We start from the raw sequence: 144,179 nt of genomic DNA, 5'->3' as shown, positions 1-144,179 counted from the left end.
CCATAATAATTGCACAATTTTACATTCTCACCAACAATGTACAAGTATTCAAATCTCTGTACATCCTCACTAACGTTTATTATATATATATATTTTTGTAATAGCCATTCTAACAGGTGTATGATCATATTTCATTATGGCTTTGATTTGCATTTCCCTGAGTGATGTTGAGCATCTTTTCATATACTTGCAGCCATTTGTATGTCTTTTTTTTTGGTAGAAATATCTATACAGGTCTTTTGCCCATATTTTATTAGGTGTTTTGGATTTTTAAGTTTTTTTTTTTTTTTTTTTTTTTTTTTTGCTGTGGCATTGTAGAAGTTTCTTATATAAGTATTAAGTCCTTATCAGATAAATAGCTTGCAAACATTTTCTCCCATTTTGTAGATTACCTTGCATTCTGTTTCTGTTGCATTTATTGTGCAAAAGCTTTCATTTTAAAGTAGTCCCATTTATCTATTTTTACTATTATTGTTTTGATGACATATCCGAGAAATCATTGCCAAACCAGTGTCAAGAAATTTTCCTGGTGATTCTTTCTAGAAATCGAGTTTTACATTTAAATCTGTAATCTATTTTTATTAGATTTTGTGTAAAATGTAAATTAAGAGTCTAACTTCATTCTTTTGCATGTAAATATTCTTGAATCCTTCATCATGTGTTGAAAAAAATTGTCCTTTCCTTACTGTGTGTGTTGACATCCTTGTCAAAGATGAGTTGATCATGTATGTGTGGGTTTATTTCTGGGTTCTCTGTTCTATTCCGGTGGTCTGTATGTCTGTCTTTATGTCAGTACCATATTTTTAAAACTATTGTAACTTTGTGATATATTTTTAAGTCAGGAAATCTAATGCCTCTAGTTTTGTTTATTAAGATTGCTTTGGTTATTCCAGGTCTTTGGAATTCTCTATAAATTTTAGGATTTTTAAAATATATTTGTAAAAAAAAAAAGCCATTGGGATTTTGATGGAGATATGCACTGAATCTGTAGTTTCCTTTGAGTAGTATGGACATTTTAACAATATTAAGTCTTCCAATCCATGAACATGGGGTATCTTTGGTATTTTGAAGTGTTTGGCATACAAATCTCTTACCTCTTTAGTTAAGTTTATCCCTAAATATTTTATTCTTTTACAACCTACCAAGACTGATTCATGAAGAAATAAATCTAAACCAACCAATAATGAGTAATGAGACTGAATCAGTAATCAAAAACTTCCATATAAATTGCTGGTTAATATTAGGGAAAGTGGGGAAGATCAATGCTTTGTTTTTTTTTTTTTTTTAAGAGATAGGAGTTTTACGTAACTATAAATAACTGGCATTGATTTTTTTTTAAAGAAGCATGATTTGTTATATAAACAATAAAAAATTGAAGTAAAACAGGATACCCAACTACTAAAATCAGGGTCCAGTTGACCTGTTTTTGATATTAAAAATAGAGTCAACATATGTAGACTCCCCAAAATATGTGTATCCTTATAAATGTCATGTATTTTAAGTTTGCTTTTTGTTCAACAGTCTCATAAAGCAAGCATTTTTTCCCCTTAAGTCAAAGTGAGGAAGTTGGAGCTTAAGATGCCTATAAGACCCAAAATTTGTGATTTATAAAGTGGCAGATTTGGTATTCATTCCAGAGCCTCCTGATTACCAATCTAGGCCTCTTGTCCCTAACATGCATACAGCCTTCCTAAGTGGATTCCAACCACTCTCATCACCTTCCTGCTGCAACTGTCCCCAACGGATCAATGAAGTACATTTTGTAAAACTATAAAACTGCAAACCCTCATAGTCCTCTTACTTGTCAGCTTTTTAAAAACTTCAAACTATCTATATGACTTTGAGAAAATAAGTTGTGATTCAACAGGGGAATCTGGAAACTAAACGCCAGTTAATACTTTACACTTCTATCACATCATGGCAGGCAGACACACAGACATACACACAGACACACACATATTTGGGAATATAATTTTGTATTGTGTTAAATTTTTAAAGCCATATATTGTGATAATCAATGTACTATGTTTTAAATTTGGAATATAGATAACATTAACCATAGGTGATTTATAACACTGTAGGGATTATAAGCATTAGTATTATAATACTAATTATACTATTATTACTATTATAAATAATTATAATATTATTTTAGTATGTGCAATGTGTTAGGTACTGTACTAAATATTGCACATACATATGCTCCCTCAATTCTCATACAAATGCTTTAATAGTGATGTCTCATATGTATGTTTAATGAAAACAAATATGATAAAAGGTTAGTATCCAAAATATAAAAAAAAACTTATACAATTCAACATCCCCAAATCAAATAACCCAACTAAAAAATGGGCAGAAGACACAAAAATACATTTCTCTTAAAAAAAGACATATAAACGGCAACCAGACACATGACGATGCTCAACATCACTCACCATCTGGGAAATCCAAATCCAAGCAACAATGAGATAACACCTCAAACCTTTTCAAAAGACTAAAATCAGAAACAGAGGAAACAAGTGTTAGTGAGTGTGTGGAGGAAAAGGACCACTGGTGCACTGTTATTGGAACACAAATTGGTACCTACTGTAAAAAAACAGTATGGAGGTTCCTCAAAAAATTAAAAATAGAATTATCATATGAGACAGGAATTCTATCACTGGATATTTATCCAAAGATTATGAGAACAGTAATTTGAAAAGATACATGCACTCTTATGTTTGTTGCAGCATTATTTACAATAACTAAATAATGGAAGCAATCCAAGTGTCCACTGAAAGATGAGTGGATAAAGCATGGTATATATTTACAATAGAATATTACTTAGCCACAAAAAAGAATGAAATCTTGCTATTTGTAACAATATGGATCAATCCAGAGGGTATAATGCTAAGTGAAATAAGTCCGAGAAAGACAAATACCATATGATTTCACTCATATATGGAATTTAAAAAACAAAACAAATGAACAAAGCAAAAAAAAAAAAAAAAAGGGCAAGCCAAAAAACAGACTCTTGACCATAGAGAACCGGACTGATGGTTACCAGAGGGGATGTGGAAAGGGGGCGGATGTTGAATAAAATAGGTGAAGGGAATAAAGAGTACATGTATCGTGATGAGCACTGAATAATGTGATGCAATAAGTGTTGAATCACTGTATAGTACACCTGAAACTAATATAACACACTGTGTGTTAATTATACTGGAATTTAAATTTTAAAAAAGAATGCAAAAAATAGAGCAAAGAGTGGGGACAAAGGCACATGAGCTGCCTTCTGCTGCTGCAGATCCAGAGCTTTCATAATTAGTTATGCAAAGAGTACAAGAGCAACTACAAATACAGAAACCAAGCAGGAATTGGCTTGCCCTAGGGACCTGGCTTGCCCTCAATACTGAGTCTCCCACATGCCTAATATGGCATTCACCAATGAATATCAATGTCATTGTATATTCTTGGACTGGGCTGATCTGAAGGAAAAAAAATATTGATATATGAAGATAATTCTTGGAATACTAGCTTCACCACATTGACTAAATTATGTATGTATAAATTGTCCCTTTGGGACAGCCTATAGCAGATATTCTCTCCCTAGTTTTCTCAGTGTATTGCTTTCCTAATAATTTTCGTTGACAAAGTCTGGAATTAACTATGTCTCAAAAAATTTGTAATGGTTGTCCACAAAGCAGGATATTTTTCTTCAGCAAATGCTATGCTTGAGTATAAATGAGTGATTGCAAAACCCATTAAGGAGTATCTGTGGAAATGACAACTTTAAAAAAGATTCTAAACAACTCTAAGAAGAAGAAAGTACTTTGGAGAAAAATCACCATAAGGAACGTGATTTTTCATAGTGCCTACATTTTGCTCCCAAGAAAAGATGGAATTTACAAAATAAGAGTTAAACGATGAGATGGTAAAGTAAAACTTGCAGGTAAAACACCCACGAAGATGGCTATAATCAAAAGAATGGAAAATAACAGGTGTTGGCAAGGATGCGGGAAAATAGGGATCCTTGTGCACCTGCTAGCAGGAATGAAAAATGGTTCTGCTGCTATCAAAAGTCATTTGGCGATTCCTCAAAAAGTTAAACATAGAATTACCATATGATCCCAGCAAATCTACTCCTAGCAATACAACCCAAAGCCCTAAAAACAATGGCTCAAAGAAATGCTTGTACATTGATGCTCACAGCAGCACTATTCATAAGCCAAAATGTCAGCGTGGAAACAACCCACACGTCAATGAATGGATGGACACAGAATGGAATGTTATTCAGTCATTAAAAGAATTAAATACTGCTTCAAGCAAAAACATGGATTAATCTAGAAAACATTATGCTAAGTTGAAGAGGCAAGCTACAAAAAGTCACATATATGTAAGATTCCATTTATATGAAACATCCGGAATATGTAAATACACAGAGACAGAAAAGCAGATGGGGGGTAAGTATCAGCATCCAGAGTGGGAAGGTAAATGGGGAATAACTGTTTAATGGGTATGAGGCTTTATTTTGGCATGATGGCAAAGTTTTGGAACTATTTAGAAGCAGTAGGTGAACGGCGTTGTGGATGAACTCTGTGTGTGTGTGTGTGTGTGTGTGTGTGTGTGTGTTACGTTTCCTGTGTTTTTCTATTTGAGATATAACTGACCTATAGAGTATTATGTAAATTTAAGGTGTGTGACTTGTTGATTGATTTAATACATTTATATCATGCAATGTGATTAGCATCATAGCATGATTAGCTAATATCTCACATAATTATCATGTCTTTTTTGTGGTGAGAACAATCAGGATCTAGTTTCTTGGCAAGTTTGAAGATAATAGGTTAGTTTTAATTTGGCCTTATTCAACTAATTAATGTAAACTTGTTTTCGGTGCAGAGAGGCATGACAATTTCTTTAAAAAATTCTAATGTCACGGATAAAACTTAGTATCTCTAAACTAAATTCAGACTTCTCAAAAGCTCATTTCCAACTCTTCCTTCAATAAAGAACAAGTGATTAAAGTGTACAATTGCACAATCAGCTGACAAATAACAATCAATCTATACAACATGTTTAAGAAAGGGATTAATCTCAACATAGTACAAAGATGCTAAAATTAGCTTACTTGTGAATAATTGTTTGACATCTTGTAAATACAAATGCAGTTACTAATTTTGCTTAACCTTTATGATTATGGGTTTTGGATAAGGGCATTCAACTTTCTACTAGAGAAAAACTCTTCATATTGGATTAGAGCGACATTTTAAAATTATAGTGTTAGAATTTTTATAATAATGATAAATGCTTATTTTGAAGGTAAAAATAAACCCATATGACAGGTAAAAATCCAAAGATTAAAGCATCATTTTAAATTTCACTATCAGGGTGCCTGGGTGGCTCAGTTGGTTAAGTGTCTGACTCTTGATTTCTGCTTAGGTTATGATCTCAGGATTATGGGACTGAGGCCCACATCTGCCTCTAGCTCTGCACTCAATGTGGAATCTGCTTGAGATTCTCTCTCCTTCTGCCCCCAACCCCCTCTTAAAATGAAAAAAATAAATCTCAAGAAAAAGTAAATAAACAACAAAAAAAGAAAAAGTAAATAAATCTCACTATCAAGAATATTACTTAGCATTTGGTAAACATGACTTCAGATATAAGGTATGAGAGTCACAAGAAATATCGTAGAGTGATAAGAATAATACAACAATATTTGTCACAGAATGGTCCCAAACCAGTTTTTTTGGAAAACCTAAAAGCATATATGTACATACTCATCACTTCTGATATTACAAAAAATTGGTATTTTTAATTCATTATTCATTATTTTAATTATATATATTCATAAGTAAACTTGTATTTCTAAAATCTAACAACTTTAGTGATATCCTGCCCAACAATCTAGTCTCCTTTCATTTAAACTTAGAGTTTGGAAAAACAATAAAAATAAGAGTTTGGGAATTATTTCTCTATTATTACATCCCAGGTATGAATTATGTGTTTAGGGGTACATGTTGTCCTGAAATTAGTGCTTTTGCTGCTTTCTGGGTCAAGCTTACCTAGGATACTTGGAGTTACACACAACTTCAAAATCTCAGTGGTTTCATTTTTACTTATACTATTTAAATATATTTGTAATATATATTTATATATACTTATATATCAAGGGTGTCCCTGGAATTCTGCTTAACACTGTCATTATCCTTTCTCAGGTACCCAGGATAATGGAGAAGTCACTATCTGAAGTGTTGCTGTTAATCAAGGCAGAGGAAAACAAGTACTCTGGAGAGCCTCACACTGGTAACCAAGTCCTCTTTCTACACATGAAACACATCCTTTTCACCCACAGCTCATTGGCCAGAAGTAGCCCCATGGCCCCATTTGGGCACAAAGTAGTGAGGAATTAGAATCTTACTCTAAACCTAAAGGGAGAAGTGGAATATTCAAGATTCCAGTAATATCAATAACCACGTGTGTCTCTTTCCTCACTGGCCTCAGCTCTGCTGTGCCTCACCTTGTTTGATTCCTTAACATGTACTTGCATCTGAGGCTGCTCACAAATACACTGCGAGACACAGTTCCACTAATAGGGCTCTACTCTTCACATGTCATGTGGAACTCAGGTTTCTTTCAAGATTGATAATTTCTATGCTTACACTGTAGGAGGTGTAGCATAGAACTATGGGAACTATATTTCCACTCTGGAATTCTTTAGACCTTTCTGTAATGTTTATTTTCCATCTTCCCCATGGAGTTCCAAGGACCAAGATGAATGCATAGTGTTGGATATTTTTCAGAGATCCTTTGGTCCTTTGCCTAATTGCACCAGTTAAAACTTCAGTAAAAATATTGAATGAGAGTAATGGGAGTGAATATACTTGACTTCTTTTCTTTTTTTAAAAGATTTTATTTATTTGCTCATGAGAGACACAGAGAAAAATGCAGAGACCCAGGAAGAGGGAGAAGCAGGCTCCCTGTAGTGAGCCTGATGTGGGACTCGATCCCAAGACCCTGGGATCATGACCTGAGCTGAAGGCAGACACTCAACACTGAGTCACCCAGGTGCCCCTATACTTGACTTCTTATTTGTACCAGGGGAAAACATTCAGTCTTCCACCATTAACTGTGTTGTTCCCTAAGATTCTTTCAGTGTGTCTTTATTGGGCTGAGTAACCTTAGTTTTTAAATGGACTCTAGAAAAGTGTGGCTTTTTCAGATCATGTTTTTTTTTTTTTTTTTTTTATCGGTGATTGGTAGGAGTGACATCCTTTTTAGTTTTCTATATACTAAACAGAAACTAGAAATCTAAAGGTATCTTCTCACATCCAGCATGTTCTTGTCATTCCTCTCAAATATATTGAATATTTATAGATTATACTGGAATCCATTTTAAAAATATACACTATAAATTTTTTAAACTGTGCAAGTTGTAGAAGTTGAAAAATAATTAATTTTCAAATTAAGAGAAGGCTTCAAGCTTAACCTAAATCTTCAGACTTTGAACTAGAACTTATCTTGAATTTACAGGGCAAAAATAAACTGTAGAGACTCTATTTCTGAAGAAGAACAATCGATTCCAAACTATCTTTCTTTAATAGGAAGCTATAAGTTGGTCATAGGGTATAAAACAAGAATTTTTTTTTAATAATTTACCTCTAGTAGCATAATGACCACAAACTTTTTGATAGTGCAAAACAAAAACCAAAATATAAAATCACCCAAAACAAAACACATCTTCAGAGTCCTAACTCGGGAGCAGCTGAAACATGAATTAGCTTCTTAAAACTTTTTCCACTTTCCTTCTTTTTTACATGAAAATTATCTCTATTTGGTAATGTCAATTAACATTTTATGCTATCATGCAACGTTTTCTTTTAGTTTAAGCTTGAAGCCTTCTCTTAATTTGAAAATTAATTATTCAATGTTTCCTCTAATAGTAGTTAAAGTCTTCTTTCTAATATTGCCAGGCCTGTGTCCATTCCACTCCCATTTTGTTGGACCGTTACCGAAAGATAATAAAACTGTACTGCAGGGAAACATTCCAAATTGGTCACAACACCCCCCCCCCCCTTCTACGTCCAGCATCAAATTAAGAATAAACACAGTAAATGTCACATTTTACCAAAACGGTACCAGGAAATGGTAGTAAATGTAGTTTCCTTGACCACCTCTCAGGGTTGTGATAAAGGTTAGTATTAGGTAGTGTATGATTACAAGTTCTACTCCCTGCAGTGATATTCCACTAGCCAGCACACTTGAAATCAGCTTTGGCCTTGTGTCTGTGGCCACCGCCATGTGAGTGGACCTAAGCTACGTTCCTTCTGGGTGGAAGTTCCTAGAGCCTCTCTTTCCGCCTTCAAAATTTCTAGTGATGTCCAGAGAGTGGATGAGTCCTGAGGAAGGACAAAAATAATGTAGGAAAGTTGTGAAAAACATGAATATGAAGGAGAAGCTTTTTTGATTACATATCACTGAAATTTGAGAGTTGTTTTTACTAAAACATAAACAAGCTCATCCAAATGGTACAGGAATATGTCATTATTTTATAAACAAAGGAACGCTGGTTTTAAATGCCAGCCAAATAAGATTCTAGCACTGACCACTAGAGGATACTGCTTATCTTTAATCCAGAAGCTTCCAACCTTGGTTTACAAAACTCCAGAGTTCTCTAGAGGCCAAAATAGGTAGAAGTGGGGTGGGAGGGCTTGTGAGGTAGACGAAGAGTGGACTTCACGTGCATTTCATCCATTTTGGTGTTGCTTTGATCAGCCATTCAATACATTGATATTCTGTGTAAGATTTTAATTAACCAAATTTGGCTCCTCTTAACTTATTATAATATGCCCTGTCTAAAATAAGACTATGTAAACAGAAAGGGTACAGTAAGCGGAGTATCTTTAAAAAGGTAAAACTCAAAGAGGAAAAATGTTTAATTGCGTCTGCAGTCATGTCCGTTAGGACAGCCCTACTCAGCAGATACAGACACCTCTGGCCTCAAGTGCTAATTGCTACCCTTACTCAACTATCACTTTTTTTGTGCTTTTCATGAAGATTTTTCTCATGGGAGTATCTGTTCTGATTAAGGGAAATGAATGTGACACTTTCCTTGAGTGTTAATTTCTCTTTATACATTAATGATTTGTCATTTTACATTTTTCGTTATATATTAATGGTTTGTCATTTGGCCAGCAGGTCAGTCTTCTGTGAATTTGGCTAATATGAGCCAATCTCACTGGAGTCACACTCCTTCAAGAATGTGCAAATACTACAAACAGATCCCAGAATTTAACCATATCTCAATCTGCAACCCTGAGGCCCTGTGTGGACAGGGAGCCAGATTATTTATGTGACAGGCATCACCTCTACTTCACTGGTCTGTACGTTGAATATGAGGCTGTTTTGTTTGTTCTTTCTTGTGGCAACATTTTCCCTACTTTTAGCGCAATAAAAAGACTTGAGAAGCTTACTAGCTCTGCTTTCACCAGAATATAAATTTCATCAGGAAAGTACTGGACTTTGAGAATATATGCTTTTTTCAGAGTACTAAGCCACACTTTAGAAGAGATTTATGGTATCTTTGTGCCCTGAACAACTGCTGGCACTTCTAAATGTTCCTAACCTTTCAAGAAAGCAAATTTAGCATCAGGAAACCTGGTTGCTTAATTCAGCAATTTCAACTGTGCTAGGACTTTTTTATTAAAATTAATATTTTAAATACTAAAAGTGATGTTATTATTTCCTGCAGTGCTACACCTAAATAAACCATAATTGTAACACTTTATGATTCAGAAACAAGCCATAAAAGAAGATACGTAAATACCAGCACACATGAGATGAGAATTTTTCACAGCAAAATTCCAGCCATGGAACTATTATGTAAAAAATATATATATAATTGAGGCAGCCCAGGTGGCTCAGCGGTTTAGCGCCCCCTTCACAGGGCATGATCCTGGAGATCCCGGATCGAGTCCCACGTTGGGCTCCCTGCGCGGAGCCTGCTTCTCCCTCTGCCTGTGTCTCTGCCTCTCTCTCTCTCTGTGCCTCTCTCTCTGTGTGTGTGTGTGTGTGTGTCTCATGAATAAATAAAAAGTAAAATCTTTATTTTATATATATATATAAAATTGTGTGACTACTGTTTCTTTCAGATGAGTTTCTAAAGAGTAGATGAAAATGGAAACTAAATATCCCTCTGCAAAAAACTGCAACCAAATCCCAAATTCAGGATCTCATAAGTTAAAATTTAAGACATTATTTGAAACCTTTAGAGGAGGCAAACTGCACAAATGAAAGCTGAAGTTTATAAAACCAAACAGCACAAAAACAAAAACATCCTAATTTTTTTCAATAATCCTTTATCATCATTCATTTAAAATGAATTTGAGCTTAATAAATTTTACCCCTGCAATGTCTAGGAAGGAAAAAACACCCACTGGTAAATCTGTACTTGATAGACTTTGGGTTTTTTTTGTGTCCTAATGCTCCAATTCCTTTCTCTTTTTGTCAAAAACTCCAAAGTTGGAACCCCCTTTGGAATGATATTGTTTTAAATATTTCTCTAGCAAGGCATGTTTCATTAGTGATAGCCACGGTCTTAACTGAAAGTTGAGTAGCACTGGATTTTATCTAAAATATAATGACAACAAGCAATAACAAAAATCACTTGTCCTGGACATACAACTTTCTATCATCTTTATCCTCTTTTTCTGATTCTCTGTTATACAATGGAAAAGAATTTTAATTGGTCCACAATTAGAATGCGTTGGTCAAATGCTCGAATTTGTTTCTTTTCTAAAAAAATGATTGTTTCCTGTAATTTTGACCATAATCTTTTATCAATATAGCCGTTTTTAAAATATGTCATGGTCAAAGAAGTTGAAAAATATGCCACAAAATTAGGATACCCATGCACAGAGGCATTTCTAGGTTAACATATCCTGTCAAACAGGTAGTACTCTGAGGAATATATAAAATCATAAAGTGTTTAAATGTTTTTTTAAACCTAGAACTAATTCTATTTTCTTTCTCCAATGTTTTAAATTCATATATATCTCTGCTTAAAGTCATTTGATTCTTCATACTTTGACTCTTGGATTCAGATTTTCTTCTTTTTCTGATATGGACTCTTCGATTGACTTTAATTCTATTACTTACACCTCAGTTAGGAAGAAAGATTATTTTTTTCTGGTTGAGGGATAAGATTAACCTTGCATATGAAATGTGGTATTTTTCAATAGTAGTCTTCAATAGTAGTTCTGAATTAGAAAAAGAACTGGCTCTTCACACAACTGCTTGATGAGAATTGCAGTCTGTAATGCAATGCACTGTATTGCTCTACATTCAAAAAAGAACATGAATGATTGCATTTGCAAGTCAATGAAGAGAGTGACATGTGAAATTCTTTGTTATTAATGTTCAGCTAGATGGTCATTTACCTTAAAGAAGAAAATTTTTAGAAAATTGAAAGAGTAAAAATGCAATTCAGAAGAATGACTATTTCATCCAAAAATAGCTCAGGAATATATTTATTAAAAAAGCCCAGGGATGCATTAAAAAGGGCCCACTCCTCTTGATACAGAGAAAATCAAATACTCTATGTGTAAAGAAGCATTTTTCCTTATACATAAAATCTTTTGATTTCAGCATGCTGTTATCTACATTTAACAAGCAGAAATTAAACATGAACTAGCCACAGAAATTCTCCCGGTTCTTTTATAAGCATTGGTACAACAACTAGTTAGAAAATCTCTCTCTCTCTCTCTCTCTCTCTCTCTCTCTCATTTAAGTTATTTATTTATTCATGAGAGACACAGAGAGAGGCAGAGACATAGGGAGAAAGAGAAGCAGGTTCCCTGCAGGGAGAGCCTAATGAGGTATTGGATCCCAGGATCCCAGAACCCTGGGACCCCGAGATCATGACATGAGCCAAAAGGCAGATTCTCAACATTTGAGCCACTCAGGAACCCCCAGAATCTCTTGTTCAGAAGAATTATAGGGGTGGATAATGTCCTGTACTTGGGTGGCAGCCAGAGAGAGAAGATAGATGCTTCCACCTGAAACATTTCAGGAACTTTATATAACATGTCTATAAAAGTATATATTTGTAAAGATAGACATTGGGTCCCAACATAAATTTTAGTAGATTAAAATTGTGTAAGGCTTATAATAGTTCAGACTTTAAGTATTTATAGCTTCTCCATGAAACTTCTTGGAGCCTTGGAAAAAGATTTATGTTTAATATAAGTATTTTTGGTATACTGCAATAGAAAATATAAACTATCTTTTTTTTTAACTTTTTTTTTGTTTTAAATTTTTATTTATTTATGATAGTCACACACACAGAGAGAGAGAGAGGCAGAGACACAGGCAGAGGGAGAAACAGGCTCCATGCACCGGGAGCCCGATGTGGGATTCGATCCTGGGTCTCCAGGATCGTGCCGTGGGCCAAAGGCAGGCGCCAAACCGCTGCGCCACCCAGGGATCCCTATAAACTATCTTTTTAAAGCATACATTTATTTATTCGTTTTTTATATACAGTCAATATTCCTAAAATTTTTATTCTTTCAAACATGAAATTGTTAAAAAGATGGTGGTTTGAACCATGGTCATCTTTTCAATGTTAAAGTGTGTAGTAAGTCTTCCCACTTGTGAGACTGTTTAATTGAACTGATCTTTGGCCTGTTTGGACATTCTGTACATATGTACAAATATAGAATATCTTAGTGACCTAGGATGGGGAAGGATTTCCTAAATAAAAATTCAGTGAAGTAAGCCTAGTTACAGAAAAACTAACACTGCATGATTCCACTTATATGAGGTATACAAATTAATTCATAAATTCAGATTGTGGAAAGGTGGTTGTCAGAAGCTGAGTAGAGAGGAAAAATAAATTACTAACCAAAAGACACAAAGTTTAAGTTAAGCAAGATGTATAAGTTTATATATCTTTTGTATTACATTATGCTGACAGTCAGTAATACTGTATTATACACTTAATAATTTGTTAAAAGGGAGATCTCATATTAACTGTTCTAACCACAGTATAATAAAGTTTAAAAAATGAACTTTGCTTTTGAAAAAAGCAAAACATAATCCAAAACATTAATAAGATTATAACAAAATATTTCTATTTAATAAAGCATGTCACAAAGTTAATAGAAAGATAACAAATTTAAGAAGATATTTGCAATGTTTAAAACTGAAACATGATTAATATCTAGAATATATGAAGATTTCTGCAAATTAACAAGAGGACACTCAAGAGAAAAATAAGCAAATTATATAGATAAGCAAATTATAAAAGGAAACCCTTAAATAATAACAATCAAGTACATTTCCAAAAGAATTAATATTCAGACATGCAAATTAAAATAAAAAAGATATAATTAATATATATTAGACTGTTAAAAATTAGAAAGTGAAAAATTTAGTTGTTGGTGGATAATGGGAATAAAAGCCTGATGTGCTGCTGGCTGGTCAGAGTGTAGAGAACAGCTATTCTGGAAATCAGTCTACCAATGTTTAGGCAAATTAAATGTAGAAATATTTATAATATCACAAAGAAAATCCCCATTGTTCCACAGGGGATATGTAAAAGTACATTCATTGAACATGAATTGCAGCTCAGGGACTTGGAGACTATATAGCTTTTCGTCATCAGAGAATGGATAGATATAATGGATGTGTACCATGAAGTATTTTAAGCAATTAGAAGCAATGAATTACATGTACTTAAAGCAATAGAGTTCTGTTCCATGGGGAAAAAAATAGGTGAGAAATAATAACAAACAGGAAATGAAGGGAGTGGGAGATACAGGCTTCCAATAAGTCATAGAGATGAAAGGTACAACACAGGGAATGCAGTCAATGGTATTGTAATAGTGTTGTAAGGTGGCAGATAGTAGATCGTTTGTGGAGAGTATGGCATACTGTATAGAAAAATAGAATTACTATGTTGTACATCTGAAACGAATGTAACATATGTGCCAACTATGATCAAATAAAACAAACATGGAATTAAATATGTTCCCATAAAATAAAAGTACACATTTTATTAGAACATGCATTAATAAAAATATATATAATTAACACAAAATAATGGTGGCCTATTGTAGTAGGAGAACTGGTGGGTATGTACAGATTGACCTGCAAAAAACAAAGGAGTCATAAGACTAAAGAAAAAGGATGACTAGTCCAGCTTGACAAGAAAGGGTTTATTAAGGAGATTTATAGATGCCTATCTTGTCTGGCTACTACAGGTTGAGATCTCCACAACCACCTCCAGTAAGACCTGCTTTTGTAGCCATTGACAAGGTTGGAGATTACCCAGGAGGGAGAATGTTGGAGAATCGGTGTGTGCAATAGTCATACCAACAGAGCAGATTAAGAAAGTTATGCCCCGACAATATACTGATGGGTGTAGTTAGACAAAAAGAAAGAATATGGGAAGTAGAAGACTGTGCTTAAGAAGACTTCAGGTCACAGAGAAGTCATCTTGGCTGATTTGTCCAAGATGGCATTAGTCTGGTTCACACAGAGCCCTGTAAGACTTGAGAGGTTTTCAAATAGTCAAACAATTGAGGCTAATATGCCATCCTGAGCTAAGGAGAAGGGTGTGGGGGCCTGGGATGTCAAAGGAGAGGAAAACAGTTCCCAGGAAGATGGGAAGAGCAAAAGTTTGGTAAACAAAGCTTTGCCATGCCATGCAGATAAGTTTCTCCAATGTAAAAGGTCATCTCTGGCAATAGCTCTCTTCCTGGTATAGGTAAGTGCTTATAGAAACCAAATATAAATCACCCCTTTCAAGCAGCCAAGGACGGGATCCCTGGGTGGCGCAGCGGTTTAGCACCTGCCTTCGGCCCAGGGCGCGATCCTGGAGACCTGGGGTCAAATCCCATGTCGGGCTCCCTGCATGGAGCCTGCTTCTCCCTCTGCCTGTGTCTCTGCCTCTCTCTCTCTCTCTCTCTCTCTGACTATCATAAATAAATAAAAATTAAAAAAAAAAAAAGTTCAAGCAGCCAAGGACATCGCAGCTAAGACCAGATATTGCCTGAACCAGCGCAAACTGATAACACCCAGAACTGATAACCAGGAAGCCCTTTAAAAAAGGAGGACTTTTGCAGCAAATGGTCAGTCACCAAATGCTGACCCTTTCACATCTGACCACATCAAAAAGGGAGCTACTATTCCCTTTGATTCTCATCACACTGGTCTCTGAACATAGAGGTTCTCTACTGCTTGAGCATAATAAGGAGCACTCAACCACGAGCTGACCAGGACTGGAGCGAGGCCTCATATCAACTGAGCACTCATGGACTGACTTCATGTTTGGTGCCTTAACTTCTTACCCCTTTTGTATCTTGTTTGTGGTGTAACTTTGCATTGTGCTTTGCCTTGTGTGACTTGTGTGTGAAGTCAAGTTAGACGCATAGTGAAATGGCATTGAGTTTGGAATCCTGAAACTGTCACGCAATTATGTCAACTTTGCTGTATGACTGAATAAAGCTGACGTTTGTGGAAGGACACACTAATGGGTGGGTCTTCATAGCAGGCCTGCAACAGCCCCCTATCCAACTTCTTTCAAGCAGGGAAGGGGGAAGTAAAAGCTCTTCTTGAGTCTGTAAAGTCTGGGTTGTCTTCAGGTCAAAATAATCCCCATGTCCAAGTGGCACTTCCCAGATGGCCTATCCTGAACCCCCCTCACAATGATAAATTGACATAGTTGAAGTAAAAGTATTATATGATTAAAAAATAATTAAATGTCAAAATCTTTAATATAGAAATTTAGGAATATATGTTCATTCCTATGCTTGCCTTCTTTTTGCCTGCATAACAATATAACAATATAACTTTATACATATATCTCTGCAATGTTAAGTTTTTTCCCTAGGTGTTTTATATTTTTATGGCTTCTGAATAGGATTTATGTCAATCATATATTCCAACTCGTCAAATATGCCATATATAGAAAATCATTTATTCTATCTTTAAGGATTATTAATCAAATATAAGTGAATTATTCTATTAATTCTAAGAGGTTTCATTAATTCTCTTGGATTTTATAGGCAAGTAAGCATTCCTTCAGTAGAAAATATAATTTCTGTTCTTATTTTCAATATTTATGTGATTATTTTCTTTTTATAACTGAATTGTTTTTGAAATATCAAAGCTATTTTGAGCAAGCCATCACCATTTTGTTACTCATTTTCATTTTCAATATTTATGTGGTGTTTGTTTTTCTTTACAAGTGAATTGTTGGAACATAAAAGCTATTTTAAACAAAAAAAGTGATTTTTGCCATCAATGCCTTTTCTCTTATCAATTTTTGGTATGATTTTGGCTTTCATTATGAGACTAATATTCATTGTCATATTATAAAATTTTCCTTTTATTCATAGTTCATAATGCTTTTTCTTTGCTATTCATATAATTTTCCTGGCAACAATCTGATGTGACTAACTGAAGAACTCTGAGGTAGATATTATACATTTTTAATAGATAAGATTAAAAAACCTATAGAAATTATTACATAAAGTGGACTATTATACAACATGACCTCAATCGTGTAGGATTTATGGGTTCCCTAAGTTTACTAAGGGGATGGAGAGAATATTAGTTTTTAACTGCTAACCAACAAATTACTAAGAGCTTATCTTAAAGCAGCACACATTTATTATCTTACCTTTTCCGTAGGTCAGAAGTCCAAGCATGGCATAACTGGATCTGCTCAGGATGTTGGTAGGGATGCGGTTCTTATCTGGGACTCATGGTATTCTAGGCTCACTGGTTGTTGGAAGAATGTATTTATACATAGTTACACAACTGAGGTTCGCCTTTGTTCAGAGACAATTCTCAGCAACTGGAGGCTGCCTGCAGTTCCTTGGCCTGTGACTCCCGTTGGCAGTTCAAATATCAGCGTTTCCTTTCTTCTAGACTAGCCACAAAACACTTCTCTGATTTACTCTTCTGTGACTGGCTGTAGAAAACTTTCAACTTTTAAAGGACTCATGTGTTTAGGTCTGGCCGATCTGGACAATTTCCCTATTTTATTTTATTTTTATTGTTTTTTAAAATTTTATTTATTTACTCACGAGAGACACACAGAGAGAGGCAGAAACATAGGCAGGAGGAGAAGCAGGCTCCATGCAGGGAGCCCGATGTGGGACTCGATCCCGACTCTAGGATCACACCATGGGCTGAAGGCAGATGATTAACTGCTGAGCCACCTGGTGTCCCCAATTTCCCTATTTTAATGTCTAATTGTGGCTCTTTATTACATCTGCAAAATCCCTTTACAGTAATACTTAGATAAATTTTTGACTGAATACCTAAAAGAAGGTTTGTGGACAAGAAGCTGGGGTTCTAGGGTACCACCTTAGAATTCTAGTTATCATAAGTTACGTAGAATACTCTATCAACACTGAGTGATGATTCTGTCACATATGAGATGCTCCCTTTATTACTCTTACAGAGAATTTTATATGTTCTTTGCCTTTGTAAGAAGCCACTTGACGGGGGACTCTTCAAGATTAGCAGAACTAAGTTCTTTCTCACCTTTGGTTTGTAAGATACATTCACTTATCTTTCCTTCTATTTATTGTTAGTTATATTAACATGTGTCATTTGTTTAGAGTGTTTTTTTGTTTTTTTTGCCAGATTTCTCTTTAAATTTGGTATTTTTTCTTCTCATACTCTGTTGAAATTGAGTCACTAAATCCTGCCCAGACTCAAGGGGAAGTAAGTTAAACTCTCTCTAGGGATGGGTTGGAGAAAATGCATCTATACATATTATTTACAAACTTTCTGTAAGAATGACTTGTCCTCTGTTCTTATTTACTTATTTAAATCAACATGGACTCATAAATGTTTATTTTATTCTTTGTGTTATAATCCATTATTTTAATATTTATTTTGTTGCTCAAGCTTTTCCAGCTTTGACAGTTAGGAGCTTGTTCAATTTGGCTTCTGGGTAGAACTGGCCTCCTGGGCATGAGAACTCCATAGTCACACCTGACTGCACACTCAGAATGCCTTCCTTATGTTTCTAAATAATTTTATCCTTTCCAATTGAAGTCTGATGGGACAATGAGGCATTTGCTAGGGGCTTAGAGACTCAGCTCAAGCACATTCCCTCTTTCTGCCTTCTCTTTCTTGGCATATGCTCTACATGCCCTATTCCCACATTCTTTGAACCCATGGGCATTATCTATCTGGCTTCCTCCTTTATCTGGTGCTCAGAGATTATGCTGGAATGTGAAGGGCCTGCATTCTGACATTACACGCTGCCCAACAGGGACTTAAGTCTTAAGAAAGAGAGAGTTGATATTTTGTGTCATGGCCTGGAATGTGTCAGTGGGGCATAGCAATAGCCATCCCCATCTAAGCTGATAGGCACTGAGCCTGAGAGTATGTCCTGGGTACTCATATACCCTTATAAATGTAAATGGTCCTTACCAAAGGATGACTTCTACTCAGGTTTCAGGGCTTCTCTAAAAACAGCCAGCTTAAAATAATCCGTATGCCAAACAGGCATATCTTGGTGTGGAAAAATATGATCCCTGTTACCTCCCATAACTGGCCTTCTCTCACCCCCCAAATCTGCTATTTCAGAGAGTTACTTCGTTTTCTTGGATTTTTCCAATGAATACAGGAGGTATACATATTATTAAACTTTTATTTGGTCTTCTTCTATTAATCTTACATCAACATAATTATTGGAGCAGCCAAAGAACCTAAAAGGTTGTTTTTAGAATATAGTAACTTCAACCTGTTTTTCAGAGCTTCTCTCATGTTGCTGTTTTTTTTTTTTAAGAATAACCAGTGTAAAATCATCCCTCTGCCAAAAGCCATATTTTAGGGTGACAAATTCTGCTCCCCTTCAGTAGGATTCTGTTTTTAGTCTAAAATTAATGAACTGACATATCATTTGGTAGTCAATTGGCTGTATGTAATAGAATATGTATTTAGAAGTGCTTAAATAATAGAGTTTTCATTTTCTTATAGCAAGCACAATTTCCAGAATAGTAGGTCTAGGAAGTATTCAGGAGTTTCAAGATGTCAAGGCTGAGTCAGCTTTTCTATGATTCTTTTGATCTCTTCATCACTGTCTCTGGTATCCAATCATTCTTAAACATTATGCAAATCATACTGAAACAGGGAAGAGTTTTGAAATTTTTTATTTTACCTTATTTATCCATACACCAGGATTCTGCCTATATTATAGCAGGATTGAGGCTGAGAAAATATTTAGCATTTTCAGCCTCCATTGTGAGAGGTTCAACTCCAAGAAGTAAATAAGACAAACTGTTGATGAGGAACAAGAAAGAGGTGTCAGTGTGCAACAGCTAGCACATATTGGATGTGCAACAGACCTGTTGGTAGTTCAGAGTGCCTGAGCACCCAGGGATTCAGGAGCTGAGCCCAATACACACTACATAAGGTGTCTTTTACTTTCTCTTTCAGTCCATCTTTTATATCTTATCATGCATTCTTGATTTTTATTCTCACAGCAGAGAATGTTCTGTATGACTATTAATAGAACCATAGATTTTTGCTTTCCAAATGCAGTTGAATTTTTTCCCCTAAGCTTCCAATTAACAATTCCACAGAAGACCTTTAATTGTCCCTGACGGGATGATATTTACATGACTTCTAGTATTCGTTTTTGTCAGAGTAGGGCATTATGATTGACTAGGCCTGTTATATGCCTACCACTGTGGGTTAATGGGGAGGGCGAAGTTGGGATAGAAAAATAAGGGAATATAATTCACAATTTCATCAGAGGTATTGACAAGGTTGAGGGTGTTTTCTCTAAAGGAATTTTTTCTAAGACATTTATTGATTCAATTTGGTGAGTTTCAGTTGTTAATTAGATTTTTTTTTAACATTGGATTTTTAGGTTCATTACATCCTTTTCATCTCAATCATCATTCTCTTATTTGTTTTATTTTTCTTCTGGTTCATTTCATCTATCTCAGTTGTCTTTCATATAAGCTTATTTCATAGAGTACATAAAAAAGAGATTTTTAGGGGAACACAATGCAGAAGTATAATAAAATTGCATTCACTGTCTCTAGTTTATAATCCATATCCTTCCCATTACATCTTGAGTAAAAAGTTCTATATTACTTCGTGTTTTTCAAACTGCTTTCACCGGTCTTATAATGCTTTTGATTTGCATTTCCTTTTTTTACATGAGAAGAGTTCTGACCCTAACAGATTTGGTGATTATTCTCATCTCTGCATGGTAGCATTTAAAAGCTACTTTAGGTTAAAATCATTAATGAGAAGGCAAGCAAACTAGTATTCACATGGAGAGAGTGGGTGAGGAATGGTGGTGGGCAGACCAGAGCAGATGCTGGAGCTCCAGCAAGCCCAGGAAGCCTTGATAAAAGGGCTGATGGGTGAAAGGTGAAGTGGGATACTATGAAGCAAGTAGGCAAGAGATGGAAGTAGAGGATAGGCAGTTGGAACTGCAAGTGGTTAAGAAGATAACTGCATGGACATAGAGGATTGGTTATATAGAGTAGAACTGATTTCAGAAAAAGTAACTTTATATTAACAACAATGGAAGTTAAGCTTCTGACTTTCAGAAAATGGAACTTAAAATATGGAAATGACACTAGCTAGATGAACGCTGTGATGAGGTTTTCAATGTAAATATAAAAGATATGTATATATATATATATATATATATATATATACAAAGATAATATCACTTAAATGTGTCTTTAAAAATTAAACTAATATTTAATTTTCTCTTGACTATTCTGTCTAAAATAACAGTATCTCCTTTGTATCTGTCTTACAAAATATCACTTTTCTTTATGATATTGTTGGAAGAAGAGGTTTTTAAGGAAGAGTGCTTGCCCTGTTTGGGTAAAGGCAAGAGGCCAAAGATATAGAACAAATAGAAGGGGAGGAGGAGGGAAAGAGGAAGAGGGAGAGAGAAGATAAGTTTAGAAATCTGATAGATACTCATCATGTGGGGTCTCATAGACCATGGACAAGACTTTTGGGGTTTAATTGAAACAAATCATAACACTGACAATAATTGTGGTGCAACTTATTTTTTAAAGTATCATGTCTACTGCTATGTAGAAAGTAACTTACCTTCCAAGAAAGCGAAAAAAGAGCCAATTCTAGGTGAGAGATAATAGTCATTTAGTTGGCAGTTAATAGTGGTGAAATTCTTGAGAGGGTAGTTAGCATTTCTTGGCCGACTTTTTGTGGAGTCCATGCAAAAGAAACCAATTAGGGATAAAGCCAAATTTTGGGAATTGTGGTATCACTCACAGGAGCTTCGATAGAAAAGCAGGTTTGGAGACAGAAATCTAAGTTTTTTTGTATACTTGTTTTAAAATGCTTGTTAGAAATCCAAGTGAAGATGACAAATAGGGATCTTGGAATTTATGGGATAGATAGAGTATAAAAGTGGAAGTGACCTGTTCAAGAAGGTATTAGAGCTTGTGTCAGAATATCTAAGGAACAATAATAAATGTAGAAGAGTGGTTCTCAGACTGAGTCTTGCATTACCCCAACAGTTAGTGGTCCAGAAGATGGAAAGGAACAAAGGATGTTCAGAAGGATTGATGTGAAGAAGCAGTGGGAAAAAAAAGGAATAGTGTTGGAGGAAATGAGATATCTCACTTTATGTATGTCCCTCATGTCTGTCTATATGACTTTCAGGAGTTTAAAACTAAAAAAGATATATGTTTTTTTCTTGATGGTTACTGGAGCTTAAAAAGCTATATTTTGCTGAGAACAATTATCAAGGGAGTGGAGGTTGAGTTAGTTCCCAATGGCCAATGATTTAATCAATCATGCCTATGTAATGAAGCCTCCATTAAAAACCCAAGAAAACTGGGTTTGGAGAGTGTCTGGGCCCATGAACATTTGGAGATTTGTGGGGAGTGGTATGCCAGATGAGAGCATGGAAGCCCCGTGCCCTTTCCCCATACCTTGCCTATGCCTCTCTTCTCTCTGGCTATTCCTGAATTACAGCATTTTATAACTTGATAATTTAGGAAGTGAAATGTTTCTGTGAGGCCCTTTAGCAAATTAATCATACCTGAGGAGGGGTTCGTTGGAATCTCCAATTTTGTATCCAGTCACTCAAGCACAGGTCACAACCAGGACTTGTGACTGGCATCTGAAGTGTGTGTAGGGACAAGCAGTCTTGTGAGATGGAACCCTTAACCTGTCAGATCTGATGCTATCTATGAATGGATAGTGTCAGAATTGAGTTGAATTATAGGATACCTCCCAGTGTTTGAGAATTGCTTGTCGAATGTGTGGGGAAACCCCTACACTTTGGAAACTGGGTACCAGAATCATTTTAAAACTTTAAATTTTATTCAAAATAACTACCCCTAGTTTCACTGATAGCTTTTCACTTAACATTGTTTTAATTTTCTTCAACATGTTTAGCCCAATCAACCTAGAGTATCATCTCGTTTCTTAATCTAAATTACAGTAGCTTAATTATCCATGACTGTGCTTAAATATTTTAATCCTTTTTGTTTCCAGGAAATGTAAATATTATCAATAGGTGGATTATGACTTTTAGAATATAAAAATTCATAACTCAGTTATTTAAACTAGCCTACTAAGGTTATTCATGTTTGCAAAACACAAGTCTGATTTTTTTTCTTATATGAACCTTTTTTTCTCTTTGAAAAATATTTTGAAGTGAACAAGCTAAAATAGTTTGAATAAAATTGCTATCCTTCCTAATCTGGGAAAAATTATAATAATATATATTCCAATTCTAAAGGCTAGAATGTAGAAATTTTACATTTGGAAGTGTACTTTCACCTACTATCAGCACTTTTCAAAAGCATTTCAATGCACAATATTATTTAACAGTCATAGAAATTCACAAAGAGTTTCATTTAAGAGTTTCATTTTCTTAAACAGATAGTTTTGAGACCCTAACATGTGCTGGATTCTATGTGCTTGGAATATATGAGTGTGCAAAGCAAACATTCCTGCCCATCTACAGCTTGTATTTCAGAAGGATGGTGGGTAAATCAAGGCTTTTGGTCATTCATACTTTTCCTAGGTTCACAGAAGAGGTAGAAGCAGAACTTCTGGAAATTCAAATCCAATGGAACTCTAGTCAGTGTTAAAAGAATTCCTTTTCCTTTGTATTGTTTTGTTTCTAGGACAAATAATGAATCATAGACTTTAAGAATTTTTTTTCATGGTTGTAACAATCAAGAGTCATGGTCTGTCACAATGTGACATTTTCTGATCTGTCACAAATATAAAATGTTAAATTATGCATGCTATTAACTTACTCCATATTAATTTTTCCTTTTGTAAATGATAAAACAGTGTAAGCATTGAGGTGAATATATATGGTTTCTACCAAAGGTAGCAATCACTGTGAATGCCTCTGGAAGATGCATAATATTCAAAGTAGTGTCATTGTAAATACCATTCAGTTGAAAATTCTAGAAAGATTCCATTATGTTATATTAATCTGAATATAAAAGCATCCTCCAAATGCTAATAATTAACATGCATAATTTTGCTGAAATCACAAGACTTCAAATACTTTCTTTTGTAAATTTTGCTTTTTTCATGAGTTTGATGCTTCTCTGACTAAAAGAAAAAATAGTCATATATATATTTAATAGTATTATGTTACCTATAAAATGTATTGCATAACAACAAAAAATTAATAAATTTAAAATTAAAAGAAGCTTACTAAAAAGCTTTAAACTGTGATTTCTGATAATTAAAATGTAAAGTTTTTTTTTTTTTTTTTTTTTTTTTTTTTTACTTACTTGCTCTGTATGCATACAAGTTCATTCTTCCTTAGGAATCATTGTAGAGAGTGGTTTCCTGCAGGGAGGCTGTCTTTCATTCTTTATATGGTGAATACTGTTTAAAAAAATACATGTATATATATATATTATATTGTATTTTAAAAATATATAGCATGATTAAGGCACAGTAAAACAGACATTATTCAAGGGGAGCGTAATAGGTATAAAGACCTGCAATGGAATTTTGCAGTAGGAGAGAGAGATTAAGCTTAACTCTGAATACAGCATGGGCGAGTAGGAACATATAGGCAAGGAGCAAGGCAGGGTTCAGTAGATGGAGAATTACTAAGTGGAATCTGTAAGAGGAAACATAAGGGGTAACGGAGGGTTCTAAGGAAACTGGCCTAATGATATTCTAGCTGAAAGCAGACCAGGATGATGAGACATCACTTGTGGGATGGTGAAAAATGTGGAACCTGATCAGATATGAAAGGTGGAAGCTTACGGTTAAACTGACTTATCAAGAGTCTAGCTAAAAATGGATAATATGGAGGAACATGATAGTAGACCTTGTTGAAAGGTTTAGGGGAGCCTGATTGTAGAGTTTGGCCAAGGAGAGAATGTATGTCAAACCCCACTCATCTTTCAGGACTCTAGTGTAATTTTTTCATTGAGATCCCTTCAGATCCTCCAGATCACACAATCTAACCTATCGCTTCCCCCTGCCCCTTAAACATTATTCTCTCTCATAGTATCTGGTCATTTTTCTTCATTTATCTTAACTCCAATGATATCTTTATATTTATTAAATATCTTATATTTATTAAATATCTTATATTTATTAAATGCTTGACCTCTCGCCTTAAGCTTACTAGCATCACATATCTTCCATATGTGTTTTATTTATGAGTATGTTTAACACCAAACCCAGGTCTGGCATATAGTAAATTATCAACTTTTGTGTCAACTTAAAAAGATGGAGAATGAATTAAAGAGATTATGCATTTATCTGAAATTTTTATCAATTTGATAGATTATATTACAAATGGCTTTAGCAAAGTCTAACATTATTCATCTGTATATATGCAGTTTGATTGTGTGTAATGTAGTTCACAACTTTTGAAGAGAAAGATGTTCCTGATTATTTAAGGAACTATTGCCCAACCAATGTTCATTCCTTTTTTCTTTTAGTAATATATTCCTTAATAATTCATTCATCCTTTTACCATTTATCTGAGGGAAAGATGGTACTTGTTGTTCAGATGTAAAGCCTGGTTGATTCTAAGGTAAAGATGTTCCTCTTCCCTTTGTCAGTGATTGGCTTAGGGGTTAGCACATGATCCACTTCTGGCCAGTGAGCTATATAAGACAAGTCTGCTCATATTTCTGGTCAGGTTTTCCTCTCTTGTTTAAGAAGAGACCTAGAAAAACGAATTACTATTCTGCCTTAGGTAATTATTATGTGTTGATGTGATCTCCATAATTGCCATGACTATGAAAGGAGCCAGACTGAGGACAAAACTGTCATCCTCATAACAAAATAGAAGTAGAAATAACCTGGGTCCTTGGTTTCATCATTGCACTATTGAATTAACCAGCTCTGAAGACATCTTGACTCTTGAATTTCTGTCTAGTGAAAGCTAGTTTGAAAGGATTTTTCTTGCGTCTTCAGCTAAAAGTTTTGGGATGCATTTTCAAAACAATAATGTATAACATTCAGGATGTATGAGTGAATACAATTTCAATAAAATATTTACTCTGCATAATCACCAGTGTCACTTTGGTCAGCAGAGTGATTATCTGATTGTGCATTAGTGCAGAATGAAAGAGACACGAGTTTAGTTGGATTGGGTAAAAAAACCATGCAATTATCTACTGTTTTCCCATTAAAAATCTTCATAAATTACTTTATGCCAAACAGCTTAATAGCTATGCCACAGCTGGAGCTGAAAACCATCATCTGACACTGTGGGAGTCAAAATGTGTTATAGGATCAAACTTATGAATTGCTTTCCTTTCACAGTGACTTAGCTGAAATATTGATGCTTTAATGAGTAATGTTGATAATAATTAGCATGTGTATGCCATAGGATGTCTGCTTAATTTTCATGGCACATGACATTGAAATAAATTGTTTTCATGTGCTCTTCCCTAGCTTAATCAAGATTTGTGAGACTCTTTGTGGCATCATTAACTATATTACATAAACCATTTAAAAAATCACAGGTTATTAATATAAAGTTATGTATTTATATGTGATACTATTCTAAGGGCTTTACATATATGAACTTATTTTATATTGCCAACAATTTTATGAAATAAGTGCCTTTATTATCTTCCTAGAAATGATCAAATTGAGGCACAAATATTCTAAGTTCCCCTGGATCCCTCAGCTAGGCTGTGGAGCTGGACAGTTTGATTCTACTCTTTTTTTTCTCTCTCTCTCTCTTTGATTCTACTCTTAACAACTGTGTTGGCTCCTTCTTATTAGATAGAAAGCATACAAATGATACTACAGAATGAATATTTTAAATCTTTCTCAACTATACATGAGGTTTGTTTGCTATTTGAAAGAATAGTTTATTTGTATGGAATAAAATACTCTTTAACACCATTAGTACACACATTTATTTTATTAAATTGAATACATACTGTTAAAATATATCCTATAGTTTAGACTTAAGATATTTCCTGCTTGAACTCACAACCCTGAGATCAAGACCTAAACTGAGATCCAGAGTCAGATGCTTAACCAAATGAGCCACCCAGGTGCACCAAGACTTAAGAAATTTCTATACTTAGAAGTTAACCTTATGTTACATATGGGAAATTTGTTTTAATGAACAGTTATAGATATTGATAGCTAACTCCTATTTCTAAAGTTATGATTATTATTTGGTCCATTCACAGAAATGAACTTTGGATTAAACTGCCAATGCAATTCATTGACTTTCCTTTGCAGGTGCATCAGTACTTTATTTAAAATATATTTAAAGAAAATGCTTTTAAATAAACTACCTATTCAAATAGTAGACCACAACGAATAATACTCCCAAAGTTTCAAATTAAACGTTTTTTTTTTTTCTTTTCCTTCCAAAAAAATGTTTTCATCCAAGCTTGGAAGATTAAGCATTACAACAGGGAGATTTAGGGGATGATAGTAAAGTCATTAATTATGTAAGTGTATTAAAAATAATAAGTCATAAGGGAAATTTGATTAATGGCTAAATATTAGAATAAATAAATGTGATCTTCAGTGTATTGTGATATCTGGGTGTTACATATATTCATGAATCAATGTTTTCCATTTATATATCTTCCCATTTATCTTAGACCTGTACACATCATACATTTATGCATCCAAAAAAATCCTTAAAAATATCTTCCTCACATATTCTATTAATTAAACACAGGTATGTACTCTAGGTGGTGCATTCTTATGAAAAGCCATTAAGTATAAAGGAATATATTTGATAAATTTTGAAGCCCACAGTAGTTAAGCCTATTTTAAACTTAAACAGTATTTCTTATACATTGATAAATATTACACACATAATAGTCATCATTGACTAAAGCAGCATTTAAGTGCTTACTATGAACTTAGATGAAGACATCTATATACAAATAAAAGAGTTGGACACTCTATCCTTAGGGAATTAATACTTTGATGGAAGAAGCTTATTTTATGCAGTTGGCACAATGTCAGTTGGTCATAGGAACAATGGAATTGAAATCTCACAACACAATTATGTGTAAATTATTATTTTCATGTTTTAAATAAACTTGCAAGAAGGTAAAAAGCTTGTTCAAGGTTACATACTGTCATTGCCATTATAGGCTTCCCCCAGGTCCTTTTACTACTTACACTTTCTCCTAACCTCACCTACCATTTCTATTTTCCACACTGCAGTCAGGATGATATTCCTAAATTAAAAAAAAAAAAATCCTGCTACTCTGTTCTGTTTAAAATACAGCAAGTGCTGCCAATTGCTTTAAGAATTATATCCAGTTTCCTCAATTTGTAAAACAAGAATATAGTTTATCTTTGTGCCAATTCAGAGAACGATCTCTGGCTAGTGCCAATTACTTTGACCAAAATACTGGTTTGGGACGTGGGATCCTAGCAGGGATTTTCCTTCCCTATCACAGATTTCGGAGGACTTAATTATTGGTTGAGAATTAGAGTAATAGTGAATGTTTAAGAATCGATTCCCTTTCTCGAGGGACTTATGAATGTTATGAATGTCATCAGTGATGGAAAAACTGTTTAACTCATGGAGAAGGTAGAAAGGGATGCCAGGCTTTGGGCATGGCGAGTATCGTAAACTTTCAGTAGTTGATGGATGGTCAGCTTTGAACCTGAAGCCAGCTAGCTGGTAAGACAATCCAGGTAGCTTCTCAGATTCAGACAGTGTAAGTGTTGTCATGAATAAGGTGTTTCTGAGGGAACTGATTGAGCCCTTGGCATAGTGATGGACTCACAGATGTAACAACTGGGGCACCTCATCATAGTCTTTCCATTTCTGTCTACAATGACCCTGATAGTCCTATCCCACTCTTCTGAGTCTACAGCCTCCTTCATTGCTACACTCATTGCTTCATTCCTGCTATAGCAGCTTCATTGCTTCCACTCAGTATTCCTCTTTCCCACCTGAAGCAAGGGTAGTATGTAGGGGTGGGACTGAGGGGCAGGTTTCTTGTTGCAAATATTGTATGTTTGGTTTTCAAATCAGTTATCTGGGCTAATAAGTGTGTTCTTTCCTTAAATTATGAGTTTCCAGAATCCATTCCCACTTTCTTCTCCTTTACTCCCTTTCCTTTCCCCTTCCTCATATCTTTCTCTCTGTGCCTTTTCTGTAGACATACATTCTTTTTTTTTTTTTTTAGATTTTATTTATTTATCCATGAAAGACACAGAAAGAGAGGCAGAGACATAGGCAGAGGGAGAAGCAGACTCCCTGCGGGGACTCTGATGTGGAACTTGATCCCAGGACCCCAGGATCACAACCTGAACCAAGGGCAAATGCTCAACCACTGAGCCACCCAGGTGCTCCTAGACATATACTCTACTAACAGAAATAAAAGGTACTGGGGACAAAAAGGGGAAAAAAAAGCAGGTAAAATGATGAGAGATATGCTGTCAATACTTAAGGTAAAATGGCATTAGTTTGACATTGTGATCTATGACATACTCCTCTCTAAATTCCAATTAAAATGATATTGAACACATAACAAAAGGGAAAATATGTCACTATATGGGAAAGTAAGTCTAACACCAATTTTTCAGAGTTTGGAACCTGAGTCCTATGCTAGAGTATTATGATCATGGGGCTACAGATTACCATTATTGCTAATGTACCCTTTAGCCATACAAATTTCAGTCTGACCACCAACAGAGTTCACACGAGGTTATAGCTATTTCTGTCTTATAGTGTTGAGCTATAAGGGCCTTTTGAAAGAACATTGTAAAGTAATTTTTCCTTCCTCCAGATTCACACACTGGTGCTTGATTTCTTGAGATGAGAAGAGAGTATTCTTGTTCCTCCCTGTATCACCAATAGGCACCTTTCTTTCCATAACTCACAGTTTCTGCTGTATTTTATGGATGAAAATTATGGGCAAGAGTTAAAGATTTTAAAGAATAGAAGACAGTGGTGTGTAGCAGAGATGGAGTAGTCCATACAAGGCTGTAGATTTCTTATAATGAATCTCACCAAAGAAAATTAAGCAGCTTAAGTTGTTATAGTTGTTTTGTTCAAAAATATTGTTACTGTGGGACTTTCAGAATCACCAAAAGAATACTTTCAATTTTTCAAGACAAGACAGAAGTCCACGTTTTTATTTGGATTCCTCTTATTTCTCTCAGGTAATAAACAACATTTCTGTTAGCCAAGATTAGCCTGTGGGCCATTAATTATGAAATCTATAAAAAACATGCTGTTGCTTATGTATAGGTTATAGAACAAAAGGAAAATGTACTTGATCCAGAAATATTTCAAAATAGCCTATCACTTGACTATTTCTTTTTTAGATCAAAATCCATACCCTACTCTGCATTTCTATAGCATCAGTTTTCTTCATTCTTGTTAATTGAAAAGAAGTATTCTTTCTCCCTTCAAAGACCTACCTCTCTCCTCATGAGCTAAATTCCATCTGCTTTTTTTTTCTTTCCCAATGATCTTATTTTATCAAGTTTACCCTTATTCATCTAAATCTTCAACCATTCTTCAAAATCAGCATAAGAGTACGGTCAGTTTCTACCACCTGGAAAAACAATAGCGACAACTCTATGTCCTCTTTTTATTCAGAGACTGGATTCATGGCCACACTTTTTTTTTTTTTAAGAATGTCTTTTACTTATTGTTCTAAGCTTTTCTTTGCCTTTTGATTCCTTTTTATTTAAAATTTAAACTTTAGGCTCTCTGTGACTTCCCACTGGACAACTGCATCTTTTGGTGCGGTGCCATCTGGGACCCTGACACACGAAGGTGAAGGTCAGAGTAAATAAATTTGGCCATATAGCATACCTGGTCACCAGGGCTGCTTTTAGCTCTGGCAAGGTGGATATTGTTGCCATCAGTAACCCCTTCATTGATCTCAATCCCATGGTCTACAAATTCCAGTATGATTCTACCCATGGCAAATTCAATAACACAGTCAAGGCTAAAATGGGAAAATTGTCATCAGTAGAAAGCCATCTTCCAACTTCAAGAAGTGAGATCCTGCAAACATCAAATGAGATGATGCTTGTGCTGAATGTGTTGTGGAGTCCACTGAGGTCTTCACCATGGAGAAGGCTGGGGTCATTTGAATGGTGGGCCATGAGAATAATCATCTTTGTCCCTTCTGCTGATGCCCCCCATGTTTGTGATGGGTATGAACCATGAGAACTATGATATCCCCCTCAAGATTGTCAACAATGCCTCCTGCACCACCAACTGCTTGGCCCTTTAGTCAAGGTCATCTATGATATCTTTGGCATCATGGGGGGACTCATGACCACAGCCCATGCCATCACTGCCACCCAGAGTATTGTGGATGGCCCCATTGAGAGGCTGCCTGGAACATCCCTGCTTCTACTGGAACTGCCAAGGTTGTAGGTAAGGTCATCCCTGAGCTGAATGAGAAGCTCACTGGCTTGGCTTTCTGTATCCCCACCTCCAACATCTCAGTCATGGATCTGACTTGCTGCCTGGAGGAAGCTACCAAATACAATGACATCAAGAAGGTTTTAAAGCAGGCATCAGAGGGCCCCCTCAAGGGCATCCTGGGCTACACTGAGGACCTGGTTGTCACCTGTGACTTTAACAGTGACACCCACTTTCACCTTTGATGCCAGGGCTGTCATTATCCTCAATGACCACTGAGTTGAGCTTATTTCCTGGTATGGCAATGAATTTGGTTATAGCAACCAAGTGATGGACCGTATCGTCCACAGAGCCTCCAAGAAGTTAGAGTCCTCTGGACCACCAGCCCCAGCAAGAGAAAGAGGAAAAGCTGCTGGGGAGCAGCTTTTGGTTGCTGGGGAGTCTTTGCCCCAAATCATCCCTCAACACACTGAGACTCTCACAACCTCTACACAATTTCCATTCCAGACATTTTTAAGAAGGAGAGTGACTGGGGAAGCCCTGCCTTGTCATGTACCATCAATAAAGTATACTAAACCCAGCCCCTGCACCCCCAATTCAACTTTACTGCAGAATATTTGATATATATAAATGCCATTTAATTCTTAGTCAAATGTAGTTGAGTCTCTGTCACCAAAATTCATTTGAAATTACTCTTGTAGATGTGCCAATAAACCCACTTGCTGCTAAATCCAATGAACAACTTTTATTCTGAAAACACCTTTGATCCCATGTAGCACTGTATATTCTTGTTCAAGTTAACATTTCAATATTTTTTCCTTCAAAAATAATAAACAGTAGATATACGTTCATTGTAGAAAATTTAAAAAGCAAAAAGTTTTTAAAAATTATTTTCACATTTGAAAAATAGCCATTCTTAAACATCATACATATAGTTTATATATGCACAAACATATATAGCAAAGTAATATTTAAGTATGCAAGTATTCAGCTATCTACATACATAGAAATATCTTAATATGCTCCCTCCTTCACAAAATTTTAAATACTCTATCAATGTGGCTTATTCCCATGCCAATATTTATTCCCAAATAGGTACATGGTGGTTATTAAAGAAGCCAGAAAAAAAGAAAAAAAAATTACATTATGGTGAAGTAGAAGCCAGAAAAAAAAAAAATCTAGAAAGGCGTCAAAAAAACTGTAACTAAGATAGAAAATGACAATAAATTAGAAACAGAAAATGGTAGAATTGATCCACAGAAAGTGTTTTTAAAGATTTTTTTAGAAATCACTTTCTTTCAAAGATAATGAATTTTAAAAGATACAAAAATGCACATATTTGGTAATTAAAAGGGAGAAATTAAACAAGTCTTAACCATAAATTAAGATTGAAACAAAAACAAAACCTAAAGGAAAATCATATCTAATATTTAAGAATGCATTTGTTTTTCTATAATTGCCCTTAAAATATGAAAATAAAACAAATGCTTTATTAAAAAGTAACACTGACATTCATTTAATAAATATTTAAATACCTTCTACTTTCCACATGCTTTTCTAAGTCCCAAAAGTATTTTTTTTTCAAATATTAATTTTCATTACCAATATCAACTTGTCACTTAACATTTTCTCTGTATATCCTAAACAGACTGCATGATGTTTGGGACAGTGGATTAAATGGTGCACTTCATGTGATTATGCTCTAATCAGCTGTTAATTTCATTCACTATCATTGTCATAAATCTACTCTCTAGAAAGCAACATCATGGTGTTTTCATTCATTAGTAAATGTAAATGCATTCTCATGTCACACATTCAATGCCCTTCACGTTGAACATTAAATTATATAATAATCAGAGTACAGAGAGAAGTAGACAACATAGAATTTCAGAACAGGAGGGTGCCTGGGTGGCTCAGTCGGTTAGGTATCTGCTCAGCTTTGATCATGATCCTGGGGACCTTGGGATCAAGCCCTGCATGGGGTTCCCTGCTCAGACAGAGCCTGCCTCTCCTTCTGTCTGCCCATCCTTCTGCCCGTTACCCTGCTTATGCTTTCTATTTCTCTCTCTCTCTCTCTAAAATAAATGGGTAAAATCTTAAAAAAAAAATATTTCGGAACATGGATTCTGGACAAATGGTTTGGATTCATATCCTAGTTCTTCTACTTTGAATAAGTTAGTTTTCTAATCTGTCAAGCGGGAATGATAATAATAGAATTTATCGCATGTGGTTGTTGTGAAGATGGCATGAATTAATATATGTAAAACATTTAGAAAAGTGACTGGAACACAGAGAAATACTTTAAGTACTAGCTGTTGCTATCACTAGGATTTAAATTAGGAGAGCAATATTTTTTTCTTTTATTCCTCACTATATTTCCTGTCCCTTAGAATAGAGACTAACACATGGTAGATGCTCAATAAATTTTGTTGAATAATGAACATTTATTAAACACTTCCAATTGCCAGTCATGGAGATAAGTATTTTATGTGTATTCATAAATATGAAGTATTTCATTACTTCATTAATCTTGCTAATAAACTGTTGAGTTTAATACACTTATCATGTTTCTTTTCTTGGTATGGACCTTAAAACATAGGTTAAATTAGCTGTCAGATGTTAGCTGATTAGGAAGCTTATTAATTCCCTATTGCTACTATAAAAATTACCACAAATCTTGAAGTTTCACTAATACATATTTATAATCTTACATTTCTATATGTCAAAAATCTGAAATAGGTCTTACTGGGGTAAAATCAAAGTATTGAAAGACTGACTTCCTCTTTGGAAGCTGTAGGGAGAATCTTTTCTTGCCTTTTCCAGTTTCTCGAAGACTTCCTATTTCCTTAGCTCATGACTTTTTCTCTCCATCCATGTATAAAAAAACAAAACACCCAGATGGGGAAACTCTGAGATGACCTAAATGTGTTTATTAATATAAAAGACTTTAAAGTAGCTATTTTATCTTATTTTCTTGCAAGATTTTTAAATTTATTATTTGAAAGAGAGAATGCACAAGCATGGGGGAGGAGCAGAGGCAGATGGAGAAGCAAACTCCCTCCCCCTGAGCAGGGAGTCCAACTTGGGGCTTGGTCCCAGGATCCCAAGATCATGACCTGAGATGAAGGCAGATGCTTTACTGACTGAGCCACCCAGCATCCCTAAACCAGTTATTTTAAATTCAAACTCATTAGTAAGTGGATACGTAGTTCAATAAGTAGGAAACAAAATAAAACAAAACAAACCCATCCAAATATAATTAAATATAGGTTATAGAACTAAAATATAGTACATATAAAGTCTGACATAAAAATGTAAAATCTTAAATTGAAGGAATCACTGGATTACTATGATATCAAATTGGACCATGTCAAAAATTGAGTCAGTGAATGTGAATATGGATACTTAGAAATCACAGAACTGGAAGAACAGAATAAAAAAAAAGATTCAAAATAAAACATAGCTCGAAATGGAAAAATATATCCTATAACATGTATCTTTTTGAGGCCCAGAAAGAAACTAGAAAAGGAGTAGTGGGTCATTTTATTTTTGATAATATTTTCTTAATGACTAATGATATTTATTATTTCTACATGTGCTTGTTGAAATCTTGATGTCTGTCTTTTTTAGACAAATGTTTACTAAAGTACTTAGCCATTTCTGATGTCTTATGCTGTGGTAAGAGTATTCATATATTTTGCATAGTAGACCCATACTAGATGTTTCCTCCCATTCTGTAGGTTGTCTTTTCACTTTCTTAATAACTCCCTTGGCAAAGTTTTTACATTTTGCTGAAGTTTAAAGTCTATTTTTTCTTTTAGTCATGTGTTTTTGTATCCCATCTAAAAACCCATTGCAAAAATCCAAGGCCATAAAGATTTACCTCTGTTTTCTCCTAAGGGTTTTATTGTTTTAGCTTTTATATTTATAATACTGTTACATTTTTAAAATTTTGTATATGGTGTAAGTTAGGAGTCCAACTTCATTCTTTTGCATGCAGACAACTGGTTATCCCAGCCTCTTTTCTTGAGGAAAATATTCTTGCCCCAATGAATGGTGATGGCACCCTTATTGAAAGCAAAGTGGCCATAAATACAAGTTTATTTTTGGAGTCTTAATTCTATTCCATCGATCTGTATGTCTATCCTTCTGCCAGTACCTCGGAGTCTTGATGAATGTACATTTGTCATAACTTTAGAAATAGAAGTGTGGGGGGATCCCTGGGTGGCGCAGCGGTTTGGCGCCTGCCTTTGGCCCAGGGCGCGATCCTGGAGACCCGGGATCGAATCCCATGTCGGGCTCCCGGTGCATGGAGCCTGCTTCTCCCTCTGCCTGTGTCTCTGCCTCTCTCTCTCTCTCTGTGTGTGACTATCATAAATAAATAAAAAAAAAAAGAAATAGAAGTGTGAGTGCTTCAATTTTACACTTCTTTTCAAGATTGATTTGGAGGATTGGCTTTTCCATTTCTACCCCCAAAAGGCCATTGAAACAGAGATTCAATAGATTTGATAGAGATTGAATTGATACTATAGATCACTATAGATCACCTTGAGTAGTATTTCCAACTGAATAATAGTAAGTCTTCCAATTTTTGAACATGGATATCTTCCATTTGTGTAGATCTTTTTAAATTTCTTTAAGCAATATTTCATAGTTATCATTGTATATCTTTAACTTTCTTTGTTAAATTTGTTCTTAGGTATTCTGTTCTTTTAAATATCATTTTAGATTGAATTGTTTTGTTAAGCTTCTTTTTCCAATTGTTCATTGCTTTGTTTGTGTTGGGTCTTGTACCCCACAACTTTGCTGAATTTGTTTATTAGCTATAATAGGCTTATGTGTGTGTTCTTTATGATTCTCTATATATAGGATTATGCCATCAGCTATTAGAGATAGTTTTAACTCTTACTTTATACTTTGGATGGGTTTTCTTTTTTTTTTATTAGCGAATTGCTTTGGCTAGAACTTCCAGTACAATGTAAATAGCAGTGGCAAAAGCAGACATCCCTATCTTGTCTCTGATCTTAGGAACAAAGCTTTCTATCTTTAACCAGTGAGCATGACATTAGGCATGGGTTTTTCATAAATGTCCTTTACACATTCAGGAAGTTCCCTTCTATTCTTAGTTTTCTGAGTGTTTTTATTATGAAAGAACGTTGATTTTTGTCCAATGCCATCTCTACATCAATTACAATGATCTTGTGCCTCCCTCCTCTTTGTTCTATTAATGCCGTTGATTAGCTTTATTATGTTGAACCATCCTTGATTCCTGGGATAAATCCCACTTAGTCAAGTTATATGATTATTTTAATATGTTGTGGATTCAATTTGCTAATATTTTGTTGAGGGTTTTCCATTCACATTCATAAGATATATTGGTCTGTAGTTTTCCTTAATTGTGATGTCTTTGTCTGTTTTTTTTGTATAAGGGTAATGTTGGCCTTACAGAATGAGTTAGTAATCTTTATTTAATCCCACTCAGTTTACTGAGATTTTTAGATATCTAGATTGATATATTTCAAGAAATCTGGGAAATTTTTGGTCATTTTCTCTTCAAATATTGCCCTTTTTTCTTTCTTCTCCTTCTGGAACTCCCACAATGCATATGTTGGTGTGATCAACAGTGTCCTGAGGATCCTTAGGCTCTGTCCATTTTTCTTTATTTTTTTATCTCTTCTCCTCAGACTGGTCAAATTATTTTATCTTCAGGTTTACCGAGTCAGTCTTCTGTCTTCTCAAATCGGTTGAACTCTAGTGAAATTTTTATTTCAATTATTGTGCTTTTCAGCTCCAGAATTTTTATGGTCCTTTTTACACTTTATTTCTTTATTGATATTCTCTACTTTATACATTGTTCCCATTTTGTCTCTTTGTTGATTGTTTCCAGTAGCTATCTGAGCACAGTTAAGAAAGTGATTTAAATCTTCGTTTAGAAAGTCCAACATTTGCACTTGCTCATGGACAATTTATATTCATTTATTATTTTCCTGTAAATGGATCATATTTACTTGTTTCTGTGCATTCTTTGTAAGTTTTTGTTAAAAATTGGACATTTTGAGTATCATATGCAAAAAAAAAAAAGATTGGGGGGGAAGGAAGAAAGAGAGGAAGGATAGAAAAAGGGAAATAGAAAAAGGGAAGGGAAAGAACAAAAAGAAAAAACAAACAAAGCAAAGTGAAATACTAATCTTCAAGTCTTTTCAAATTGACTCTTGTTGGGGCATCCCTTCAATGCCTAGCCAGGCCATTTACTACTCTACCTAGCTTATATTTCCTACTTGTTCTGAGCCAAAAGACAAATCACAGTTGGAAGCTTAATGTCTTCTCTGGTCTTTTGTGAGCATGTTAACTGACCTGAACCCACATATGTGTTAGCTTTAAAAATCCCTATTCTCCCACAATACTCTTTGCCCTTTTCCCAGAATTCTGGTGTGTTTATTCTTTTCTCTGTTTCTTTTGTTTTTCCACCCCTACGTCTTTTATTTGGCTTTTATTGTTTTTGAAGATGACAGAGCTCCTCTAACCTGACAGTTTCCAAATAAGACAAAACAAAAGGAAGCCCTCTAGAACAGTCCTTCAGGAGGAAACCCCACTGAGTTCAAAATAGATAAACACAATTTCCTGGTATCAAGAGCTGCTTTGCTCCCTCAAGTATTAACTATCCACAGCAAGAACACAGACTGCCACGTTTGGACACCACCATGCTGGGGAGTGGTGTAGGTGATGCTTGTTAATATGCCACAAAGATCTCCTATCCTATTTTCAGTGGCCTTTATCCTGGCTAAACATTTGCTTGGTTGCTATAAACCTTAGAATATTTTCAGAGTTTCAATAAGGTTGATTCTGGAAGCTTTCGTCATTTGGGGGGAATTTCTGGGAAGGTTCCCTACTCCTACGTTTTTGCTGACACCACTGGTATATTTTTATAAGCAAGATTATTGGAATATAGACATAGCCATCTGTTTAGACATTGATGGCTGTTTTCAAGCGACATTTTCAGAGTTGAGTAGTTGCAAAAGAGGTGGTATGGGTTGCAAGCCTAAAATATTTAATAACGGTTTCTTTAAGAAAAAGCCTGAAGACTTCTGTCTTAAAATTTTCTTTATACATAAACTTTGCAAGATAAAGAGTCTATTACTTCTTTTCTAATCTACATGTAACTTGTTTTTATTGCTATATTCCACTAGCTTGACGTGATCAGTAAAAGATTGTATAGAAATATTAAGAGTGGATATTCTTGCCTTAGTCTTAGAAGAAATACACCTCATTTTCACATAAAAGTATTACATTGGCTGTATTTAAGAATATATTTCTTTTTTCCACCTCCATTGACTACCTTGACTGAAGTATTTACACTTATAAACGTATTGTGAATATATTCAGCCATTGCTTCCTCAAATTTTTGACAACTCTTTTGCTCTTCTGGAACCAGATAATATATATTTTAAACCAGTTGATGACGGGATGAGCATTGGGTGTTATGCTATATGTTGAGAAATCGAACTCCAATAAAAAAAAACACACAAAAAATCACTTGCTATTTTCCTAATACTCACCGAAGGCCTGTTCAGTTCTCAGCTATGCTCTACATTTAATTGTAGCTTTATTGCTACATCTTCCTTGAATTCACTTTTTTTTTTCTGAAGTACCTAGCTTATTGTTAATCAAAACTAGTGAATATTTTTAGATTTTTTATTTTTATCTTTAGTACTTCCACTTCCTTTTATATAGCTTCTATTTCTTTTCATATGTTCATTGTTTCTTTGTAATTCTTAAGCATAGTGTAGTAATTGTTTTAAAGTCATTGTCTACTAGTTCCATTAACTTTGTAATTTCTAGGTCTATTTGCTTTTGACTTATTTTTCACCTGATGGTGGGTAACACTATCCTACTTTGCATATTTAGTGTTTCTGATTCATTGCATGACACTGAATATTGTGTGTCTGGATTTCATCTTTTACTTATATATTTTACTTTAAGGAAAAAGAAGCATAAACAAGTCACTGCAATGGAGAAAATATATCAGAGTGTGTGCAAATGTAGTTGGGAGTGGCAATAGAGTTGTCAATAAAGAATATCCAACTTTATAATCACTCAAGGAAGTGTAATTTGAAACAATGAATTAGTCCTTAAAGCAGGAACTAAGCTTTGTGTAGTATATGAGAAATTAGAATGAGCTTACATTTTTCTAAGAGTAAAATTATTTTTTAATTATGGTGCAGGCAATCTATGACAAATTTTTAAAATGTCAAATACATAGATATAGTGATACCAACAAATGTCCAAGAGAAGTGAAAGATGGCAGTTGCAGAAAAGTATGTAATAGGAGATGCAGTGGGCTCAAGCACACACACAGACCACCAATTACATATTCATAAATAATTGTATGAATACATTCATTCTTGAAAAACATCTATCTAATAATGGTGGTTAACTGTAAAGAACACGAAGGAATCAGTTGGCTGTGGGTGTAGATTAGATTAGATAGATTAGTATTCAAAGAGAGATTTCATATTTATGTATTATTTGCATTTTTTCTGTGGACTTTCAGAGGTTTAATATAAAAAAACACTTTGAGAGTTATAAGTTGAATGGTCTAAGTGAATAAACACTAAATAATGAAGGGCCTACACTGAGGATGGTGGGTAATGAGCGAATGAGAATCATTCATGCTTTGGTTTATATGCCTCTATATCATTTATATATTTAACAAAGATAAAGTAAAGATAATTTTTTTGGCAAATACCAGAAAATAAATGTTTTAGGCTTTGAGGTTTTGTATGGTCTCTGTCAGAGCTTCTTCATTCTGCCATTGCAATAAGAAAGGCTATCCTGACAACATATAAATGAATGAATTTGGCTGTGTCTCAGTAAAACTTTATTCACAAAAACAAGTAGTGGGCCAGAATTGACTTTCTAGCTATAGTTGGTCTACCCCTGGTAAGAAGAGTACTTCTAATACTTGTTTAGGGAAAAAAAAAGGAAATTGTGTATGTTTGATCATCTGCTTTTTAATTTTTTTTAATTTTTTATCTGCTTTTTTATAATGACATATCAAGTCCATTTTTATGTGAACTATGAAGTACTTTACAATACAATTAAAAATGTATTCACCTTAAAAAATTTAAATGTATTCACCTTAACCAGTTCAAAAGATAATAGTAATATTTGTGTCAGAATGCATTTGCTACTGATTTAGACAACAATGAGGGGCACCAAGGTGGTTCAGCCAGTTAAGCATCAGCCTTCTGCTCAGTCATGATCTCATGGTCCTGGGAGCTAGCCCCATATGGGGATTCTCTGCTTAGTGGGAGTTTGCTGCTCCCTCTGCCCCTCATCTCACTAGTGCTCTTTCTTGCTCTCTCTCTCTCAAATAAATAAATGCAATCTTAAAAAAAATAAACAACAAATGAAACACCACTCATAATATATAGAATACCTATAAAATAATAAAATGTGAAAAAAATTCATAGAAAAATACACACATTGGAAAACTAGTTTTATATAGAGAATAGGATGAGAATAATTTTAAGATATAGTTAGAAATGTGTTTCTACAGAATTTCACATCATCTTCAGTTTTTACAGTCAGTTGCAAGATGACCATAAAATTATAATTTGTTATAGATGAGTTAGCATGTCACACAAAATACCCAGTCAATCAAGATATTGTATATTTCGCTGAACTAAAATCACGTTTGAACTAGAACACAAACTAACATGTTAATAACTAAAATGTCTCTTGGATTATTTATTTTTTAAAAAGTGATTTATAGCACTGTAAAACAATTAATGGAACAGCTCTATCTGGACAAAATTCTGTTTTCTAATTTACTAAAACAACTCAGACTCCTTATGTCTAATAGCTTTAAAACAGAAGGGGGAATATATAGCTGAAATAACTGATTTTCAGAATATGAAAATTATCATTCTACTTTAATGAATACCTAGTATGTACTGTTAACTTTACATATACTATATAATTTAATTTGTAGACTAAAGCTCTGTGGTAACTAATAATATCCCTATTTTGCCGATATGACAAAGGAGGCTCAGAAAAATTAAGTCCTTACTATGATTATAGTATTAATAAATTGTGGAGATGAATTCTTTGGGCATGGTTCCATCTTCTAAGAAGTTATTCTTCCCACTGTACTTTATGAAATCTCAAAGAAGGAAACTAAATTCTTCAACTAACTCTACTCTGAATTGAAAAATTCAGAAAAAAAAATATGTGGAAGAAAAAAATCAATATCATTTACTTCTAAAGCCTTCTTATCTGTATTAGATTGAGGAACTGTAATCTTTGCAGAATTATTTTCATAAAACAGCACTGTACATTTTAACAAAAAGATTTTAGTTTTATTATCTCGGACAAATTTACTTAACCTCTACGAACTTCCTTTGTCTTACATGCAACATGACAACACTAATAAAAGCAACTTATAGTTCTCAGAGGTTTTGAAAATTAAGCAAAAATGAAGGGGAAATGTGCTACCACAAAATCCAGTGTAAAGATAATGTATAATCAAAATTTTCTAAAATTCCTTTATCTGTTATGTTTGATTTTATATTCCATGACACATATATTGATATACAAAATATGAGTTCACTATGATTATCTAGTCTATGAACAATGAGTTTCTCATTAAGAAAACTTTATTCTTCACAAAGTATTTTGATGTGAGCTTATTGTCAGAAGACAGTTCTCCATGAGTCTCACATTTTTTGCACATCTTGTATCAGATTCTGCTTTGGACCACCTTTTCAAGGATATTAAAAAACAGCCTAGGAAGTTAGAGATAGTGTCTTCTTGACAGTGGAGTTCAGAATTGTTTCTTGAGTGGAATAATTTAGATAACATCTTCTTTTGGGGGCATAGTTGGATATGTTTGTTAGCAACCCTGATATACAGTTGATAATTCTAACGTTGGGCTTTGTCAGCGGGGGCACAAACCTACTGAGTGTGCAACATCTCTATGGAAGTGGGGGAGGGGAGACAAAAGGGAATAATAGGAACAAGAAGTTCATGCTGCATTTTGTTCCATGAGTGTAAAATCCCAGGAGTCTTGTGTCTTCCTTGCTACTGTGGCAGGATAACTTGTTGGGTTTCAAGGAGGGAATGACTTAAAATCCCACGCAATTCTTCCCCTAGGTGTGACTCAAATTTTGTGCAAAAAAAAAAAAAAAAAAGATGCGGTTTTATCCCTTATTTTATGATTTCCAAAAATTTAAAATGTATCTGATTTCCAGACAATTCTCTTTGGCTAAAACAAAATATTACAATTTTTTTTGAGTATAATCAATACACATTATGTTAATTTCAAGTGTATAACATAGTGATTCAACTTTTCTGTATGTTCTGCTATACTCACCACAAGTGTGGCTACCATTTGTCACCGCTAGTTCAATGTCACTGATCACATTCTCCCTGCTGTGCTCTTTAGTCCTCTGACTTATCCATTCCATAACTGGAAGCCTGGATCTCCCACTCCTCTTCACCCATTTTGCTCATCCTCCTTCCTTTTGGCAACCATCACTTTATTCATTTATAGGTCTGACTCTGCTGTTTTGTTTGCTTATTCATTTTTGTTTTATTTTTTATATTCCACATTTGAGTGAAATCATGATGGTATTTGTTTTTCACAGTCTGACTTATTTCCCTTAGCATAATACCCTCATAAAAAAGATGGCATCTTGCCATTTGTGACAACATAGATGGAACTAAGGAACCTAAACTAGATCTTTTTTTGCCACTTATCTTAGTAGAATTTGTGGCTTATAAATTGGACTTGGGCAAGTCGTTGTTTGTCCAAGGAGAACAAGGATATATTTGATGATTGGCTTCTACAGAGTCAAATAAGCAAGGAAGGGGAATTTTGATATTTTTCTAAAAGCAGTTTGGAAAAGAGAAACTGGTTGGAGATGCTATTTGGATGAAACCTTCCGGGCAAAATTATCAGTCATTTTAAATTTAATTTCACTTTTTTCCTCAAATGTACATGAGCATATTTAGATACTACATTGTAATCTGACATATAGTTTCTCAAAGAACTTGGTCAACCTTTTTCTCTCCTATTTTGAAACAAAGTCCTTTTCACTTTTTTCACTTAAGCTCCAGATAAAATAATTGAAACTATCTTGCATAACACATATACACAGTAACTTTAAAAGTGAAATTCACACTCCATGAGGCTAGATTCTCTTATTCTGAGAAGTGTTGAGGAACTGGGGCTGGTGGCAGACATGGCGGTCTTCCTTTATGGCACATACCCAGTGGGTTGATCAGTAGGGAGTTATCACATTATGCTTTTTAATCTTTTTGTTCTCTTTTTTCTTCTATTTTTATTCCTCTCTCTCTCCTATACAGCTGTTAATTATGCTTTATATGTCAATGAAAAACTCCATTGCTAGTAGTTTTAAGAAATTTATTATTCATTTTATTTATTATTCATATTATTCATTTTATTGTCACTGAACTGGAAAGACATAGGAAAATCACATTTTTGGGAGTCCCTTAAGTCAGTGTACATTGACTGTGTACATTGACAGTGTACAGTGCCAACATTTCTGTTTATTTCCACAAAAGTAGTAATGATATTGTTGCTGAAAATGTTTAAAACTACTGAATGACCATGAAGGTACCTGTTTGATTTCCTTGGTATGATGCGATATCCAAGTATTTAGAAGTTGCTACACCTAGCATAATGTTAAGTGCATCTTTCTCAAACTCAACTTTATAGTAATATGATAAATTCACATAAAACAGACTGTCAGATATATTAATAGATACCAGAAAGTGTTTGGTCTGATGAACCAGAGAGCCTGGACTTGAAATGTGAGTTCACCATTTTACTTAGCATTTAATATTGAAAAGATTATCTGACCTTCAGTTTTCTCATCTCTAGAATAGGGACAATTATAAGACTTATAGTGCCATCAAATGTAAAATGAAATAACATGTAACAACGTATAGAAAAAACCTTTGGTATATTCATTGATTTCAATATTGTTATATACAATTACAAATAAACTTGCAGGCTTGCCAAAGGTCACAGATTTGGAACAAAATCAGATACTTTTACTGTAATTGACCAACTTGGGGCCCCATAAATGTTTAAGATACCCTCTGAATCCTTACTAGTTTATTTATTGTCCGTGTCACTTTTGTTATTGTTAACTATATCTTTTAGTATTAGAATTATTTTTAGAATTCACAGTTGTTTAAAAATAACAATTGTTATGTGGAACATATATTCATTAACATACCATACAGTTTAAAATTTGTGAATCGCTAATTAAAATTTACCATCTTACATTCTGGGTCATTTTAAAGTTTATCTTTCCTAAGTTATCAATTAGGCCAATGAAGGTACCAATTGCATTTTCTTAAACATTTTATTTATTTATTAATGAGACACACAAAGAGAGGCAGAGACATAGGCAGAAGGAGAAGCAGACTCCCTGCGGGGAGCCTCATGCAGGACTGGATCCCAGGACCCCGGGATTACACCCCGGTTGAGCCAAAGGCAAATGCTCGACCACTGAGCCACCCATGTGCCCTGGTATCAATTGCATCTTGGTGTAATTATTAAAATTAATTTTTTAAAAGGCTGTAGAATTTGTATAATACTTATTATCTATTAGACTTATTTTAAGAATAATTGGAAGGTAACTTCATCTGGAAGTATAAGGTAGCAATAACATAAGATCCAACAAGAGCAAGTAGTCTATAAGGGAGAGAGAAACTTAACCAGATTCCATGCTAATCATGGAACCCTATAGAGGGCTCAATCTCACAACCCTGAGATCATGATCTGAGGCAAAATCAAGAGTCAGATGCTTAACTGACTGCACCACACAGGTGCCCTGAGTTCAGCTTTTTTAGATTCCACATAAGAGTGAGAACATGGAGTATTTGTTTTTCTCTGATTTATTTCACTAAATATAATGCCCCTAAAATCCATTTATATTTGTATTGTGGCAAATGGCATTTCCAAAGTAATTTGGCTCTCTAGATTTATATGCATACCATAATAGAAATGAAGGGGTTATAAATGAGTTAATAAATGAGTATTTTATCAGTTTTTGTTCTTTTGCTCTTGCTTTTAATACAATGAGATTGTGTATTAATCTCTAAAGTCTAAGTTGTTATTCTGTGTTAAATGGTGATTCTTCCCTCCTTGAACATCATGATTAATGAAACAATTTTGTTAATATACCAAAATAGCAGGCAAATCCTGAACTCCTGACATGTGAATAAGATGAGAATTATGTTGGATTCCAAGTGAAGGAAACTTGGAAGCATCATCATTATGTGTTTACTAATAAATATTACAACTTCAAGCTCTTTGATACAGGTCTTTTTTTTTTTTTGTAGTTTCAGATTAATTTATTTTTTTTATCAGATCAACTTTTGCTTTGGATCAAATACTTTGGTACCTCTCAGAGCTCTTCAATTTCCTTTAGTTTAACAACAATAATAATAATGATCACTTGCAATACATAAAAAGCCATCCACAGTTATAGAATATAGATAAAAAAGTGAAAAATAAATTTGAAGGGTACTTAAAAATGGAAAGTAAAGACTATTGAAAAATGAGTAATCATTAAGCTTACTTGATTCATGAGTTTTTATTTTTCATTGAATTGAATTTTGGAATAGACTTTCTTATAACACAATTTTTTATGTTTGTACTTTGTGAATTAAGGTTGTCAGATAAATACAAAAGGTAGTTTAATTTGAATTTCAGATAAAAAGCAAATATTGCATGGGTATACTTATTTATTTTATTTTTGGGGGGTATATTTATATTTTTTTATTTTTTTTTAATTTTTTATTTATTTATTTATGATAGTCATACAGAGAGAGAGAAAGGCAGAGACACAGGCAGAGGGAGAAGCAGGCTCCATGCACTGGGAGCCTGACATGGGATTCGATCCCGGGTCTCCAGGATCACGCCCTGAGCCAAAGGCAGGCGCCAAACCGCTGCACCACCCAGGGATCCCGTATATTTATATTAAAACCGTTTTCTTTGTTCATCTAAAATTCAAACCTTACTAGATATCTAATATTTCTGTTTATTAATCTGTCAACCTTAGATTGATAAACTGAAAAGTTAGTAAGATAAACAATGTTGAAATGGTAAAAATGCCCTTTGACAAGCTCATCAGCATTATATCCCCATTTATCATAAATTAGAATTGTAATGAATTTTAGATATAGTTAACTGTGCTGAGTATAGTAATTCCCCGTAAAATATTATTGTCTAGATAACTATTTCATAGGAATTCATTCTTCATAGTTTATGCCTGGGAATTTAATTTAGGTATGTTCATACTTTATTTCAAAATATTTCCCAGCACCATTTATTGAAGAGACTGTCTTTCTTCCAATGGATAGTCTTACCTCCTTTATCGAATATTAGTTGACCATAAACTTCGGGTCCACTTCTGGATTCTCTATTCTGTTCCATTGATCTATGTCTGTTTTTGTGCCAGTGCCACACTGTCTTGATGACCACAGCTTTGTAGTACAACCTGAAATGTGTCATTATGATGCCCCCAGATATGGTTTTCATTTTTAAAATTCCCCTGGCTATTCGGGGTCTGTTCTGATTCCACACAAATCTTAAAATAATTTGTTCTAACTCTCTGAAGAAAGTCCATGGTATTTTGATAGGGATTGCATTAAACGTGTAAATTGCCCTGGGTAACATTGACATGCTAGACCACTCTCTTGCACCAGACACAAAGATAAACTCAAAATGGATGAAAGATCTAAATGTGAGACAAGAATCCATCAAAATCCTAGAGGAGAACACAGGCAACACCCTTTTTGAACTCGGCCACAGTAACTTCTTGCAAAATACATCCACGAAGGCAAAAGAAACAAAAGCAAAAATGAACTATTGGGACTTCATCAAGATAAGAAGCTTTTGCACAGCAAAGGATACAGTCAACAAAACTCAAAGACAACCTCCAGAATGGGAGAAGATATTTGCAGATGACCTATCAGATAAAGGGCTAGTTTCCAAGATCTATAAAGAACTTATTAAACTCAACACCAAAGAAACAAACAATCCCATCGTGAAATGGGCAAAAGACATGAACAAAAATCTCCCAGAGGAAGACATAGATATGGCCAACATGCACATGAGAAAATGTTCCCCATCACTTGCCATCAGGGAAATACAAAACCACAATGAGATACCACCTCACACCAGTGAGAATGGGGAAAATTAACAAGGCAGGAAACCACAAATGTTGGAGAGGATGTGGAGAAAGGGGAACACTCTTGCACTGTTGGTGGGAATGTGAACTGGTGCAGCCACTCTGGAAAACTGCGTGGAGGTTCCTCAAAGAGTTAAAAATAGACCTGCCCTACGACCCAGCAATTGCCCTGCTGGGGATTTACCCCAAAGATACAGATGCAGTGAAACGCCAGGACACCTGCACCCCGATGTTTCCAGCAGCAATGTCCACAATAGCCAAACTGTGGAAGAAGCCTTGGTGTCCATCGAAAGATGATGGATAAAGAAGATGTGGTTTATGTATACGATGGAATATTCCTCAGCCATTAGAAACGACAAATACCCACCATTTGCTTCGACGTGGATGGAACTGGAGGGTATTATGCTGAGTGAAGTAAGTCAATCGGAGAAGGACAAACATTGTATGTTCTCATTCATTTGGGGAATATAAATAATAGTGAAAGGGAATAGAAGGGAAGGGAGAAGAAATGTGTGGGAAATATCAGAAAGGGAGACAGAACTTGAAGACTCCTAACTCTGGGAAACGAAATAGGGGTGGTGGAGGGGAGGAGTGTGGGGGGTGGGGGTGAATGGGTGACGGGCACTGAGGGGGGCACTTGATGGGATGAGCACTGGGTGTTATTCTGTATGTTGGTAAATTGAACACCAATAAAAAATAAATGTTTTAAAAATAAATAAATAAAAATTAAAAAATTAAAAAATTAAAAAAAATAACTCAAATGCACTGAAACTGAATAAAAAATTAAAAAAATATTTAAACTTTTTACACAGATACAAAAACAATAAGATTGCAACCATCAGGGGAGAATATTGAAGTAGCTAGAGAAAAGCTTCTTATTAAATACTCGTTTCTTTTACAGGATTGCTAACGTAATGATAACCACTGAATTTTTATCATTCCTGACTTATCACCTCTAGTTGTCTGAACTGTTCCTTATCCAGCATAAATTCATTCTACTTCTCATTCTAGTCACTCTTTTCTTGACACATTCTATTTTACCAATGCCTTCTGTTTTCATCAGGGCAGCTTAGAAATTTTTTAAATGACCACACTCTATGTTCTGAAAATTGTACTTGTATAAAGATGCTTAAGACAGTGTCTTGGCTTTTTAAACAGATATATTGTGTGATTGAATTGATCTGTATTGTTTTTAAATTTAGTGGAAAGCTCTAACTCCCTCTTTAAATCATTCTTTTACATTTTCTTCTCGCTTTGGGGTTGGTTTGGTTTTTTTTTAAAATGCAGGAATTGCAGTTATTTCTGTAAGAATAGCTAATAGAAGTCATTTATTTTTGTCAGCAAATTTGTTTCTTTTACTTTTTTTTTTTTTTCAAATTTCTCAGGTCACTAATAAAAAAAAAAAAGAAAGAAATGCTGTAGAAGATCACTGTGTAGGTAGAACAGCGACTCCCAAAATTATTCACACTGTATTTACTAGAATTTGTGAATATGTTACTTTACATATTAGGCAGGACCTCGTACATGTGATTAAGTGAAGACCTTGAGATGGGAAGATTATCCTGGATGATCAAGTCGGGTCCAATCTCATATGAGTTCTGAAATTAAAATGTTCCTGCCTGGAGTCAGCAGGAGAGGTGAATACTAAAGAATGGTCAGAGATGCTGTCAGTGTTCATTACTCTGTAGATGGAGGAAGTAAGGAGGGTATAAGACAAGGATTGTAAACAACCCCTAGACACTGGAAAAGACAATGAAACACATTTCCCATAGAACCTCCAGAAAAGAGATCTTGGTATTAGCCCAGAGAGCCTCATGTCAGATTTCTAACCTATAGAACTGTAACAAGTTTATGTTGTTTTTAAGCCAATAATTTTGGTGTTATTTGGGAACTAATTCCATAGCTATACAGCACTAATACGGCCTTTCCTGACTGATATATAAATCACTAGTCATTCAGATCTCTTGGTAATAATTGCTTAATTATAAATTCCTTTAACCATTGTACATCAGCTCTAAAGTAGAATAACTAGTTTTGAAAATGAAGTTTTATTCTATTGAAATATAAATAAGGTTAATAGTTATTAAAGGTAATAAATGTTTTGGTATTTTCCCAATGACTCTTGGATGTTGGAAAGACTTTATGCTTGAAATTCAAGTGGCATGAACAATTAGTAACGAAATAAAATAACTTTGAGGGATTTAGACATAAAAATCAGGTAAGATGAATAATACAACATTATGAAATGAAAGCCTGCTGTCTAAAAGTTTTTCTTTTATTTAGTGTTTTTCTTAAAGTACTGATTACAAAGGACCAAAGATAAGAAGAATATAAATTAGGTCTTAATTAGCATGATTAAAGCATCATTAGGGTTCTGGGATTTTTATGACATTTCCATTTGTATTTCTAAGATATTATTATTTAGATTGGCACTTTTTAATATCCCATTGTAGGAGAGAATACCTGTCCACTTAGATTTGGGAAAGTGTACGTACAAATTACAGAGATTTAGCTTCAAATGATATGAGGTTTATGACATTTATAAGTGTCCATGCTATGTCTATAGACTGAAGTTATAAGTAGTTATAAGAAGGTTTATAGAAAAATCTCAAAGTACTCATATATTAGCTTTCCTAAACTTAAAGGTAAAAGTAAATCAGTAGTATGCTTTCTGTGAATTCTTGGATAAGATCACTTAAGGAGGGGTCACATGTTTCCAATTTCAAAGACTACAAGGGGCACAATTATTGACACAAGTGAAATGAAAAATTATGAGAGTTCACACAGACTCACCAGTGAGGGAAAAAGTGCTACTGTAATAAATATAGATAGATGTACTGGGATAAATATATAAATAATTACATGAAAAGGAGTGTGGCTTAGCAATTTAATACATTTCTGAATTTATTATCCTCTCCAGGGTCACCGGGGAATTCTTTCAGGGAATTTTCTTAGTTCCTATTTTCTAAATAGAATATTCTGTATAGGGTACATTAGTTTCCTATTATTGCTTTAACATATTAACACAAATTTGTAGCTTAAAAATAACACAAATTTATCATCATCATCATCATCATCTTACAGTTCTGGAGGTCAGAAGTCTAAAATGGGTTTCACTGGGCTAAGATCCAGCTGCCTACAGGACTGCATTTCCTTTCTGGTGGCTTACGAAGAATGAATTTCCTTGCTAGCATCTAGAGATTGCCTTCCTTCCTTGTCTGGGCCATATACTCCATCTTCAATACACATCATTTCAATCTCTCATTCCATTGTCATGTTTCTTTGACTCTGGCCCTCTAACTCTTCCTTATAAAGACTTTTGATTAGGATGGGTCAACTGAAACACTCCAGGATAATGTTCCTATCCAAGGTTTTTCATCATATGTGCAAAATTCCTTTTACCATCTGTGGCAACATATCCATAGATTCAAAAATTAGGATATGAGCATCTTTGTTCTGCCTGCCAAATCAGGTTACCTCTCCTTCTCAGTTTAATGAATCTCCACTAAATCAGTGCATATCAAAGTTAACCACTGAAGGAATAACATACATTTTTTCATAGACATTAAAGGTTGATAAAGGTTTATTTCTACATAGTGTGAGAGCCAACACCAACTGAAAGGAGTGGTGTTTGTGTGCAAGCTAAATACATTTAAAAAGACTAAAGGAGAAAATGCTAACATGAGAATTGGAGGTCATACCAAAAGAAAGAAATAACTGAAGAATGAGTTGTTCTTGGATTGATTCTAGCTACTTGCCATTCACTCACAAGACATCATCACTCTCCTGGAAAGGCACCAAGGAGCAGTCTTAGGTTTTATGGGTAGCATGTGTAAATAAATATAGCTTCATGCATGCTTCATGGTTGTCTGGCAGGAAGGCATTACACTCTTGAGGATGTCAGATATGGCAAAAATAACTGTTTACTTATTTTCTTATTTGGCAGGGGAGAGGGGCAATCTTAGTTTGGTCAATGGTTAGATTTTCTGGTATCCGAGTTTGGAATTTATTTTACTCTGCTATCCAAAAATTCTACTCTCTTACTCAATCTAATACAGGACCTTCTTGACTTCAATTGCAAAAGATTATCTTTCTGAATATAAACACAAGTCTCAAATGCTACAATTCAGGGAGCACATTCAGGTGTTACATAAATTTTAGATGATAATAAATAATTGTAGCCTAGTTTAATTATCATATGTGGCAGTAGGTTTGCATAGCTATGAAAAGTGTTAGCATTCATTAACATTTTCTATAAGCAATTAGCTAATAGGTGCATTTACACATCCATATGTACAAAGGCAGACTATGTGATAAGAATACCAACATTATCTTCTGTTTTGGCTTAATTATATTCAATGTTACCATGTCAGTACATTATGGCAAAAAATAAAGGTACAAATTAATATTTAAAATACAAGTGCTAAAACAACTAAAGAAAAGAAAATTTCCTATGCAGAAGTTTCCTTTCTCTGAAGAGACAGTGTGGAATTGCTTTGCTACTTTTTAGAAAAATACCAAAGTGACTATGAAGATTTGTTAATATTTTCACCTAAGAGAAAGGAACTTCCCCTTTCTTCACATGTTTTTTTTTTTATAATTTCTTTGCTGTCAAGTATCAGCCTTTTGATATACTGAGAACATAGTAAAAATAATAGAAAAACAATGTGTTGAGGTTGTCTTTCTTGCCCTGTTACTTTCAAGTAAAGAAAGTTAACTGCTGAGCACAGCAGTGCTCAAAGAATCCATGCAGTGAGCAGCTGCCTACTTTGGGAAAACATGTGTTTAAAAATACCTTCTGCTCCAGGTAATTTTTGCTTTTACAGTTCAATAAGTTTCAGCTGTTCTCAAGGACGAAACTCTGGAAATCAAGATGTTTTGATAGAAACTGCTCTAAATGTTTAATGGACGAAGTTAGTGTTTGGCTGTGTCCACACAAAGCTAGTAGATCAATAACTTTGATTATACATTCAGTTCTGTCAAATAATAATTTAGACTAACTTCCATGTCCAGGATTAAAGTTCTATTTGATTGACCAATCACAGTGACAGAGTTATAGAGAAATGTCCAAATTTTTAATTTCCATAAGTTCTGAATTTTGAATTAAAATCAAATGAAGACTTAAATCTTGGAAGCCATCATTTTAAATTCATGAGATTAAAGATGACTCCTCAAAGTAGAACACAGAGAACACTCTATTTTTACAATCAGTCCTGCTTCTTGGTGGCAATGGATTTTGACGGTACTTCAACTGAAGTAAGTAGTCACCAATGAAAAATAAAAGGGTTTGAGGGAAAACTAATTTTGTGAACATACATGGTTACTCTTAGCTTTTTTCATCTTTGAGAAAATAATTCATTTTTAACTTAAAGATTTATCTCATGTATAAAAATTACGTTTATAGATTTTATGACAAAAAATTATAGTGCATTTACACTCTCATGACCAAAGATTTTTTTCATTTGTTGAAAAAGAGAAAAATTTAGTTGACATTTTACCCATAATATATCGAATAGTTTAATGTTTGCAAACATTAATGTATTTGGTCCATATGTTCACATTCAGTTAATCTATTTTTTTATTCATGATTTAGAGTTTTTTGCTTGTTCCTTCTTTTAGGACCACATTTTCCAGAGTTAATACAATACTTAATTGGGGCACTATTAAGTTATAACTATAATGCCACAATTAATAGGGGTGAAATAAAAAACAGTTCATTTGGTAGAAAGAAACAATATGAATAATTGAGCACATATCTTACTTCTTGTTGCTAATGTTTGGCATGGATAGTCAAATCCTGAGATTTGCATCATTTTTTATGCCTTTGAATTTTGAAAACATAGTTTCAGAATGCAAAACAATCTAATTAAAACCCCCTGATTCCCTCCTCCATTTTTATCAATCATAGCCCAATTGAGATTGAGATACTGCACCAGAGATACAGATATTAATATATGTTAATCTGTCCAGTTGACTTGATAAGCAGAGGATCCAAAAAATTATGAGTCAGTTTTACCACACTGTATTATACAAGTTGATACAACAAACTTCAATTATATAAACAATTCAATTTAGTGAACATTTGAGCACCTTTAGTTCCGTGCTGTTAAGATTAACATATTTAATCCAAACCACCCTTGAAATTAATCTAATTGGACTCCAGTAGTTCACTTATTTATTCTACAATGCATTGCTGAATGCTTATTATGTAAACAGATCTGTGGAAAGAGTAGCATAAAATTAATCATGTTGAGGTGATGATAAGCTTGGCAAAATTTACTATTTACAGGTTTTGAGACACATATCATTATTATCCAAGTTGGCGATTACTGTGAATAATAATTCAACTGATATAGTAATTCAAAGGGGCAGAGTACTTTATAGTTAAATAATTTCAACCAGTTAGGCATCACAACTCTGCCTGTGTCTCTGCCTCTCTTTCTGTCTCTGTGTCTCTCATGAATAAATAAATAAAATATTAAAAAATAAAATAAAATATAGGGGAGGTTTTGATAGAGTACAGTGAAGAATTGGAGGAACAAAAATATTAAAAGAACAAAGGTACTGTGGATGAAAAGGGCAATGCTTTTTTTTTTTTTTTTAGTGAATGTAGTTATTTCAGATGAAAGGATGTGAGCTTTATGCATTCATGTATTAGTGACCATATTGATTATAAAGCTAGGAAACAGACTGGGACAATTTTGAAGTCTTGAAAAATGTTTTCAATTTTAAACTAGTAAATTGCGTGGGAGAAGGGAAAATTTTTGATTGAGAATCCAATTGTGATAAGTTCACATATGAAAGGAATGGGGAATTATTTTTTTTTATTTTTATACTATACAGATATTGATATATGTATAAAAACAAATAATGAGGTTGGGAGAAAAAAAGTAATGATAAGATTAAGGAAAGCATAGTGTTTTATTTATTTATTTATTTATTATATATTTCTTAATTTATTTATTCATGAGAGACACAGAGAGAGAGAGAGAGACATAGACACAAGCAGAGGGAGAAGCAGGCTCCATGCAAGAGCCTGACCTGGGACTTGATCCTGGGGCTCCAGGATCACACCCTGGGCTGAAGGCAGTGCTAAACCACTGAGCCACCAGGGCTGCCCAAGTAGAGTGTTTTAAAAGACACTGGATGGCAAGGAAGAAGCTACCTCATTCTCTGTGAATAATTGTTTAAAAGGTGTTGTTCTGGGACTCCTGGGGGGGGGGGCTCAGCAGTTGAACATCTGCCTTTGGTTCAGGGCATGATCCCGCGGTCCTGGGATCAAGTCCCACTCAGGCTCCCTGCGTAGAGCCTGCTTCTCCTGCCTGTGTCTCTGCCTCTATCTCTGTGTCTCTCATGAATAAATAAATAAAATCTTTTTTAAAAAGGTCTTATTCCTTTGGGAAAGTTAGACTCTAATTGATGAACAGATAAAGAGAAATATTATTATTTTTAAGAGAAATATTATTGAAAAAATTTCACAACTCCTGGATGGCTCAGTAGATGAGCATCTGCCTTCAGCTTAGGGCGTGTCCTGGAGTCTGGAGATGGGGTACCACATGGGGCTCCCTGCAGGGAGCCCGCTTCTTCCTCTGCCTGTGTCTCTACCTCTCTATATGTGTGTGTCTCATGAATAAATAAATAAAATCTTTAAAAAAGAAAAAAAATTATACATATACATACTTCAGTCACTGTAAAGTGAAGCAAGGCTTATATTGGAATGGAAAGGGACTCATGAAAGTATGAATGGAATAAAGATAATGATAGGAAATTGGGTCCAATTGGGTGATGCTTTGTACTTAACACTTGTAGTATAATTGCATAAAATAGAGGTAACAAGGAAACAGATAAGCTGTAAGAGACAGAAACAAGGCAGAATTAAGATTAGGCTAGCATTTTGGTTTTGGTAGGACTTTTAATCAATCTTAATTTTATAAAGAGAATCTCTTTGAAAGGCAGTGTTCGTAGTTTTAATTTTCATGATTTTTCCCATTGTGACTACAGGTTAGACTTAGTATGACCTCTGACTTGTCACTATTAGTCAGCCCCATACACATTTCAGCTCCCTTGACTATATAAACTCAAATGAAGATGTTAAAGCCCCTATGTGTTTGGCTCCCATGTGTGGATTATAAAAATAAGTAGTAGGAGTAAATACTCTTGGTCAAGCCCTAATCAAGATTTAAATATCTTTTTAGAGAATGCCATTCTTGTTTATTGTTTTGTGTCATATCAAACACAAAAGGCCAGTTGAGTAATAAACACCCTTTGAATCTTAGTAGCTTATGGCAACAAAAGTTTATCCTTTCTCATTCTGCGTGTCCATTATTGGATTCTGGGATTGTACTTGATACTCTCTCATTCCAAGACACAGATTGATATGATTGCTGTCATTTTGGACCTCAAAGGTCACTGTGGTAGAGGGGATCTTAAAAGAATCTCTTGAGGAAATAAAATACTACAGCCTAGAAAAAACACACCTCAATTTGCTCATATTGGTTGAAACTATGTCTCTGGTCATACCCAATAACAAGACATTTGGAAAGTACAATCCTAGTATGTTCTTGGAGGACAGAGAGCTGGCAACGTTTGGCAAATAATGGAAATGATTACCAAACATGTCAAAGAACACAGCTGTGAGGTCAGATATACCTGTATCAAAATCACCTATTTAAATTTACAGTGTCAATTTCAATATTGACAAAATGAGTATGATCTCACCCTTCAGTATTATTACTATAATTATACTTGATGTATTAAAATGATATTCATATAATAAGTCACATTTCAACAGTTATTAAAATCTTTGTGTAAATGTATAAAATATGAACAATATTGTGCATTTTTATACTTCTGAGTAGCAGTTGCTACTATGGCACTTTGCTATTTGGCATCATACATTGCCAAGAATATGTTTAGGAGAACTTAACTTCTTTAAAAAGAATATAATGAAACTGTGTCAAATGTAATTAATTGAGTCTTTAATGATATTTAATGGAAATGTTCCTATTTTCCTATGTTGGGCTTTTTAAAATCTGGGTGGGTTCACGTGTTTTAAAAAGTTTAGAGTTATTCCGTGCCAATTGTAAACTGTTTTGTTCTGTTTTGTTTTGTTTTGTAGCAGGGATACTTTAGTGCTGCTCACCTTAACTTGAAATGCCACAGTAAACTGATCTCCTTAAAAAGCATGTCCTACAGCCTCCAGTCTTAAACACAATCTAACACATGTTCATCTAACTTAGCTATTTTAAAGCTAAACTTAATCTCGTACATTTATCTGTACATTTTCTACTGGATTACTCTGCATGTTCCTAAATTTTAATGGTATAAACCTGGCTTAACTGTACCATCACATTTTAAAAACCTAATGTTGAAAATTAATCCTTCCTTTAAGGAGTAGTTTAACTTGACCTTAATCTCTCATTGTCATTATGAACTTCATTTGCTCCTCAAGTTAATTTCTTTCTCTATTATAATAATAAAGATATTAAGCTCTTAACATTAGAATCCCTTTAAAATTGTGCTTGCATCTTCTACAAGTGAAACAAGTCTCCTATTCATGTAGCAATGCCCTGCTCTATCAGATGATGTAAACCTACCTCATTTTTTTGATGACCTTGGAGTAGAGGAGATTTGCTGGTGAAAGGAGGAAGTCTGAGAAGAGATGCTGCCTCCTTTGATGGACAACTTGGCCTGAGGAAAGCAGAGTTAGCGGTTCTACTCACTGATCTGGAAATGCAAGCCATTTAAGTAGCACTAAAGGTCAATGAACTAGAACTGCTGTAGTTACACTATTTATATAATTAAATTATTTAAAAAGGATATTGGAGATAACCATTTCAGCAAAATAGCATGTAGTATTATCGAAATAGCTGACAAACTCAATTGTGTGTGAGAGAGGTGCAAGTAATGTTCCCTTTAATGTGATATTGCGTTTATTTTCAAAATATAGGAGAATTATTTTGATAGAGCTTTAGTATGAAATATCAAACAGGTTGAATTCATTAGGAAGGAAGGAATGTTTCCAGGATGATGGTGGGGCTAACCTTATGCTACTCTTTTTTTTTTCTTTAAAGATTTTATTTATTCATGAAAGACATAGAGAGAAAGAGAGAGGCAGAAACACAGGCAGAGGGAGAAGAAGGCTCCATGCAGGGAGCCCAACGTGGGACTCGATCCGGGGACTCCAGGATCACACTCTGGGCGAAAGGCAGGTGCTAAACCGCTGAGCCACCCGGGGATCCCAATACACAATTTTAAAGTCTAGAATCTATCTTTCAGATATTCAATCTGGTTAATAATAAGAACTCTAGAGCCTGACTACTGGGGTTTATATCCAAGATCTGCAAATTGCTGTTTAAAATTGAGGACAAGTGTGTAAACATTTTTCTGCCTGAGTTTTCTCATCTCTAAATGAAGATGATAATATTATATTGTTATGTGGATTAAATATTATACATAGTTTTTAAAATATAACTATTATCCTCCATGTTATTACTTGTCACAATCAGTTACCTTAAATTCATCTGCTTGTTTTATTCTGTGTTGTAACTTACAGCCTGTAGTTGACTTTGTTCAGAGTTGGACTCCTTAAGGTCATTTCACAAAAAACTCAGTAATTGTATTTTTATTTTTATTTTCTATAAATCTTTAAGGCCTGATGTTAGAGAATAACCTTTAATATTTTCAAGGTGAATTAACCTATGGTGATACACCATTTAATAACCTTTCCTGGTAGCTTAACCAGATAAAAAAGATATATTTTCAAAAGAAAATGGGTAAATAGCAAAGGGTGTATTTGTACAAGCAATATTATTTTGCAATTAAAATTAATGTCCTAGAGCTATATGAATCAACAGGGTGGATCTCAGAAACAGAATAGTGAGTGAATAGTTTACAACAAAGGGAAAGGTTTCTGTAGGTGTCAACATTTCAATTCAAGCCTAGGGGATAGACCTCCATGAAAACACTCAGAGCCTGGGGACAAACAAACATGTAGATACAATGAATTGCTTGCTAACATACGCTGTGACAGGACATAATGAGTCTGTAGTTTGGAGACTAATGCGTTTCCAGATTCTGTTGAAGGCAGAGAATCACTCGTGAAAAAGAGCTGCTACTTGACATTTTTCATTCTTTTTATGTGAGCTCCTTGACCTTGTAAAAGATCTCAGTAGAAAGAAGAGTTGGAGGTACTTCCCATATGCATAAGGACTGAGGAAGGAAGATGAAACGGAGTCAAGTTTAAAGGCCATCTAGATCCAGGGAGCCATGGGTGCGGAACCTACTAGAGGACCCTAAGAGGAGAATCAGGAAGTCTCTGGCTATAGTGTGGCTAGAAGTTCTTGGTGAATCTTCTCTCCATGCTCATACATGCATCTGTACATTTTCTACTGAATTATTCTGTAATGTTTCTAAATTTTGATTATATAAAACTGACTTAGCTGTACCTCTAAATTGTAAAAATTTAATGTTGAAAATTAATCCATTTAGAAAGTCAGAAGTAGTTCAATTTGACATTAATTTTTCATTATCTTTATGATCTTAATTTATTCCTCAAATTAATTTGGTCTTTTCATATTGTGGCAGTAAAGATACTGGGCTCCTAATTTTAGAAACCATTTAAAATTTAAAACTGGGCAAAATGGACGAAGTTGTCAAAGCTTATTCATTTGTAGTCTCGGGAAAATGACCAAAGGAAATAAGTAAAACTTTATCTAGGTTTTCTTATAAACTTTCTCCTAATAGCTTCTTAGTCCTTTTTACTAAATCTGCTTCTTCATCAAATCATCAAATATCAATGTTTTGACAGTTTCATGTTTCCCTTTCCCTTTTTCAGATTCGTCAAGCATTCTTCAGAACTCATCCAATTTTAGAGTTTTAAACCATGTATATCAATGACTACTGAATAGGTATTTTAAACTCTATCTTTTTAGCTCCAGGTCCTGATCTCCAACTGCCACATCTCTACCTAAATTTATAAAGTGGGCTTTCAAATAACATTCAAATAAAGCAGTCATTATCATCAGCTACATACACAATTTCTTTGTCTTCCATGTCATATTCAATTTAGCTGTGTTATGTGTCATGTAGTGATACAAGTTTGAGGCTATCGTGGTATCTTCCATCTCTCCCATGCAGAATTGGTTAGTTAATAACTCCATCACAGCTATCAATACCCATTGCTTCTAAAATCCAGGTACTTGTTCTTATCTTGCCTGAATAATTGGGGTTACTTCTATTTTTCTCCCCCTTCCACTATTGCTTGCATTAATTCATCAAAACTCTTTATAAGTTTTAGATGCTTGATGAAACCTTTCATCATTTTTTCTGTACTCTGTATATTAAACCCAAGTCTATTTATTTACATATCATGCTTATTTAATTTTTATCTGCTCATCTTGGCACTTATAAGAGATTAAGACATGTTGTGCAGCCATTTCTGGCTATATACTTACGTATTTATTTTTAATCATTTATTTAACATTGGACCTACTACAATATACAATGACTTTGATCTATAATTTATTTTAAGTTATTAAATGATTGTTTTTATTGAAATAGAGCAAATCAGGCATATAGATTAGAAAAGAATAAATCTTATTAGAATATACTGAATAAATTAGGCTGCTTTTAGCTGCAAGGGAGAGAAAATACAGCTTAAATTGGACTGAAACGTAGGAAATGTATTATTTAGAAAAAAAGACATTCAAAGGTGGGGATGAGGGTTGGTCTAGCTTTTCTGGTATGCTAGTTTAATCCACAGTCTGGGATAAATAGCTGAGGCAATTTCAGATATCACATCCCAGTTGTGACCCCTTACAGAACAAAAACTGAAGCTATAAGTTTCTATGACTCTTTCTTAAGAGCAAGAAAGATTTTTGATAACATCCCTAGCTAATTTCCTGTTATTTCTCTTTGGCCCTTAATGAGCTATCTGCTCATTTTTAAACCTGTAATTGTTAAAGGGAAATAGATTATTATGTTTGGATTAGAATATTCATAATCTAATTTACCTCAATGGATAAAGGGGGAGGGAGGGTGGGATGGAACGGGGAGGGTGACATTCCCCAGGATCATGTGATACTGTCTGAACAAAATTAGATTTCTTTTAGTGAGTAGGAAATATATGCAAGGAAAACAACCAATAGTATTCACTATACCCAAGAATTAATTACGCAGGGAGCCTAACACAGCCAAGACCGTCTCTTATTGGGGTTTCACTTCACCTTTCTTTTTTATCTCGTAAAAAGTACATTGTTAACAGGCTATAGAGGAGGAGTTACATATGTTATATCAGATTTTTTCCTCTTGTATCTTCCTCTAAGTTCAATCCAATAAAACCCTCTAATTTTCCCATCATGGAATACTAATCTTTAAGATTTGATCTTCCTTTGAAGTTTCAGAATCATTTGATTTTGAAAGCTACATGGCACATGAAAAAAAATTAAATAACATGTTTTGGGTTTTTATGTGCCTTGTAATATTTTATTTCATGATTCACTTTTCCTAGACCCTAAGCTCTGTTCTTTTTCATTATTGGTCTTGCAAATGTCTTCCCAATTAAATAATTATTTAGAATTATCCTATATTAGTGTATATATGGATGGAGTAAAAAATACTATGCATTTTTTAATGAAGAAGACAATCGTGGAATTTTTGTAGTGGTTCTGGTTTCCAAGTTTGTTCATGGGATAGAGTTTTATTTTCTTTAAGAATTAACATACACAAAGATGAAATAAATGGTATAGTTATAAGTTGAGACAAGTTGATATTTTATTTAATTTTTTATACACAACACTAACATTTGCAACCAAAAGATACAGATCTATGGATACAGTATCCATTTTATTTTTATATTATTTTATTCTAGAAAGTGGAGTTAACTCCTCTATCAACAAATTAGTGGAAAATTCCATTATAAGTAAAATTATGTTTATTACTACAAAGTATGTGATAGTTATAGTTGTTATTTTTAAATTTTTTGAAGATTAATTATAACATTATTTCAGCAGGGAAGAAATTTAGTGCATGATGTAGATCATTTTGCTTTCCTAGAAATTTTATATTTAAATTAACCATATTTCTATGTAATGCAAATTCAGCATTATATTATGTACCCTATAAAATAAGTGAAACTTAAATTACTGCATTTTGCAGAATCAGTACTTATAAAATGATATCTAGGGAATTTCATTTCTACACACCAAGCAAAATGTAATATTAGGAATTCTGTGACTTACAAACATTTGATTTTGTTGAGCTAGAGATGAGCAACTTTTCATTAAATTATTAAGTAAGATACTCAGAATTAAAAATAAGAATGTATGTAAAAGTCTCATTGTCTCCTGCTCCGCTGCATTTCATTCTCATTTAGCCAATTCTTCTATTTCAACCAATAAGTACAACACTGGAGTGATGGTAGCAGAATTTAAGATATATCTTACAGATGCTGTGTCCTTAACCAGCTGTCTGGAAGGTGGATGCTTAGTTTAACAATTCCAATTTCAGGACAACCTCCATTCCACTTTAGTAAAGCTATTCTATCTGAAAAATAGCAATATTGTAATGAGAAAAAAAAAGACTCTATAGAATGCTAATAGTAAAGAAGTAGTTTTCTCTAATAACAGATTAGTCTTGAGGAGAACGGAGGGGCAAAACGACTCAGAGGTATCACCAGGGCACAAAAATTATTATGCAGAAGTCACAGTCATTTGATTGGAGATAACAACTTTTAGTTTTACAGTAGCGTGCCACCTGGACAACAGTTATTCAGGGCCAGATTCAGATTTGCAAGGCAGCTACAAAAATGGAAAACAACTTGGCTTTTGAAAAATTCATTAAATGCAAAAGGCATTTAAATAATCAAAAGATATACCAAGAAGATGGTACTTGTGTCCGTTAGGGTATAAGTTTGCTCATGGAACACTTAATATAGAAAATTATTGACTAGTAAAAGACTAAATGGGGCAAAGGAGTGTGCTAAGGAATACAGTACACAAGGAAAGTATTACTGCTGGGACTGAGGGAGTGTGAATAAAGGGGAGATAAGTGCTCAGGAGATGCCTTCTCCAGTCCCTCGATGCTAAATTCTGACCCAGTTGCAGAGGGCAACAGCAATCACAAGGATCATACCGACTGCCATTGACAAGGAAACTTGCCAGAGTTCTGGGCCAAAGCTGCTCTGAAGGAGCAGACTGCAGGGTGGTAGTGAAACTGGGTGGAAAGTATAGCAGTCTGGGACTGAGTCATCAGAATAGCTCACAGATGGTGGAGAAATTCACTGGATAGTTTAGTTGTGTTGGAGCTGATTCACAAGGAGAGTGTCCAGGGAGCTGAGAAATTTGTTGGAGGATCCACTGGAGTTGATCCATGGGAATGATTCACTAAGTGCCACATGCGTTTTCTGGAGAGTGCAAATGAGCTAGATCCAGTTCTAAGGAATGCCCTCCTACAGGCCAAGAAAGTCTCTAGTGCATGTGGGTAGGGTAGAAGTGCTCTGCCAGGACTCCTGAGGTGAGAGCCACTGGTCTCCAGCCTACTGGCTGGCAGCCATGCTGAAGAAGAAACAATACCCAAGACCAGGGAGAGAGTTCCTGCCTCTTGCTCTACTCTGCAGTATCACCCCAGCATCTTCTATTTGAACAGCTCCTATTGCACTGTCTGGCAAAGGAGAAATGTATACAGAGCACAGCACTGGTATCACAAGGAAGGGCAAAGAAGAACGGATTGGAGCTGAGAGGCAAGAAATTTATAAAAACTATTACAGTGCCTATGAAGGAGGCTAACATGTTGAGTAATTTCTCTTCTACTCCGACTTAGGTTATAAAAATCCTGTTATATTTTAAAAACTATATTCCGGGGGCACCTGGGTGGCCGTGGCCTAGTCAATTAAGTGTCTGCCTTCACCTTAGGTCATGATCCCGGGGTCTTGGGATCAAGCCCTGTGTCTGGCACCCTGCTCAGCAGAAAATCTGCTTTTCCTTCTCTGTTTGACCCTCCCCACTCCTTGCTCTCACTCACTTGCTCTCTTCTCTCTCAAGCGAATACATAAATCTAAAAAAATTAAAATAATAAAGACTACATTTTGAGTGTTGCTAACTATTCAGCGCATAGCTTATGTGATGCTTTTAATTATTTTAGGGTTTTCCTTCTTCCTGGCCTTTCATTCCTTTTTCCACCTGAGCCAATCTTGTTGTGACTGACACTGAATATGTCTGTTTCTCCAGAAACAACTATCTAGACTAAATTTACTTACACAGAAATATGGTGCAGTGGTGGGGTTACCTATCCTTGGGACAAATTTTGAATAATGGACAGCAGAGAAGCAGGAACTAGAAAATTGATGATTTCTACATGTCTCCCTCCAATAGATTCTTCCTAGGATACTAGCTGGGTCTTTTTAAGGAGAGAATAGAGCCTGGTAATAAATTAGCTTGTTTTCTTTCCATTAGTCTTTGTAACATTTTATTTTAGGATCTCTCTCATTGCCTGGGCCTCATAACCACATTATACCAAATCTTTCCTTTGAGTTTTTGTTTTCTTTAAAACTTGTTGGGTCTAATATTATCAGTTTCAGGGATAATTCAAGAGAACAGATACTCAAGATAGTATATTGTATTTTTGATCAAAAACCTGTTTGAAAGCAATAAGGACCTCATTCCCCTTGGTAAATAAGGTGATGATCATCCTTGGCAAGAAATGGCATCGTACTTTTTAAAGATTTTTTTCTTGTGATTAATTAGTTAGTATAGGAATATATAGACATTAAATTAATCAGATATCAAGCAGTCATAACACTTAATATGGGGAAAAGCAATGATAATTATGAAAATGGAGGACTTGATTTGCCTATTTTAATGTTATTTTAGGCCTTACAATAACAATGTGATAAATTTAAGGCAGTGATTTTTTTTTTTACTGTACATGTACACTTCCATATGTACCATGTACATGTACATGTATGGAAGTGTACATGGTAAATGGTACCAGGGTATCTGAAAAGCCATGTGATCCTCTAGTTCATGGGGAAGCTAAAGGAAGTTGGATGCTAAATTGAGTTTGGAGCCAAGTTCACCTTATAGATGGCACAAGTCGTTCATAGATTCATCCTATAATTAAGTTCCTGATATATAATTACACATATAGACACACATATACATGCATATGTATAATTAAAGCCTATCAATACATCTATCAACTTGGCAGCATTGTTATTACATATGTTCCCTGAGCCATAGATTAAGAATATAATGGGAAGATCAAAATGAAGACTTAGGCAATACCTAGTACTTTATCCTTAAAGATAGTAAATAGGAAGAGATATTGTGTCTTGAGTGAATGCAGAAATTAGAGGCACCATCAAAGGCTTCTGAAAGACTCAGGGTGGTGGTCTTCATTCAAGTCATCTATCTGGCCTCTTCATGGGAGAGAGGGATAATGAAGAAACCAGTGGACTATCATAAACTTAGCAAGATCATAGCCTTTATTGAAACCATTCTGCGGCTGTGGCATATTTACTTGTGCAGAACAACACAGTCTCCAGCATTTAGTTTGTACCAATTTCTTTCATCATAATTTCATTCAAGTCATTTAATCTTTATATAGTAAGGGGAACAGTGTTTTTACCATATTGTTTCAGGGCTATAATTCTGTTCTTAATTAAAATATTATCTTCAGGAAATTTGACCATGACCACCTTCTGAAACAAAAAATCTTGTCTTCTCCATTGATGGTACATTTGGGTCAATGAGCCTTGAATAGGTACAAAAGGATTATGGAAACTACATGAACAGGGAGCGCAAATTCCAGGTCACCCCATATGCTTACATTCTCCTTAAATACACCTCAAATGGCTAATGGTGATCTATGACCTATAACCTACACCCAACCAAGCGGTCCAAATCCCATTTCCTAGAAAATGATGCTTCATGTTAGCATTCACTGGAAATAAGTTGCTGCCATATAATTGCCATATCAGAGTAGTCCCAAAAGAAGAGACGGAAGAAAATTTTTCAATTTTACAATCAGTACAACTGGCCATCTACTTCCTGTAGAATAAAATTATCCGGAAACTTACACATACTAACTGGTGTACAGAGGTAAATATGGACAGCTGGTCAGTCACCTGGTAAGAACAAATTTGAAATACTGGTGTCAGAGTAGGTCTTACAGAGCGATAGATAGATTTGTGATTACAAATGAAAAATATGTGAATCTTTGTTTCATGAAAGTTCAAGAGACAGCAAGTAGCACGGAGGAAAAGAAGACACATGCTACAGAAATTAGGTAGCTTTTCTCATGTCATTTAAGTAATTTTACCAGTGGGCCTATGGGCAGGGTGGGCAGAGTGACAAGGATGAGGGCTATGCATTATTCTAATAAAATAGAATCCTTCTCAACAACGCATTTGGCTGCTGACATCTGCAAATGCCCAACCTGCCAGGAAAGAAAGATGCTGAGTCCTTGATACTGCATCAGGAATCCTGATGGCCAACTGAAGCCTGGTCAATTACAATAGACTCCATGCACCCTGAAGGGTACATCTATTCATTTTTACCAGATTTAATACATAGTCCAGGAAAAAGGAAAGCTGTCTCTGACTGTGGTATCTATACAGCATCATCAACTGAGGGCTTACAGAACACCAGATCCATGAATGGTATCAAGAACAGTTTTGCTTCAGCCCAAGAGGTGCTTTTTATATGAAAAAAAAAAAAAAAAAAAAAGCTGAAGCAATGGTCTTAGGATCACGGACATCACCGACATAAGTGTATGTTCTATCAGCGAGAAAAAACTAGACCGATTAGAGCTGCAGGCATATGTAAGTTGGGGGAAAAGTCTTATGGAGTCATAGTGCTGCCTTGCAAGAAACACAATGTGCACTGAACCATTAGCCAACATATGGTAGCATGTTTCCATAACTAGTTTAAATGGCCATAGAGCCATGGGATTTAAGCAGGATAAGATGTCTGACCATCACACCCACTGAGTCACTTGAAATTTTATTTCTCCTCACTGCAGCTTTAAGTTTTGCCAGAAAAGATAACTAAGTTTTCAAGGGAAAAATACTTCTGCCAGGAGGGCACATTAGTGGTGATGCTGAACTAGAAACTAACAAACATCTGCCTATTTGCGGCTCCCCATGCCAGTTGAAGTGTTGGCCAAGTGTGAAGAAAATCTAGAATGTGTGGTGATGTGATGAAGGGAGTGTCAGCAGTGAGTGCTATAGCTTTTATTTTTCTTTAAGTAATATTCTTAAATGTTGTAGGATATTGAGATGAGATCCCCACATAGATTCTACCTAATTTAACTTGTACTTTCAAAGTTGGTAAATATTTTTTCCCCCAATTTGTGTCCCATTTTGCAGTATGGAACCCAAATATAGTAGGAGGGTACAATTGGATCTGAATAACAGAAAAAAATGGATTATAACAGGCATATCTTCTGCACTGCATCGTATTTTCGGTTACCTGTTTTCTGGGCTCTTGGCCCATCCTCAACCCCAGTAGCTCCCATAGAGACCAACTCTATAGGCCTTCAAGGTTCTATCTTTTAAGGCCAATATCTAGAGTTAATTCTGGTCTCATATATAGCATCATTTTTCAGAGTATGGGACCAAGGTATCACAGGAATTGCCTAAGGGACCAGGCAATTTGCCTTAGAAGTTTGAAGTTAATTCCTTGTAGGGCAACTTTTGACCAGTGGGGAAGAGGTAGCAACGGAGTATCAACGGTGTTTTCTTCTCCATGCTCTCTTCTAATAAATTAGTCTAAAGTGTGGAGTTTCTGTAGTTACTATAGAGACTACTCAGAGCCATCTCATGTGGCTCAGTGACCAGTCATTGCTTTTCATGCAGTGGCAACCAGCTTAATAACCTACCACTCTTTATTTTATTTCTTCTCATTCTTCCCTTCCTCATAACACTTTCTCCTCACTCTCTCTGCCCTGGGATTGCACCCACTTAGATATTACTACTCCAGGTTTCTCAGGTTTTCTATAGAACTAGATACAATAAAATATACTTGAATGCAAATCCTCTCAACACATAAGAGCATTTGGATTTTTATCATCCCAATTTCTAAATCAGGTCAAGTAATAGTTGAGTCTTGTACTGCCTTAAAATACAATATAAATTATCTTTTTAAATTGTAAAATAAGCTAGCCATATTTAAAATAGTAGTTAAGTTTATCAGTGAGGTCAGTATTAGCAGATGATCATAAAAATGTTTAATAAAGCCAAAATGGTTTATACCTGTAACTGAATGAACACTGTTTCTTTATAGCAGATATAAACAAATACAGTTTCTTATAACATATTTTCAGCCAAGATGAGAAATTGAGTTTTTGGATTATTACACATATATTTAAATATTACAAAGAAGTTCTTCTAATTTCTTAAATTATTAACAGACAACTTATCCTCATGATAAACTCATAGAATAAGTATAGAATGTAATAATTTGAATGTAACTAGACTCTCAATATTCAGTGATATCCATCAAAAAGTAAGTATGAGGGTGCCTGGGTGGCTCAGTCGGTTAAATGTCTGCCTTAGGTTCAGATCATGACTCTCGGGTTTTAGGGATCCTAGGGATCAAGCCCTGCATCTGGCTCCCTACTCCGTGGGGAGCTTCTTTTCTCTCTCCCTTTGCTGTTCCCCTTGTTTACGTTCTCTTGCTCTATCTTTCTCTCTGACAAATAAATAAATAAAATCTTTTAAAAAATAAATAAGTAACAAAACAAAGCAAAACCATGAAGGCTCTGAGTTTACCTTGAATCCAATCTATGCTGACTAAAACATCATTTACTACTGGGGAAAGTATATCTCTTGAAAATACTATAAGTTGACCTGATTGAATAAATCGTATCATCCTGGTTTCATTTATTTAGAAACTTTATTTTATTGATTTATGCCACACACATACACAACGTGGATATGCGCAAATGGATTCCAGGGAGCCTTTAGTATTTGTGCTCTTCAGATAAGTAGCCATTCTAATAATGGCGCACAGCTCTTATAAAGCAATTGTCAATCATTGAGAAAAGTAGTCTTTCACGTAAATATATTTTCCACATCCTACTACCCCAGTCTTGCGTTAGAAAAAACGAGTAAGAGTATAATTCTCTGTTCTTCACCTTCATACGTGCTGTGAACTTTTAGAGAGAGAAGTACTCTAAAATATATTTATAATTATCACCATTATTATTATTCACAAATGGTGTGACTGACAGGGCCATTTCCCAAGTTATTTTTTCTTTCAATCACAAATTCTCATTCTTGACCCAGAGGCAAAAATGTTATGCAAAGTGAGGTAGTTAAAAGGGGAAGAGTACATCTTTCTGAATATAATAACTCTCCCACTGTAACATCTAAGGAAGCTACAAAGCTTTCTTTGTTATCAGAGTTACCTCTGAGGGGATTATAAGTTATTGCATTTACTTAAGGAGGCAATAAGCAGTAGGAAGTGTTTCCTGAATTTGTATGAGACATTTTGGACACCTGTGACACGGGTATACTATTTATATCCAGAAGAGTGGTGTCTCACTACGGCAAAATAATTGGTGTAAAAACTAAACTTTCAAGCAATATTGTTGAATTTAATAATTGTCCAACCTGAATTTTATTTAATAATAAAATCCTTAAATATAAGAGAACCTTGGTGTCTGAGGGTTATTTTTCAGTCTTTTGCTCCTTTATTGGTTATGTCATTTTGCATTTGCTTTCACTTTTTCAATGACAATGAGGTCACTGCTTCCCAATGAAAACCAGGCCTTCTAGAATGTGTCTAGAGAGGGGTTTGCCTACTTATAGAAAAGAGAAATATTTAGGACTCACTAATATAAAAACATGCTGGCATATCATTAATTCGGCCTCACTAGAGGAAGCATTTTAATAATCTGAAATGTAGATTATTTTAAAGAGTTTTTGTTCATTCTCAGGGAATCCAGCAATTAAAGCTAATGTACAAATATTGCCAAGTAGAAATCCTGCAAAACCTATCTAATGCACAAATAAGGCTCATTTTTAACTACAATTGGTATGCAAAAGATTGCTTCCAATTTAATTGAAAACAGATCATTTCCTTAAATAGAACGTTTCCTCCTTCATATCTTGTTTACATTATTAATTTTCTTGCCAATTTTACTTAAAATTTTTTTCTTGCCAATTAAAAAAATAAACAGTACAAGGATAAACTTCAGCCCAGTGTTTGTCTGAATCAATATAAAATCAGTTTAAAGTTATCCATAATGAACGACTTAAGACATTAACTTGTATTTATGGGTTATGAGTCCATTTTCAGGTGCTATTATTGATTACATTTTTGTATGTGTGCTTTCAACATAAGTTGTATATGTTTGAGTGGTTTATTTTATGGACTACGTAAAACAATGTAATAAAAAACTTTACAAAAATGTGTGTCAAACCATGAAATTCAGGGATGACATACAAGTTTTTCCTTTTAATGTAACTGTATACACACCCTCAGCAAGATGGAAGCTTCCCTATGCCAAAAAGTTTCTAAGAAACATATGGGAAATCGTTTGGTTTTTCTTTGTAACGTATTATATTTATTTGTGGGCACTATTTTAGCATCTATGTATTGTATTTCTCATTAGAAATTATTTTTAAAAAATCAATGCGTTCTTTTATGAAACCTAATCTTGCATGCTGTGTAATTATGTTTTTTTTTTTTAAATTTACAAACAAGTAAAAACATGTATTTGAGGATCTAAGAAGAAATATTCCCTACCTTTGGTTTCAGAATTTCTTTTTTCTTTTTTCAGAATTTCTTTATTTAAACCCTTGCATGAACTCTCATTGTACCTGTTGTTATACAATTAGTTTAATGGGATATTTTAATGTGAATAGTTTTATTAATCAAATGAAAGGCCTTATAGTAATGAATTATGTGTAATTAAACTATCATCTACTCAAATTTTTGAGTTTGGAAAACTACTACAAGTGACATTGTAAAAATCTTCCATGAACATTCTTTAATGTACACAATTATGTTCTTAGACAATCGTTTTAGAAACAAAATTATTGTTATAATGGGATTTTTTAAAATATATTTTTTTGGGAAATACTACAAACTTAAATGGAAAACTGTAGAGGACACCACTTCTTTGCACAATTTTTCTTAGTTGATTTTTTGACAAATTCGTAAGTTATACAAATGTACTTAATATAATTTTCATTTACTTGATTGCAAATGATTTTAGAATTTTTGCATCCATTCCATCCCTATTTATCATTTGTTTTGAATCTTTTGTGGCTCCTCTCTCATTTCCTTTATTTAATTTTTTAAGTTTAATTTATGAAACTATATAGATCCGTCTTTAAGATCTATCTGTGCTCTTGATAGTATATCTTACCACATCCTGAAATTAAATAAATAACACTAATTTTCTTTTATATATAGATATAGATCATTTTATTATTACTTTTAAAAATATTTTATTTATTTAGTCATGAGAGACACAGAAAGAGAGAGGCAGAGGCATAGGCAGAGGGAGTAGCAGGCTCCATGCAGGGACCCGGATGTGGGACTCAGTCCCAGGACTCCAGGATCACGCCTTGAGCTGTAGGCAGACACTTAACCACTGAGCCACCCAGTCATCCTATAGATCATTTTATTTGTAAACATCTATTTCATCTGAATTTAGAGAATTTTGTAAGAAAATAAATGAAAATCAGTGTTGTCTCCAAATGGCCATATGTTCACGTATCCGGCATAGGATGATATATTTACTACCCACTACCATGAAAACTTAATAAATTTGTTTCAGTGCTCTCTTTGACAATAACTTGTCTGTGTATGTTTGTCACTAATTCACATTATTCAAATTATAGTTGCTCTATCATATACTTTACTTTTTTTGTAGATAAAGTCATCTCATTACTTTTTATGTTTACATACGTTTTCTGGTCTATTCTGAAATATTGCTTTTTAGTGGTGTTTAAGGATATTTTAAATGCTAATTCATGTTTCACTGAGATTATTGCTGTGAATAAATGGATTATGTAACCTGAAGACAATTGGCCTCATGCTATCCACAAGCAATTTTAATTCAAACTACCCAAAAGCAGGAACCAAAATAGAATAAACTTCCCTCTCTAGCAATGTGAAATTGATCTAAAATCTTTATTTGGTTTTGGACATTTTCAGAATCACACCTGGCCTTACAAAATGAGTGACTAAGATTATCGTCTGCTTATTTTTCAGTCAAATTAAGTGAATTATTTTGACCTTAGCAAGTTGATTCTGATTTTACATTTTAGACACATGTGTCTACAATCTTTATATCAACATTATTTGTGGTTTTTAAATGCACATATTTATGAGGTAAAATGAAGTGAGATTTGACAAACACAGAGACTCTTGTAATTGCCCTCCTTAAAAAGTAAATATTTCCATATCCTCAGAGAGTTTCTTAATGATTTTTGCAGTCAACATGGCTCCCAACTGTCAGAGGCCCATTCTTGAATTTCATGGCATGAAAGGATCCAATCTATATATCTTCTTTGTGTTCCTATTTTAACTCAATAGTAAGATTATTCCATGACACTCTGTACATCAGGTTTTTTAAAAATTTTTATTTCAGAATATATTTTTTAAAGATTTATTTTATTTTATTTTTAAAGATTTTATTTATTTATTCATGTGAGACAGAGAGAGAAAGAGGCAGAGACACAGGCAGAGGGAGAAGCAAGCTCTCCACAGGACCCCGATGTGGGACTCCATCCCGGATCCCAGGATCACACCCTGCCTGAGTCAAAGGCAGACACTCAACCACCGAGTCACGCAGGTGTCCCAAAAGATTTATTTTGCTTGGAGAGAGAGAGTAAGTGGGGAGAGGGGCAGAGATCTCCAGCAGGCTCTTGCTGAGTGCCCACCCTGGAACTAGGACTCCCCCCCACAATCTCAAGATCACAACCTGAGCTGAAATCAAGAGTGCTGCACTTAACCGAGACACCCAGGCACCCCAGAATAGTACTTCATTTTATATATTTTCCAAAATATGTGTATCTATTCTTAAGTTGACAGACATTTCAATTATTTATAGTTTGAGTTATTACCAGACTGCTACAAACTTTTATGTATAATATCTTTGGACTTGTTCGTATTGTTCTCTCGGGAGAACTATCTTAAGAGTGGAATTGTTGGGGCACACATTGAAGTTTGTTTTTTAAACTGTAAAACTGTTTTCCCTCAGTGACTGTACTCTTATATATTCCCATGGTTTCATACAAGATTTCCTTGCCCTATAGAGTTGCCAACACTTGATGTTGCCTCTTTAATGTTTTGCATTCCAGTGGGGATGTAATTATTGCACACAGTAGTTTTGATTTACATATCTCTGATGCCTAATTATTTTGAACACCTTTTAATGTATATGGTCCAGCCATTCATACATTTTATAGGTCCATTGAGATCTATTACAATTATTTTTATTTGGGGTTGGTCTCCTTGATATGGTTGTTAGTTATATAATCCACACTACATGCACCAACACACACACCCCTCCCCACACAGACATATATAATTTACATATATACGTAAAATTTTCTTCTGGTCCGTGTGCTCTCTTAATTTTCTTGGTGCTAACATTTTAAAAACAAAATATTTTAAGATATACAGATTAAAATTGTTACTTTGCATTGTTAGCAACTTTTGAGTCTAAGAAACTTGCCTACCTCAAAGTCATGAAAATCGTCTCCTACATTTTGTTCCAGAATTTCATATTTGTATCTTTTGCATTTTAGTTCAGATCCATTTTAAATTAAACTTCTGCAAGCTTTGAGGCTGTAGCAGGGGTTTATTTTGTTTTCCTCTTTCAGCTATCCAGGGGCTAAGAATGCAAATATGCAAAGGAGAGCATGACTGGCTAAAGGGGCCGTAGTCCTTGACTGCATTTCCCTCAGAGACCATGGGGGATTAGCTGTGCACTAAATCGGGGTGGGGAGGGCAGCTCTCCTCCGCCTGGCCTGCCAGTCTCTGCTTTTGTAATCGCCTATTACTGAGCCTGTCAAATCACACGTAGGTTTCCAACCGGGAGCTGAACTCCCCAGTGGCTTTTCTCATTCCTAAAATAAATGCCTTTGGCATCTAGGAGATCACTTCACTCTGCACGTCCATACTTTTAATGTCCTAGGGCCCTGCAGCATCCCCTTAACGGTGTTCTCTCAACCTCATAGATGCACTTTCTGCGAGGACCCCCTTTGCAGTTCCACTCTCAGCGAGGACCCTGGGGAATAGTCACACATATTTACTGGGGCCTCCCTTTCCATTTCCTACTCCTTTAGTGCCCGCTCTTAGGGTCTAGTTGCTTCGCCAGCTGTGTACTGGGATACCCACCTCCTCGGTGCAATGGAAATGTTAGGAGCTTGGGTTCTACCTCCTGCGTTCTCCCAGCAGGTGCCTGAAGACTGAAGGCCCAGAGCAGGCCCGAAGAGAAGGCTGCTTCGTGTGTGTTTCTTTTCTAAGGGTTTTGGCTCTGCAGTCTGTGGTTCACTCCCTGATAACCCCTTTGCGCTTTGCCTTGTGTTATGGTTGTGGAGGCAGGACAGGAAGCCTAGGATCAGCAATTCATCCCTGTAGTAATAAAGGTCTCCCTATGCTGTGATGGTATTTTTGCACTGAAATTTGCCTTATATTTTGTCAAAATCATGTAATATGAAGGACAAAGAAAAGGGTATTATATAGCAATGGCCAGCTCCTTGAATTTTGTTATTTCCTAAGAAAGACAACAAAATATTAATTATTTATTCTACTTGAGGGATAAATATTTAATATGAAATTAAAAGCATAACCACTAAACTTGAAAACAGTACAATAGAATAATGGTAAAATTGTTCTAGAAAAATCAGACAGGTAAATGCCCTGGCCAAGAAATAAAACAACATGCTGGCTAACATAGTTATAGTTGGTGTTTTATAATGAAAAAAAAAAAAAAGGAAATAAAAAAAAACTAATTAATAAATTTAATTAGTTAATGGAATTAATCTCTCAATACTATCAGTAGTTAAAAATTGATAGTTTAATATCAAAAATTGATAGTTAAAACTCAAAATATTTGTAATCACAAAGATAAAAGATATTTTGAAGAATTTGTGGTTTTCAGTAAACATGGTTAAGTCAAAATGGCAGTCACAAAATAAGAGAAATCCATTTAATTAATATAAAAATAACCTATTTTGCAGAAATTTAATAGTCTTTGCCTGAAAAATTTCTTAGTAAATTGGCTTTTGAACACCTATTTTCAAATTATATAATTTTCTTTCTCTATATGTGTATTTCTATTTTTTCCTTTTTGCAGAGTTACTTTTGAAAATGTATGATTTCCTATAAATATTGCATCTTTTTTTGTTACTTATTGGCACATGTTAGGTGTGAATCTATCTTACGGATTTTAGTCTTTAGATCTGTGGTTGTGCTAAACTCATTTTTTATATTATGTAATTATTTATATCTTAATTTTTTTTTGCTTTATTAGCCTCTCCACAGTTTAGTTGTGTTATGGTTTTTAGATTTATTGGTTGATTTCAATTTTTTTCAGTTTATTAATGTGTTAATCTATGTTTACAATTATTTTTTTTCTTTTACTCTGTTTTGTTTAATACTTATTTATCTTGATATATGTTTAGTTAACCAGGGAGATTAAGATGAAGGTTAGTTACATTGCTTTTATAGTCTTTGTTTTGCTAAGAAATTTAAACACTTATATTTATTCCCTCTTAGTAATGCAATGGTATAAAGCTCATTTTATTTGCATCACACTTTTCCCATTATTTTGTCTATTTTGAAATTTATTTCTCTAATTTTCATTATTTTGAAGTAATTTACCATAGCTCTTGATTTTCTCTTTGGAGAAAAGCTTACTTTAAAAGTTTACCTTTATTCTTAAATTTAGGATATTGCATAATCTTTCTTCATCATTATTTGCTACTATTTAACTTCAATGCCATTATATTCTGAAAATTTAGCCTATAAAAGTGCTATTTTCATTTAATAAGATTTTAATTGCTTAATAATATGTGAAAAAATTGAAATGTTCTAGTGACATAAAGAGATTACCTTCTCTAGCAGAGAAATGCGGATATTGAAAAATATGTTAAGGAAGAGTAACAGAGAGATCTATGTGAATATGCACACACAATATTAAAACTATTGCTGTCTTATTTTCATTTAGCTTCCCAGAACAAAGATTGAAAGAGAATAACGTATTCTGAATACATCTAGATTTTTTTTACATCTAAGTAATTATTATATATGTATCTGTATTGCAGACTTTAAAAAGTTTATCTTCATAAAACATCACTCTTATTGCACTTGGTGCTTTTTTCAATTGTTTTATGAATACATGGCCGAGGGACGCCTGGGTGGCTCAGCGGTTGAGCATCTGCCTTCAACTCAGGCCACACTGGGCCTCCTTTATAGAGCCTGCTTCTCCCTCTGCCTATGTCTCTCTGCCTCTCTCTGTTTCATGAATAAATAAATAAAACCTTAAATTAAATAAATAAATAAATAAATAAATAAATAAATAAATAAATAAATAATATTTATATTGCATATATATATAGGCCCCTGATCACTTTCGGTCTTCATTTAGCAGAATTTGGACTATACTTTAAATTTAACAATTTTCTGTAATGTTTAGTTGAATTTGACCACAAATAAGGTATATATGAATTTGTTTTTAACTGTCTATTTACAGAGTAGATATATTGTCTCTTTGCTATCCTTTTGTATGGTATTTTTTTTTTTTTAAGATTTTATTTCTTTGAAACAGAGAGTACAAGCTGGGGATGAGAGGCAGAGGGAGGGGGAGAAGCAGACTCCCTGCTGAACAGGAAGCCTAATGAGCAGGATCCTGGACCCTCAGATCATGATCTGAGTTGAAGGCAGACAATTAACCAACTGAGCCACTTAGACGCCGCTGTATGTTTAAAGTTTGTTTTATCTTTAGGTATTTCCTCTGTATCTCCATTTGAAAAATAAATTTTTTTCTTCATTATCATGATAACAATGATAATGCCTGGTGTTTTACTTCAAGTAGTGCTTACTTTTAATTTTTTCAGATATATCATTAAGCCTATATTTATCATTTTGTCAGTTTTAAAACTGAATTAACAACTGAATTAGAGCTCAATTATTTGAAATAGTTTTATTTCAGATCTTCCAGATTTTCTTTCCCCAAGTACTTGCAAATCGTAACCATAACCAGGATTTCTGCACTGAGATTATCCCTATTGTGTTAGATAGTTTCTTCACATATTTTCTCTTTTGTTTTGTTTTTGTTTTTTTTTTTGTTTTTTTTTTTGTTTTTTGTTTTACATGTGCTACTGCTTCAAAACTGATTCCACAGCATTTATTTAGAACAAGGCTTTGTCACTGTGGCACTATAAGCATTTGGGGCCACACAGTTCTTTGTTATGGGGAGTGTCCTGGGCGTTGTAGGGTTATTTTTCAACCTCCCTATGCTTGTAAAAATCAAAAATGTCTATACACTTTGCCAAAGGTCTTCTGAAAGTAATAGTACCACAGATTCAGATAATCTTTATTCTAGTTAATTTTAGTTGTCTAGCACTTCTGTGTTATCATTTCTGTTTTCTAAAATCCATGTTTTAAGTCAGTTCAGGATTATTTACCAGTTGTAGTTTATTAGATAGATACGCTGCTCTTTGTTGATCTAACTCTGCATTTCTGTTTCACTCATTTGCAGAAGTTAATTTGTCTGGGTGTACAATTTAAGGGGTAAACTTGTGTAATTGTCTACAGCTGTATAATCACAATAGAGCTTTTTTCTCATCTTAGTTTCCTACTTCCATGTTGTACCCAACCCTGGCTCTAGGTACTCTTTGATCTCTTTGATCTGCCTTCAGGCACTATACTAATTGCTTTTTTAGAGCTACATATTTTTGGAATCATAGTCTATCATTTTTGTGCTTAGCTCTTCACTTGGAAAACCATTCTGAAATTCATCCATATTGTTACATGTATTAATGTATTTTCTTTTGTTTCTGAGTATTATCCATTGTATGCTATGCTAGAATTTATTTATCCATTTACCACTTATGGGTATGTATGCCTGCTTCCAGATTTTGGCTAAGACATGTCCACATCTTTGTGTGGGCAAATGATTTCATTTCTCTTCAGTAAATATCTATGAGGGGGATTGCTGGAAATATGGCAAACATATGTTCACCTTTATAAGATATTACCATACTGCTTTCCAAAGTGGCTGTGTCACTCTGCATTCACATCATTAACCCACAAAATTTCCAGTCGGTTCATATGCTCACCTACAGTTGGTATGTTAGTCTTTAACTGTTCTGGTGGCTCATTGCTGTTTTAATTTGCATTTTTCTCATGAATATTGATGTCGAACATATTTCCAATGCTTATTAGCCATATATATGTATGTGTGTATACATATATATAGTATATTTTAATTTGGAAATATATGTTCTGATAGTATCTTTTTAAAAATTGAATTATCACTGAGTTATAAGACTTCTGAATATATTTTGAATTTAAGCTGTTTGTCAGATAAATGTTTTCAAATATTTTTTAAGTGTACTTGCCATCTCAGTAGTATATTGCACTGTGTAAAATACTTTCTGTTTGCTTGTTTTGTTATTATTTATTTATTTATTTATTTATTTATTTATTTATTTATTTTAGAAAGGGAGGAGGGGCAGAGGGAGAGGAAGAAGCAGACTACGCACTGAGCAGGGAGCTCTATGATGGGCTAGATCCCAGGACTCTGAGATCATGAACTGAGTTGAAGGCAGACTGAGCAACCCAGGCAACCTTTTGATTTAAAATAGTTAAATTTGTTGAATTCCCTTTACCATTTTTTTCTATTGTAATGTGCTTATCTTGCTATCTTTGAAAAATCTTTAACCTCACAAAGATTTTCTTCTGTATCGTTCAGAGTATGATCTTCTTTATCACTTACTGGCCTGGATCGATGATCAAAGCTAGGATGTGTGGTTGGTGTGGGGACTTCACTTCTCTGTAAATCCATTTTTTTTTTATCATAAGATATGTCTATAGTGCATCTACTTCATTTGCTCACTCAATGTCATAGTTGTTTATTCCTTTGATACAGAGTATTAGTCAAGGATAGAGCCACAGGGCTACAGTCCCATCTGTGGAATCCAGGATTTAGGCTACCTTGAGCCTGGTGTGGATACAATATGAAAGCAGGATTTGAAAAAAAAAAAAAATGTTTCACTTGCACGCGAGCAAGTATAAGATAGAAACTCCAGACTCAAAAGGTCAGAGCCATGCTTGAGTAGCAACTTCCTGTCTCGATCCAAATGTCAAATGTTAATTCTCCATTATGGGTGAATAAAGGATGGAGAAAAAGGAAAGTATTCCTCTCAGTTAGTTCTCTGAGGAGGAAGCTTTTGTGCTTTTCCAGCCTCTATTTTACTACATTGCATGAGTAATAGAAGTTGCTTATGAATTTGGCATATACTGTTCAAATTTACTGTGTGCTGAATTTTTTTGTTTGTTTGTTTCTTTTTTAAAAAGGTATTAATTTAGATTGCCTGGCTTAGCTTGAGTACTGATGCTCCACTTCTTTTTGGGCCAGACCAATTTATTTATGTTATTAATGCAACGGTGTCTTCTCTCCAATTTGTTTACTGTCTAAACCAAGTGAAGTCTAGGCTAGTTACACCATGTACAGGGCATGCATGCCCTGCAATTTCTACTGATATTAGTATTAACATGTATATGTATGTGTTTTACATTTAACTTTTTTTAAGATTTTATTTTTCAATGAGAGACACAGAGAGAGAGGCAGAGACATACGTAGAAAGAGAAGGGGGCTCTAGTCCAGGAGCCCAGGATCACGACCTAAGCCAAAGGCAGAAGCTCAACCACTAAGCCACCCAGGTACCTCTGTACCAATAACTCTTGAGCCATTATATTTTTAGTTCTTCTAGGACTAAGGGTATTAACTTATACTTTATTATAACAGGAAATGCAGAAAGAAAGGCTAAGTTTTTTTTGTGGTTGTTTTAAGAGTTAGTGCTTTAGTTAAGTGGGAAATCTTTTGGGGAGCGCTGTTGGGTGTGTTTTTGTCTTGTCTGTATTCTCAGGTTATGCTAATATATCCAACCTACTGCTGACAAATGGATTATCACCTTTGAGAGAGAATTCTTAGAGTTTCAGTGTATAACCATAGTAATTGAAATTATTAATAAGTGAATAGAACAATTGACAAGAATGTAATAAAGAGTAGAATATTTGTGGAAATTTATATATGTTGGGAAGTGCAAACAAATGCTGTCAGCAAATCGAATTTAAAGAGGTGGATTTAGAAGTGGGATAAACACTGGGTATGTACACTGTATTGAAATATAAGCACGAAGAATTAGGAGACAGAGAAAGAGATGCTGTCAACTGGATGAAGTGCAAATACAAAAAGTTGTATATGAAACTTGGCACCATATTAGTTATTGAAACCTGATTAAGTATTGTGGAATGCCCTGAAAAGAATTAAAACTATGGTATAGTGAATAATATTATTGCATGCAGGTTTCCTCTATAATAAAAATTTAAATGATTATTAGCATTGTTTATGTCAGAAAATTTCAGACAGTTTTCAAATTTTACAGTGTAGAACATTTTAATGCTCATGATTGACAAAGAATCAGCATCTGGAAGCTATACACAACAGAAAACATATATTTTTGTGGTTATGTTTGCTTTTACAAAAGAAGACATTATGCAACACTTTCACCCCCATTTTACTCTCAATATAAAGTAGCATCTGACCACACTGAAGCTGATCACCTTGTCTTGCTCATGGTTAGAGTAGCTTTAAATCCTTTCCGCAAATAAGCTTTAAGCTCTGCACTTTCTGCTGACATTTTCATACATTGCCATCCTACAGCAGATGGCTGAGGATTCTAATCAAGAGATTTTGTACAAATCAACAAAAATCTCTGGCCAGAATCTGTAGTTATTGAGGAAAAAAACCATCCAGAACCATATGTTCCAGTATCCTGCATACTACTCCGATAGGAAGTTTGCACATCATTTAATCATCCTGTTCATACTATAGTGTAATCCCTCACTGTGTCAGCAGCTCAGTGCTTAATGCAGCTAAAATCAGGAACTTTGCATTAAGAACTGCATAGGTTTTTAAATACAATATCATATCTCTTCCTGCCAACTATGGTTCAATATGTCCATAGTGACATGAGATATATATATGATTATATATATATATATATATATATATATATATATGATATATATATATATATATATATGGTTTTCAAGCTTTATCTCTTGCTTGGATTTAAGATAAATGAAACTCAGCAAGTATTATCCTCAAAGCATAAAATACATTATGATACTTTTAATGAGGAAATCCATGAATCAGGTCAAATTCTAATGTGAGCTGAACTAAAGACAATTACCTTTTTTCTTGTAATCAAGATTAGGGACCGAACATGTATATTATAAGGATCCAACAGCAGCTTTAAATGAATTTGACTTTGTGAGCAATAGACTTAAATGCAGCTAACACATAAATCTATGATTATAGCTTAATTTGCATGTAATGTTATGTAATTGCTGTAGTGCAATGAGACAGGGTTATTATATCACAAATTGTATGTGATAGTTTATGTCTGCTCAAATAGCTCTAACGCTTTTTTTAAAATGACCTTTAATAGAGGTCAATTTCAAACCATTTATATGTTGAGATTTGCATTTGAACCTGTTTTCCTCTTACATATCTTAACAACAAAGCATAAATTAACTACATAGTATTAAAGGTATGCATAAATTTCAATCTATACATAATCTAAATTTATAACCCGATGCCTTCCTAGAAGTTGCATCATGATTTAGTTCTTGTAAAGTAGATTATGCTTTCCCATAAAGACAATTATAAAATTGCAGGAGTTTGCATTCCTTGCGAATTTCTCTATATAAAACTATAAATAAGATCAATAACATGCTCTTAAAGACATAGCATCTATAACTTTTGTAGGTATCTGAAATAGTGAAATTTGGTATAAGTTCCATGAAATGGACATACATATATTAGAAACTTCACTTATTAGGGTTTCCAATATACTTTAGTAATGCATGCATAAAGGAGAAACACTACACTTCTATCATAAATTTAATCCATCAAACTATACAAGATTATACATGTTACAATAAATAAAATGCAATTAATTATACTTTTGTTCTCCTACAGAAGTCCACTATAAAATTGTTTTCCCATGTAAAAATAAATGCTGTTCAAGGAACAGTTCCCATCTTCCTCTAAGTAAGTGTTCTACTTGAAAGAAGCTTTTGAAATCTTTTGGCTGACCTTAAATTTACTCTAACAGTATTCAATAAATATTTTGTGATTTGTCATAATGGCTTTACTCCCTCCCCTCAAAATATTTACAGGTAAAGAAAAATCTAACATATTTTTTCCAAACCCACATTCTTTATTTAGTTAAAACATAAGGCTACTGTCAGAATAAATATAGGTCTTATGAGTACAACTCTTATTACCAAAAAACTGATATATTTCTTTATATATATATATATTTCCATATATATAAAAAGATTTATATTCTCATAAACAATAAAAACATCAATAAGTTATTTAGAAACTTTCAAGACCTAATCTCTCTCTTCACAAACACACAAACACAATTAAAAAGATGATATTGCATTTTCCATCAGGCATAATTGGGAAAAAATAAAGTCAAGGTAAATTGAGATAGGCGTGATTTAGGCATCAACAAAGATGGAGAGAGAAAGAAATGAGGAGCAATAATCACATTGTGGAATGCCTGGGTGGCTCAGTGATGGAGCGTCTGCCTTTGGCTCAGAGTGTGATCCCGGGGTCCTGGGATCAAGTCCCACATCGGGCTCCCTGCATAGAGCCTGCTTCTCCCTCTATCTATGTCTCTGCCTCTGTCTGTGTGTTTCTCATGAATAAATGAATAAATAAAATTTTTTTAAAAAAATAATCACATATTGCAAGCATTATACTCTTATGAGCTAAAATCCACCATTTTCTCTGCTTTTTTTTTTTTTTGAAAGATTTTATTTATTTATTCATGAGAGACAGAGAGAGAGAGAGAGAGAGAGGCAGAGACAGAGGCAGGCTCCCCACTGAGCAGGTTGATGCAGGACTCTATTCCAGGACCCAAGGATCACAACCAGAGCTGAAGGCAAAGGCTTAACCACTGAGCCACCCAGGCACCCTTATTTTCTGTTTTTCTTATAGTCACATGATTTGACACAGTGTGTGGCATTGACTAAGAGCTTCTAAAATACCTCTGTAATGCCTCATCTTTATTTAAGCATAGACAAGATTTGGTAGATATTAAGGAAAACTCTTTCACTTGAAAGACCAAGAGCAAAACAGCAAACAGAAAAAAATAACTGCTAAGAAGCAAAGAAGGACTAACAGGGGGATGAACACTAGGTGTGAAGCAATGGGATTAATCTTGTCAGACCTCTGGTCAAGTACACCAACTATAGGGGACAAGAAAATGATGCTGAGAAGAGGAATAGTCAGAGAATGAGATACACTTTGAAATTAAAAGTATTATTTGACCAGGTTTGGAAAATAAACTTGTGCCCCATCTCTCAGAAAATAAAGGAGAAAAAAGAAGAAAAAAAGAAAAAAATGGAGACATTATTTTTTAAAAATTAGAGGATCAGTCCAGCAAGTCCAATGTCTGAATATAATTGCCAGATGGACAAGAATAGAGAATCCCCAGAGGGGATAAATGTATAAAAATATTTTTTGAATGAGCAGAATTTAAAGACTTAAATATTCCACCAAATAAAGAGCACAGTAGAAGAAAATAAATTTTCAAAAAGGTATGGTGGTATAATATCTTTACAACATTGCAATATGTTGTAATGTTTTCAACACTAAGGGAGAAAAGGTCAGTCACATAACTAAAATGTCCATATATCTCTCAAATACATTGCTATATTTAAAAGAAATTAACATTACTAAGGATTACTCTGTGGCCATTGATGTAAACCAGAACTGTCTAAGCACCCAAGGTGTTTGATCACCCTATATATTAAATATCCATAATTAGAAAAGTTTTTTTTTTTTGACAGAAAGGCTAGCATACAGAAAAAAATAAAAAAAATCATCAAAATGTTGGGAAAAATTAACTTATACGTCTATTTCTCTTAACACACATATAAGAGTGAGGATAAAATTTGCAGAATAGGTCCTGATAACATAAAGGTCATAGGCCAATTTATTAAGAGTCACTTTTGTCAAAGTAAAAGGTACACTGCAATGAGTAGCAAATGAATTTAAAATAGAGAAATAGAGAATGACATCTTTTTTTTCATATCATCATCATATATTAATTGATGTGCTTAATGGTATTGCACATTTTTCTGAGGTTCTGTTTATTTTTCTCTCTGTTTCTCACATTGTAGAATCTCTATTGATCTATTTCAAGTTTATTTCTTCTGCAAGTTCAGATCTACTTGGTGAGACCTTTTAATAAATTTTTCATTTTAGTTATTAGACTTTCCAACTCTACAATTTCCATTTGGTTCTCTTTAAAGGTAATTTATACCCCTTTATTGATATTCTCTATTTGATGAGTCTTCATTATACTTCTTTCTAGTTATTGAAATACTACTTGCTTTATCTATTTGAATATATTTATAATAGTTACTTTGTATTTTTTGCTAATTCCAACATCTAGACCCCTGAAAAGTATTCCCTTTCTCTCTCTTTCTCACCTCATATGTATGGATCATACTTCCCTGGTGGTTTCTTTTTTTTTCATTTCTCAGTTTTTTTTTTTTTTTTTTTGAACACTCAATATCTTAATATAATGTTTTGGAGCAACTCTGGAATCTGACCCACACTACTTCTGAGACTTCTTTTTGCTCTTTGTTTCTTTGTTGAATGACTTAACTGGATTAATTCTGTTGAGTTTATTTCTCCTGCTTTGCGTTTCCTTTGATGTCTGTATTCTGATTTTTTCCCCTTGTTTATATTTTTTGAATCTGACTTCCTTGGAGTCACTTCTGGATTAGCATAGTTTAGTAATCAGCCACCAACCAATGGTCAGTAGTGGAGCTTAAGCCCTCTCTACCCATAAGGTCGTCAAAACTTACCATTGGATCTGTGTGTGGTCTGCAAACTGATTTAAGTTGAAGAAATTTACTAGTTGTCACACTTTTAGCTCCATGGACTAATAATAACACAGAAGTATTCTTTCCAGTCACTCTCGAAAGACTTAGATATGTCAATAATTTCCCAGATACTTGAATGACTGTGATTTAGCAGAGCCTCCTTTGACTGTCTCTTTCCCCAATACCCCTTTTACTTGCGGCTATCTACTTTTAGTGGTAACACAGAGCTGTTAGCTTCCTCGGGTTGTTAGCCACCTGAATGGGAAATGTAAGACTGGGGAGAATGAACAACACAAATTTGTTGCTACTGCCTGCACAATATAAATTATTCACAACAGGGAATTAACGGAGATGGGGACCAGTGTTGATCAGCCACTGCTGAGTCTGCCCTGAATAGCTCTTTCATAACAGAGACTTGGAAAGAATGGGCTTCATCAACTCTTGGTTTTGTCAGTACCACCAGAATCGATTCTCTATAATAGGAAACTGGGGGAGCTAGGTGTTGCCCTGGCTCAAATGCTACAGCCTCTCATTTGGTAGCAAATGAATTTAAAATAGAGAAATAGAGAATGACATCTTTTTTTTCCCCCCTAGAGGTTCAGTTATATAACCAAGAGATGAAATGTTGCAGGAATAGAAGCAGGCATTGAGGAAAATTTTAGAGTTTGTTTTTATTAAATAAGAAGATGAATATACTTCTTATCCAAATGGAAGAGAATCAGAACAATAAATAATATTACAGGAGAAATAAGAATAAAGACATAATAGAGGAAAATCCATGAAGGGAAACAAGAATATAATATCTAAAGTACATGGAGAGAAATTAGCATTGGGTAGGATATGTAGGATTTCATTTCTTTCACTGCAACAGCAAAAAAGTGAAGCAAGAGTTCTGAAATGAGTAAAAAATTTGAAGGCTAAAATAAAAATTGGCAATACTTGCCTGATGGGTTCACTGGTATAACAAGACATGAATTCCACTGCTTATAAGGATGTGCTTGGAGAGAAATGATAGGAGTTATCAGCCTGAAGAATTTTATTTTAAGGCAGATCTATGATCAACAAATGCTCTCAGGTTTTCCTTTAACATGTACAAGCTTCTTTATTTTGACCTAATTTTTGAGAAACAGTTTTGCTGGTTACTAAGTTCTAGACTGTCAATATGTCATCCCACCACCTTGTTGGGTTCCACTGTTTCCAATGAGAATTCACTTGTTCATCTTTTTGTGGTTTCCTTCTATACCAGTAATTTTTCTTTTATTGCCTTCAAGATTTTCTCTTTATCTTTGGCCTTCAACTGTTTCACTATGTGTGTGGGTGTGATTGTCTTTATGTTTATCCAACCTGCACTTTGAGATTCTTGAATATAGTATAGGTTAATGCTTTTCATGAAATTTAGGATGTATTTTTGCCATTATTTCTTCAAACATTTTTTTTTGTCTCTTTGTCTTTCTTCTCTGCTTCTAGCACTACCATCATATATTAATTGATGTGCTTAATGGTATTGCACATTTTTCTGAGGTTCTGTTTATTTTTCTCTCTGTTTCTCACATTGTAGAATCTCTATTGATCTATTTCAAGTTTATTTCTTCTGCAAGTTCAGATCTACTTGGTGAGACCTTTTAATAAATTTTTCATTTTAGTTATTAGACTTTCCAACTCTACAATTTCCATTTGGTTCTCTTTAAAGGTAATTTATACCCCTTTATTGATATTCTCTATTTGATGAGTCTTCATTATACTTCTTTCTAGTTATTGAAATACTACTTGCTTTATCTATTTGAATATATTTATAATAGTTACTTTGTATTTTTTGCTAATTCCAACATCTAGACCCCTGAAAAGTATTCCCTTTCTCTCTCTTTCTCACCTCATATGTATGGATCATACTTCCCTGGTGGTTTCTTTTTTTTTCATTTCTCAGTTTTTTTTTTTTTTTTTGAACACTCAATATCTTAATATAATGTTTTGGAGCAACTCTGGAATCTGACCCACACTACTTCTGAGACTTCTTTTTGCTCTTTGTTTCTTTGTTGAATGACTTAACTGGATTAATTCTGTTGAGTTTATTTCTCCTGCTTTGCGTTTCCTTTGATGTCTGTATTCTGATTTTTTCCCCTTGTTTATATTTTTTGAATCTGACTTCCTTGGAGTCACTTCTGGATTAGCATAGTTTAGTAATCAGCCACCAACCAATGGTCAGTAGTGGAGCTTAAGCCCTCTCTACCCATAAGGTCGTCAAAACTTACCATTGGATCTGTGTGTGGTCTGCAAACTGATTTAAGTTGAAGAAATTTACTAGTTGTCACACTTTTAGCTCCATGGACTAATAATAACACAGAAGTATTCTTTCCAGTCACTCTCGAAAGACTTAGATATGTCAATAATTTCCCAGATACTTGAATGACTGTGATTTAGCAGAGCCTCCTTTGACTGTCTCTTTCCCCAATACCCCTTTTACTTGCGGCTATCTACTTTTAGTGGTAACACAGAGCTGTTAGCTTCCTCGGGTTGTTAGCCACCTGAATGGGAAATGTAAGACTGGGGAGAATGAACAACACAAATTTGTTGCTACTGCCTGCACAATATAAATTATTCACAACAGGGAATTAACGGAGATGGGGACCAGTGTTGATCAGCCACTGCTGAGTCTGCCCTGAATAGCTCTTTCATAACAGAGACTTGGAAAGAATGGGCTTCATCAACTCTTGGTTTTGTCAGTACCACCAGAATCGATTCTCTATAATAGGAAACTGGGGGAGCTAGGTGTTGCCCTGGCTCAAATGCTACAGCCTCTCATTTGGTTCTTACCAAGTTTCTTCAGATTGTAGGAAGTAAATGCTTTGTACTTTGTTACATGCTCTTTGACCAATTTTGTAGTAAGTAAATGCTTTGTACTTTGTTATATGCTCTTTGGCCAATTTCTAGGTTGTCTTTCAAAATTGCGACCAGGTGGATGGATGTTTGTGTGGGAGAAAGGATTCATTCACCAAACTCTTTAAATGGCAATTCCAGATATTCTACCTTCTATGATAGAGGATTTGAGGAAAGAAGAAGAAATGTGGAGTTGTCAAGGGGGAAGGAAGAGAGAGAAATTCCAGGGACAAATAAATGGATAACAATTGAGTCATAAGAAGACCTTGAATTTGGAGACTGAAATTTCAGTGAAACAATTTCAGAGGTAATAGATTTTATTTTCTAGGAATAATCAGTATTCTGTGTGAAAGGATGTATCTATAGGATAGGTGGACTAATCTTTGATTTGAAAGGGCACAGATCTTTCAGGAAAATGTCAGGAAAAGGAAATGGATGATACATGTAAGCATAAATTAATGAACAAGGTACTAACCTTAAGAAAAAACATAAGTAAGAAGGATGTTGAAAGACTGAGAGAGAATAAAATTGTGAAGACATTGGTGATCTCAGAAAATCTCAGTGTAATTATTTTGAAGGAATCCTAGTTTGTCTTTAGAGGCATTCCAGAAGTAGAGTGATTTTCAGTTAATGAGAAATATCATGATATGTCCTTTAGAATAAAAACTGCTGCTGGAATTCCAGGATATATGCCATTGCATACGAAGTCATGAAGCAAATATGCAACTAAGTTTTGTTGGTATTAAATTATCCAAGAGCCTTAATGACCATCATTTCTTCTCCCCCAAACCCCGTCATTTCTATAGTTCTTATGGTTTCTTGCCTCACTCAGAGGTTACTCTTGTTATACCAAATCACTATATACTACAATCAGGCAACTTGCAGGAGTATACTCATCTGTCATTTGTCAACTTTGCATGTCTATCACCCACTTTGAAGGTCTGCACTGTATTGCATTGCAGAGGAGAACTGAGAAAGTACATTTACCAGGCCCTCCTTTATTCTGTGGTTCCAGATTAGAGATTGCCACTGAGAGTAAGTTTCAAAATATTTGAAAGGTAGGAAGAAGAAAAGGTATTTTTCTTGAGAGAGAACAGTGCTGGCACAGTGGCTTTTTGATCCTTGTAAGCACTACTTCCCTGCCACCTATTAAGTTGGTAATAGGATTTTTCCCCAAAATTATGAAAAGTTGCTTAAGCATTTCACAATGAAGTCCTCAAATGAATATTTCCCTTCCTGGCCTTCACTGTACCCGCTCTTTACGTATTTGCGTAGGTCTAACATTAGGTCTTTCTTAAACTCCTTTATTTCTGTAATACTTAGAATGAATCTGTGTTTCTACCCACTCCCAGGCTGACAAATGGGATACTTACTGACAGGGTCATCGTGTCAAAATATGTGTCCCATATTAGCTCAATTATTTCAAATTGGTAGACTTACTTCTTTCACAGAGCTTGAGACCTTGCTGCCAGAAATGATTAGCCCTACATATTCAGCATCTACATCAAGCTTCACTAAAACAAACAAAAAAAAAAAAAAAAAAGAAAAGAAAAAAAGAAAAGTACTTATTTGTTTCAGCTCAATATGTGTAGTACCTGGAAGTTCCCAGTAAATCTATAGTATGATAGTGGGTATAGAATCAATCCTAAAAGGAAGTATTTCCCAATGGAAGTTTGATAGCCAAAGTAACACATGCTCATTTGTTTTAACACATTTTCTTAAATAACAATTGAGAGGCAAAAAAGAGTGGTTAAGAGCATGCACTCTGTAACCAGACAGGCTTTTTGATTTTTGTTTTTGTACTATATTAACAGTTCTCTTAACCTTTGTATATTAATTTCTTCATCTGTAGGCCAAGGGAAATAATAGTACTTTATAGGGTATTGTAAAGACAGAAAGTATTTATATACATATCAAAGATAGTTCTTGGGGCACAAAAGGGCACAATAAATATTAGGCAAAAACTAAAAGTCTAGTGAAGCTTTTTTTCAATCTGAACTCTAAAGTTGTCTGTAACTCACTTATGGCCAATGCAATTATGAAACTGTCACAACAAAATGTGAGGTTTTTTTTTTTTCTTTTTCTTTTTCTTTTCCTTTTCTTTTTTCTTTTTCTTTTTCTTTTCTTTTTCTCTTTCTTTCTTTCTTTCTTTCTTTCTTTTTCTTCTTCTTCTTCTCTTTCTTCTTCTTCTTTTTCTTCTTTTTTTCCTCCTTCTCCTCCTTTGCCTTCTCCTTCTCCTTCTCCTCCTTCTTCTTTTTTGGAATGCCCAATACTTAGGCTAGATCTTATTCTAAATATTTAGAACAGATAATACAGTTTCAATACATATGAAGAATATGAGTTTCCTATGATGCTTTTGCTTGGCTAAACCTCATCTCCACTCCATCTCCACCTCCCATAGACTCATGTATCATTGAAAATTAAAGAGTCTCAGAAAGCTAGAATAGGTTTTTGAGACTAGATTGCTAGGGACCTGTTAAATTTCTTCCACAAGATTCATCTCAGTCACACAAAACTCTGACATTTTGAATATGTCATTATCTATTCTAAGATTTAGCTATTTTCTCTTTCTTTACTTGCATTGTCTGATGCGAGATAGTTCAAACAGAAGAGAAAACACCAACGCAAAAAAAAATGTAACTGAGGTGACATTCACATTCCTTCTAAGCTTGGCTAAATTTAAGTTTGCATGGACAATGCTAAATGCATCACAATTTATCCCTCTGGTAGCTGGCACATGCTTTTTACTTTGATTTTAAAATATGTCATGATTTCAAAAATGTTAAAATAGAAAATACATATTTTGGAATAAAAAAGGGATAATACTTTCACAATAATCTTATTTGGCTTCATATATGCTGTTGAAACTAAGCAAAAATTGCTTGGCAGAAGATAAAGCAGTTAACTGTAAAGTTGAACTTAAGATAAATAACTCTAGAAAAAGAAATAATTGATTTGAGGAAATATAAAAGCTGAAGTTAAAAGCCACACCAAAGAGATAAAAATTAGTTTAGAAAATCCAAATTTAACTACAACATGACAGATATAAAAGAATATATATACTCATAGTCTATTTACCTCTCAAAGTCCAAACATACAAATGTCATCACATTAGTGATTAGGGTTTCAACATATGAGTTTTGAGGGCACACGGATTGTAGCATGTGTGTGTGTGTTTATGAATTACCATAAAAGATATATAAAGGCATCTACAAAGACATATATTATGGAAAAATGCAGAATCAGAGCTCAAATATTTGTAATCTGGACCTAAATTATATACCTCAAGTTCAATGGGTTAGATGTCTATGTCCCTTCAATATTCATATGTTGAAATCCTAATTCTCATTTAGGGTTATATTAAATCATTAGATCCTCATTATGGGATTAGTGCATTTATAAAAGGAAGAGAAGAAAAGAGATTTATGACACCACTGCAAGAACACACTTATTTGCAAACTAGGTAAAGAGACCTTACCAGAACCTCACGGTGCTGGCACCTTGACCGACTTCCCAGCCTCCAGACTGAGAGAAATAAATTTCTGTTGGTTAAGCCACCTAGTTGTGATATCCTGTTATAACAGCCTGAACTAAGACATCGAGTAATAATGAAAACCTAAGAATCTTAAAACAGACCTAAATTATCAGTCACATAACAAGAGAATGACTTTCCTTATAAGGCTCTTCCTGAGTACTGTTCACAACATATTTTTAATGTAACTTTTTGGAATTGTCTTCTAAATAGGGTTTTGAAGGTTGCATTTTTACATTTTATATTTTCTTAAAATACAAAATATAATCCATCGGAAGATTTCCTTCTTTTTCCATGAGTCTTAAAAGAGGTTTATACAATAGCTTTTTTACTACTAATTCTTACTGAGTTAATTACCCAACATATTTTATTATTTGAAAGAATTTGTGTTACCTTATTCATTTTTAGAGTCAATATTTAAGATATACTTATTTATTTAGTACAGCTATTTTCTTTAAATAGGACATTTTGCAAGAACACTCTGCAGAGCTTTTCAACTTTCAGTTAGAGAAATCAAAGAAGCATAAAGAAAGAGGCTTATCATGAAAAAACACAGAATAAACATTTGCCTGTTAGGGACTTGACAAAATGAATGATAATCAGCAGCACACTGCTCATTGATTATTTTAATATTCTTGGCTGTATCAGTGCTTATAGAAACTAAATTATTTTGTTCTCAAAAAATAACTTTGGTCTAATGTTGAAGAGAATGTGTCATTCACTGAGAATTGTGATTCTCTTCAGCCCTTGGTAGAATGCTTCTGGAATGCAAAATGAGAGTTCACAAAACTGATATTTTTGTTCTATTAATGTTTAATTATTGGGTATAATTTTGCAAAAGGAGTAAAACACTATTCTGAGAATGATGATGATGTTTAGGGGAAAAAAGATAATTTATCTTTTCTATGAACTTTCTCTAAAAGCAATTCTATTTGTAGAAGTTGCACTTTGTGCCAGTTTATCACATGGTTTAGTTAGAAATTTTATCATGGTTGGTGTTCTTTAGTCTTCACAGGAACATTATCATTGTTATTAAAGTCATACCTTATGCATTTAGGTTACCACAGAAATGGATTTTTTTCAAGTTGAGTTCAGGTTTTCATCACTACTAATATCTATAACTGTTTTCTTGGAAAATATAGCCATTATGGTATTGACAGTACTACTGTTAAGTTTTGTCATTCATAATGAATGCACTGAAGAAAGCTTTCCAGAAAAATAACATTTCCTGAATTTGAAAAGAAAAGCAATTTCAAAACCATCATGAATTAAAAAAAAACTCTTAATAGAATTAAAATCTAAAAATGAAATTCCATTAGCTTGTTACAATGATATGCATCCTTTCTTAATAAGAGTAATTATTAAACTAGCATAATCCTTTAATCATTTCAAGGGGAATTCTCTTTGAGTAACAAAATATAAGAAAATATTGTGTGTTTCAATGTCATAATTCTTCAGATATGTATATTTACACACATGCACATATATATGCACGTACATATACATATACAATAAAAATAATTTTATTTTATTTTTATAATACAGAATTTTAATTTAGAAAATATTAAGGAGAGAATATGACTATTAATTTCCACTTCTAAGCCCTTCATCATCCCCCAGTTACTTCTATTTTCCTTTCTTCTATTGCAATTTCTTCAGTATTCATTAATATTTATCATGAAATAATAACAAACAGATACACATAACCTGAATTTGCCCTTTTAACATATGCAAAGTACAGAATGAAATTTTTTTCAGTTTTCATAAATATATATGTGTATACCTGTGTTTAACTTGTAAATGTCCACCCACTATGCATTAAAATGAGTGATTCAAATGATTGAAAATAAGCTCTTTTTATGGTGTATAAATAACTATATTAACTAAAAGCCAGTATTTAATAACGATGAGATGTCTCTGTATGATCATGTTTGAAAATTGAGTCTTTTTTTTTTTTTTGAAAATTAAGAGTCTTTCAATCACAACCATGTGATTGATACCTGCTCTGCCTCCTTGCACAAAGAGCCTATATAATGCATACTCTACCATCTGGGAACTCATAAGATCTTAGCACTAATATTTAGCTTCAATGGCCAAAATAACACAAATATTGTATTGTTAATCAATACTCTAAAGGTGCTCTTACTAAAATCCCTTTAAATAACTGAATAGTTAAACAAAGACATCTATTTCAATCATAAAATACACCTCTTGATGCTCATTGGATACTAATTATTTATGGCCAATGGACACTCCCATTTAAGATGTGAGCCCACTGCCCTAAAACCGATAATGTGGTCATTTAGAGTCATTCTCAAATTTATTAATGTTAATTATATTTGGGGGGAGGGGCAAAGGGAGAGGGAGCAGACTCCACACTGAGTGTTGTCCATGGCAGGGTTGATCTCACAACCCTGAGGTTATGACCTGAGTCAAAACCAAGAGTTCGATTCTTAACCTACTGAGCCACCCAGGTGCCCCATAATTTTTTTTAACAAACCAGATATAAGTCTAAAAAGAAGAAAATGTGTTTTAGGGATACTTACTTGAAAGCCATAGAAATATTAAAAAAATGAGTTGCTAGAAGTATCCTTTTTCTTATGCGAGATCAGTATAAGCCTACTCTAATGTAGTGAAAGGAATGATACTTTTCTAAATAATCATCCCTTTAGATTACTTCATGAGAATTTTGAAATTCTCACCTGAATTTTTAAAAATCCAAATTGGAAATCCTTCCTTTATGGGAGAAAGAATTCACTATCCTTGGACAGATCCAGATTCAAAGGCTTTAGCTGTGTGTCAGATGTTCACAAAGAAAATGCTACTTATTTGTTTTAAAAGAAAATCAAATTTTTAAAATATACATGTGTAATTTTCAATGATTTATTGTTTAATTACCATTATAGATTAGAATTCGGGGGATTTTGCTTATTTTTATTTTATGATTGCTTCAAAAGCCTTTTGAGAGCTGTTAGAGTATGATATGAATAATACTGGGTTGGAAGTAAAGAGAAATCTGTCCATTGACTGTAGTTTGTTAACCATACATCCTTACCAAAATTCACATTTCTTTTCTTTAAAGCAGCTGGATTGGATTAATAGGAATATTTATATATGGTATCACAGTACTTGGAAATTGTCCAATTCTTAGTTCATTTTTACCTGTACAAAGAGTATTTTGGAACTTGATAAAGTTTTAGGAAACTGAGAAAAGTATATTTTAAAAAATCTTTGGAGCATAATGTAAGTCTTTTTGAACAGTAGAGGGTTTTGAAAAGTAAAAAGATTGTTATACCTGGGCTCAGGAGTTTTGTTAGTTTAGCTGATTTTTATTTAATTTTTTGCCTGGCAAATACTGAAGTAGCAAACTAGTGTTATCCAACAACTGTAATTTCCTAAAGAACTAATAAAGGAATTCAACCCATGAGCAAACAAAATCTAAATGACACAGTTAATCTCATTTAAAACTAGAAATTGTATCACTCCTGAAAACTAGTCCACGTGACCATTTCCTAAAGGGTTTCTATTGAATTTTAACTATCTCTTTTAGTGTAATGTGCATTAATTCAAATAATTTAGAACCAGTATATTCTCTCACAATTTGGGAAAATATATAGGGTTATCAATGAGCCTTGGCTTTATTAAGTACTCTTTTCATTATACTTATTCAAATGTGTGTTTTTTTTTTCTGAGGATTCTCATAACAACCATAATTTCATTGGCACTTTAAGGATCTGCAAACTATTACAAATGTAATATCACTCATTCATTCCTTCACCTATTCAATGAAAATGTATTGACCACTTTTTTGTGTCAGGCACTTTTCTAGCCACTATGGGCACAGCAATGAACAAACACACAAATTTCTACCCCACGTGGAGCTTACATTCTAGCTGCAAAGATAGATAGTAAACATTATAGGTAGGCAAAAACTTGATATGGTAATAATGATAGGAAGGTAGGAAGGAGAAACAGAGGCAGGAGACAGGAAATGTTTGGGGTGGTATGATTTTAGGTAGGCAATCTGAAAAGAGCTTCAATGAGAAATTGACATTTTAATAAAGTAAGTGAGGACTTACATAGGCAGACTTCACGGAGAACTCTGTAAGGGGAGATATTAGCAAAAGCAGAAGTCTAGCAGAAATATGCCTGCCTTTCTGGAGGAGATATACACAGAAGTTAGTAGATTGAGCCAGAGGGAAGGATTGTAGGCTATGAGGCCAAACAAGAGTATGGACAGATTACTTGCTGGAGTGACCCACAAATCATTACTAAGATAAATACAGATACTAAAGATGTTTAAATATTTTTATAGCCATTTGACATTGCCATGACGTCTAAGTATGTTAACAGTTTATTTTAAACATTTCTATTAATTCATTTTTTAAAATTTATTCATTTTGCACCATTCATTGGTCCATGAAAACTTGGATGCAGGGGGGATGGTTCTTTGCCCCACAGAAAGTTTGAGAAGCACTGTGTTGGGAGACCAGGATTCTTTCTCTGAGTATAAATTGGTATTTAAGGAGAAGAAGGACAGGATATGGTTTACTTATTAGGAAGATAAGTCTGGCTTTTATGTTGGAAAATGATCAAAGGACAGCAGTCTAATGATGGCCATGATTGAAGTGGCTATTGAAGAAAGAGGTAGGGGAGGACGATCACTCAATCCCGAGTAAAGGTCGTGAGATATGCTCAGGTTCTGAATACGTCACTGTAGATAGAGAAAGGAAAAATAAAATAGAGAAATCACATATGAAATATAAGATGAAGAGAAAGAGAAAAATCACCAAATCATCAAAGCTCTGCTGAGCAAACAGAAGACACAGCCTTTTACTAAACTAGTGTAGTTTGGGAGAGGGGGGCATATACATTTTGAGAGACCGTTTCTACAACTAAATGAAGAATGCCAAATAGGAACTGACTTTCAGCAAGAGACAAGATTAAGAAAGCACTGAAAACATTCAAAAGGTAAAAACAAGTTAAGAGATTATAATTTCAAACAAATAGAAAGTCATCCTGAATTATTTATGTATCAAAGTCTGGGCCACAGTCTTAAATGCTGCAACGTGCATTTTCAGATTTAATTTGTATGGTAGTTCTTCCAAGGCAGGCATTATTTTCCAAATTTTTGTTTTGGCTTTTAGTTCTTTTTCTTTTTCCATACAAGAAACTGGTGTCGGGATCCCTGGGTGGCTCGGCAGTTTAGCGCCTACCTTTGGCCCAGGGCAGGATCCTGGGGTTCTGGGATCGAGTCCCACGTCCCGCTCCTGGCATGGAGCCCGCTTCTCCCTCTGCCTGTGTCTCTGTCTCTCTGTCTCTCTGTCTCTCTCTCTACGTCTATCATGAATAAATAAATAAATAAAATCTAAAAAAAAAAAAGAAAGAAAGAAACTGGTACTCAGGAGATTAAGCATTTGGCCTAAGAGCACATACAATATCAACAATATGAAAAACAAAATGCAATAACTAGAATTTATTAAGCTCTTATTAAACAATCATTAAAGATTACCATTATCATTTCATTTCAGAGGATAAAAATTAGAACCAATAGGTTGAGTGTTTTGTTTGAGCTCTCACAGCTCTTAATTGATGGACACAATTTCAACACCTTTGATAGATTCACAGAGGCCAAGATATTAAGCAATCATAATCAACTACTTCCTTTAGACCAAGTATTCACAATTAGGTACTCGCATCCTAGACTTCAGCTATTTTCCAACTATTTCTTTTCAATTTATTCCTCAAAAACTTGAGCATGAATCAGACACCTGGAGAGCTCATTACATACAGATGGCTAGGTCTCATCCCCAGAAATTCTGATTCAGTTCATCTGGGGTGTGGCCCAATAATTTATATTTCTAACAAGCTCCCTTGAGATTCTGATGCTGACACTTCTGGTTTGGGAAATGCATTTTTGAGAACCTTGTTGTAGAGAATATTTACATGCAATATTGTGACATCTCCAAATTATCTATCTATCATCTATCTATCTATCATCTATCTATCATCTATCATCTAATCTATCAATCATCTATCCTTTCTTAAGGAACTATGATTTAATATGATCATTCCAGCCCTCATGTATTCAAAGAGAGACCATAAATCTTGAATGCATTATCAAAATGATTTTCTAGCTTGGCCCCCTTTAAGATAGAGCATCTTTCCTGAAAGAGACAGGCAAAGCCACAATGACAATTTTATAAGGAATAAAATCATGCTGACAGCAGGCAGTGTCTTCCAAGCAGAAAAGGGGTGTCACACTCAATTAGCTCTCTGCAACTATGGTGAAAGGAGCCAGGTGAATAGCTATATTATGAACTCAGATTTTTTTCTGGTAGTTCAAAATGTATGATTGGTGAGACTGCACTAAAGATGTCAATAAGAAACAAGAATGCAGAGTATGAGGGACCACAATAATCACGAAAAAGATGAGGAAAATTTGATCCTCGACACAAATATTTCTCAATGTAATTTGCCTTTACATGACACTATTGGATGATTAATGTGCTGATTTCATAGTTATATTTTCTCTGTAAACTGTACTTATTGTTCACCTTTTATCACTGTTTTCTTTTACAGTTTTACTGACAAAAATGTTTAGTTGAATTTATAATTCACTTCACTACAGTTGTATTTAGTAACTTCATAGAAAGCTCTTAATACACATTCAGGGTTCCATCACTTGACATTTTGCTCAATTTCCCACATCATAATTTCAGTGGAATATGTATTAGTGTCGCAAACAAAAACACTCCTGAAGATGCTAATTTAAGGGGAATTTACTGAATTTATTTCAATAACTATAGCCCCTATAATTTTCATTCTTTTCCCCCCACACTTTTGGCTTCTGGGAAACAAATGTATAGAATAAATTGTCCAAATTAGTTAGTTTATTACACTACTCTAATGTCAACAAGAAAGCTGAAATGTATTAGTGACATATCTGAAGGTGAAGTCACTAGAATGTATTTTTAAGATGCTCAATTTAAAAGGCTAGCACAAAATGTACAAATTAATTAACAGCCCATGGATGATAGTATGCTGTGATGACATTTATTGATCTAGGCTGCCAGCCACCTTTAAGTAGTAAATTCTCATTTCCGCCCTTTATTTCCCTCATTTCATTTCCTTTTGACACTTTTTCTCACTGAAGTATTAGGTGATAATAACACATAACTTCTCAAAGTTTAATTAGGAACAAAGATTTTTTTCTTTCATTAATAAGTAATTTAAATAGTTATTAATTATTCTTTTTCCTTTTAAAAGTGAAAAATTAGACTAATTTTGACAATTCAATTTTTCAGGTGAAAAATTACTCTTTACAGGCCATATCCTTTATCTCTCTTGCACTGAAGAGACAAATTTATGACATGGGTCTGTACCTTCACAGATACATAAATACATATATTTTATTAAAAATCTGTTTTTAATTTACTTTTTTAAATTTATTTTTTGTATATTTTTTTATTGGAGTTCGATTTGCCAAGATATAGAATAGCACCCAGTGCTCATCCCGTCAAGTGCCCCCCTCAGTGCCCGTCACCCAGTCACCCCAACCTCCCACCACCACCTATTCCACTACCCCTTGTTCGTTTCCCAGAGTTACGGGTCTCTCATGTTCTGTTACCCTCACTGATATTTCCCACTTGTTTTCTCTCCTTTGGGCTTTATTCCCGTTCACTAATTTTTATATTCCCCAAATGAATGAGACCATATAATGTTTGTCCTTCTCTGATTGACTTACTTCACTCAGCATAATACCCTCCAGTTCCATCCACGTTGAAGCAAATGGTGGGTATTTGTCGTTTCTAATGGCTGAGGAATATTCCATTGTATACATAGACCACATCTTCTTTATCCATTCATGTTTCGATGGACACCGAGGCTCCTTCTACAGTTTGGCTATTGTGGACGTTGCTGCTATATACATTGGGGTGCATATGTCCCGGCGTTTCATTTGCATCTGTATCTTTGGGGTAAATCCCCAGCAGTGCAATTGCTGGGCCATAGGGCAGGTCTATTTTTAACTCTTTGAGGAACCTCCACACAGTTTTCCAGAGTGGCCGCACCAGTTCACATTCCCACCAACAGTGCAAGAGGGTTCCCCTTTCTCCACATCCTCTCCAACATTTGCTGTTTCCTGCCTTGTTAAACTTCACCATTCTCACTGGGGTGAGGTGGGATCTCATTGTGCTTTTGATTTGTATTTCCCTGATGGAAAGTGATGAAGAGTATTTTCTCATGCGCTTGTTTGGCCATGTCTATGTCTTCTTTGGTGAAATTTCTGTTCATGTCTTTTGCCCATTTCATGACTGGATTGTTTGTTTCTTTGCTGTTGAGTTTAATAAGTTATAGATCTTGGATACTAGCCCTATATCTGATATGTCATTTGCAAGTATCTTCTCCCAGTCTGTAGGTTGTCTTTTAGTTTTGTTGACTGTTTCTTTTGCTGTGCAGAAGTTTTTATCTTGATTAAGTCCCAATAGTTTATGTTAAAAATTTTAAGAGGGGTTGTTTTAAAAATACGAAACCCCGGGATGCCTGGGTGGCTCAGTGGTTGAGCGGCTGCCTTCGGCTCAGGGTGTGATCCCGGGGTCCAGGATAGGGGCTCCCTGCAACGAGCCTGCTTCTCCCTCTGCCTATGTCTCTGCCTCTATCTCTCTATGTCTCTCATGAATAAATAAATAAATCTTTAAAAAAATATGAAACCCCTCTTTATTTATCAGTTGTGCATTATATACATTTGATACATTCAACCCCTACATATTTTATTTTTTAGTTAAGAGTTTTTATGCAATTCATAGTAGTTAATGCTTACTTTACAATATCCACAAACACCAAGATATATTTCTCTTGAATTTTGTTCCTAAATCCCCAGTTTCATTTCCAGATACAGCTACGGATATAGCTTTCTTTCTGTCCCTTGACCTTAATTTTATGCATTACACAATAAATTCATACATACTTATATTTCTTTGTTGCTTGTTTTGTTTGGGACAAGTTATATTAAACTATACGTATTGTTCTACACTTGCTCTTTACACTTACTACTCTCTCTTATAGATCTTTCTATACTACAATATATGTAATTTAATGGTTAATGGTTATGGAGATATCTTATGTGCCTGGTGTGATTTGTGGAGTTCCAGACATATTGCTTCCAATATTTTTTAGAAGAAAAAAATTCCCTGTGAATAATATTATATATACATTATTTTTCAAACATGCATTTATATCTATAGGAAATGAACTAATTATGGAATTTCTAGATCAAAAGCTATACTTTAGTTTTGATAGGAATTCTTATTTAAACAACTACAAGAAAACAGCAGACTGTCTCCTTGTGTTTTTAATTATTTCAATTTAGTTTTCTACAGTGAATCTTTAATACACTCATACTTAATTTGATATTTGGTAAGAATTAAATTCTGTTTCTCCAAGTTTATAACAGATCAGTAAAATCTGTCAAAGAAATCATATTTCCTCTAATTATTTGAAATGTCCAATTTACTGTATTTCCAAGCTAGCCTTTCTTCTGTCTACTGCTTTATCTTTTTATTCAGGTGCCAAAATCACTCTGTTTTAAACATTTTGATTTTATTATATGTTAAATATTTTCTTTTTTAAAGATTTTATTTATTTATTCACGAGAGACACAAACAGAGAGAGAGAAAGACAGAGGCACAGGCAGAGGGAGTAGCAGGCTCCGTGCAGGGAGCCCGATGTGGGACTCGATCCCAGGACCCCAGGATCATGCCCTGGGCTGGAGGTGGCGCTAAACCACTGAGCCACCCAGACTGCCCTATATGTTTAAATATTTAAAAGGACTAGTGACTTTTCTTTACACTTCTGAACTATCTTTATACTTCTATGCATGATTAATTTTATGTAACATTAGATTAAACTTGGTTAGTGAAAAATTTTGTGTTAATATGCATATGCACATGTGTATTTGTATGTAAAGAAATACATAAAATTTTTAGTTTTATATTACCACATAACAAAATTCCATGAACTTTGGCAGCTTAAAACAACAAACTTTTATTATCTTGCTCATCATTTTCTGAGTGCCTAGAATTTAGGAGTGGCTGAACTGGGCTCTCCTGAGCTTGCAGTTCAGGCGTGGGTTAGCTCTGCTGACATCTGAAGGCTCAATTGTGGCTGAACAATTTCCTTCTGAGCTCACTCACCTGGTTGTTGGCATGCCTCCCCTCCTCACTGGCTGTTGGCCCAAGGCTTCCGTTCACTGGCAGCTGGGCCTCCCCATGTGTTGCTCAAAACATAGCAGCTTGTTTCCTTGCAGTGAGTCACCTGAGGAAGAAAAGGAGAAGAAAAGAGAAAAACAAGACAGGAGTCATAGTTTTTAATAACTTATTCTTTGAAGTGACATAACATCAGTACTGCCATATGTTATTGTTTATCTAGCAACCCTGGCAAAGCATAGAAGGAGCCCACATAAGGGTGTGAAAGCCAAGAAGAGAAGACTATGGAGTTCATTGTGGAGGTTGGCTATCACAGTCTGTCCTCTGTCCCACAATGTTCCATGTCCTTCCCACATGCATATACACTCATCTGCTAAGGTACACAAATATTTTATTCCATAACAGCATCAGCTCTAAGTCTAGAATCTTTTATCTATAGGCAGCCACCAAAATAAAGAGTTTGTTTCTGATACAGAAAACTTGTGTTTGGACTTAAGGACAAGAGGAGTATTATTTAAAGTCCCTAGGCTATAGACTTTCCTCCTGATAATTCTGTATGTTAAGGCCTAACCAGCTACATCATTCTGGTATAGTAAAATTTTTATTAAAATAACAAATCTCAAACTTTAAAAAAAAATTTGTCTCCTTAATCTTAGCTGACCCCATATCAGTAACATTTCTTACTCATATAGCAGTTGTTGCTCATCTAGTAATTGTTCAGATTAAGGAGAAGGCTAGACAATGAGTGGTATTGGTGATCCCTGGATTAGATAAATCAATGGAATTGTATCTATAAAGCTTAAAAGGTAATAAAATATAAAATACTATAACTAAATTTTTCTTTTTAATTACAAACATCTCTCTGATTTTCATTCACTTTCTCAAAACCATATTTCAGGCACTAGTGAACTCATTATATTTACTACAATATAGTCTACCTTTCCTTTTATCTTCCTAGAGTATCATTTCACTATAATCAGTACTCTCCTTGATCAATAGATTGAAGTGTTACTTTTCTCAAGTTACTATTTGTACATATTAGACTGAAAAATGCCCCCATCCCAACAAAAAAGATATATCCACCTCTTAATCCCCTGGAACCTGTGAACACTACCTAATTTGGCAAAGCTTTGCAGCTATGACTAAAGTAAAGGTCTCAAGATGGGGAGATTATCCTGAATTATCCATGTAGTTTCTAAATTCTATTATATATGTCTTTATAGGAGAGAGCAGAGGAGGTTTGATACAGAAACATGCATACACACAAGCACACACAGGAAAGTTGAGGTGAAAAGGAAGCAGAAAAGTATTAGAAGATCCTAGCCTTAAAGGTTAGAGTGATGTGGCTTAGCCCAAAGAATGCTGGAAGACACCAGGATCTGGAAGAAAGGGAATTGGTTCTCTTCTAAAGCTTCTGGAGAGAGTGCAATCTTGCCAAAACCTTGATTTTGGCTCAGTGGTACTGATTAGGACTTCTAGCCTCCAGGACTATGACAAAATAAATTTCTGTTGTTCTAAGATACCAAACTTGTGGTAATTTGTTACAATAGCCAAAGGAAACTAACACACCAATCAAAAGCTTTTAGTGAACCAATGACTGAAATAATATTCCTTGGACTGCCCTTAAGGCATTCACAATTTTGGCCTGTTTAAAACTGTTTATATTTTATTGCAATGGTCGGTAAGCTGTTTCTGGAATATTCAGATTGACAATATTTTCGGCTTTGTCATCCCTAATGTTTTTGTCAAAACAACTCAACGCTGCCACTATAGCAAGCAAGCAGCTATAGATAATACATAAATGAGTGAATATTGCTGTGTGCCAATAAAACTTTATTTATAAAAACTGGCAGTTTGTAGTTGGCCCACAGGGCATATTTTCTGACGCTTGTTCTATGTCATTTGCTTTTTCCCGACAATTCTCCTTCCTTTGTTCATCTTATACAGTGACTAGGTAGGTAGTATTCATTCTTGCAACACCCACAGAGATTATACATTGTGCATTTACTATAATAACCATATTTGTTGAATGAATGAATAAATTGATAAAATTCTGATCTCCAGTCTTATTAGTGCACATATTTCCTTCAATATATGGTGACTGCATTTATTTTCATCTTTTTCTCCAACCATAGAAGAATATTTCCCTTTTCACTCTGACCATGAGAGTTCTTATCACTATTGGGGATTCACTGCAATTCTACCATCTCTGTGAAAACTACTCTAAATACTCTGTTACTAATCTGTTAATCTATGTATCTTCAGCATCCCTCACTTAAAATACCATCTACTACCTTCTTTTGCAAACATTGTAAATATTTGACAGAGATGATTTTCATAATTTCCTTCCAAGGCACTGTTTTGACACCATACAACCATTAGAGATTTCCGAAAATTTGACTTAACCTTAACGATATTCTTACAGTATTTTTTAACTTTCAAATTCAATTTCTTTCCATATGGGGCAGCATAACTTCTATATGTATACAGGGAAAACTCTAGCTTCTATTTTCAGCTCTGCTTTGTTAAGAGTAGAAATCCTTAAGTATTCAGCTTGCTTTTCAGGGTAATTTCTAGAAATTTTAATACTTGATACCCATCTTGATCACAGCCAATATTAAATTCTGCAGTTCATAAGCTTACATCAAATATATTTTTTAAAAAATGCCAACTACTCACATCATTATTTGTACCATATGCTGCCCCCAAATATTGTGTGCCAAGCACTATTGCATGCAAAACATGTAAGATATGGTCTATTTAGTTAAAAATCCTGGGACAGATAAATACATTAACATATTCATAAGAAAAAAACAGTATCCAATCAATTTCCTATATTAAATGAGAGAACCAACGCTTCAACCTGAGAACTAAAAAGAAATGAGTATAGAGAATATTGAATCTTTTCTCGTATGTTCTTCTTAAATGAATTCTATTGCCATTGCAACATATAAATTATCTTCACTAAAATTATGACTTTAAATTTATTAAAATCACCAGCAGCATAATATTTCTGACCACAGGAAACCACAGTATATTTTAGCCAACTTCATGCACATTAAGTTTATGTAGGAAAATATCCTTGCCAACAATGCACTAATTTTTATGGTATTATTTTTCTTATGTCTTCAATAATTAGTTGCTTTGTTTTGCTTCAGACATACCTCAAATCACCTAAGGGTTTTAAAAGCATATTTCCCCCATTTTCCTCTGTTCCCACAGAGCCCCCAAGAGAAAATTTCATAAAGTGTTGTAATTAGATATGCAAACACAAAAAGGACCTACTAAATTATAATAAGACTTTGAAATTTTTCTTTAAAAATAGTGTTTATACATGATCCTCACTAAATAAGTCATTTTTCTCCAGAGTTCTGTTTTCTCAATAAAGTCAAAACAAAAATGACTTTATACTGGGATAGTATAAAATTAAATAGAAGCATCATGGGTTCACTCATTTATTCAGGAACACTTACTGTAGGCTTAGTATGATATAATACTTTGATACATTTCAATTTATTTTATTGCATTCTTTATTGAAAAGCAAAGAAAAAATTTCTATCTCTAATTTATATAACTTCCAAACTGAATGCCTCTGATATTATAAGAGAATGCAAACTTTTTTTCTTAGTTATTCTTCATTCTTAATGGCTTTTGTATGGGAACTAGGTATTCTTTATATTGAGATGAATTTAAACTTCAGAGTTCACTTGAACAGTGTGTTGCTTAAATTTCTCAAAAGCTTATTCATTAGGATCTTAAGACTGACTTATCTTGTTTTGTTTTGCTATATTAGTTCTACCCTCTATTAATCTACTGATATAGCGTGCATGGCAAAATTAATGGTGTAATAACACTGCTGCATCTCTGAATCAAATATGTATTAGTGTAATTTTAAAATTATTTTATGGAGCACACAAAATTAAAAGCATTATTATTAGCAAATATAAATTTAGATAAAGTCTGAATTTGTTTTAAAACTGCTTTATAAAATACAAGCTTTTTTGAATTTGAGTAACTTCTTCTTCTTACTTCAGGTGAATTATATCAGTTTTCAACTACATTAGAAAGAAAACATAGGGGACGCCTGTGTGGTACAGTCAGTTAAGTAGCTGACTCCTGGTTTCAGCTCAGGTCCTGATCTCAAGATTGTGTGACTGAGCCCCACTTGAGGGCCGCACCCTCAGCACGGAGTCTGCTTGAGATTTTTTCTTCCTCTCCCTCTGCCTCACCTGCTGCTCTCTCTCTCTCTCAAAATAAATAGGTAAATCCAAAAAAAAGAAAAGAGGAAGGAAGGAAGGAAGGAAGGAAGGAAGGAAGGAAGGAAGGGAAAGAAAAAAAAGAAAGAAAGAAAGAAAGAAAGAAAGAAAGAAAGAAAGAAAGAAAGAAAAGAAGAAGGAAAGAAAGAAAAGAAGAAGAAGAAAGAGAAAGAAAGAAGAAAGAAGAAAGAAGAAAAGAAAGAAAGAAAGAAAGAAAGAGAAAGAAAGAAGAAGAAAGAAAGAAGAAGAAAGAAGAAAGAAAGAAGAAGAAAGAAGAAAGAAAAGAAAGAAAGAAAGAAAGAAAAGAAAGAAAGAAAGAAAGAAAGAAAGAAAGAAAGAAAGAAAGAAAGAAAGAAAGAAAGAAAGAAGAAAACACAAATCACGGCATGGAGTACATTCTGTGCTTTCTTTACACAGAATTTATTCACCTTCTTTTCTAATAATACCTTAGGCCTCCTTTGCAAAATTTTCTCCTTTTGCTTTATTGTGCCATTACATTTTTATTTTTTTCTGGAAGAAGTCAGAGCAAATCTTTCCTCTCCAACATGCATGGTTGCTCTAGATAGCTAAATCCTAAACTGCTATTTTATATTCCCACATAGAACCTAAGAATTGGTCAGGTGTGATCCAGGTCAATGGTAGAAATCCCAGGACACATTCTCTGTGAGTTTCATATGGCACATGAACAGCTGAAGCTAGTTTGCTGTCAGAAGGACAAACATTAAAAAAAATAATAATAAATGGCAAAGCATAGAGCTAAGTGATATGTGGTAAAAACAAAACAAAACAAAACAAAAGAACCACACACAGAACTTTCAAACATATTTGAACTTTGATCCACTTATTGCTTATGCCACTTAAAATCGTGTTCGCTGTTATTTTCAAGCCAGTGCATAATATTTTATATAAAATTGTTAACAGATAATTTAAGTCAGTATGAGAAGCAATAGATCTTGAAGTAAAGAATTAGCTGAGCCATGGAGGCAGGCCAACAGGCAATGGAGACACACTCTTCTGGTAGAGAAGGTGGATGTGCTGTTCTTTCTACAATGGTGAAATGGTTGTTCACCCTGTGGTCTCTTTTATATCGAGACTCAGACTATTTACCTACAGTAGTTGTAGCACTGGGGAGCTTGGAAGAGCAATGGCAACAACAGAATGAGTTGCATGTGTCTGGGATATTTCTACGAGCTACCAGTGATAATCTAAGAAAGAGATGGAGTGAGGTAAAGTAAGCAGCGTGAAAGCTGCAAGGAAAGAAATTACAGATTTTCTAAGACACCCTTTCTGTCTGTATAGACTGATGTTCAAAATGAACCAGTCTCAGAATCTGGAGTTTGGGAAAATTGGAAAAATTCAGTGATCTGCCCCATGCTGAGGTTTGCATTACAGAGAAATGGAGAAAGGACTGAGTAACATCAAACTATTTTCCGGAGCTTTTAGCTAGTCTGGTCCACTATTAGCTATGTGGTCCTAGACAAATCTTTTAAGATCTCTACATGGACTTTTTTCAAGCCGTGCTCCGAATAAAGTCAACCTCCTGCTGCCAGAGAGCAGAGCTGCTAATCTTCATCCTCTGTCCTGCTTGGCCATGTCTACGCCGTGGATTTGGGGAGCCACCCCTGGTTAAAATGCCACACTCCTGTTGTTGTTACTGAGATTTAGTAGACATTCTTGATTATATAATTCTGAATTGTTACGTGCCTTCTAATCACTTTCCTGCGTCTTTAAATGATTGTTTCTGAGCACTTTGCCCAGTTTTTTTCTTGCTTGCTTGGGAGAGGATTTCCTGAGCTCTTTGCTCTGCCATCTTGGAAGTCCTACCCACACCTATTTCTCTTTGCATCTGCAGCAGGCAGCTCCTTTGGTCAGAGATTCATCCTTGGTAAAACCTTTGGGGTTTTGGAAGAAAATAGTTTTTGTCAGTTGATTCCCAAAGGTTGATGGGAATCTCACCTTCTTCTGTTAAATCCTCACCTCAGCAGGGCTTTTACAATGTCCTGATTTTATCCCTTAGCCACTAATGGCTTGGCTGTTGATGCAGCTAAGGCCATGGTTAGCTTCATACTGAACTGTGGAAGGCAGGAACATAGCAGAAGTGCTTTTCTCCAGGGTGATGCCTCACTGCTGCCTCACAGCCAGCTCTGCCCTGTGACACCCACGTACCCCAATCCATGATCTCTACTGCTTCCAAGGAGCCTTTGCTGATTTATTGATTTTCCAAAACTTTCTGTAGTTGTTACTATTTTTTCAGATTCCTTCTCTTTTTTGGCTTTTGAGGGTTGAGTTGGTGAAGTGCAGAGTGGAAGATGGAATAGTACGTGCTACTAAGTGTGTTCATTCTTCATTATTTTTTGAAAATATCCTGAGTCAGATGGTCAAATTTGGCTCCAAGAATCATTGATGCTACATATTTTCAACCTTTCCTAATTACCCAAAAGACAGATGTAAACATCCCCTATAGTGAGCTATCATGGAATCCGAAAAACATCAATCAGCTTCCCAAGTTCTTTCTTGTTTCCTGCTCCATAATTTTTTTTATTTATTTTTATTTTTTATTTTTTTTTCCTGCTCCATAATTAAAACAAGTCTCTAAGTGATGCAGGTGGCATCATACACAAAGGGAGTTATTTTGGTCTTGAAACATCTCCTTTTTCTACTCCAATGATTACATAGATGAATCTGACATTTTCTAGCAGGCCACGTCCAGTGGGGATTTGATGCATGGATTGTAGGAAGATTAGCAAATTCTCTGGATAGCATATGAGAAACAATGTCCTAACAGAAGATGCATATTTTAGTTCAGACAAAAAGAGGGAAGGAACTCTTGAAAGATGAAGGTGTTTCTTTAAAATAGAACCAAATATAAGGGAGAAAACAGATACAACCTGCTGTTAGATGTTTAATAATCTGCTCTCTCGTGGGAGGTGATGGTACAATAGTCTTGACTTATGACATATGCTAATTTTCGTGATGTAAATACATCACAGATGATTTTAAACTACCAGTAGATTTGGAGTAGGAATGGTGTGTACACAATTGGTGTTCAATGAACCAGTTTGAGCCAGCTCCAGCATACCACTGGCTATGTCTCATAAATATATAAATTCTAGGTTTGTTTATCAGAAGCAGCCCAGACAGGCCAGAAGCAGTGTGCTAAAAACATTCCACGGATGAAGAGGTTACATGATCTTTCTTTATTAGAAATTATCAGGAAGATTGATTAGCATGTTTACAAATAATTTTAGATGAATTCATGTTTTTCATTGTTTATGTTTTTATTTAAATTCCAGTTAGTTAACACACAGTGTAATATTACTGTCAGGTGTGCAATACAGTGATTCAACACTTCCATACATTAACCTGTGCTCATCACAGCAAATGCCCTCCTTCATCCCCTTCACCTATTTATCCCACCCTCCCCCAACTTCCCTTCTGGTAACCATCAGTTTATTCTCTATAGTAAGGAGTGTTCCTTGATTTGCCTTCCTCCCTCTTTTCCCCCCTCTATGTTCCTTTGATTTGTTCCTTAAATTGCATATATGAGGGCAGCTCTGGTGGCTCAACAGTTTAGAGCCGCCTTCAGCCCAGGGTGTGATTCCGGAGTCCTGGGATCAGGTCCTGCATCCAGCTCCCTGCATGGAGCCTGCTTCTCCCTCTGCCTGTCTCTCTCTCTCTCTCTCTGTCTCTGTGTCTCTCATGAATAAATAAATAAATCTTTAAAAAAAATCCCACATATGAGTGAGATGATCTGGCATTTGCCTTTCTCTAACTGGACATTTTTTCATTGTCCTTTCTCTTTAGGCGAGGAGACGTGCCTCTATCTAGGTGAGGAGGATTGGCTATTCTCCTACAGCAACTTGTTTCTCCCCACTTGTTATTTTGTTTTTCCCTTTTAGTTTTGGAGATAAAGATAAATGTACCTATACACATTTTTTTTTTACAGAACCTACATTATATACTTTTAATTTCTCAATAAAAACATGCTTAACAGGAGTTCAAAACTTGAGATGCCTGTATTTCTGCCTATATTATTTTGTTGTTTATGTTGTAATATTATAATTAACCTTTGTTTTAATCTCACAATTTTATGAAGCTCAGAAGCTACTAAGAAAGCAGTACTAGGGACACCTGGGTGGCTCAGCGGTTGAGCACCTGTCTTTGGCCCAGGGCATGATCCTGGAGACCCAGGATCAAGTCCTGGGATCAAGTCCCACATCGGGCTCCCTGCATGGAGCCTGCTTCTCTCTCTGCCTCTCTCTCTCTGTGTGTGTGTCTCTCATGAATAAATAAATAAAATGTTTTTTTAAAAAAAACTTTAAAAAAAGAAAGCAGAACTGCCCATTTTTGCAGTGTCTCTTTATGTGTGCTTCTTTTAGATCAACTATTATGCCTTCATATACTAAAATATATTTTGACAGAAATGGGAACACAAATTTAGTTAAAAGACAAAGCATAAATTTTTTGTCACTAAAGGGAACTGATAATGGATATGTGGAAATTAGGGTTGTAACACTGAGTTTTGGAATTTTTCAAAACAGAGACAGAGAGAGGAAGTGCTGTCAATCACTTTAAGAACAGAAGAAAGTAGTAATAGGCATACCCTACAACTTTCAAAAATACATTAAAACACTGACAACATACGTGAAAAATATAATGTGATAATAAGGAAAAGCATAATAGATGAAAGAACAATAGTCTTATTATAATTTGCGTGTTTCAACATCTCGTTAAGATTATGAGCTTTTTTTGAGAGCCATATTCTATAACCATTTTTATTGAGATTATATCAAAGAAATGAGCATTTCCCTGGCATGTCCAAAATAATTATATTACAGTTCAATTGAAAGATAAACATGTTAATAGTATTGTAGGTATTCATTTCATTCCTCTTGTGAAATAATATATTCCTTATTTTACAGCTTAATGGATTCCTCTTTCAAAAAACTTTTTATCAGAGTGGCTGCACATAGATTTCATTCTACTTGTGATTCTTTCAATTCCCTCAGGTGTTGCTAAGTTTCAGGGTACATATATACGGCAGATTTTCTTGTTAGTCTTGGAATGTATAGAACATATTGTTAAGTAATGGCATTTGTCTACAGATGAATTTGCAACAAGGTCTGAAATATTTTTTGGGTACATTGATTTGTATTAAAAATATTATACAGTTAAAATTAATTTCAGCTATTTCTTTATGCTGCATGTGTGTGTGTGCGTGTGCAAAAGTCAATTGCACTATGTTTTAGTTTGGTTGTATTGTATTTCTATTCGATAATGCTGGTCTAACCACCAGGGTGGGAAGCTAAAAAAAAAAAACTGAAAAAGATTATTCAAACTGTGGAGTGTGAAAAATGCTGGGATAATTACTGTGTTGAAAAGGCATTTGTGCAATAAAAATCACAATATATGCGGTGGATGAAGATATAGTAAATAAGATACTCATGAAAGTAGCCACTAGGCAACAGCTAAAAGGTAAGCAAATAGAGTGGGGGGAATAGAAAATATTCTTTAAAGGATTTGAAGTTCCATAAAAGTGGAGTAGAAATGGTGTGGAGTAGAAATAGGAATGACAACCATGTTTACTCATATTACTAATGGAATGTTCTTGTTTTTGTGACTTTCACAGCTAAGGGATGGGTTTCCTAAGCAATAGCTATGAATAAAAGGATAGTTTTAAAAGTGGCTTCGAATAAGGAGAGACTGCACGTGTATTTCAGATGACAAAGGACCAAATGATGGCATCTGCAGTGCCTAGCCAGCATCTTAAGTTAAATTTTACTGCCACTGATATGGAAACCAGTTTTACAATTTTGTCTCATGTATAAGTGTCCATCAATACTGATATGAAAAGTTTTAGTCATTATAATGAAAAATAAATAGTAGAAAAGATACTAAGGTTGTGAAATGTGTCATGCAAGTTAAATTCCATATGAATGGTCCCTGCTGAGTTTGGATGGTGTACAAACTGGTGGGGGTCATTTTGCAAAGCTGAGGGGGGAGTTATGCTAAATGAGTTGTAAGTATTATATAGCAGATGGTATGAATGCAAAAATGCTTCCCATTTACTTTCATTTGAGAAGATTTTAAAATTGTGTGTGTTTGTGTGTGTGTGTGTGTGTGTGTGTGTGTATCAGAGAATCATTTAGAATCAGGCAAAATAGTATTCACTGGGGGGTTGATTGGAATGAGCCCAACACTTTAAACCATTCACATGATGTTTATAGAAAGAGAAAATTTAATATTTTTATGACTAGTGTGAACAATATTGCTACCATTCACTTACCAAAGTACTTGTATGGGCTTTAAGGTAATTGGTGGGTATTTTTAAGCAGTCTAATAATACAAAATGGGACCTTGGAAATCTATTAATCTTTTTGTTACACAGCGACTGTTCTAGAAGGAATGTTATCCATTTTTTAGAACTTTTCACTGATTTCCAATTGTACTCGCCTACATCTATTATGACATGAAGCTGTTCAGATGGGGGTTACTGCACTTTTCTATCATTCCTGCCTCATGAAGCTAAGGTTCTGAATGAAAAGGGTATGTGTTCTAATGGCATTCTCTCCTGGGGCACATCAAGTCATTTTATACAATGACACACTAAGAAAGGCAATTTATGATGTGTGACTGACTCTAATGCGACTTTTTCATCATTTCATTTGTTTTCCATTAGTTAGGAAAAAAAGCCACATATGAACTACATAGAAATCTTTTTATTGAACTCCACAGGGGTTTTCTAGTGTGTTAGAATTCTAGTGGAATACAATATTTTATAAAGCTTAGGAAAAATGGATTTTAAAAACATTTTTTATCTTCATATCTCTTTCAAGAATTCCTAAAACATTCTTAAAGGACATTTAAATTTTAAAATATTGCAAATGCTGTACAAAATGTATTTTAAAAGATAAATGTTTGCTCAAAACTTTAATCAGGACTTTTAAGCAATGTTCAATTATTATAATTCACGTTTCTAAAATGATCGTGACTCAAATATACATTAAATAAAATCAGAGCTGCTGGATCTGATTGTATAGTTTAGATTAACAAAGTTCTACTTTTGGTTATATGTTTCAATCATGATTTTCTGGTTATTCTTCTTGGGTTTCCAATACTCACTTTAAAAAAGGATACAAATATATCTTTGGAGAAAATATGATTTATCATCATATATAATATTTTAGACCATTTACATAACACCTTCAGTCCAGTTAGTTTTTTCTGCTCATGGTGTGTATTCAGCATTTTCCCTTTCCACTTGCTGGTTTTACACCCATTCCTAGTCTCTTTGATGTTTATTTTCATTAGGTCTTTACTATCAGTTCCACCTTTTCTTGCCTTCCATTTATTCTTTTCAGATAATTACTTTCTTCACATTATTTCAGATAAGCTGTCAATTTCAGCCCATTTCTTCAAGGCAGGGGCTTGCTCAGGTTCTCAGAATTCAGCCTGGTAGTGCAGGATGGAATGGATAGCCCTACATAAGGTACCATATGGGTAAAAGTAAGCTATAAAATAATGATCCATTAAAAATAACAATGTGCTTTTGAGTTTATTCTATTTTTTTGATATTTTATTTATTTATTGGACACAGAGTAAGTGCACAAGTAGGCAGAGTAGCAGGCAGAGGGAGAGGGAGAAGCAGACTCCCTGCTGAGGAGAGAGCCAGATGTAGGGCTCGATCCCAGGATCCTGGGTGATGCTTAACCTACTGAGCCACCCAGACACCCCAAGTTTATACTACATTTGGCATTAAAACTCAGATAGTAACACAACAATATAAGAGAACGCATACATGGTTTTAAAATATTATAAATCCTCTGCTATATTTTGAAGTAGTAAAACATGTTATATGGTATATTTTAAGAGTCACTTCTGCATGTTGTAATCTCTAGTACAACTATTAAAATATGATACAATAAATAAGATAGAAAGGTGAAATAACCTTCAAAATTATTTAATTTATCCTAAAGAAGGCAGAAAAATGCAGGGAGAAGAACAAAAAAAATTGGAATGATTAGAATAAATACTATTATGGTTACTTAATACTCAAATATGTCAGAAAAGTGAAAATGTCATCAAATATTTCAGGCATGGAATATCTCTTCACTTATTTCTTTTGATTTCATTGATCAGAGTTTTGTAGTGTTCCTCATAGATCTTACACATCTTCTGTTAGATTTATCCCGAAGTATTTTTTTTCTGCATGCTAATGTAAATGGTATTGTGTTTTTCTAATTTCAAGTTCCATTTGAAATGATTATGAAAGTGATTGACTTTTCTGTATTAACCTAGAATTTTGCAACCTTGCTATAATCATTTATTAGTTTCAGAAGTTTGTTTTTTTTTTTCTTTATCAATTCCTTTGGATTTTCTATGTAGACAATCATTTATTGGTGAAAAAATATAATGATTTCTTCCTCATCAATAAGTGTACATTTGATACCTTTGTTCATCTTATTGTGTTAGCTGGAACTTCTGAAAGACTGTTGAAAAAGGATAGTGAGGGGCACATCCTTGCTTTGATCTTAGTGGGAAAGCTTTGAGTTTCTCGCTAGTGAAGTTATATATATATTAATCGCTAGTTAGTTATAGGTTTTGTGGATATCTTTTATCAAATTGTGGAAGTTCCTCTCTATTCTTAGCTTACTGAGAGTTTTTGTCATAAATTGTGTTATATTTTGCCAAATGTTTTCTGGTGTGAAATGTAGGGATCCGGGAGTGAATGATCAAGAAAGAACTCTTGAGACTTCTGTGATGCAAAAAAAAAAGGGTGATTTTTATTAATGCATGGGGACAGGACCTGTGGGCAGAAAGAGCTGAACTGGGATTGTGAGGAGTGACTGATTATACATTTTTTAGTTAGTCAGGCTAGGGATAGTGCAAGTCTCAAAGGAACTTGGAAGCAAGGCTTCCTGGACATTGAGAAGCTAACTAGGATAAAGTCATCTACTGCTGTCTAGTAAAACATTAGCCATGAGACCTTTCAGATGCATATCAGTGAGCCATCTGTTTGAAGGATGTTCCCTAACATGTATCTTAGGGATTAGAGATAAAGGAAGCCAAAAGCATTTTTATATGTTAAAAAAGTCTTAAAGAATCCTGGAGGTTGGCTAACATCAAGCTAATGTTGCATTTGCATCCAGCAAAGTACTACCACGAAGGCAGTTGAGCTCCCTGAAGGAGGTCACTCTGCCTATCTCAACTACTTGCCAATAGGCTGCAAGTTGTAAGGAAATTTAATTGCTTTCTACATTTCTTTTGCCCTTGTTCTCCACATCATTTTCTCTGCATTTGTATGATTATGCGATTTTTTTTATCCTGTTGTTATGAGATAGAATATTAACTGATTTTCAAATGTGGAACCACAAATGGAAGTTTTTTTGCAGAATAAAATTTAACTTTGGATCTTCCAAAATATACTCTTGCTCAAACTCACAAAAAACCTTGTTCCAAAGAAATCTTTAAGAGAATTTCATTAAAAAAAATTAAAAAAAGATTTCCATGAAATCAGATAGGGGTTCTTAAATTTATATATTCTTTACTGTCACCTAATTTCAGAGGCCTGGTTTCCATATTCGTAATATGATATAATACGTACAGTGTGAAATGATTGTAGAACTACTGATAAGGTATATATATACTGCCTAAGAGAGGGGATACTCAATTATAGAACAAAAATATTTAACATTTAATAAAATTTAATTTAAAAATTCCCCAAAATTCAAACACACATACACACATACATACATACATATATGACACACAGTCACCATTTTAATGCACACATTTTGGAGTAAAAAATTTAAACCAAATATGTAACTGAACACATGCCCAAAGAAGAACCATCAATTTCAACATGTACTTTTATCAAATTAGGTTTTCTAATTTACTGTTCCTCATATAAGCCAAGCAATATAATCAATACAGCTATATATTAAGGCTCAATCATTCTACACATATACAGTGACCATCTTTTCCCATAGATTTCAGCTCTGCAATGATATTTAGCTGTCAATAAACTAACAGATTAAAGCTATAGCTGTTACATAGAATTAGAGCCATTCTTTAGAGAGGCTAATTACTTTAATTCTAGGCTTCAGATTTGCCTGTCTAAAGCGAACACTTTCTGTTGTGATTGCAGGTTCATTTCCATTCTGAAACAGTGGTCATCCATTTTCTGTTTCGCCCTCTGAGCAGAGCTGTTTGAGTGTATTTAGTTCGATTGACTCTACATGTGCCGCAGATGCCAATTTCTGTTGCAGCTGCGCTCCACTGCTTACAGATGAAGCTCTGCCTAAGCGGTGTTTAATTCTCTAACGAGCTATCATCTAGGCCTTGCATATATTTTGAAATGAACTACCTCAAAATACACAGTGCAATGATACATCACATTAAATAAAGGTCTATTCTGTTTTAAGTTGGATTAGTATTTCCAGAAAGCAAGAGAGGGAACTAAATGAGAGGCTTTCAAGCTCTTAGGCCATCTAAACCTCTGGACGTTGATTTGCAGAGCTGATGCTGCCACACAGTCTGGTTGTCTCTAAAATGGCAAAAACTTGTACGACCATCCCCTTTAAAAAACTAGCCAGTGCATTACATTTTTATTAATAAGAGCATATCAAATAAAAAGGCCCATTGCTTTTTAAAGGACTGAGAGTATTACCTTTACAAAGGGCTTTATGCATCAGAGTTCTTTTGTTGTAAAAACCATTAAGAACTAGAAACAAAATGCCTCTCACTGTTTTGTGCATTTTCCTTTTCTAGAATAGCATTAGCTATTCTAGCATTATGAAGTAGCTTATTGTGATTGTGAAAGTTTTCATTTAGCTGCAGTCAAAGGAATTCCACTCAATTATTGTACTCTCTCCCTTACTGTTTGATTCTATGTTCATAAGGACTAACATATCCAGGATGCATTTCCTGGGCTCCAATGTCATCTAGCTTCCAGCTAGACTCACCACTGGGATGGCAACAAAAGATTGGAGTATGGAGTGAGAGAAGCCATAGCATTTTCTCTCTTCTTCTCCATTTAGATGGTGATTTTGGCAGTGGTTCTCTCTCCAACACCATCCAGTTCCTGCTCAGCAGACCATGCCCTAGATTCTGTAGGGTAATCCCTGCTCTTGGGATCTTCCGATCCACTATAGTATCTTGAATAATGCCCTTGCACCAAAGATTTCCGTATCTTAATCCCTGGAACCTATGACTATGTTACCTCACATAGCAAAATAAACTTTGTGAGCATGATTATGTTAAGGATATTGAGATGGAGAGGTTATTTTGAATTATTCAGATGGGACACCTGTATTCATAAAGGTCCTTGTAAGACAAAGGCAGGAGAGTCTGAGGAACCAAATAATACATTGAGTTGAATGAGAATGAGACAACATATCAAATAGGTGGGATAGACTTAAAGTTTGTCAGAGAGAACATTTTATAGCATTATATCCATATATTTAAAAAATAAATATCTCAAATCAGTATTATTAGTTCCCTTTCTCAAAAGACTTGAAAAAGAAAAGCAAAATAGAAGAGCAAACTAAACCCAAAGAAGAATAAGAGATAAATAATAAGGTAACAGAGAGAATAAGTTAGAGAAACAGAAAAACGTTAGAAAAAAACAGTAATTTGGTTCTTCGAAAAGATCACTAAAATTGATAAACCTCTACTAAATCCGGCAAACGAGATAAGAGAAGACACTAATTACAATGTTAGGAAGGAAACAAAAGATATCATTAAAGATTCTGCAGAAATCAGAAGGATAAGGAAATAAAACCTCCACATATAAAAATTTAGCAACCTAGATTAAATGGATCAATTTTACAAAAGAAATCTCACAAATTGCCACACTCACCAATATGCAAGAGATCATTTATATGGTTCTATAATTATTAATGAAATTAAATCTGTAATTTAAAATTCCCCTCCCGCCAAAAATTTCTAGGCCCAGATTCTTTCCCTTAAGAATTCCATCAAAAGGCTAAAGAACTGACATCGGTTATACACAATCTCTTCAGAAAATAGAAGAGGAGATAATACAGGGAACACCTTTATTTGTTAAAGATCACCCTTAAAAAAAGCAATGATAACATCATACTTCATGGTAAAAAATGATGTTTTGGGGCATCATTACAGATTCATGAGGACGTTAAAACGATAATAAAGGGATACTATAAATAATGCTATACCCACGAATTTGATAAACCAGAAGAAATAGATCAATTCCTTGAAAAACACAATTTGTCGACACTCACACAAGAAGAAATAGTCAATCTGAATACTCCTAAATTTATTAAAGAAACTGAATCAGTAATTAACAACCTTCTAAAACAGGAAACACTAGGACCAGTTGGATTTACTGGCAAATTTTATTAAGCACTTAAAGGACAACTGGGGTGCCTGAGTGGCTCAGTTGGTTAAACATCCAACTCAACTTTAGCTCAGGTCATGATCTCGGGATCATGTGATTGAGCCCTGCATCAGGCTCTGCACTGAGGAGTCTGCTTGACTCTCTCTCTCTCTATCTCTACCCCTCTTCATTCCCCTTCTGTCTCTAAAATAAACAAATAAATCTTTAAAAAAAAATAAGAAACAACCAAAAAAACATTTAACAAAAAAAATTATATCAGTTCTCTACAATCTTTCTCAAAGGATAGAAGCTGAGATGCTTTTTAACTCATTCTATAACATTACACTAACACTAGAACCAGACAATGAATGGCATTACAAAAAAAGAAAACATCACATCAATATCTCTCATGAACATTGATGTAAAAAGCCTCAATAAAAATACCAGGAAATGGAATGCAAGAGTGTATAAAAGAATTATACACCATGATCAAGTGGGATGTAATTCTTACTTCGATTTATATGCAAGTTTTAGTCACACTAAGCCCTAATGTACCCATTTTAAGAGTAACAACAGGAAAAGGAGAGGTTTTCCACAATGAATTTGAGTAGATAGTGTATGTTATTATCAGGACAGTATACAGTAAGTTGGATTAGGAACTATTTTCTCAACAGGTGGCTCAAATATTTTGTTAAAAGAGACCCACATTTATTTGAGAGCAAATATTTTGATAAGTTCTACTAGTTTTCGAGCTTTTAGATTCTGGGAGGACTTGCCCCGAGTTTCAAAAGAAACTAATTTGTATAACAGAAGGAAACAAATCTGGAGAGGGAGAGAGAAGAAAGGAGAAGCAAAGTGAAAGAACTCTTAAATACGTGAAATGATGCCAATTTTTCTCAAATTTTCAGTAAAATCTATAATAGGTAAGAAATATGTTTTACACATACGGATTTCTTATAAAAACCAGGGAGTCATTTATGCGGGTTAAAGAGGCTAAAACAGACAAAATATGAATGAATAGAAGGGGACAACCACTGCCAGATAACAGGATGGTTGAAAATTCACTGTAGACTTTATGACAAATTGTCAACTTCATTGCCCACAAGATCATTCAAAATCTAGGCCATATTTAACTACCTATTTTCTTTTAGTTACTTTACCTTTTACATTAAATACTAAACATTTTAGAAACCTGTCTTTATGAGACTATGCCTTATTCTTTTATGTATCTGGCATTTGTACAAGCCCCCTATCTGCAAATCCATTTCCTCCCTTCCCCCTTCCCTCTCCCAGAATAACTCCTAATTATCCTACCAATTTCAACTTTCCCTGAGTGCTAAATTATTGACTCGATTTCATTTTGAAGAGTCCTGTCATACCCTATTATATCCATTACGCAGTTTTTAACATATATTTTTTTCCTGTGTCTACTAATCTATCTTCCCGACCTGAAAGTGAAAACTCAAAGTCAAGGCCTAGTATTATTACTTATACAATCATCAGTGGACACAGTAGGCACTTTAAAAAGTTTGTTGAATGAGAAAAAGTAATTTAATTAAACAATTTTTTGTTTATCTTCACAATGTAATTATTTCTACATCAAAAAGCATAGATGGTATGCTGGTGATTAAACCTGCCAGAGATGAAAAATGAAATATTTTTTACAGTGAAATTCTTCATTTTTGTTAAAATGTTACACTATGTCATTTTCTTATAATTCAATATTATGGTCTATTTTTTTATGCGATTGAGAAAAAATTTGTAGGACTTTTGAAATATTAAGCTCGGGACATTCTCAAGGACAATAAAACTAAATCAGTATGATTTCCTTTGGCAATATTTCACAAATAAATATATGGAGAAATTGTAGAATGAAGAGATCTTTATTGGTTGCTAAGTGCCTTGAGGGCGCATACAAAATATGGTTTCAATGGCTTGTACTGACTTCAATACGACCTACAGTTTTTCTGTAACTGCTTTATGTAAATGTGTTTATTATGCCTAAGTTGTTTCTTCCTGTATTATAGGAAGCAGTTTAGAAAGAGAGACGATTTGCTCAGTTACATAATTACTGTGTAATAGCCAGTTTTAAAACAAGTCCTAAGGACATATGGATCTTAGGGTTTATTTTATATATGTCTTTCCATTCTTTTATTTCCTCCAAGGTTCCAATCTATTCTAGTTTTTCCTCTTTTTTTCAGTCAATCAGCAGAAAATACAGATTATTGGTGATAGGAATCTCCGAGAGCCATATAGGAGTAATATTGAGATGCAGAGACAAGGGCAAGCAGATCCTCACATCAGAGCTCATCTCCCAGTGTGTTTACAAATGTAACAGGGACTGATATTCTTCTGTCATAGGTTGGTGTCTAACTCTTTGGTAAAACTTTTACATTTCAAGGAAGATGATGATTTACTGTGGAGCATGGCGCACACAGTCTTTGTCTCCTTTTGTTATATGCCTTGCAATGTTTTGGGGCAGGGAATTTTTTCCAAAATCTGGTTCCCTGAACGCTTGTATCAGAATTGCCTAGAAGGATTGGTATAAGTGCAAATTTGAGATCTTATTCTATAACAGTTAAATGACAACCTCTTGGTTGGAGCTCCAGAATATATCTTTTTAACAAGCTCCTCAGTGATGTTAATGTAGTTGTGGACTATTGGCTTACCAGCATCTTGGCAGGAGTTTAATAAATATCTCTTTATTTACCTTCTTTTTGCTCCTGATCAAGCTATTAATACTTGTCTGTGAATTAATATCACTACATAACTAAAAATTCTCCTAAAATAATGAAGTGTGTGACAGAGTTGTAAGTATTTTTTAAATGGGGAAAAATGGAAAGAAATAAGATTGCAAAAAATTCTGACATTTTCAAGTTAAATTTGCAATAAATTTTAAATATCCAACAACAATAATGCCCCCAGGATGCCTGTTACATAGGTCTCAATCCCAACATACAAGAGGACTGAAGGGTTCTCCATGGATACCAATTTCTCCTTAGGATGGCATGACCATTTTATTTATCAACAAATACAAGTTGCCTGAGACCTCTGTCACTGATCAATAATTTAAAGGTGATTTTCTGCCTCTCTCTAGGAGACCATCAGGATCCATCTTTTCATTCCCACCAGAGTATACTATCCTTTTCATCTCCTAGACACTTGTGTTTGGGTACTTGGGGGCACACTGAGTTCTGGCCACAACATCACCCACCACTCTGGGTGGTGGAAATTCATCCATTATCCCCTCTGAAATTGAAGGTCTTTCAGAAGCAAAATCTTCTAATAATCACTTAGCAGGATCCTTCCTTTGACTTTTTTTGTTCTTTCTGAAACTAGACTTCCTACCTGACTCCCACTCCTTTGGTAATCAAAAATTCCTGTGGCTCACTCAGTAAGTTGTGGCTCACTCAGTAAGTTTTATCTTATTTTTCCCGTAATCTTTACACTTCCGGTCCTGGGAAGAGTGGATATCTTTCTTGCTGTGAATTTTCACTTCCTGAAATGCACTCCCTTTAAAAAAGGGGGAAAAATGGTTCTGCAAGTACATTCCATAATAATCCATCCTAATGCAATCTTGTACCTTCATTCTGGCCAGAACCTCTAATTCATGGCCCCTGGCTTACTATCATTCTTTCCAGCATTAATATTGCCATTACTTTGGTGACTTAAAAAATCCACAGAAGGGGATCTTCCCATACATCTGGCTCACCAGTCTCTTAAGTTTCTCACTTTCAATGACCATGTCCTCTACTCTATATCACTCACTCACTTCTAGAAAAGTCTGTGTTAAATCACTGATATCACCCATATATTTTTTTAAATTATCACCATCTTTTCCCTGTTCATCAATCACTGTCTTCATCAGAAAACATGCAAAACTATTTTGTATGAAATGTCTAAGCGTTTAGTAAAATGTTAAAAGCAAAGTTTCCAAGAAGCCTAATTAATGATATTTCATAGATTAATCTTTTTATTTTTCATTTTTTACTATTAGTTTCAAATGTTTTAAAATGTGTAATTTTTTACATAGAAAGAAAATTGTATATGTATGTGTTTTTATAGATACTTTCTGACAGCATATAAAGGTCATGGATTTATTGCTTAATACTTTTAATGTACTATGTTCCAATTAATCCAGAATGCAGGTATTGTTAGTAAAATTGTTAGTTCCTAATCCTATTTCTTCTCATTGATATGTACCAGCAGAGAGGTAAAATCAAGAACCAAATCATTATGGTCGAGACTGCTATTTCTGGTCAAGATGAACTAACAGGGATGAGATTTACCTTCCTGGTTGAAACAAACAAATAAATAAAAGGCACTAAAATGTATAAAAATATGGTATTTTAAATGCTGAGCATCAAGCATCATAAGAAGCCAGCAGGACCTGAGAAAAGGGAAATGAAAGGCTAGGCCTGCATTTGCCCTAATTATTGTTTTAACAGTTTCCAAGACCTCACCTAGGAGGGGTGAAATCCAAGAGGAGTCCCAAATTGGTTTTTCTAAGCTGAGGAGACAGAGCTGAGACTCTAGGAAGACCAAGGTGGCCAGAGTTAGGAGAACAGAGAGGAGGCAGCTCTGCAGAGAGAAAACCTCAGAAATCTGAGGAGATTCCCTTTCAGATATTCAGCCTATAATGCAACTGGTCAGCATGTGCATGTAATGAAGAGTCTGGGAAAGAATGATCTGGAAGGATTAGAAGGAACAATACCCAATGCCTATATAGGGTCAGGAATATGGCCTGTTCCCAAAACCAAGACTAAAAAGAAAATCAATTCAGAGAATGTTGAGTACAGTTTTCAAGAAGGCCTTGCTTCAATAGTGGGCAATAATAATAATTCAGCCCTATGCTGAGTACTTCTATGGAACTGCCTAACCATAAAATCAAGATACATAACATGAACAGTTTCCACATAGCTTTAACTGTAGGGAAGCAGAATCTTAAAAAATCAAGAATATTTATAGAAATCACCAGCTAAGCTGCCCGAATATCCTCAGAGGTCACATAGCCTCTCTTCCACTGTAGTCTACTGATTGGAGCAATCATAAACCCAGAGGGGTCATTTCAAAGTATTTGGGAGCCATATTTTAAAACTATCACAGTCATACCCTAAATTTATTTTGTTGTTACTGCATGAATATTGGTACTAGATTTGCTGAGAAAATTATAGAAACCATATGATCAATTCATGCTTAAAAGAAAAAAGAACTATTCCAGTAGGTAGAAGCAAACAAAAGTGTTAAGGATTTAGATATTCATATAAATGTATAACATAAATTTAAATACACATATACAATGAGTAAAAATCAAGTAATATTGTCACATTGATATGTTTGAGTTGTGAGTATGACTATTCCCATTACTTCCCAATTTCATCCCCTAGTCTGACATATGGCGTGTGGCAAAATTGAAAGAAATTTGATAAAGTACTATCAACTAATTAGTGTTGCAGGTATAGCTTCTGTTTCTGTGATATCATTCTTCTGGGATCAAATTAATATGGTCATGGCAATAGTATGCAGCAATGAGTCAAACTAAAATATCTTTTCTCTGTGATTTTCCACATACATCACAAAATTTATGTCAGTGATGCAATTGGTTAATCCTGTGTTCTGAGTAAATCAATATAAAGTACAAGAGTCTATCATAACCATTCCATAGCAAGAAATGTCTAAGAATTGAAAGGACTATTTATATGCTTTAATTATTTTGGAGTTGTTTTTGTGTGTATTTTAGTTCTAAATGTTTTATATTCTTTACCCTACACAGACAGTTAAACTATATTGAGTCATTCTTTTAGTGATGGAGATGATAAATGGATAGATATGAGCTTGACCTTAAAAACCTTTAAATGTTTTTAAATATAAGTTAATAAAGTAGTAGAAATGCCCTAAAATGGTAGTATGCTCCTGATATTAAAGTATTGTGATCTTGGTAATATGGAATGTAGTTTTAAACATTCATTAAAAACATTTGCATTATTTACTGAACTTTAAAGTTTAAAATGGTGCTTATTTGAGGTTATTTGCATTCACCTTTAAATCAGTTTTGATCTTTTTAATATGGTGACTGAAATTCCATCTATAATTATTGTTCCTTGTATACAAGTCTAGTCAATATTTCCATGAACAGGACTGATGCAAGGTTCTCTATACAGTGAGTCTAAAATGTGTCAGGACCGGTATGAGATAAAACAAATTACAGAGACACATAAAGAGTGCAATGTTGAAACTCATGGCATATTCATATAAGCATATTATATTTTTGCCTAAGTCTTTCTGGAAAAACTGATAATCAACTCATTACTAATCATCTTACTTTACAAAGAGAAATGTGCTTATGAGTTGAATATATTATATTTCATTAGCTCTAAAACACTGCCAATTATAAAATGTGTCATTATTTCATGTACATTATAAAAGGAAACCAGCTGCAAATTAAACTATGTAACAATGTTTGTTACTAGTTGTATATTTTCTTTATTTGACACACATTGAATGTAGTCTTTGGAGTTATTTAGGGTTTTCTGTAAAAATAAAAAGAATATACACATGAGGTAAATTAAGTACCTCTGAAATGCAAGCACAAAGTCCAACTCTTCTGAATAACTATTTTTGTTTATTTTTATTTGTTTTGCTTTGCTTTTATTGAAGTTTGACTTGCAACATACAGTATAACACCCAGTGCTCCTCCCATCAAGTGCCCCCCTCAGTGCCCATCACCTAGTTACCCCAACTTCAAGCCTTTGTTCATTTCCCAGAGTTGGGAGTCTCTTATGGTTTGTCTTTCTCTAATCCCACTCATTTCCTCTACTTTCTCTTATAATCCCTTTCACTATTTCTTATATTCCTTGTGGGGGTGAAACCATATGATGATTGTCCTTACTTCACTCAGCATAATGCCCTCCAGTTCCATCCACATTGAAGCAAATGGTGGGTATTTGTCCTTTCTGATAGCTGAGTAATATTCCATTGTATACATAGACCATATCTTCTTTATCCACTCATCTGTTGAAAGACATTAAGGCTCTTTCCACACTTTGGCTAATGTGGACATTGGTGCTATAAACATGGGGGTGCAGATGTCCCGGCGTTTCACTGCATCTGTATATTTGGGGTAAATACCAAGTAATGCAATTGCTGGGTCATAGGGTAGCTCTATTTTAAACTCTTTGAGGACATTCCACAGTTTTCCAGAGTGGCTGTATCAGTTCACATTCCCACCAACAGTGCAAGAGGGTTCCCTTTTCTCCACATCCTCTCCAAAATTTATTGCTTCCTGTCCTGTTAATTTTCCCCATTCTCACTAGTGTGAGGTGGTATCTCATTGTGCTTTTGATTTGTATTTCCCTGATGGCAATGATGTGGAGCATTTTCTCAAGTGCTTGTTGGCGATGTGTATGTCTTCTTTGGTGAGATTTCTGTTCATGGTTTCTGCCCATTTCATGATTGGATTTTTTGTTTCTTTGCTGTTGAGTTTAATAAATTCTTTACAGATCTTGGATACTAGCCCTTTATCTGATATGTCATTTGCAAATATCTTCTCCCATTCTGTAGGTTGTCTTTTAGTTTTATTGACTGTTTCTTTCGCTGTGCAGAAGCTTTTTATCCCGATTAAGTCCCAATAATTCATTTTTGCTTTTGTTTCCCTTGCCTTCATGGATGTATCTTGCAAGAAGTTGTCGTGGCCAAGTTCAAAAAGGTTGTTGCCTGTGTTCTTCTCTAAGATTTTGATGGATTCTTGTCTCACATTTAGATTTTTCATCCATTTTGAGTTTTCTTTGTATATGGTATTAGAGAATGGTCTAGTTTCATTCTTTTGCATGTGACTCTTCAATTTTCCTAGCACCATTTATTGAAGAGACTGCCCTTTTTCCAGTGGATAGTCTTTCCTGCTTTGTCGAATATTAGTTGACCCTAGAGTTGAGGGCCCATTTCTGGGTTCTGTATTCTGTTCCATTGATCTATGTGTCTGTTTTTTTGCCAGTATCATACTGTCCTGATGATCACCACTTTGTAGCACAACCTGAAATCTGGCCTTGTGATTCCCCTGGCTCTGGTTTTGTTTTTCAATATTCCCCTGGCTATTCAGAGTCTTTTCTGATTGCACACAAATCTTAAGATGATTTGTTCCAACTCTCTGAAGAAAGTCCATGCTAATGAAAATAAAATGGAGCATGTGTTTCCATGCTTACGAATTATTTGAATAATATTTTTCCAAATTTCTCTTCCTTCTTAAACCTGCAGTCACTCATCTTTTCTTTTGTTGAGAAATAATTCATAATAAAAATGGATACATTATGCATGAGAAGTATTTTAAAGTTTTTTTTTTCTTCAACTCATTCGTTTCTCTTGGTAGTAAAATGTAGCATGCCAATGTTTAAAAATGCAATTAACACTATTTATTTATTCAGATCGTCACAATTTTCACCTACTAAAACTAGTGACGATTTTGTACCTCTTCCTTCCAGGTTTCTCCCAAGAGTAAATGTGCTAATGATATCTGTAATCCCTCATGCTGTAGTAAGAAAATAATGAAGTCTCAAACTCAGGCACCTTATTGTTTTTACACTATGTTTTTTAAGCAAAACAACTGGAATTTTCTTTAATAAATTTGAATTTGGGATGATTATAAGAGAAAATTATTCACTGATTATTTCTTATATTTTCTTGTATCTAACAGACTGATAATGTAGTCTGGATATAGTAGTATGCTATTAATGGTGTTACTAAATTCTAAATAAGTGTCTCCATTCAAATTGAGCCTCAAAATAATAGTTTATAATAAAGTTTATTATTGAATAATATATTAGATCACATATTTGGAGGGGAATTTCAGAGCTTTAAGATTTACCTCAAAACTTTGATGATCATCCTAATAATCATCATAAATTTAATAGATTATTATTCTCTCTATATAATTGAAATATTTGATTTGATCAGTATTGAAGAGGAATGATCAAAGTAGAAATGATCTTTTTTTTTTTTTTTTAAAAAAAAGAAGATTTATTTATTTATTTATGACAGACATAGAGAGAGAGAGAGAGTGAGGCACGGGAGGAGGGAGAAGCAGGCTCCACGCCGGGAGCCTGATGTGGTACTCGATCCCAGGACTCCAGAATTGCACCCTGGGCCAAAGGCAGGTGCTAAATCTCTGAGCCACCCAGGGATCTCTGAAATGATTTTTTAAAGATTATTTATTTCTTTATTTATTTATTCATGAGAGACAGAGAGAGAGGGAGAGAGACATAGGCAGGGGGAGAAGCAGGCTCCTCATGAGGAGCCTGATGCGGGACTCAGTCCCAGGACCCTGGGATCACAACCTGAGCCAAAGGCAGGTGCTCAACCGCTGAGCCACCCAGGTGCCCCAGAAATGACCATTTTAATCTAGGAGCTTAAATTTGAGTTATGACTGCTTTCCAAAAATTGCCTAATACTTTTTCTAAAACCATAGGGAATAAAATCACAGTCCATTTGTAGCAGAAAAATTAAAAAGTTTAAGGAAGAAAGTCATGTATAGTAAATAATTCCAAAATGATTGCACTAAGCTTAAGATATATAGTGGCCTTGTATTTTTTTTTTCTCAAAGGAGCCTATAAGGAAACAATAATCCTCTATGTTGTATATCTGCTCCTCAATTTGGTAGATTCCTCATGAATGTTGTCCTATATTTTCTTGTGTTCTAAAATACATTTGACACTTTTAAAAATATCATATTTTGAAGATATATTTAATGGAAAATGATGCAAGATTGAACATATACTTGGAATTCCTGATTTAACAGTGCATATAGTCTATAAAATTAGAAATCTGACAGTTTCTGTTGAAAATTTGTCAATGTGAAATTGATGAATCATGTAACAAGTTTCTCCTAAGGTTTTAACTAGATTACTACAAAAATACAATTGTGAGAATATCTGAATATCTTATTAAAGTGATAGAATTTTATTTCCAAAGAGAAAGCTCTAAACACTTAACAGCATTTAATTGAAATTATTTTTGTTATTGTGCTTAAAACTTGAAGTGGCTGATGATTTTTTTCCCTCCGGAATGTGGATTTATTTGTTTAATTTTTGGGGAAAAAAAGTCAATAACACAAATACTCATTTATTTTACTATTATTTCATATATTTAGACTTGATAGCTCCAGGGTATTTTACATCCTTTGTACATATAAAACAATGAACTAAAAGTATTAACATACTTAAGATAACTTTTTTCCTCAATCTTTACCTTTCTTCCTATTAATTGATATATCTCTTACCACACTATGATGAAAAATTTAATTCTCTTCCATTTTAATTGCCAATGGAGTCAGCACAATCAATATTTGCTGAAAAACTTGTAATTAATTTTGTTTTCTATCATGACTTTTCCAGAGAACAGAAAAAAAATTGCATTGAATTTGGGAGTTCTTCTAATACAATTTTCACATGAAAAGAACTTCATTTCTCTTTTTTGTAACACATTATTACAACGTACAAAGCATTCTCTATCTTTTAACAATACTTTTGGCTAATTAGTTTCTTTTTTACAGATGCAAAATGCAAGATTCCTATAGAATAGATGCTAGGACTGTCATTCAAATTTAGCTATTTGCCTGTAGGCTATAAAAGTATTTCTTTTGTGCGATATTATTTGGGGGTTCCTTGAGTAATAATAATAACAATAATATTACTAATAATGTTATGTATTAGAACTTTAAAAAGGTTGAATAGGAGTGGTTAAGAAAGATGTTGCCTACATATGGATTCCAGGAGAAAGGCAATCACTTTCAAAATTAAGTATGGTGTTAGCTCTAGATATTTGCAGTTTTTCTCTGTCAGCTTGAAGAACTTCCTTCTATTGAAATTTGTTGAGAATTTTTAAAAAATCATGACTGAATGTTGAATTTTGTCAAATACTTATTTTTCCACCTATTGCCATGGTCTTTTTTTTTTCTTGTTACTCTGTTAATATGATGGGTTGCACTGATTTTCAAATGTTGAACTAATCTTTGTGTTCCTGGTATAAATCCTCTTAATTTTAATGTGTTATTGTTTATATATATTATTTCAATTTGTTGGTACTTTCTTGAGAATTCTTACATTTATTTTTATTAATAATATTGATCTTTAAAACAAAAAAAAACAAGATGATCTCTGATGTGTCAGGATATGCTGGTCTCATAAAATGAGATGAAAACTGTTGTTTTCTTTTACATTTTCTGGAAGACATTTTTAAGAACTGGCACTAATTCTTTTTTAAATGCTTGATATAATTCACTGAGGAGAGCATCTAGGCCTAACCTCCCCCCACCCTCCCCTAGAAAGATTTTAGTACAAATTTAGTACAACTGAGGTTATCCATTTCTTCTTGGGTGAAGATTCAGTTTGCATTTTTCAAGGAATTGATCCATTTCATCTAAGTTGTCAAATTTTGTCAATAGGATTCTCTGCAATATTCCTTCATTATCCTTTAAATTCTGTGGAATCTACAGTGATAAATCCTATTTCATTTTGATATAGGCAATAGATTTTTTTTGGTCAAAAATTTGATTTTCTATACTGTTTCTTCATTCTTAATTTTATTGATTTCTGATCCTATATTTATTAATCCTTTCTTTCCGTTTGCTTTGGTTTAATTTTCTGTTATCTTGTTATAGTTTCTTGAGATAGATGCTTGCATTATTGACTTGGGATCTATTTTCTCCAAAAAGCATTCATATATTTAGCTCTAATCTTTTAAGTCTATTTCTCAGATTTTGATATATTTGTATTTTCATTTTCATTTAGTTCAAAATATTTTCTATTTTCCCTTGAGACTTTTGCTTTGATCTTTGGATTATTTAGTAGAGCATTGCTTATTTTAAAATATTTTTAGGTTTATCAGATAGCCTCCTGCTATTTATTTTATGTTTAATTCTCCTTTTGTCAGAGAACACTGTTTGAGCAATTTTGATTCTTTAAATATGATAATGTTTGTTTTGTGATCTAGATTGTGATCTTAGAGGTAGATAAGGGTATTGTTAAATCATGTGGATGGATTCTTTGTTGTGTAGAATGGTTTCATGCATTGGAGAATGTGTAGCATCTGAACCTTCTGCCCACTAAATGCCAGTAGTTTACAACAACTTTTTTGCAGTGATTTTCAGATTTCTCTCAGAAATGAAAAAGACAGAGAGCACACCTGTGTGGGAGCCGGGGTGGGGGAGAGTCAGGGAGAAGGGAAAAGGAGACAAAGAATCTTAAGCAGGGTCCATGCTCAGCCTGAGCCTGATTAGGTTTGGATCCCACAAGCCTAAGATCATGACTGAAGCCAAAATCAAGAGTTGGACATTTAACCAACTGAGCTGCCCAGGCACCCTTTCATGGGAAATGTTTATTTAAATGCCTGTCAGGAGCAAAAATGCCTCCTACTGAAAGTAACTGACTTAAACATAATTATAATTATTTCTTAAATTTGGTATTTGTATTTTGGATATTTTAGATTTGCTTGTTCTCAATCCTATTTTAACCATTGTAAAATGTCATCATTATTCATTCATTTTACCTTTGTCTCTTTGAATTAATTACTTTATGTAGAAAAGTACATTCAGGAAAAAGTACTTATCAGTAAATTGGTATTTCAATTTAGCTTTCTTTCTTTGTGTGTGTGTGTGTGAGTACAGTAGTACCAATTAGCCATTCTTAATATTGGAGATTTAGGGTTTTCTTGCATGATAGTAATCTATATTTGCACACTAATGACAACTTCACATTAGGAAAAAAAGGTCTCCTCCTTCATTTTTGTAACTTTTACTGTGGTGCCATTGATGTAGGTTTTTAAATTACTAAAATAATTACTTTTTAGTTTTTGTCTAAGGGAATGAAGCTTGAACAAATGTCTCTTGATTGGCGGTGGTGGGCAAATCGTGAACCATTTGATAATCACTTAATAATGATAGTTTTTAGGTACCAATTTAGACCAGCTGCACTGGACAGTCTGGTCTCATCATTATTTCTTCTTTGTGAAATAAGCTGTTATTATGGTTCACACAAACACATTTCTGTTTTTTTCATAACTAGAACAGTTCACCTGTGACAATCAACAAGGGAAAAATCTCCTATATAAAATTTTTCCTTTACAGAGAGGACAACTTGATATAAATATTATTATTAATGGATTTAGAAAAGCCATTTCTCTTATTTTACTGTCTGGTAAATGGTGGTTTTATTTTCTTTACTTATACTGAGGACAATGATTTTAAAAGTCAAAAATAGTTCATCCCTTAGGTGAGATAAGTAGATTTTCACAGCTGATTGTATCAAACTTGCCCTCATAGATTTGGTAATATCTGATTATAACTGATTGATAAAGAGTGATAGGTTTGTTTTTGTTTTTTGAACTTTCCCATGTTTTAAACTATAGAGTATTGTGAAAACAGGGGACTTGGTAAATTTAAAAATTGTTTTTCATAAACTACTTTTTGTACATTTCCTCAACTTCACTCATAAATCAAATAATCCAAATCAACATGAACTAGATTATCCAGATCAAATGCTTTGCATTTCCAATAAGTATCAGCACACTTCACAAAACCAGTTAGTAGTAGTAATATTATTACTATGCACTACCTTATTCTTGAGGGCTTGCTTTGGGCCAGGTGCAATGCTTCATTATCTAATTTAATCTGTTTCCATTTTCACAAGAAAATGTGGGTTGGGGCCATATCTAGCAAATGAAAGACCTAGAAATTGAAACTAGGTCTGACTGTTCCACAAACTTTCATTCTCTAATACTTATATATGATCCTCAAAGAGTAGAAATTCATATAGCTTAGGATGTTGAGAGTATGAAGAGAGTGGATGTCCAAGGAAGTAAAAAGAGGATGTGCAAAGGCATGAAGGGATCCAAGAGCTTTGTTACTGATCTTTGAGGAGATCTGCAAATGATGAGAGGATAAAATTCAAAGTGCACAGTTACTAAACTGTGAGTCTGTGTTGCTCAGTAGCAAACAATGTTAAACAGTCTTGACTTAACCCTGAGCACCAGGGAATCACTGAATTTTGAGCGGACAAATAATATCCTTATTATGCACAAAGAAACTTTCTTTGTTTTTATGGTTAATGTATCATAAGACCATAAGACTGAAAACAGTATTTATCAGATTGAGTCTGTATTAAAGTTGCTGAATGGTTGAGTGTTGGATTTGGGTCATGGAACTACAGCATCTTTGGGGGTTAATGGGAAAGTAAGATTTAAGAATTACACCATGGTTTCTGGATATTTGTTAATTTTTGTTTGTTTGTCTAGCAAGGCCTTAAGTGCCCTGGGGAAAAAATTGGAGAGCACAGCAGTTTGAGGATGTTGGATGCATTTATCTTCGTTATACTTTTTTCATCTTCTGCAGAACTCTGGACTATGGCCAGTTTCTGCATAGAGCTTTCTTTTAAAACTCTCCCCAGTGAGCTCTTCATTGTGTGAAAATCCTGTTTTCCTCTAGGTTTATTCCCCTATTCTTTTAAAAAAGAAAATCTTCCCTACTCTCTTCTGTCTTTTCCTGTTTGGGGAAGTCACCAGGAAAACCCTACCTGATACAGAACCATTCATGGTGTATGTCTGCTTTACAGCATTAGTGAATTCAAATCCTGTTCCCACATTTGCTTGTATTTTGGCTGTTTTCACCATCTAATCACACCCATCAAACCTGTGTATTAGTAGAATGCTTACAAAGGTTTTCCAACTATTTTCTGAGACACCATTCTTTATTAAGAGGGTAAACTGTCAGTCTTGGCATTATTTTTTTAACCTGGTTTGTGTATACTATGCAAAATGTATGTAGTTTCCAGAATCAATGCAGATTTGTCCACCTTTTATACATGCTGTGATTCATTTCAATGGGGGTAAGAAGCTGAAGGTAAAATTAGCACTGAAAGTCAAGTCATTTATTTACTCAGGACTACTTTTTCCTGTACTTTCTTATACTTCCTTTCCATGGTGCTCTGTTCAGCTTACTTATTCCACTGAACACTATTCTCAAGGAAACCATGACATTCTCTCCTTGTTTTTGTTCAATCTGAGTCATCTGAAATCGACTTCTCAGGCCCCTGGATTTCTTCAGCACTTACTTGGATGACATATCTTGCCATTTAATCATATTCTATTGTTCTTACTTTTCTGTAAGCAACTGATAATCCCATTACTTAATGAGATGATGTTAGGCATCTGAAATGATGGAGTCTCTTCTACTTTTATGCTCTTTTAGTAATGATCAAAGGGATCCATTTAATCTCAGAAGGCTTTAGCAAATCAGTGCGATGCTAGTGGATTCTAGCCTGAAAAAAATGAGATCTCAAGCATTCTCTATACACAGAATTTTGCTTTCAGATATCTTAATCATAGGTATTATGACTGCCTATGGTTTGGTCAGTAGATGCCCTGAGAGATTTTAAATTTGTGCTCTTTAAGTGATGCCCTAGTTTGGCTTCTGGTATAACATTCAGTTTTATCTCCTACTTTCTCTCTTACTAATTTTCAGTCTCATTCACAGGATGTTCTTTCTTTACTTGCTTCTTTTATGTATTGCCATGCCCCATGTTCTCCCCTAAGATCTTTTCATCCTGTTCTAATATTCCCCACATTTCTGTGCTTGTTTTCGCCTATGCTTCAAATTCCATCTCTTTCAGGTGATTTTAAAGATTATTTATTTTGCCCATTGCATCTTCAAAAGTTTTGTCCTTTATATCCTGGTACTTGATAACTCCACTAAAAATGTCATAGATATCACTCTACTATTCCTCTTTTTATTTTCTTGATTACAGATACTTCCTCCATCTCAGTCATATAGGAAATAAACCTGGGAACTATCTTTTAACGTTTATTATGTTTTAGTCCCTGTTCCTACAAGTGCCAGCTTTTGTATTTTTTCACCTTTTGTTCATGTGTTCAGTGTCAACTCCACAACTAATACTTTAGTTCAGACTCTCATTTTCTCTTCTTTCAACCATTGTCATATTCTCCAACCTAATCCCCCTGCCTCCTAACTTGCTTTTCTCCATTTACCTTTACCATGGCTGCCAGAGTGATTTTTCTAAAAAGCAAGATTACCTTATTACTCCATTGCTTAACAGTCTTCAATGGATTATACTTTCCTACAAGATGAAGCCCAAACTTCTTTATATAATGCCAGGGCTTCCATGACTGGAGTGCTCCCAGTGCCCAGTTGGGCTTTTTTTTTTTTTTTTTAACTTTATCTCAAATTTTCCAAAACCAACCTTATAAAAATATCCATAGTTCTTTTCTTTTTAAAAATATTTTGTTTACTTATTCAGGAGAGACAGAGAGAGAGGCAGAGACACAGGCAGAGGGAGAAGCAGGCTCCTTATGGGGAGCCCAATGTGGGACTCGATCCCGGGGACCCAGTATCAAGCCCTGAACCAAAGGCAGATGCTCAACCACTGAGCCACCCAGGCCTCCCTCAACATATCTATAGTTCTGCAGGGCACCTTCTTTAATGACTCAGGTGCCTTTTGGGGGTTATTCTTAATTTCCAAAATTACTTTATTTACTGGCCAACAACTACTCATCTACCAACATTCAACTCATTTGTTACTTTTCCTGAATTCTTCAAATGAAATACTCAGTTCTTCCTTCATGACCCCACTACAACATATACATTCTGCCCCTAAAATGTCCTATTAAATTTATTTGTTTTTACATCTGTCTCACTTAGTCATGTGAGTTCAGGTATTCAGTCAACAAATGATTAATTAGAATGTCCTTTGATAGGATTAGAGTATTTGAAGATGATAAAACAAACTCTTTGGAATCAAAACCTTATATACAATTTGCCCTTTCGTCCCCTTATTCACATAATCAACCTTTAGCAAACTTTAGGAACATTATATACATATGCATGAACATCTATGTGTAGCATATATATATGTATATATATATGAAAGATTCAGTAAAATTATGATTACATTAGTAAAAGATTAACTGATTTATTGGTAAGTGATTGCCTAAATTTAGTAAGTAAAATAATATCCTAACTCATATATCTTATTCCTGTGAACTATGTAAGGTTAATTTTCACCATGAAAGTTTCCTACAGGGATCCCTGGGTGGCGCAGCGGTTTGGCGCCTGCCTTTGGCCCAGGGCGCGATCCTGGAGACCCAGGGTCGAATCCCACATCGGGCTCCCGGTGCGTGGAGCCTCCTTCTCCCGCTGCCTGTGTCTCTGCCTCTCTCTCTCTCTCTCTCTCTGTGACTATCATAAAATAAAAAAAAAAAAAAAAAAAAAAAAAAAAAACTCCATTTAAAAAAAAAAAAGAAGGTTTCCTACATTACTTCAATGAGACCTGGAATCACAATCTGGTCCTGCTGCTATGGTGCCTAGGCTGTCTGTGTCTAGGTTTATGAGTAGCTGTACCTATTAAGCAGGCTTCCTACACAGACTCAGGGAGATACTTGTATTTAAATTCTAATACATTTTGGGTACATAATACACTTTTGTTGTTGTTGAATTCCCCCAATTTCAAATTATTAAGTAGGTTTTCCAGCCATGTGGACTGTAACATATTTTTTTTTTTTACTTTTTGTGTATTTCTTAATCTTAGTTGCAATTACTCCTGAAATGAGTAAACATATCTTTTATTTCTTTTTATCTTTGCTATTATCTAGTACAGTGCCTTATATATCAGAGTTGCTTAAAATAATTTAAAATAATTTATTTGTAGAGTGAATATTTTCCATGTGCTAGCCCCTTCATCTTATAAAATACAAACACCCTCACCCTGCATCTACCCAGACAAGACTGACACATTCAAGGCTCCTGAATATAAGATTGTTTCACTGGATTATGAAAGTCTATTATGAACATGTAAAATAAAGGAGGTGCTTGTTCTTATTGCAGGTAGAAATGTAAATAAAAACCTGTTCATAGTAGTTAAAAAACAAAAGAAATGAACCCTAAAATATGCAGAAAAAATTCAATCAGAAAGCATGGGATATACATATAAGAAACTTCTAAAATGTTATTTAAAAATTATAAAACAAAAATGGAGTAAATGAAAAGATACATGTAATTGTTTATATCAAGATGGTGTGGTGGAAGTTGTTGAAATGTATTATGACCAATTATTAACATTGTCATACGTTCTTGCATTATTCTTTTCTTAATTTTGTTTTCTAAAAAGAATTAATATGGAATGTGGTATGATGTAAAGTAGTGCATCATGATAGTTGTCAAATAGTAGCTAAACAACAACAGCATGGAGTTGTAGGGAAAGAGAAGAGCTAGCATGGGGGTGGTGGTGAATGGGACTACATGACCCTCAATACTTTTTTCATAAAAAAGGTAATACCATGACTTTATCAGGACAATTGCTATGTAAACTAAAATTCTTTCCTAAAAGTGTATATCATTGAAAACTATGTTTAAATTTCTCAAAGGCAAATTGGAAGAATGCAAGGACATTTGTTTTGCAAAGAAATGTCCTGCACACTTTTCTTTTTTCTTTCTTTCTTTTTTTTTTTTTTTTTTTTTTACTAAACTAATAATTGTCTGGCTTCAGGGAGCAAGTCCCAGGGATAATATTGCATGATTTGGTGTAATACTATTCATCTTTTAGCCATGATATATTTAGTTTCTAAACCTTTACATTTATAGACTAAAATTTACTTAATCTTTATTCAACTTCTCATTTTAAGTTTTTGATCTAATGAATATCATTTACAGAGAGACAAGCCACAACATATCTCCCACATATTACATATCTCCCATGTATTGTAAGTGTAGACACTCTAGGATATTTTCCAAGGATAATTTTGTCTTTAACTTAGAATTAACAAAACCTGTAAGAGTATGATGAAAAATAAAATTAAAAATTAATTAATAAAAATAAAATAAAATAAAATAAAACCTAAAATAAATCCTTAGGATGGGGTAGTTTCCTTTTCTCTTAGCTTAGATGCAGACTGTTCAGTCGAGCAGTTTGGTTTCACTTCATGAGAAAGCCGAGTGGTCTCTAGGCACATCCATGCTTTAAAGAAGCACCACTGTCCCCAGGTTCTAATGCAGCACTTTAACAGCATCTTGAAAGCCTAATGAACCTCAAGCATATTCATACAGTTCAAAAGAAGTCCCATGAATCCTCTTACACTGTCTATGCAGCACACATTTTTAAAAGGAAGACATTTTTAGTGCAGGCAACTCTGTCTTCCATAGGATCCATACTCTAATGGGATAGAACTCGGTGAGAAAGGGCTCCCTCCTTCCCCAACCCCATGCTCCATTCTGATGCAACACCACGAAGATTGTTTCGTAAATGTATTTTTTAAAGATTTTATGTATTTATTCATGAGAGACAGAGAGAGGCAGAGACATAGGCAGAGGGAGAAACAGGCTCCTGGTGGGGACCCCCATGTGGGACTCCATCCCAGGACCCCAGGATTTGGACCTGAGCCAAAGGCAGATGCTCAACCACAGAACCACCCAGGTGTCCCTGTTTTGTAAATATTTTTAATTGCCCTTCCATGAGCATTGACTATAAGGTGTGTTTTTTTCCCCCTTACTGCTAAATAACACCACAACTGCCTACTGGTGCTCCTATTTCTACTACTATTACCATCACTACTACTACTGAAGCACTCTGTGTTTCTGACAACACAGAACAACACCGTAATTATCATTTTAAAAGACCAGTAAGCTGAGACAAAGAGGTTAAGTATGGCAAATAGAAAAATTACAAAAAATCGGTATATAGCCTCTCTTTAAATCAAGAGAAAAATCAGAAAACATGATACAGAGATTTACCCTTAACTTTTGTTCTTCATTCAAATTTTTCATTATTATTATAAATACCAATGTAATACCACCTTGTTTCTTGGTTTAAAATGCATTTAACTTCTCTGACGTGTTGTTTTGTGTATTACCATCCTAACAGTGGCAGCAGTGTACCTGTGCTAGGTAAAATATTTTGTCCCATTTAAGTCAAGATGAACTTCCCTCCCACCTCAGAAATGAAAGTTCTCTAAAATAGTCTGGATCAGTAAAGATAAACTCCTATTAAATATTGTTTCAAAATAATTATCTATTTTAATATGTATAAATACTATGTTCTGTTTTTTTTTTTTTAAAAAGAAGTACATTTTCCTAGGACTTAGAAATCACTAATTACTGCTATGCACTTCACTTTGGTACAAAATCTTTTGTACCCCAAATCTTTTTTTTTTCTTAATTAAAAACTGTGTCACAAAAGCATTTAAAGAAATCTAGTAGGAAAGTGGTTAAGGTTTTAAGCAATTTGAAGTCATATAAGGCTAAATTTAAATCACGATTCTAACTGTATAAACTTTGATAAACAACTATACGTTGTTGTAAAATGGGCACAATATAAACTGGATCACAATGTCATTTTAAATATTATGTGAACTAATTATGTAAGGCAAGACACAGTTTGCACACAGCAAATAACTAAATTAATGTCAGCTTAAAATTATCAACAATATTTCACTGTATAATAATTTAAAAAATATATTGGGATGTCTGGGTGGCACGATTGAGCATCTGACTGTTGGTTTTGGCTCAGGTCCTGATCGCAGGGTCCTGAGATCAAGTCCTGCATCAGGCTCCCCACTCAGTGTAGAGTTGGCTTGCAATCTCCTTCCCTCTGCCCTTCCCTCTCGTTCTCTCTCTCTCTCTCTCAAATAAATCTTTAAAAAATATATTTATCCAAAGAGTTTAGGCAAATTACACGACAAGTCATCTATAATATCTTTAGTTATAAAAGTTTCTATCACATATTCAAAGAAACCTAAAAGAATGACTTTGGAGATCCAGAAGCATTTTCTTTAAGGTTCTCTCAAAAAGAGTAATGTAGGTATGTTAGTTTCATCCATATATTCAACAGGTATTTTACAGCTACTATATTCTAGGCTCTGTGCTAAGCCACTAATAAATACTGGTGAATAGAAGAAAATAAAAATAGTCTCTATGAGATCTGTGGTATTGTTTTGGTTCAATTAAACAGTAAAATGAAAGACCACTTGCAAGTTATGCTGGCACTAGGAGTTTAGTTCCAAAAACCACAGCAAAGCAGATAACAATGTCCTAAAGTAAAACAATAAAAAAAATCATTATTTTTAATAAGTTCCTACAAATTTTAATTAGGAAGAAAGGGAAGGATCCAGAATTTAACAATTAGTTTATGCACAATTAAGTATATGGCAATATACATGCAGAAAAGCTGTTCTACTAAAAAGGTGAGAAAGTATTGGGACAAAACAATAAATAGTGAGATAGGCAAGAAAAGAGCCTTAGAAAGGAGACTTTTTTTCAGAAAGCACAGGGAAACCTGGAGAATTACTGTAATAAAATAATAGCTAATATTTTATAATTGTTTACTCTGTGCCAGAAAATGACAAAGCAATATGTATGTTTTATATCCTTTAATCCCCTCAAGAAAGAAGTATAGCCATCTTATTATATATGAGAATACTGGATTTAGATATTGTGGTAATTTGTTCAAAGTCACAGAACATGTCACCAGTGGCAGACTGAGTTTAACACAGATCTTCATGTCTCCAAAATCTAAGCACTCATCTACTATGTTCTGTGGACAATGATAAATTTGGGACCTTAAACACTCTATCTTTTTAATGAAACTAACTTCGCAGGTGCTTTCCTTTGTTTTGTCTAGCTGGTAACTAGCTCTGCATATTTACTTTGTGAACACAATAAAATTAAGGAAAATTATGGAAGGAGAGGAAAAACGGCAATCATGTGAGGATGCGAGCCATGATACATTTGATTTCTGAATAATTTTATTGCCATAATTAAAAATATTTCTACTAGGAAGTTATCAAAAGGATTATTTGACAATTAATTGACTTTATCATTTAAGTGTTGTTAATATTTATGTATATCTATTCTTGATATTAATCAATGTATAAAAATTAAGGTAAACTATGTAGGATTAAAATATCCTTAAAATTTATTTTGATAGAATATTATTGAGCATACAGAAAAAAATGAAGAAAATCACATAAAATAGCATATTTAATCATTTTCTCTATATGATTAGAAGTCTGTTATCAAATATAACTTAATTTTCAATTTCATTCCAACCTTAATTGGAATTGTCTTGCTCAACAAATAATTATGCACCAAACACATAAAAATATGGCACTATGCTATGCCATGTGCAATAATTAAATTTTTTTGAATCACTGGAAGGATTTATAATGCTCTACAGAGTATACATAAATGCGAAGGATATTATTCCGTAGGAGGAGAAAAGCATAGCCAATTATCAGGCAAGAGTGAGACATTCAAAAACAGCTTTCAAATTGTCACCTCACTGGCACAGAACACACTTTATCTATGGCCCATAAACCACCAAAATAGATATCAGCTACCCCGGCCTCAGAAGCTACAGTCTCATCTGAGAATGGGTATTTTGTATGCTCTCTGGTTTTACAGTCCAAGCTTGGTGAAATGATCTGGCTCAATAATTCAAAAACTAAAACTAAAAGTTTGCTCAAACAACTAAAAGGTAACAGAAACTATAAGCCTGAAATTCATATTACTTGTGTATGTGGGTGTCCATGTGCGTGCATGTGCACGTGTATATATTTATAAGTTGGATACAGGCTGGCCCATGATATGTTTCAAACTTTACTGCAGAATTCTTTTAATCACCGAGCAGCACATGGAATTTTTCACTGGCCATGAATCAGCATCATGATTGAGGCATGTCTAGGGAGAAATTCTGGTTTGCAACAAAGCAGCTGAGAATAACCATATATGTTAAAAATCTCAACACACTGGATTTTGATTAAATACAACACAAAACCAATTATCAAAAGAAACAAAAAAAAAACAAACAAACAACCCATTTTGTAATATTTGCACACAAGTATTCATTGATCTGGAAGTTAGGTCTAAATTCGAACTATTTTAAATATTGTCTATAAAGAAAGAGAAACTGTAATTGTAGGGAAGCAATTCTGAGATGGGCGCGCTGAGGATGCAAGTCTGTGAGTCTACCAGTCCGTCTGTTTTCAGCCTTGACCCCCAGCAGTGCGCACTTGGGAAAGCTGGCCCAGAACTTCCAGGCCACCTTCGAGGACAAGGTGAAGCTCTCCGACCACAGAGGGAAATACTTGGTGCTCTTTTTCTACCCACTGGACTTCACCTTTGCCCTTTGGAGATCACGCCTTGCAGTGAGTGTGCCAAGGACTTTGGCAAGTTGGGCTCTGAGCTGCTGGGGGTCTCTGTGGACTCTAAGGTCACCCAACTTGCTTAGACCAACACTTTGAGGAAAGAGGGAGGCTTGGGGTCTCTGAACATCCCCCTGCTGGCAGATGTAACCAGAAGCCTGTCAGGGGATTATGGCAGGCTGAAGAAAGATGAAGGAGTTGCCCTCAGGGGCCCCTTTATCATCAATGGCAAGGATGCTCTTCGCCAGGTCACTGTCAACAATTTGCCTGTGGGGCACTCTGTGGACGAAACTCTGTGGCTGGTCCAGGTCTTCCACTATACGCATGAGTATGGGGAAGTCTGTCGGCTGGCTGGAAGCGAGGCAGCAACGAAGTCAAGCCTAATGTGGCCAACAGCAAAGGATAATTCTCCAAACACAAAGAGGCTCGCAGACAGGTGGAAAGCTTGGGCTGTTGGCCTCCACCTGTACCCCTATCTAGATTCCCCCATTCTGACAGGAAAGGCCAGACCTGCCTCCTTAAACTCCATAATCCATGATTTTGAGGGCTAGGCCAAGGCCTTCTCATTCTCCTAGCTGGGATCTTGTGAATGGTGACCCCATCCCTGGAGCCCATCTAGCTGGGCACAGGCCCAGAAGTAACCAATAAAGTATGAAAATAGAGAAAACAAAAACACAAACAAACCAAAATAAAACAAATTTCCAGGAAGGAAAAGCCTTATAGTAGTACATTTTTACAATGAGGAGAAAATATCTACACACTTATGTTTGATAAAAGACCTATATCCAGAATGTATAAGGAGTGCCTACATCTCTTACCAAAAAGGCCAAAGGACCATGAAATATGCTCAAAATCATTGGTCATTAGAGAAGTGAAAATTAAAACCACAATACCCTACCCTTATACACCACTCCAAAGGCTATGTTAAAACAGCTGATGCTAGTAAGCTTGTGCAGTTGGTAAGAAAGTCAAAATGTAGAGCCACCTTGGAAAATAGGTTGGTGGTTTCTTATAAAGATAAACATAATATACATTATTACCCAACAATCTCATGTCTAGATAATTTCCCAAGAGAAATGAGAATACATATCTACACAAATCTTTAGATTCCAAATAACTAATTGTTACTCTTGTAGACTTAGTCTTGGGGAGCATTCAAAATTTGCTTTCGTAAAATCCTGAGCGGAAGAGTCAGGACGGTTTTACTGCGTAACTTGAACACATGAAGCGATGCATTTGGCAAACTTCACACCTGTTTTATATTCTCTTGTGTTACGCAGGCTACAAGCTCCACTTCCTCAGCCTGCCCTTGACTCACCTGGTCTCTCTAAGAGTTGTCTTAGTTACGTTAATGTTTTTCTTGACTAAGAACTCCAGGAAAAAGCTAGGGCAAGAATCTCAAGTTGCTTCTGAAAATCTTTAACTGATGTCATTACGCTTATCGTAGAAACTGTGATCACTATTCTTAGAATTTTTTTTCAGAAGAAAATATTTTGACTTGCGTGGACAGTGCTGAAGAAAGGAAGATTCACTGGTCATGACAAATCCTATATGAAAAGAGTCAATGTACCTAATTGTTCTCAACTGAAAAAAAGATGGTTATTTTGTGTGTATTAGTAAATGAGCAATAGTAAAAACGTATCTTCAGATTATACTTAAAATTTGATGGTCTGTGGAAATACTATATTTAATAAAGGGAGTATTGAATAAGTAAAATAAAAATTCTATTTGATTACAAATATCTTATCTCCCTCATCTTGAATTAAAAGGTAAAATTGTGGTTATAATAAATTATCTGAATTACTGTATATAAAATGAAAGAGGCTTTACACTTGTGTGTGCGTATGTGTTTTTGTGTGTATCCCTTGTTTTTTTTTTATACAAAGTAGGAGCTCTTTTGGTACAAATGATTCAATACTTCATGACCTTTGCAAACTTAATTCTTAAAGTGAAAAAACAACTCTTTTACATTAGAATTTAGTAAGATGATTACAATAGATATCTGCTATTCCATTGGATACCTTTTAATATTTTTATAAATGTTGGCTTTAGGATTCATGACTTTCTGAGGTAAAGCTGAAAGCAAAACAGAACAAAACAAACCCCCCCACCTTTCACAGCGTGATTCACATCGTGTCATATCCATTCCTGCTGGCAGTGGACTTACTTGATGACCTAGCAACACCAGGCAGCAGTTAAAACGGACTGCTCAGCTACATCCAACAAACCGAATAAAACCTATAGACATTATGCTCAGTGAAAAAAAGAAAAAACAGGGGGAGGTGGGGGAAACCAGTATATATTATATGTTTCTATTTTTTTAAAGTTAAAAATAATCAGAACTGGGGATCCCTGGGTGGCGCAGCGGTTTGGCGCCTGCCTTTGGCCCAGGGCGTGATCTTGGAGACCCGGGATCGAATCCCACGTCGGGCTCCCGGTGCATGCAGCCTGCTTCTCCCTCTGCCTATGTCTCTGCTTCTCTCTCTCTCTCTCTCTCTCTCTGTGACTATCATAAATAAATAAAAATTAATAAAAAAAATTTTTAAAAAAGAAAAAAAATAATCAGAACTAAGCAATGGAGTTTGAGGCCAAAGCAACAGTTAAATTGGGGAAGGATAAGTGGCACACTAATAGGAGACTAAATGTGAATTCTGGGGTGGTGGTGCAGTTACACCTCTTGTAGTGCTGTTTACCTGATCATATTCACTTTGTGATATTTCTCCAAACTGTAAAATGTTAAATTATGTGCTTTTTCCTATACATATTATACTTCATTACAACTGTTTAAAACGTTTTAAGAAAAACCTCTAACCAATGGCGGGGGGATGCAAGGTGTTTTTATACTTGGCAAAGCTGTGTTCATTCAGCCAAGTGGACCCGCACGCATTTAGCATGGATAAGGAAGAGCAGATTACATTAAACTGTTATTATGGTAACAGATTTTGTGTTCATTACTAATTTAAAATTCTAGCTCTTATAAAAAATTCTGATTCAGCCTAATAGGGTAGAAACTTAATGCATTCTAGTTTCCTAGCACTGAAATAAATCTATAGTGGCTTAAAAAACAGATCAGAGAATGGGGGTTTGGGCTTTCAGTGTCGGAATACACGATTTTAACAAATTTTGTGAAGAGAAGAAAAGCAGAAGAGAAATGGATGAAACAGGCAGAGGACTGGCAATGCAAGAATAAGGTATTTGTGGGGAGGTTGCTGATTATAACAGTGGCAAATATTAGTTTCCTCAAATCAATCAGATACTCAATGTCCTACGCGATGCAGGATATTTCTATATAATAAAACATTTTCTCACCCAAAATGCTTTTATTACCTTCCCTGAGAAAGCTGCCAGAATGTTTTGAGATAAGATATTTATTGTGTGTAACTTTGCTGACATTTGTCCACTGAGATAAGCACAGAGCAAATTGTTTTTCTGTTGACATTTGTTCTCAATGAAAGTTTTTGTTTTCTTTCCTAGTAGATAATACTCTCAAAGTGTCCACTGGGTATTAAAACTGCATCTTTTGGA

At 34.4% G+C, this 144,179-nt stretch overlaps 1 pseudogene; it reads left to right on the top strand.

Moving 5' to 3' along the window:
• The first annotated feature begins 28,049 nt into the window (after positions 1-28,049).
• LOC129515215 (peroxiredoxin-2-like) lies at positions 28,050-141,192 on the top strand (annotated as a pseudogene).
• Positions 141,193-144,179: the final 2,987 nt, after the last annotated feature.

This window comes from Nyctereutes procyonoides, unplaced genomic scaffold, assembly GCF_905146905.1.
Source record: "Nyctereutes procyonoides isolate TBG_1078 unplaced genomic scaffold, NYPRO_anot_genome, whole genome shotgun sequence".
In the NCBI taxonomy this organism is placed as follows: Eukaryota; Metazoa; Chordata; class Mammalia; order Carnivora; family Canidae; genus Nyctereutes; species Nyctereutes procyonoides.
Note: the sequence above shows the minus strand (reverse complement) of the source record. Positions and strands in the feature narration are given on the sequence as shown.